The sequence below is a fragment of the Misgurnus anguillicaudatus genome, chromosome 19 (assembly GCF_027580225.2).
Source record: "Misgurnus anguillicaudatus chromosome 19, ASM2758022v2, whole genome shotgun sequence".
Classification (NCBI taxonomy): domain Eukaryota; kingdom Metazoa; phylum Chordata; class Actinopteri; order Cypriniformes; family Cobitidae; genus Misgurnus; species Misgurnus anguillicaudatus.
Window position 1 is genome coordinate 19013864 of NC_073355.2, and position 109096 is coordinate 19122959.

The following is a 109096-nucleotide window of genomic DNA, read 5'->3' on the forward strand; positions in this document are numbered from 1 at the left end:
AAGATATCTTAAAATAACCACCAGAGCAATGTTTGTGGTAACCGTGGTATAAGCAAAATAATTGGCTCTGGTTCTTTGAATTATTAAAAAATAATGCACACTCCCGGTGTAACCGCTTCACGTTGTGCCACATAACCACCTTAGGTGTGCATTATTCTGGAATAATTCAACAGCCCGTTGTCAATTAACGTTTATTATAAGTCTCATTTGAATACTTGATTCTGACTGGCCAGTTGCAGATAACAACCGCTAATTTTTCAGCTCCCCTAGAGTTAAACATTCGATTTTTACTGTTTTGGAATCCATTCAGCCAATGTCCGGGTCTGGCAGTACCACTTTTAGCATAGCTTAGCATAATTCATTGAATCTGATTAGACCATTAGCATCGCGCCTTAAAAAAAATAAAAATATATATTTCGATATTTTTTCTATTTAAAACTTGACTCTTCTGTAGTAACTCTCATTCTGGCGTCCCCTGTTATTAAAAGTAACCAAGGGGACTATTTTCGGGGGCTGCGTAATATTATTGCGCCTGCTGCAGCCATGTTACAGCAGCAAAGTCCTTGATTATTACGCCAGACGTAAGAGAGTATAGTTCCTAGCCATACCTGCCTAGAAAATTGCAACTTTTAATTTTCTGTCTGTCTTATTACACAAAGTAACTACAGAAGAGTCAAGTTTTAAATCGGAAAAATATCGAAACTCTTTGGTTATTTTTTAGCGTGATGCTAATGGTCTAATCAGATTCAATTGATCATGCTAAGCTATGCTAAAAATGGTATACCGCCAGACCCGGAGATCGGCCGAATGGACTCCAAAATGGTAAAAATCAAAACTCTGAGGGAGCTGGAAAATTAGCATATTTTAAAAAAAAAAAGTGGAGTATCCCTTTAACAACCGCATAAAAATATCTTCTAATCCTTCCCTCTCCCTGAACAATGTCTAAGAAATGTTCAAACTTTATAAGCTGAAAGTAACTTCTCATATTATTTTCAAATACATTTGCTGTTTTCCTGACTTTTGTAAGTGACTAAGTTGGATAAAAGTTTGTTTGTATAGGAGCATATAAAAAAGCCTACATGTGATTGTATACAGATGAAATAAGTTAATGTGGTGTTTTATTGTAATAAAAATTCCAGGTTGGTTTTATTTAAAATGTTAAATGGCAATTTAATAAAAAAGATAATAACTACATGAAATAATTGCAAAAGTTAATGAAAACATTATATTTCAATCAGTGTGGTCACCCGAGTTTAGGCACAGGGTCTACCAGTTGTTGTCTGATGCTCCACCACCTGTAAAAGTCATTTGTACAGACGTTCTGCCAGAAAGCAGTTTGCAAATGTCTGAGGTAATCTAAATAAATAGTACGAAAGAAAGAAAAAAGAAAGGGTCTCCCCGATTCCTTATCTTGTGGGAACCCTGCTGAGCACCATAAGGCCTCTGTTTTGCTTGCTGCCATTTCGCTCTGTGAGATGAGCCCATTAAAAGCTGAGCAAACAGACGGCACTCCCGCTGTACTAACAACTCGCTCGTTCAACACACAGTTTGTCAAATGGCCGGAGTCATGAGCATATCCTGTGCGGCTAAACGCTTCACTGAAGAGCTGGACTTTAAAATGATGATAATTATTGTAAGTGCAGCATTAGGATACATTAGTTATGTCAGAGCGTGGTGGGTCTGAGGAAAGTTAAAATTAGGGAAGGTTAAAAGCTTTGGATTGTCAAGCCAGATATTGGTGATAAGCAAATATAGGTCAGTCCCGACGAGACACTCAGTCTGAACCTGATGGTGTAGACTGGAGGTCACATGGATCTCATTGGGAGCCTGTATGGTTTACCTTTTGGGGAGTGTTTTTATATTTTACAGAAGGCATTTTCCCGCAACTAACAGAAGGTTTTCCCAAACTTTTCTATCTTGTGCGGTCACTTTTAGTTGTTTCTCTCTCTTGTTTACTTTCCTATTCCCTTCTTGGTGACTTGGTTCAGTAGACAGGATGTTAAAAGTGTGTGTAAAATATCAACAGACCATTAAAGAGTTTGTTTAGCTGAGATTTAGAGATTCAAACTTTATGAGTCAACAAGTGAAAAAGTATACAGTTACTTCTGGATCTCTGTTCCTCTAAAATAAATCATGGCATCATCAGTGACACACTTACTAAAATAGAAATATTTGGCAATGTTATGTAAGTGGAGAAAATGTGTGCTGGATTTAAAAATATCTTTAAATGACCGGCTGGAGGAGAAAAATATATAACTCGCTCAAAATGATTTGAAAATCCAGAAAACACCTAATACTGTAGTAATATTTAGCAGTTCCTGTGAAAACTACAAGGTAATTTTACTGTTCCTGAATTCATAAAATATTTATCTATAAAAGTGTTAACGTTTCTTATCAGTGTGTTGCAGAATGGTGCCATTGTTTATTTCTTCAAAGCAGAAAGCCTAACAGAGCATGCTGGCAATGAAGAGCTAGCAGCACTTAACATCATGAATCTTGGACTTTGGTCCAAATAGATAAGACAAGAATAAGACGTTAATGCCAACAACTTTATATTGTCAAACTCTCTTAAGTAGCCGAAAGATCTTGATATAAAGTATATGATAAAGTTAACTGTACCAAACTGTTTTACTTCCTGTAGACCAAAGGTGTTTATTTCCTTTCAATGGTATTGACCAGGCTATAATGGGACATTCAAGTGGGACCTTATTAATGTTCAAAGCATGCAGTTTTGTTTTAGTGAGTGCATTTTATCCCAGAACTGTCTAGCAGATTTTTATGTGTCTTCATAAATCATATCTGCCCATTTTAATCCTTAGGGGTTTGTAATATCTCAGGAGAGTTCATAGAGTTCTCAGTTGTTGTTTTTTAAACATCAATTTTGTGTTTCTTCCGACATGTTTAGAAGAAGTAAAAATAGAAGCAAATAAAATAGTTGTTGACATACAGTTAGAGTATACAGCTGCATATAATTAATGTATTAGGCTACACAAAACATTATAAACATCCAGAAAACGCAGATGTGCTGTAAGCTGTTCGACATTTATTCAAAACAAAAATCAGAATAATGGAAAGCATTTTTAGCATTTGTAACAGTTTTTCTTTTACGACGGGCCGTTTAATTATTTGAAAATAATGCACATCCAAGGTGGTAATGCACCTTGGGTATGCATTATTTTCGAATAATTCAAAGGACCGGAGTCAATTACTCCATTTATCCCATGGTTACCACAGAAATTGCTCTTGTGGTTATTTTAAGACCCTTTACAGGTTAGGTGTGCGTTTTACAGAAAATTAATCAACACCCATGGGACATTTCTCAACCAATCAGAATAAAGCATTCAGCAGGCCCGTGGAGACTCCGTAATCGCCCACGTCACTGTGACGCCACCGCTCTAGCTGGAGGCAAAAAATAAGTAGGAACTTATAGCCGGTGCAATAAAAGTTTGAGGTTTTGACTTTATAATGTCGTCTTGTTGTGTTTTTGGCTTTCAGAATAGAAGGAACAGCACTTTTGGTTCAAAACTAAAGTTTTACTGGATCCTGGCAGACATCCCTTCACAGAAATCAAGAAGACAATTGTGGTTGAATGCGGTATGGCGGCGTTCAGATTGGACGGAGACGATCATAAATAATGCTCGTGTTTGCAGTGCACACTTCATATCAGGTAAAATAATCTATGCATACTGTATGGACTGGTGTGTTGGTTTTATCTAGTACAAATCAGCAAGTTTCTGTTTTATAGGTAAAAAAGTCATGAACCGCACTATTGTTTAGCTTAAATGTTAAACAAACATACAGCGAGTGTGTGCCATCCTTTGATGGTCTCTTAAAATAATCTACATTGCTAAAATTCCCCAAACCTCCCGAAAGTAATTCATATGTTGTCTAGGAAATATCCAAAACCTGGTTCAAATCGCAAGAGTTAATTTACAAAAATAGCTGTCACATTCCCGCAGAATCAGTGACGGCACATATTCGGACAGTTCCGAAACTTCTTCTGCATCCAGGTTTAATAAATCCCTCCTAAAATGTGCTAGCTTAAGCTTGTCAACATTGCCTCCGCGGCTCTTTCTGCCTCCAGCAAAGCCCCGCCCACACAAACACGTCACAATGTTTACCAACTGTAAAATGGTCTATAAATATATATATTGATTTAGATTTATAAAGAGATATAAATCTGCTAAAACTAGGCAGCCTCTGTGAATAAGCTAGCAAATATTTGAAACATTGTAAGAGATTTAATGAACCTCTCTGAATCTGGACAGCTCTTTGGTGGTCTGAAGTTATTAAGCTTGTGAGGTCTTTCCTGGGTGCTTAGTTTCACATTAAAGGATTTGTGATTGATCAGAGCTGCGCTCACAAGATTCACGAAAGCCTGCAGCACAGTGCTAGAGGAATGCATTTCTGCAGGGAGGTCTCCCGAGGGATGACTGTGTGCTGTAAGTACAGGGTAGTGATACCACATGCGCCGCTCCGCTCTTTAACAAACAAACGCACATAAGAGCTGCTGTCGTCTGCCCTGTGATTTGTGCAGAGTCAAGAGTGTGTGACCTGTTGCGGGTCAGGGGCAGTCTCTAAACAAACAGTAGAAGAGCGGCATGCTGCCTATTTACTGGCCTATCCTGATGACCATAGACAAATCAATAATGGGATCGATTTAACGCAATTATTATATCACCAAAGTTTAAGGGCACAAAAGCCTTATTCATGAACATTTCTGTATTGTATGTTAAATAATATATGTTAAAGTGCACATTTTTCATTGCTAAAAACCTTTTTTATGTATTTGGTATAATACAATGTGTTTGCGTAGTTTATGGTTAAAAAACATTTTTCACATACTGTACATTTTTGTAGCTCTAGATTTCTCTGTCTTCCTGAAACGCAGTGATTTTGTACAAAACTCATCGATTTGAAAAGCTCTGTGTCCCTGATTGGCCAGCTAATCTGTACATTGTGATTGGCCTGAATACCTCTGATGTTAGCCCGAAATGTGACGCTTCTTATCATGTTTGAAAGATTTGGTCACAGTGCAATGCTAACAGGAGTTAATTTACAGGCTGTGAGTCCAAGCGGGAGGAATTATGATAATTTCGTTCTTCTCTACATCACCAATCCCAGGAAGTAAACTGTTGCCTACAATCCGTGTGTTTGTTGTAGTCCAAGAAAAGAGATTTACGTTGGAGACGATAACTCGCGTCATTGTTTACTTCGGGGTATGTACATTTTACATATTGTTAACATGTACTAATCACACTTACACACCAAAGGAAATTTAAAAACATGAATCGGAAGATAGGTGCTTTTTAAAATCACATATGTAAATTATCCCATTGATGTGAATGCAGCAGTTTGTGTGAAAATGAAATTTTTTAGCGATTTGCACAAAAACAAATCTTCTTATCGCCGGTGTCCGGTGAAAACCACGTATGTCCATTTTGCAGATTTTGAGATTTTTCGACGGATTGAATGTCCGGGTTAATTTCTGTATACAGTATGCTTCATATATCTAAATGGCCAATGAAATGCAGTGAAATCATGTCATCTGATTTTCACGTATATCCATTTGGTGTCAATGCTGTCAATCACGCCACGTATCTCCCGCCCTGTGGAAGCATCTCGCCGGTCTCGTGAAGTTTAATCAAAGCTCAGCCCTGGAAAGCCGAATAAACATAGCCTGGTGAGACACTGACTTTCCTTCATCGAGGTAAACGTTTCCCCCCTGACGCCAGACGTACGTCTAAGAGTGACAAAATTACAGTAGGACTGTGCAAACAAAGTATCTGTCTAGCATTACCATGTCAGTGTATTGATTCATTGTCCCTTCATAGTTTGCAAGAGACATTAATAAATGTATAATAAATATTAAATAAACTAATCGTATTTAATAAACTAAGACGTAGGTTATTTAATAAACTGAGCGTATTCATCTGTCAATATGAAACGCGACTTGGCCATTCTAATTAATGATCGGAAGAACGCGTATCGACCACCGTTACTCTACAATATACACGTATGTCCATTTAAACTCAATTTTGGTCAAATGTGGATTATATCATTACACTGGCAAGAATATGGTTACATGTAAAGATGCCGTACCAAGTATGACAACGCTACATTCAACTGCTTTTGAAATACTGTGTTTTTTTCACTTCCTGAAAAGTAACTGTTTTGGACATACGTGAGTTTCATCGGGCAGCGACGTTATGTTTGTTGAATAAGTGCCAGAATTATCAATATATGAACCCAGTTTAAAAATTCTCATTGAATTATTTTAGGCTGACTAAATTTAATTGACTAAGTTATGCTATCAACATAGTAAATACTAGTTATTAATACAGTTGTTGTAACTGTATGTCTACAAATGTTTCTGAAAAACATACAGTAGTGAGACATACAGTAGCAACGCTGACATCGCAGGCACGCACGTCGAAATTCAGTTTCCACCCTCACGGGACTTTTACAATGCGTCTCATGCAATATCCACTCTTCCTCGCCGCATGGTTGTAGTATGTTTTTACTAAATACGACAATAAATACATCAAGTCCAACCATCGGAATCATTTGATATTTTGAGCTTTCAAACCGGTGTTTTTAGTTCGCAGCAACTGTTTGAAAATGTGTGTCACTTTCAACCAGTCAGTGTGCTTCCACTAAACTCTGGACACTAATGAAAGGTAGGTGGACATGAATATATATCTTTTATCTTGGTACTGAAACATGGTACTCTAAATCTATGGAGAAGAAGGTATTTAAATAAATCGTGGATATTTGGTCTGCTCTGTCTAGTCATGTGATAAATTTTGAGCTTTGGGGTTTTTGAAAATGTTGTGATCATACATACATACGGTAGCTGATACTTAATTTTTAATCACTTTCTTTGTAAACGGAGATCAAATAAAGACTTTTTCTGACTTATGCATCTAAAAATTTTCTAAGAACAAGAGATGTTACTTACTATAAAAGTGTTACTATAATTTTTTTTCCATTTCTAAAGAAACCACCCAACAGGTGACCCCACAGTGAAGCCCAAACAAACAGAGCTAAAGAAGAGGAGATCCGACAACCAATCAGATCTCTCAATGAATGTGTTTTGCCCCTTTGCTTTGTGGGTACCGATAGAGGCTGTCGAGCTGTTGCCATGACGATGAGCAAGCTGCTGCCTGTTAGAGTAGGACAGCTGAAGGATTTCTGCATAGTCATGTTCAGACAGCAGCTGGGACTAGCGCTGCTAATATGGCCTCCATCTGGACTTAGTTAGCCTATTGTATCGATGCATCTGTCCATCTGTTGTACATGGATATGCGTGTGAGTATTTCTGGCTTTTGTCAAAAACAGATAGCATGTCTATAATCATCAAAGCTGAATTTGTGCTTTCATAAATAATTTGATGTCGCTTTAGGGAACACAATATTATTCTCATGCTTTTCAGAGCTGTTGAAGAAAATCACATGACTTACATAAAAGCAAAGACCTGAAATGTTTTAGGATTAACACCCTAGCAACAACCATCCAGAAGACTAGCAAACGCAAACGAGTTTTCAAGCACCTCAAGTTTTCTTTAAAAATGTATAAACTGTTCATATCATCCATTTGAACACAGGTGGGATAACTCCTGATTATCTGACTGTCACATAGAAACTTGACTAAACCAGCCTGCTGTTTGACCTCTGCCAGAGGCCGGGTGAGAAAAACCCACCATCTCCATCAGGCTGCCCTCTCTGTCGTGGGATGTAACCTGGCCCCATCTGCACCATATGGCATACATTCACAAGGATCCGAGAGAGCAGCATCTCACGGCATCATTATGTAAATAGAGAGACTGAGATTGGTGGGAGAAGCCTCAGCCTTTCCTCATTATTATGCGTAGAGACAAAGACGCAACATAATGACGTAGCGCAGTGCTTTTGAAAACGGAGATGTCTGACGTCCGCGTATGTGGTTTTTGTCTGAACGCAAAAGACTCTCTTGGGAATGGGAGAGCTTTAACTTGGGACTGGGATGTAAACAACAAACTAGTAGAGCTTGTTGGAATGGGAACACGCTGCTATTGTCTCACGTCCTCTGTGTAGCCCATATGTCTGGCTTTGCTAGGTCGGCCTTCTCGACGATCTGCTTTATGAGCTGTTCCATGATGTGGTAAAACTGAAGCGTGACACATGCTGGTATATAGGCTAGTCGGTTTGTTTATAAGAGGAAGAAGAATGAGATCAGTTCACGGGCCTCTTTTGGCTCGGATTTGAGCATTTTTCATTTATTTAGGGAACATAATATGACTAGAGCTTCATTTAGCGAAGACCAGGTTTATTTGGTCTCGGCACTGTGGGAATATCGGTAGCGAGATGAAATAGTCTGGTTCTTGATCGTCGACAGATTAGGAGTGACTTCATATTACACTTGTCGTGTGTGAAAAGAAGCCTTTTTATGAGGGATCAATAAAATGTATAAACAATAGCATCAGTTTCTAGGAATTAAGTCTTAGAAAAGGGGAGGATGAAGCTGAGGAAAAGTCTACTATTGAGAGTCTCTATGGCTTGAATGGTCCAACTGGTGAGGTTGGAATTGTTAGCTTATGTTTTGTAGTATCCACTCTCAAAAAAAAAAAAACAAAGGTACAAAAGTTGTCACGGGGGCAGTACCTTTTCAAAAAGTACACTTTTGTACCTAAAAGGTGCAAATTGGTACCTCAAATGTACACGCTGGTACCTGAAAAGTACATATTTGTACTAAAATGGTACATATTAGGACCTTTTAAAAAGGTACCGTCCCAGGCATCAAATAAAAATGAAAAGATACGATCTAATAAGTACAATGTTATGTAGTAAGGTATCTGTATGTGACTATGCCTAAAAAAACTGTTTGTTATATCGTATCAAGTTAAAATCACAAACATTGTGTTTTGTGTCACACTTTTAGTGGTTTTACCAAAAACGGCCACTAGGTGTCAATAGTTTGCTGCATACTCTTGTCATAAATTAATAAATTATTGTTACTGCATTATTTTAGGTTTTGAAATATGAAAACTACATTCAATGATACATAGTATGTCAACATTTTTGAAGATTTATAATAGTGTTATGAATATATAATAATTTATATGCATTCCTATGGGGGGAGGTCATGTTACTACATTAATTCTATCATCAGATGACCTTGAAATATGAAAACTACATTCTGAGAGCTTTCCAGTGATATATAGTTTATCAAGATTTTTTTTTTGTTTAGAGTAGCGTTTTAGTGTCATAAATGTGTAAAAACAACCTTTTAGAAACTGACCATGTCATAATTCTCCCAAAATTGTGATGAAATATAAAAAATACACTCTTAGAGCTTTCCAATGATATAGAGTTTGTCAAGATTGTTTAGTTTTAAAACAAAGTATTAGTGCTATACATATATAAAAACAAATTGGGTCCACCTGTGGCTGTGTGACATTATAGAAACTGGCTCTCACTAGTCATATTTTTTCAAAAATGGTGATGAAATATGAAAACTTCACTCTTAGACCTTCCCAATGATATAAAGTTTGTCAAGATTTTTAGGTTATGGATAGGGTATTAGTGTTACAAATATATAATAACAAAGTTGGCCCACCTTTGGATCCATGGCATTATAGAAAATGTCTCTCACTTTGTCATTCTTTTACTGATGATAAATGAAATCTACACTCTTAGAGCTTTCAAACAATATATAGTTTGTCATGATTGGATAAGAATTCACATGCAAAACACTGATGTAAACATAGGCGTCCCGCTGGCGTGACAGTGACATTTAGCAAGATGTAAATTTTTTGAGGCACACTCTCTTCATAAATGAATCAATTACTCTCCCCACATAATTTATTTTATAAAACACTGTTGAAATATGTATTCTACAGGCTTAGACTTTTCCAATAACACATAGTTTGTCATGAAAAATATGCAAAATATTGAAGTAAGCTCACGGGACAGGCCACTTCAATAACAAAGTATGTAAACCCATTTATATGGTAATTTACACATCTTATTTTAGGCCTCTAAATGCTTAATTTGACACAGCATGTATCCTCTTTTCACCAGGAGGTCCTTGACCTGAAAAGGTTAAAGACCTCTGATCTACAGCATGCAATCATTTTGAACATAAGTAAATCTTTGTCGCCCTCTTATGGCTAAGTGTACAACTGCTTTAATCTCATGTTCTGTTAGGATTGGCTTTAGAGATAAATTCACCTATTATATACAATGCATTAAAAGTATGCACTGTTTTTGTTATGGGAAAGTACATTTAATTGGATTGAAAGAGTTGGGACATACTATAGGGCGGTGTTCTTCGGCCCTGGTCCTCGAGGACCCCCTTCCAGAAAGTTTTAGATGTCTCCTTATTTAAAACACCTGAACCAACTCATCAACCTCCTTCCAGAATGTCTCCCTAACAAGCTAATGAGTAAGATCAGGTGTGTTAATTAAGGAGACATCTAAAACATTTTGGAAGGGGGTCCTTGAGGACCAGGGTTGAAGAGTTCTGCTATAGGGAATACTAGGCTACTTGGTTTTATTAATATGTGAATTGGGATGACGGATTCTTTAAAGATACCCAAAGCAGTATGCATAAAACAGTGATACGTAATAGTCACATATTAATGACGTTAGATATTATCTTTTACATTACATATTTATGGGGGTTAAAGTTAATTTGAGAACAGTTAAAAAACATCATAAAAAGACAATAAATAACAATTTAAAATAGACAATTACTAATGAACCTCTAGGAAGTCTGCTGCTTTTCTTTGTTGTTTACTGTACACATCGGCTTCCTAAGATCACAAACAAAAGTACTTTCTTGGAAAATGTTTGCATTGGGTAATTAAAATGAACTTGTGTTTATAATCAGTACTCATTAGATTAGGAACAGTCATGAAGTTAATAGGTTCATTAGTGCACAATCTTTCATTGATATATACTGTAGCATTGTGATCATACAATAAATGCTTCCAAGAAACACACAAAACATGTCTTATTTTTCTAAAGCCAGCGGACATACACATATATGTGCAATGATTGTGATTTACTGTTTACTATCCTCCAAGGAATTACCAATTAAAATGTACGCATGGTAATGTAATTAAACCTCATGCAGATGCAAATGCAAATTTCCTCAAGTCATTTTCTGTGATGAGAACATATGAACACCGGCAGCTGTGAGACCTGGTAGCCAAAACAATTATGGGACTCTTTTGAGGGCATAGAGAAAGTCATGTATTTTTCTTATGTTTATTTGTGTTTTAAACTACACCAGAGAGATACCATTTGCCTACAGCCATCATATAATACAACCTTCCACCCGACCGTACTACAGTACCTCATCCTCCCTCTCTGACCTAATGCATGTGTATATTCAGATATCTATCTGCCTTTCTGATAATATCTTTTCCACATGACTCCTATGCATCTTTTGGATTTAAAATGCAGACTTAACCAGAAACCATTTGTTCTCACTGTGCATCTGGGCTTGTGGTACCCGAAAGGCACTTCACAGCTTTATATGAGATGTAATCTAGCAGAATGGAGCCCCTGGCATGCACAGAGATGGCATCGTACTGTGATCAGAATGCGTCTATGTCCTTGCTCTTATTGCAGGGGTGGAGGGAGATGTTTAGGGTGGAGCCCGCCTGGCCAACTGATGACAACTAAATCACACAGCGGGGCTTTAAAATGATGATGGGTGTCAGAAAGTGGAAACGGTGATTTTGTGTCCAAAGGCTATAGTGATAGTATAGTAATAGTAAAGACTGAAACTAGTGATATAAGACAAAGATATTTTATTCATGAACGTTTTCATTTGTTTCTCTCATCATGGAGTTGTTTTGAGGTATGGGCGCTATTCATTTTGCAGCAGTAAGCTTAGATGAGCTTTAGTAAGCCATTGTGTCTAAACACAGACAGGAAATTCCTGAGGGCTGGCAGATTTGATGGACTACAAAGCCAAAGCAGACACCCAGATGGGTAGTTGTTTAATCTCCAGGATCAGCGACCAATCATACGGCAGAACAGAAAAAAACTTGGGAAAACGTCACATGGCACGTTTCACTCACTGCCGATGTCGACACTTTCTCTCCGTGAGCTCATCAAAATCACATTATCTTTCCCCCCGAATAATGTATACACTCCAATGCCTGAAAAACAAATTCCATGATTCACTGCAATGATGATGTTTTATGTTTCATTATGAGCAATGGTTCATTAACTATAGCCGCTCTCATTATTTCCATATACAATATCCATTATATATCAAATCCTGGACGTGATGTTTATGCAACAAGTGAAGAAAGTGATTTTGAACTAATGTCATTTTTTTGGCTGTCTATCACAACAATCTCATATTGCAGTGCAACTATTGTATTGTATTTTTACATTAAGTGCCGTGTTTTGTTATGCATGAACTCAAAGCTCGCACACGAAAGCCTTGATCCTATAAAACCTCATCCCTCACGTGGTGTCACCATCTCTTTAAATGATCTCTCTGCTCCAAAACAAATCCAGCTGGAAGCTGATCAATACGCAGCGCTGCAGAAAAGATGACATTACGGGTAAGAAAAACACTCTTTGCTGAACTGCAAACAGATTCAGGTCAGGTCTGGTTACTTTGTTGTGTAACGGCTAAATATTGCAACATTTATTTACCTTCTCGCACATATACTAACATATACTTAAGCAATTCAACGCATATGTTTGCACTAGTTTGAGTGTTATTTAAACATGTTAAATGGGTTTATTTGATATATATATTGGCTTTAGAATACCTTCTTTTTATGCAGACTAAAGGGACAGTTCACCCAAATAAAGATATTTATGTCATTATCTGGGACCTGTCTGTGAAATCCAAGCTTAAGAGTCTCATTATCTACACTGTCAGAAATAGTCCCAGCTATCACTGGGTTGGTAGGTAATCTTTCAAAAAGTAGACTTTTGCACTTAAAGAGACCTCAGAGAAATAGTATTAAAGAGTGCATAATAGGTCCTCAGATGTACAGTATATACTGTATTTGGTACCAAATGTATAAATCTTAATGGTACATCATATGACCTTTTTAAATGGCGTACTGCCGTGATATTAAAGGGACATTACACTTTTTTTGAAAATATGCTAATTTTCCAGCTCCTCTAGAGTTAAACATTTAATTTTTACCGTTTTGGAATCCATTCAGCTGATCTCTGGGTCTGGCGGTTCCACTTTTAGCATAGCTTAGCATAATCCATTGAATCTGATTAGACCATTAGCATCGGGCAAAAAAACAACCAAAGAGTTTCAATGTTTTTCCTACTCTTCTGTAGTTACATCGTGTACTAAGACTGACAGAAAATTAAAGTTGTGATTTTCTAGACAGATATGAACTATACTCTCATTCTGGCGTAATAATCAAGGACTTTGCTGCTGTAACATGGCTGCAGCAGGTGTAGTGATATTATGCAGCAGCCAAAAACAGTCCCCTTGGTTCCTTTCAATGGCATGGGACTACTTTCGGGCAGTGCGTAATATCACTATGCCTGTTGCAGCCATGTTACAGCAGCAAAGTCCTTGATTATTACGCCAGAATGAAAGTATAGTTCCTAGCCATATTTGCCTAGAAAATCGCAACTTTTAATTTTCCGTCGGTCTTAGTACACATTGTAACTACAGAAGAGTCCATTTTTAAATAGGAAAATATTGAATCTCTTTGGTTATTTTTTTGCCCAATGCTAATGGTCTAAACAGATTCAATGGATTGTGCTGGGCTATGCTAAAAGTGTTAGCGTCAGACCCGGAGATCAGCTGAATGGATTCCAAAACGGTGAGAATTGGATGTTTGACTGTGGGGGAGCGGAAAAATTAGCATATTTTCAAGAAAGTGGAATGTCCCTTTAAAGATATCAAGTTTATATTTTCACATAATGTTCTTTACATTAATGTTCTTTACATACATGTCATGTTTCATTTTCATTGCATGGAAAATGTATAAGGAACATGAATCGAGTTGGCTGTCAGTCCATAAGATTCAGCTATTTATGTACCCTTTACAAGAGAAAAATTACACTGTTAAAAAATGCTGTAATTTATACAGCTGTTTGCCAGTAACTTACTGTATATTTACATTTATGTTATTTACAGGCAACAGTTTGTTCAAAGTTAAATGAACATTAAACATTAACAAGTCTTTGCCTTTACAGAATAAAACTATACAATAACAGCCTCAGGCAAAGCATTCTGGGAACCAGAGATACTCATCAACCTTTTTGGGTTTTTTTCTGGTTCCCAGAATTCTTTGCATGAGGCTGTTGTTTTAATTTTATTCTGTTAAGTTAAAGACTTGTTAATGTTCATTTAAATTTAATGTTCATTAAAACTGTAAGTTTTAATCTACAGTAAATTACTGCCAAACAGCTGCCAGTAATACTGTAATTTCTACAGACATTTTTTTACAGTGTAAGCATACAGATTTATTAGTCATTTAGTAAAATAATTTTATTTTGGGGTGATGTATCCCTATAGCCCCTCATATGCAAAGATCATCAGTCAGCCTCTCTCTCTCTCTCTTTCTGTTTGCTAAACTAATGATGCTTTAATTATTTTCTATGTGGCTGCACTCAGAGTAATGGGGACATTAAATAGCCATGGTTTCAGTTTAAAGAGCAATCCATCAATACCTGTAAAACACCAGAAATCAGCTCAGTGTCCTTTCAAAGATCATTGACAGGGGTGCTTCAGCCATAATTTTATTTCCATCATATCTTTTGAATACTTTCTTTTGCATATATACTGCTAATTTATTTTGTAATTCTGAGGCATGAAATCTTAAAACGACTTTAGTGCCTACATTGGATCCAGTCACTGCAGCTCAGAGGCAATAAACACAGAAACCGTGACAGGTTTTGAAATTCCCCCCTCGGTTACTCAGACAGTCCACACACACCAAGATCTATGAATGTGGCTTATAATCCAAATAACAGCATGTGGCTAATAAATTAAAGTCTCGGATGAAGCAGGTGCTGACCAATAAAGCTGAACTGATACTGCGGACACAAGCTATGTGCCTCTGCATCTTGGTTGCATTAAAAATCTCTCATGTGTCTTCTTTATCCATCACTGATTTTAATATTTTCTGTGTGTGTGTGTGCAATTCTGCTACCAGCCAGCCCTGTTCCTTCTCTCCGCCTCAATCAACTGCATGCTTTCATGAGAAGAAATGATAATATGTGAAAGTAACACCTTCCTGGAGCTTACTTTTTTATTTATAGCATCATTTTATGGACTTGGAATTGTTTTGACCTCAGTTCAGTTCATTTTCGCCAGAACTAATTTAAAATTATGGGCCACTCATTTTATTCAGATATAATGGATGAGACCGGTTACACCAAGGTCAAAAAGTCCTAGCGGCAGGTTAGATAAATGAAATAATAGTGCTTATATTATGTAAGTAGAACATGTACTTTCAGGCTACAAAATATTGCTTTAATTTTTTCATTTCTTTCATAACCAACTGAAACCATGTAGCATAAAATAGGTCTATTCATTTCTGATCAAGTCGGAGATGTGATTTCTGAATGGAGGCCGTGGGGTAATTGGAAAATTTTTTATTCATCTGCATTCTGGTTTTCCAGGACTTTAAATAGGCACACAAATCAATTTGACTAGATATGAGCCGATTACCTTGCATTATGGACAGATTGAGAAAAGTGTTAACTTATCTTTGTGTCAAAAAAACGCCCTGTAATTTGTTTGCTAAATTTAATTTATTTCTTTAATATATGCTATATACACACATGTATGGCATTGTATCCCAGATCTCTAGTTAACAATATTGGCAATTAAAACCACATATCAATTAACCACTGTTTCGTTTTACTTGCTAAAAGTGACAATGTTTGTAATGTTTTTATTGCTTCAGTTTGAGGCTTTCTGTCCTGATGGTCTGTGTCCAGGATGGTCTTTCCTTCTGAAGGGAGAAACCCCAGCAGAAGCCAACAAGTAAGTCTTTCTAAACAACCTAACTTAACATTTGTCCATTAACTACTGTAAAACACTCTTAGGTAGGCACACCGTCAGAAAATAATGGTCATAAAATGGTCCCAAGCTGTCACTGGGGCAGTACCCTTTAAAAAGGGTCCAAATATGTTCCATTTGCATTTGGTTCCAATATGAACTCTTTAGGTGGACATGGTGTACTTTTTAAAGCGTCAGCTATAGGGACAATTTTTTTGACCATCTGACAGTACAAACAGAATAGGATAGGTGAACAGAAGATAGCTTTTGTTGTGATGGAGCTGAATTTTTTTTGATTTTGCATTTGTTTTATTTATATACTGTAGTCGTCTCTGTTATCACTCATTGGAATTGACAATGAGATCCCCCAGTGAGCCATCTAAGAGCGAGACTTTAGCCAAATAAGGCTGTCGGCAGACTTTGAATAATCTTAAAAGGCAACATGATATCAAATTGACCCTTTTAACTCTTTTACCGCCATTGACAGCTAACTCGTCGTCAATTAAGAGAAAACGCTTCCCTGCCAATGACGAGTATTTACGGCAATTCATATGTCTGTTATTATCCACCAGGTGCTGCTCTTACCCAACTGCTTAAACAGGGAAGCATCTCATTAGGCCAAACAGTAAAAACTCTGTGTATGTTTTGAAGATCGCTCTGCATCTGATCTCTACCAAGTTCTTCACAAAAATGCAATTATCTCAGCTTTTTTGCTCAAAATGTGGTATTTTTGAAGAAACCTACTCATATTTGAAAGTAGGAATGTCATGATTCTCCAAATCTTTGATTCGGTTACATTTTCGATTCCAAGGTCATGATTCGATTCTCGACTATTACTTTTTTTTGAAAGCACAAAAAAATGCTATGCCCTTTTTAGACTAGACTTTTATGAAATATAATATCTGTCCTTGAACCAGGATGTGCCCTGGCATGTTAATCGTACTGCCAGTGGAAAAATATGGTACATGCACATACCTGATAAAACCAAACTTCCTGTCAGATGAACATCCCAGTCAGTGCTTTGCACCTTAAAAACATGCTTTGATTACATCAGACGAGATTGTGAGACTATAATACCCAAATAAGTCATTTTTAAATGCTTTTTTCATAACTTTTAAGCAACTAAAATAAGTTGTTGTGAAACAGATCTGAGTTCAGAGAAACGACCAGTCCTGGCACAGACGCCACTTTGCTGTGCACGCACGCTTGCTCTGATTGAGTTCAGCTGAAGGCGCTTGCTGTTTTTTTCCCCATCTAAAGAGCAGCTCGCGTGGTGTCTTTTAACTGGCTGTAGCTAGCTAAGTTAGAGGAAGTTGACTCACAGCATTCAACACAGGGTTTTTTTCTGCTTGGCAAGCTGACCGGACGTGACATGGGGCCATGGCAGCATCAACGATTCCATTTTTTTTCAAAGTTTAAGGTTTTGACTTAATTTTGATCGATTTCGATTTAAAATTGAAATTGTGACCCCCCCATTTGATAGGTGATAAAAGAGAATATATAAAGATAGGAGGAAACTTTTTTTGAAAACAGAGGGTCTTTCATTTGATATATTTTATGTTTACATGTTTAAAGAAGAACATTTTCTGAAAGGCATTAAACTTATGTGAAAATCATAAAAAATGCTGGCGCTGGCTGACAACTTTTTTTAAAAACGCTGGCAAGGAAAGAGTTAACTCAGCATGTTCTTACTGAAAGGGGGTGTGTACACCAAAGCGTTTAAATGCGTCTGAAATGGCATGCGGCCGCTTGCCAGCGTTTTTTTAGCTAAGCGCTTTGGTTGCTATGATACTTCTGTTTAGGTTATCAGTCATTGAACGATGTGCCTGTTGGTTGTTGTGATGTTTGTCCTGCCCCTCCTCCACTGTGATTGGACAGCTGAACGTGAAACGTGACATTGAGGAGCTGAGAGTTTCACCCAAAGTTGAACATTTTGCAAAAAAGCAGAGTGTCGGCTTTCAGAGAGGACAAAACCCGCCATCTGCTACCTTTTTTAAAAGTGCATCGCTTCTATTTGAAATAATTGAACACATTCGCTTTAGGTGTAAAAGCTTTGGTGTACACTCCCCTTAAATGAATTACTGAGGGGCATAATTGCAAAAATATTGTCTTTTAAATCGAAATGTAATAACTTGTTTTTCCTCTGAAATAGCTTTCCTGTTCCACAGATTATAGGAAAATGTTAATCAATATCCAGATGAGCTGTTTAGGCATTTTAGCAAACCTTCATTCAGCTCTGCCTCAGTCATGATCTGTCAATAATCCAGTACCGTCCAACATTTGTTTCGAACTGATACGCTTTGTTTCACTAAGGAATACATCACAAAAAAATAATTTATTAGGTTGTCATAAAGTAAAGCATTAATGTAGACACTTTCTCAGACTAATAGAGTAAGTTACCAGCACAGAGGTTAAAGTTTGTGAACAAACTTTGATGGTGGCTTGACAAAGGCCACGGGTAAACATGCACGGGCATATGCCGGACCGTAATCTGACTCATCAGTGTTGCTTCCTCATCAGACCCAGCAAAGTCTGTGAGAATTTTGACAGTTTACAAATTCCGTAAGTGTGATCCCTTGGAAAAGATATAGCAACCAAACTCAGATCAGTCTGAACACTTTTGTGTGAAGACTGAAAGTTTGGTGGATGTAGTTTGAAAGCTCTAAAATTAGTTACAGTTAACAGTTCAGTGAGAAGAAAAATAAGAATAAGCTTAAAAGCTATAACAATATGTTATTGTCAAGCCAACATAATAATGTAACAACAATGGCGTTATATTCTGAACAGTTGCCCCCCATTCCTCACCCCCCAATGATGTGATGGGAGAGAGTCTTGTGATATTCTTATCACAGCCCTTCAACCAGCTGTCTAAGACTCAGATTTGGCCAAAATAATTCTGTTCATTATAGTATGTGTCTTTCTGTCCCCTAGGTTTGAGATTAATTTCCTGTGTGACAGGGATGACAGAATAGCCTTCCACTTCAAACCTTGCTTCACTGAGTCAGATATCATCTGCAACTACTTCATGGCAAACAACTGGGGAAAAGAAGAGAGATGCAGCAATTTTCCCTTTGGGCTAAAAGAGCCTTTCCAGGTGATAAAGTGTCATAGACATCTTTATTGACAAAGTATGACATGCAATGAAATGTGTTTTGATCAAAATGGATGGTGGTTTTACCAGCATTGATGCTTTGTCTCTCAACAGATTGAAATCTACTCTGACAACGAATACTTTTATGTTTACGTTGACGACACCAAGATTATGCAATATAAGCACCGCGTGGAAGACCTTAAGAACATCACTAAAGTACAAGTGGTTAATGACGTCAATATCTCATCTTTAGAGATCACCAAAAAACATTATTACTGAGGCTGTGTATTAAGTGTGTGACATGTTGAGCGCTATGACAGCTACACAAGCAGTGTACCACTTTATTCCTGGTAAATGTGTGGTTATCTGTATTGATGTGCCTTCATATTCATAAAAACCTAAGAATAAATTCAATGTTTGAATAGACTCATCCTATGAGCTACCAGGTAAATGTAACTATTTAAAAAAAACTATTTTTTCTAGGTTTGTGAAGTTTTAAGAAATACTTTTTCTTGGTTTCCTCAGGCACCTCCTAAATACAAGACAGACTCTTAAAATCGAGTTTTGGAGACAAAAGTCTCCATTAAATGTACTGCCTCTAGCATTTAGCTCCTAAATAAATGCTGTGTTATCGAGTTTTTTACCCCTTTCAAAATTAAAACAGAATTGGTAATCAGATCTTAACCACTTTCACAGATGAGAACTGGGCATAAAAGCCCTTCATACCTCATTTATCTGTGCCCTCCATGCACTAATGCAGTTTAAGTTAGTGCACATGCAGAATTTATTGGACAAAGACTAAATTGTCCAAATTCAACCCAGATCTTGATATTATATGTGACAGAACTTTCTGGCTTTGCCCAGCACTGAACTCTTTATTTGACGTTAATCTTAAATCTATTTCTGCTATGTTTCTTTTGGACATTGAACCATGCTTCCCACTGTATTGCAGCAGCATGAAGTTAAAACAACTTGGTTATGCAAGTCAATTCAACCTTTTAAGTTTTTACTTAATTTGTTAAGGTAAAGTAACATAAAAATATATGTTGATTTGATATCATTTTTACACTGTAGCTTTATTTGGATTCAACACTAAAAATACACTCAAATGCCCTAACAATCTTAAATCGTCATTGGATGCATGACCATTTGCACTTTACACTAAGAATGCTTAGTAACATTGAAAATTTTATTTGGGTATTTGGCAACCCATTCTACAGTACTTTAAAGGACAAGTTCGGTATTTACACTTAAACCCCTGTTTTCAGATTGTTTATGATGAAATAGAACAGTTTTGACTGAAATTTCGACATATGATGCTGGCCCGAGAATTTTCGGGTGTTTCTTGTATCACCTCCCACCTCTATAATGGCTATATAGGTGCAGAGGAACAATCCTTCCTAAAATGCATTAAACTTTCATTTACAAAGACGTGAAACTCACCGAGTGGTCAGGGGTGTTCACTGATATGCTCACACAAAAGATGCTTTCCAACAGGTTTTATCGTAGTTTTGTCCAACTCCATTGACTTGTATTAGATGTGCTGTGAGGTACAGTATTACTCCGCGCCGGGAACTTTGTTTGTATTCTTGCAATTGGCAAAGGTGGATTATCGCCACCATCTGGGCTGGAGTGTCTATTATTCAAGCTCTCAGAGGAAGAATATACGGGTGTGAGGCATTTGGAAAAATAGATCCACAAGTTTACAACAAATGGTAAAACAGCTGTTGGAAAGCATCTTTTGCAGCGATTTTTGTGTGAGCATATCAGTGAACACCCCTGACCACTCGGTGAGTTTCACGTCTTTGTAAAACGAAAGTTTAATGCATTTTAGGAAGGATTGTTCCTGTGCACCTATCCATTGTAGAGGTGGGAGGTGAAACAACAAGCACCCGAAAATTCTGAAAACAGGGCTTTAAGTGTAAAATACTGAACTTGTCCTTTAAAGAAAAGCACTAATTTTTCTCTGGAATGCACTTTTTTGAGTATTTGGCCTTTGTTGCTTCCTTCCCTCAACTCTGAGAATGTGAAATATTTTTGTCTGAGCTTGTGCTGCTATTTCTCGCATTATGTCAAAACAAATACTGACTTCTATTTGGTCAATTCCTTTTGTTAAAAAAGTTTCAATAAAAAGAGTTCAACTAAATAAGCACTAAATATAAGAGTACACATAGCTAGCCTACCTGTTACTTAAAGGGGTCATAGCGTGAAAATGACTTTTTCCATGTTTAAGTGCTATAATGGGTCCCCAGTGCTTCTATCATCCTAAAAAAAGGTAGTGGCGGCTTGTGACTGCTCTTCCGAGGGGTGCAAATTCCACAAACCACCATCATTGCGATCAGTGCATTTCATCAGCTCATTTGCATTTAAAAGGACACACCCAAAAACGGCACATTTTGAGATAAAACTTCACATACGCACTCTGTGAACATCAAAGACTTATTTTACATCTTACTGGAAGGAGAGTCAAGCCATCTGCAGGTGCATAATTTTCTGATCCAATTTTAGCTTTGGGTGCATTAAATGAAATAAACTTGTTCGACTTTGGTGGTGGTTGAGAAGAATCCCCTTTCATATGTAAAGCGCTTTGAGTGCTGAAGAAAAACGCTATAACTATTTTTTTATTAAAATTAATTATTATAATTATTAGAAAAAAATCTCATAATATGACCCCTTTAACAAATAAATTAATTTGTGGTGAAGATGTGATGATCACGAGACGTTGCAACACATGAACAACAGAGAAGGCCCGTATGGATATTACTCAAACATACCCAGCTAACAGAAAAAAGTTCTAAGAACGTTCCCTGAAAGTTCTTTACGTTCCCAAAAACGTTCTGCCAACGTTAAAAGTGTCCAGTTTTCTTGGCGTTCTGGGAACGTTTTTGTGTTGTCTCAGCGTTGGAGGAGTGTTGCATTTTGCCATTTTTGGACGTTGTGACGGTGTCATGTTTTAATGTTCACACAATGTTTGGAACAACAGCTGTTTGTTGTGTTGACTTGTTTGATTGTTGTGTGGATGATGGAGAGACATTGCATTTTGTTATATTTGTTTTTTATATTTATATTATTTTATTGTATTTATTATGTATTATATATTTATTATATATTATATATCTATTATATATAAGTTTAGATGTTGATGTTTCGTTTCATTTTGGGTCACCATTGTTGTGATTGGTGTTCGTTTTGGTTGGGCTCTTGAGCCTTGTCTTTTGCTTGCTGGTTTTTTCCCTGGTTGTGTTAACTTTTTGTTAATACACCACATTTGTTATGAACATGTTAAGTTAGTAGTGTAATTCTGTGGTGTGGTGGTTTGTACATAAAGGAAAAAAATCATCCCTAATTAATTAAAGTTTATTTTCTGTCAATAATGTAAATGAGATCCAGCACTTTCACAGCAGTTTGTCATTAAGGAGTTTAAGAAACTTTGGACAAAAATATCTGCTGTATAATTGGGACGCACAAACATCAAGAATCAGACTATGAATCTCAACCATGGTGACAAAGAAAATTGAAAAAAAAAATCATTATTTTTCCATGCTGCAGTGCATGCTGGGAGTCCTGAATGAGATTTGTAATTTGTTAATACCCAGCATGCATTGCAGCATGAAGTTTTTCATTTAATTGTCACCATGGTTGAGATTCACAGTCCGATTCTTTATGTTTGTGCATCCCAGTTATACAGCAGATATTTTTTGTCCAAAGTTTCTAAAACTCCTCAACGACAAACCGCTGTGAAAGCACTGGATCTCATTCACATCCTTGACAGAAAATAAACTTTTGATTAGTAAATTAATTAGGGATGATTTTTTACCATTATGTACCAACCACCACACCACAGAATTACACTACTAACTTAACATGTTCATAACAAATGTGGTGTATTAACAAAAAGTTAATACAACCAGAACAAATATGGTGTATTAACAAAAAGTTAATACAACCAGGGAAAAAACTAGCAAGCAAAAGACAAGGCTCAAGAGCCCAACTAAAACGAACACTAATCACAATAATGGTGACTTAAAATGAAACAAAACATCAACATCTAAACTTATATATAATAGATATATAATATATAATAAATATAATAAAATAATATAAATATAAAAAATAAATATAATAAAATGCAATGTTTCTCTATCATTTACATAACAATTAAACAAGTCAATATAATAAACAGTTGTTGTTTTAAACATTGTGTGAACATTAAAACATGACATTGTCATAACGTTTAAAAATGGTAAAATGTAACATTCCTCTAACGTTGAGACAACACAAAAACGTTCTTAGAACGTCAAGAAAACTGGACACTTTTAACGTTGGCAGAACGTTTTTGGGAACGTAAAGAACTTTCAGGGAACGTTCTTAGAACTTTTTTCTGTTAGCTGGGTAATCAATACTTGCATTAAATGCTTTGGCCTGTTGCAGCAACTGTGCCACCATAATTAGAAAAGTCACGACTCTCCTGAAAACACATACGTGTCAGTTGTGTTTTTTATTTCAATTAACTATTTATTGTTTTAGTAATTCAAAGCGAACGAGCTGTGTTCTCAATACAGTACATTCAATAATATTAGTGACGTCACAATTACTAATCAAGTAGATAATAAGACAAATCATATAAGACAAATCATCAGAGGTGTAACGTAAGTATTTTTACTTTAATCAAGTGTGTTGAACTTGTGTGTTGTGAGAGTGTTCTCTAATCTACTAATTTAGGAGCAAATTTCCTCATACTTAGTTCATACAAGTTGTTAATGTCTGTTAGATGTAGGGTGAGCTATATATTTCTAAGACTCTGTGTAAGTTGTAATATCACGCACGCACACATTGTTCATGATTATTGTGGCCAATTACTATCACAGTATTGCCAATTTTATGTCATTTTATGGCTTTGCACATTTTATTTATTTATTCACCTAAACACACCTTGTAGGCTAGCTTATAGTGTAGTTATTATTAACTAGAATCGACAAACTTTATCAACCAGCACATGCACACACTTTCAATCGAATTATTTCCTTTATTTTTCGGCTCATTTCACGCCCTTCTCGACACTATCCGCTTGTATAATAATACAGTGATCAACGGCACAGTGTGCGGAGCCACGAGGTGAATGAGAAAACCCATCATATCAGTGAACGCGCATCACTTCTGCCAGCGCGGATACGCGCAACCGAGCCGCATCGCAGGCGCGCATTTTCTCACATTATCCTGAGATGAACACATTGCCTTTCTCTGAGAGCACTTGATACCTCTCAAAAATCTGACAACCTCTCGGTATGTATTTCTATTTTTTCAAAATGACTTTTTGAATGTCTGCGAAGTGGCATTGGGAATGAAATTTATATAGACTATGCAAAGAAATGTCGGAAAATTAAATGTAGTCAAGTGAGGACGTAAATGAATAATCACCAAGTGAGAAAGTTACAGATAAAAAGCGAAAGATAAAAATTATTTCTTGATAGCAATTTAAAACAACAGGAATCACGATCTAAGTCGTAATGTAACAGTAACACGGTGCGTATATTATTTATTTATTCTGTTTTGCTGCAGGCTACTTTCTTATTTCTCTCCTTTCTCATTTTAAAAAATTTAACTCTCAGGATTTGCAACCGCATAGATAGATAGATAGATAGATAGATAGATAGATAGATAGATAGATAGATAGATAGATAGATAGATAGATAGATAGATAGATAGATAGATAGATAGATAGATAAGAAAAGATAAGAAAAAAGTATTGCTGATCTGCTTTTTCCATGATTTTAATGCTTATCATTTTAAATGAAGCATGAAATGAGTCTGTTCAAATATAATTACTTTAGTCATTGTTTTGATTGTACTGCTTATCACTTTTAATTTCCCTCCTAATCTGTGCTATGTTTTCACAGCGTCTACTTGCTTAAATCCTGGTTTCCGGTACTTTATCCTTTCTGGTTAAAGCAGAAGATTGCTAAGTCCAAGTACTCAGCTCTGGGATGTTTGAACTAACCTCTGGATTCCGACTTCTGCCTATGAAAACATCCCCGAAAATTCCCAAGCCTTTACGAGCAACGCAAGGAATATGAATTTCACCACAGGCTATCAGCTCACAAACACCTTGCTGCCTTTGAACGGCTCTCACGAGGACTTCATGAGCGATGTTTTCCTCCACCGAAGTGCAGAGCTGGAGAGGCTTTTGCTGCTGACCATCAAGGAGCCCACCACCATCTCCCTCACAGTCATGTATTCGCTATCATTTGTGGTGGGCTTCATTGGAAATCTCATGGCCATTCGAATGCTCACCTGCCAGAAAACGAATAGGATGCAGAGCATCAGTGCCACGCGGACTTTACTCATCAACTTGTCAGTGTGTGACATGATGGTGGTTTGCATCTGCATGCCCATCACCCTCGGACACACCATCTACACCGCGTGGGTTTACGGAGACCTCCTGTGCAGAGCCGTCCCGTTCATCCAGGCCGTGTCTGTTTCGGCCAGCGTTCTCAGTTTGACCGTCATCAGCGTTAATAGATACTACAGCGTTCACAGTCCACTCAGTTCCCTTTCCTATTTTACACAGAAAAAGATCTACATCACTATTGTGTGCGTGTGGGTCGTATCTTCTGCTATTTGTGCGCCGCTACTCTTCATGATTAAGTTAGATGAGATCCACCTGATCGACATCAGCGTGCCCATTTGCAGGGAGCTTTGGCCCCATGCGAGACTCAAACAGGCCTACAACGTGCTTCTTTTTGTGGCTCTCTACTGCATACCTGTGACCTTCAACCTGATCATCAGCTTTTTGACCGGCAGGAAGCTTTGGAAGGCTTCTCAACATTTCGCCGACTTTGACCCGCACAGCCAGGCCATGCATGCTTCACGCTTAAAAATGCGCAAGAAGATCGCCAAGGTGGTGGTCACTTTGGTCATCCTGTTCGCTGTCTCCTGGCTACCGCTGTACGTGGCAGATATTGTTATTGACCGAGAGGTTCATCCGCCTCACTGGGTTTTGCAAGCTCGGCCTTTTGCCCAGTGGTTGGGTCTCACTAACTCCAGCCTCAATCCCATCTGCTATTGCTTCTTAGGAGATCTGTACCGTTCGGCCAGAGCAGTCCGGTCGAAGTATCATCAGAGGATGCTCTCTGCCTTTAGGTCCTCCAGCTCTGTTAAACTGTCCAATTTGCTCTCGCTCAAAAGCCAGCGATCTGTCCGGCGACACGGTGCCGAGAGCCAGGAGTCAGTGGAGACCCTGTCTGACTGGTGTCCCAATAGCAGCCAAATGGTTTCCCTCCAAAGTCTCTCAGAGCGAACTGTATTTAAAAGCAATACTGAATTGTCTCAATTGTAGTCTGGGTGCTTATTAAGGACGCAGGATGCACTTAAGTGTTGTTTATTCAGTGTTGTGAAATAGCGTGCACTTCAGGGCTGGCCATATGCCACACCACACTAGAATAATAGCAAAGTGCTTTGATACAACATTAGCATATAGATTGTATCTGTATTCACTATCTGCAGTTACAGGGCATCACAATAAGCATTTTACATGTAATTGGCTTGAGACTGTATATAAGAAAGACTCATTTGTGTAGATATAACAATATTTGTACATAAATGCTTAGTTTATGTAAAAGCAGAATAAAAGCATTTTCATTAATGATGAGAAAAAAACTGTACTGTATAGTGAGAAATAAAAGCATGTAAAACCACATTCAAGAAGATTGCTTTTCAATTAAATAGACAAATTACAGAATGAATGAATTCGGTCTTGAAAGCCTTGTAAAGACTACACTGTAGCAATTCTATGTCATTAAATACACTGTGCTTGATTGTAAATATTCATTTTCACTTGGCTTTTTCAATAAAATGAATACACCTTGAGACGGTTCGCTCATCACAGCAGCCAGGGACTAAAGTCTTTGGATGAGAATCCACCCATCCATACAAGAATGTGCACACGATTTCACATCACGCAGCCCACTTCGTTTTATTCATCATGAGACTTTTATTTACTATGGGAAGATGGGATTTTAAAATCAAGAACCAACATTTGTGAAGGCTTAAGAGATTCCAGCATGTTTTGTTTGTCCTGATGACATCCAGATAACATAGTGGAAAGACTGCAAATTTACGTTTATGAATTCTTCTTTCAGGAAGAGCTCCGTCTTTCCTTTGCACAGATGTGTTATCACTATCACTAACATAACTCTTCATATTCATGCTGATTCTGATAAGCGACTGTCAGTGTGTAGAATGGAGCTTGATTAGGTTATAATACACAATGATGCTACTTCACTTTAGTAAGAAAGAGAGCAGATTTTTGAAACTTGATGAATGGTAATTTGGAGTTGCAGGCCGCAGCAGCCTGAGTTCAATGTCTGTCACAGGAACAGGGCGTTACAGAAGGTACGAAGAGCATTTCTTGAATAAAAAACTCAGAGCAGATGGTATCATCCTGGCATCGAATGTATATATCTCAATCCAACACGTTGTTTATGTTTATATTTTACATTTGAATTCAACTGAGGGCTTAGTGGATGTTTACACTGCAAATGCTGTATCACCAGCCCTGCGTCACATTGGCTTATCTCTTTTCAATTATCCAGTCGAATAATTCAATTTAACCAGTTTAGTGTAGCCCTAATGAAACTCGATAAGGCACTTTGAATTCATTCTCTTATGACGAGGGTCATATCTGCTTTAATTACAAATATATCTGCTTCAAAGAAATAAATTATATTCAACTGTTTACAAGGACTGAATTCATTTGGTATATTATTAAAGCCTTTTAGCAAGAAAGAATCCTAACACATATTAACCATCAAGTTTAACATATTAATTTCATATTTTACATTCAGGTTAAACATTATTTAACTTAGTTACATATGTACACTCACCTAAAGGATTATTAGGAACACCATACTAATACTGTGTTTGACCCCCTTTCACCTTCAGAACTGCCTTAATTCTACGTGGCATTGATTTAACAAGGTGCTGAAAGCATTCTTTAGAAATGTTGGCCCATATTGATAGGATAGCATTGTGTAGTTGATGGAGATTTGTGGGATGCACATGCAGGGCATGAAGCTCCCATTCCACCAACATCCCAAAGATGCTCTATTGGGTTGAGATCTGGTGACTGTGGGGGCCATTTTAGTACAGTGAACTCATTGTCATGTACAAGAAACCAATTTGAAATGATTCGAGCTTTGTGACATGGTGCATTATCCTGCTGGAAGTAGCCATCAGAGGATGGGTACATGGTGGTCATAAAGGAATGGACATGGTCAGAAACAATGCTTAGGTAGGCCGTGGCATTTAAACGATGCCCAGTTGGCACTAAGGGGCCTAAAGTGTGCCAAGAAAACATCCCCCACATCATTATACCACCACCAGCAGCCTGCACAGTGGTAACAAGGCATGATGATCCATGTTCTCATTCTGTTTACGCAAAATTCTGACTCTACCATCTGAATGTCTCAACAGAAATCGAGACTCATCAGACCAGGCAACATTTTTCCAGTCTTCAACTGTCCAATTTTGGTGAGCTCGTGCAAATTGTAGCCTCTTTTTCCTATTTGTAGTGGAGATGAGTGGTACCTGGTGGGGTCTTCTGCTGTTGTAGCCCATCGGCCTCAAGGTTGTGCGTATTGTGGCTTCACAAATGCTTTGCTGCATACCTCGGTTGTAACAAGTGGTTATTTCAGTCAAAGTTGCTCTACTATCAGCTTGAATCAGTCGGCCCATTCTCCTCTGACCTCTAGCATCAACAAGGCATTTTCGCCCACAGGACTGCGGCATACTGGATGTTCCGTCAAACAAAGTATACATTAACATTTATATCAAGCAACTGTTGAAGTGATGATCAAATATGCTTGGAAGCATGCTTAACTCTTCCCCGTCAGCGTTTTTTTTTAAGTTGCCGCCCAGTTTTAGTTTAATGCCTTACAGAAAAATTTTCTTCTTAAAATAAACATAAAATATCAAATGAAAAAACAGACCCGATCCACTTTAAAAAAAACTGTTTCATCCTACCTTTATTTTTATTCTCTTATCACCTCTCAAATTTTCAGCTAAAAGCAGAGATGATTCCATTTTTGTGAAGAACTTTTGTAAGAGATCAGATTCAGAGCCTGATCAAAACTAACACAATGTTTTTAGTGTTGAGTGAATGCGTCAGTGTTTAAGTTGGGTAAGATCGCCACCCAGTGGAAAATAGCGGAAATATGAATTTGAGGTAGAAACTCCTCAGGGAACGTTTTCTGTTTAATGACGAGATTACTCAACAATATTTATTGACATTTATCTGGATGTCACCATTAATTTTGCATAGACAAATTTAAAATATAATTAAAGACTGTGGTGTTTATTTTCATAAATCAATACGCAGCAACAGTGGCGCAGTGATACTTATGTAATGCGGACATTTTTACATCTGAAACGGCATGTTTTGTTTATTTACGTTTTGTTTAATGACTTGTTTAATTGGTGTCATTAATGCACTTTGCACAACAACTGCATTATCCTATAAAATTTATGTAATTTTAAATCCATAAAATATATAAACAACAAAAATGATATATAGACCTTTTGCGAGTCAACGTCACAGTTACGTCACTGTAAGCATGTGCGCGCAATGTGATGGCAGAAAAACAGTGGAAATGAATTGTACACGAGTGAAACGAACTATATAACTCACTAGAAAATGTCTTGTTGTGTTGTAGAGTGGCAGAAATGCCAAAAAAGATGGCCTTCATTTTTATAGCATACCGTCGTCAAAGACACCTTTTGAAGATTAACGTAGGTGTTTATGGTTGAAATAAGCCCTCAACCGGACAGACTGGAGTGATGAAATCATTTGGAAATCTTTCAATAATTAGATTATATTACTATTATGCATTTGGCCAAAATTTAGTTTATGGAAAGTTAAGTGGGATAGTAAAAATAAGCACATATTCTTTTAGATTTTCATCTATTTTCTGTCGCATTGAAGACACCATGGTTACTTTAAGGTGTTGATGTAGAATGAGTCTTAAAGTTCCTTAGTCAAAACTGACAATTCTTCTTTTTTATTGTAATATTGCAATGTTTATTATAACCAATGTATCTGTGTAAGTCATTATTTTTTGGGGGGTGTACTAAAATAGGTTTTCACACTTGATTGCTCAAAACCATTATTTTTCACATATAATTGAAGCACCTCTCATCCCAGTCTGTCTGTGTCAGACTTTGTTAGTGTGCCGATTTTCATGCTAGATATTTGGTTCAAATCCTGTTTGGAAAGGCTTCGGTTAGGACCACAATCACAAACTTAACAGGACATTGTACAGAAGTATGTTTTCATTTTGAAATCCTCTCATTCATTTCAGTTGCAATGTTCCTCACTCAAAGAAAGGTTGACACACGTACACAATATCGGTGTATAAAACAAAATAGCTTGCACTGTAAAGTCCTTGAATTAGGGCATGAGGTGGTCACTACAGAATGAAACGCACTGTTATCGCACCACAGAGCGAGTGTAGCTGAATTTATATCACATCAGGAGACTTATAAAAGCAAAAAGTGACCTGCAGCTAAAAACTATATCAACAGTTGTCCGTCTTAGGAAGGCCAAACAGTCGGGGTGGAATAAACAGCATCTCTTCGACATGGCAACAACATGTTTTTACCAAAGCAGCTCAACCAGGCTTCTTTTTCGTGTATGCCATGGGCAGGATTTTTTTTTTATTATTAAGTTATGTTTTTTTCAGTGGCTTTTGTGCCTTTATAAACAGGATAGTACAGACAGGAAAGTGTTGGGTGGAGATAGGGGAGCAGGATTAAGGATCTCAGAGATAGGAATTGAACTCGGTCGCCAAAAGCACACTGGTGCTACATGTCAGCGCACTAACCACGGGGCTATTGGCGCCGGTATGGGCGGGAATTATTTACATGAGCAACTGTGATGTCACAATATGGAAGAAGCATGTTGTAATTTAAATTTGTTAGTTATTAAAAAGTATTTGAAGAGCATTTCTGCCTTTGGAGTAAACTGTGAGCTAACATTGCAGATCTATGCTAACACAGAAAACGAACTAAAGCTAAAACATTAAAAAGCTTGAATCATAAATACTATATATCAATCTTTAAGTTGATACTATATGCTAATAGAAAACTTGCTTCCTAATATTATTGTAATCTTCACATCTTTATAGCCATAATTAAATGAAAATAGATTGTACAATGGATGTGACTATTACATCTGTTTCTGCCCCTTTCCAGATTCGTCACCATTCTTCAAAGATTCACTTTTAACCCTGGTACCATATCCATTAACCCCTGCAAAGAGAGTTCATCATTAAGTACAAAGTGACTCAAAATCACTGTCACACATCATAGGACTATGCTTTTATATCTAATCAATTTCATCTTGCTACATTTCCTTAATACCCTTCACTTCCCAGAATAAATCCCTGATATTCAGAGCAAGATATAAGAGCACCTCCTACGACCTCATCAGCAATGCATGAATGCAGGCAATTGCCCTTTGGATGGTCTAACTACTTGTTTATACCCCCAAAACATCTCAAGGGCATTAAAGAAAGACAAAAAATATCTTGCCACACCGAATACTGCCGTCTTACTTAATAAAATAGATGCTGTGTTTCAAGAACGACATTACAAGATAATGTACAATATCCAGTTATATCCAACTGCCATTCGTATCTGTCAGTGACATCACAGGATATAAATTACATGCGGCTAATGCTTAGAGAGGTGACCGCTAGACTACCTTTGATCTATTAGCCAACTCGCCACCACAAAGTCTCTTAAGAGGCCAAGAGAAAGCATAAATACATCAAGGATGGATGCTTCCGGATAGCTTTTAAGTTCAGGAGGCTGTTTGACCAAATGACTTCATCATTACTGGGGAAGCAGAGATCATCTGGATCTCCAATCTGAGTCATTAAGAGTAATTAATCACAAATTATGAGTCAATCATTAAAACATTTTAAGTGCTTTCACTTCAAAAGCTTTATATTCAGATAAATGACAATAATAAACTTTAGTTCCAAAAAGGACGCTGTGTGCCAAAGATAGATTTGATATAAAATCCATTTCTAGATTGGAACGCTGGGTTTCTTTGCTGTAAACAGGATCTTAACAGTTTTGAAAAATGTGTCACCAGCCTGACATCTTTTCAAAAACATGTTTACCTTCTTTGTCCTGATGTGGAGACAGTGGCGTAACAAGAACAGCCTGCCTATCATGCTGCCATCCTGTCAAAACAAAGCGAAAAGAAATGATTTTAGTGATGCTATTTATTTTGAATAAAAAACTATTGCCTCAGATGATAGCATTGCATTAAAGGAGCATTTCACACGTAGAAACATTAATCTTTATTAAAAGTGCATCATATTTGTAGTCAAAATGTAACATACATTTCGAATTTGGTGGCTATTTGACCGAGAAAAGGGGTGTTTGTATTCTCACCCCCTCAACAAAGATATTGGACTTCCTGCTTTCAATGATGCAAAATGATGATTTTTACATCATTGAAAGAAGGAAGTGCAACACTGAATTCTGTATTTCTCCTGTCTTAGCAGAAACTCAGGAAATGATGCACGACCATTCAAAAACATGACTGGAGTTCTAACTATGCAAAGCTTAATGCAAATGGGTGAAGTGTCCCTTTAAGAACTGAGAGTGAGGGTCGCTGCTGCATGCATCTGCAAACATTACCTCAGGTTTTTTCGCTGCAAGATTCCAGCTGGCCTTTCCAAAAAATAAACCCTTAAGCGTGTAAACCAAGGTCAGCTTATTGCATTAACTAGGGCAGCTTGATGTTAGGAACATTTACAAATATTGCTTTAAAATATTGCTTTATCATGTATAAAATGATATATGCACTGGATATACATATCTGTATTTGCATACACAGTTAGACACATTACATTTTTGGTAAAAGATATGCAATTGCTAAAATAAATTAAAAGTGAGATCTACACCAATCAAAACATCAAACCCAAAACACTTTCTGATAAAAAAATATAATTTTATCCATATTAAACAGTCCCTCCAGAAAAACGTGATTATGCGATCGCATGATTTAACGCATAATCAGCCAAAGTCTGCATATTTATCTGGGGTACGCATTTTTTCAAAAACACCGCACTTTCACCGCATAAATTCCAGATTTTCGTGACCTGACATGCACACACACACGTTTGTACAAATATTTGTGAAAACACTTACAAACATAATGCAATCCTTATCCCCTTACCTTTAAAGGGGTACCAGAAAGTGAGGACCGACCAAAATATCCTCACATTACTCTGTTTGTCCTCACTTCGATGGTTTTACAAATACAGTGCCTTGCGAAAGTATTCGGCCCCCTTGAACTTTTCAACATTTTGCCACATTTCAAACTTCAAACATAAAGATATAAACTGTAATTTTTTGTGAAGAATCAACAACAAGTGGGACACATTCATAAAGTTGAACGAAATGTATTGGATATTTCAAACTTTTTTAACAAATAAAAAACTGAAAAATTGGGCGTGCAAAATTATTCAGCCCCCTTAAGTTAATACTTTGTAGCGCCATCTTTTGCTGCAATTACAGCTGTAAATCTCTTGGGGTATGTCTATATCAGTTTGGCACATCGAGAGACCTATTCCTCCTTGCAAAACAGCTCGAGCTCAGCGAGTTTGGATGGAGAGCGTTTGTGAACAGCAGTTTTCCGTTCTTTCCACAGATTCTCCATTGGATTCAGGTCTGGACTTTGACTTGGTCATTCTAACACCTGGATATGTTTATTTGTGAACCATTCCATTGTAGATTTTGCTTTATGTTTTGGATCATTGTCTTGTTGGAAGACAAATCTCCATCCCAGTCTCAGGTCTTTTGCAGACTCCATCAGGTTTTCTTCCAAAATTGTCCTGTATTTGTCTCCATCCATTTTCTCATCAATTTTAACCATCTCCCCTATCCCTGCTGATGAAAAGCAGGCCCAAACCATGATGCTGCCACCACCATTTTTGACAGTGGGGATGGTGTGTTCAGGGTGATGAGCTGTGTTGCTTTTACCCCAAACATAACGTTTTGCATTGTTGCCAAAAAGTTCGATTTTGGTTTCATCTGACCAGAGCACCTTCTTTCACATGTTTGGTGTGTCTCCCAGGTGACACTTTTATGGATATCTTTAAGAAATGGCTTTCTTCTTGCCACTCTTCCATAAAGGCCAGATTTGTGCAGTATACGACTGATTGTTGTTCTATGGACAGACTCTCCCACCTCAGCTGTAGATCTCTGCAGTTCATCCAGAGTGATCATGGGCCTCTTGGCTGCATCTCTGATCAGTCTTCTCCTTGTTTGAGCTGAAAGTTTAGACAGACCGCCGGGTCTTTTTAGATTTGCAGTGATCTGATACTCCTTCCATTTCAATATTATCGCTTGCACAGTGCTCCTTGGGATGTTTAAAGCTTTGGAAATCTTTTTTGTATCCAAATCCGGCTTTAAACTTCTCCACAACAGTATCTCGGACCTGCCTGGTGTGTTCCTTGTTCTTCATGATGCTCACTGTGCTTTAAACTGGCCTCTGAGACTATCACAGAGAAGGTGCATTTATATCGAGACTTGATTACACACAAGTGAATTTTATTTGTCATCATTAGTCATTTAGGTCAACATTGGATCATTCAGAGATCCTCACAGAACATCTGGAGAGAGTTTGCTGCACTGAAAGTAAAGGGGCTGAATAATTTTGCACGCCCAATTTTTCAGTTTTTTATTTGTTAAAAAAGTTTGAAATATCCAATAAACTTTGTTCCACTTCATGATTGTGTCCCACTTGTTGTTGATTCTTCACAAAAAATTACAGTTTTATATCTTTATGTTTGAAGCCTGAAATGTGGCAAAAGGTCAAAAAGTTCAAGGGGGCCAAATACTTTCGCAAGGCACTGTAAATGTTTCCCACTAAGGTAGAAACGCATACAGAATATCTGTCCTAGCTTTTAATCTTTAGTGGGTATGCATGTGGCTTTGTTGGTAGAGCATTGCGTTAGGTTGTGGGTTCAAATCTCAGAAAACACACATGCACATAACAAATTTAGAGCTTGAATGTAAATGTTACTTTGGACAAATGTGTGAATATAAATATGAAGGGTTGCACGGACCTATTCTAGTATGTCCACATTTAAGATTCATTTAATTCCCAACAGATGTGTCCCTGCATTTCTACCTGATGTATTATACTGTTTGTCAGGTCACCAAAGTAAAATGGGTTTCATATTTCGTGTCACATTATATAACTCCCCCGTTCTACCAAACTGACCACTACAAACTTTACGGATGCAAAAATAATGAGAAGTTGTCTCTCGGACTAACACTGACTAAAACGAAACCTCTTGTGACATTGACATTTGCCAAGCCCATTAGAGCCGAGTCTAATTCAATAAAAGGACATCACATTGGTTGAAACCGCTGGTTTCATTATAAAGGAAAAAAACCTCGACTGACCTGAATTTATGCCCTCAGTCCATGCGACCTATCGGCAGACCATTTTCATTAGCATTTCTCATTAGAGATCTGTTCAAAATGATCACTGTGACATGCATCACTGGATGGGAAAGAAACACACAACTCCAGGAGTGTGTCTACATTCATTAAAAAATTCTTACCAAAATCCTTGTAGTGCAAATGAAAAAATGTGAGAGATTGGTCTGTTCCGCTTCATTTAACAAAACAAAAAATACCTGCATATTTTGTTTGATATGTATAAAATGAATGATACACAGCCCTTGGAAAAGGAAACGAAGGAAAATCGGTGAACTGGCAACAGAGTCATAGGCAGCCAATGCTAATTGATGCATTATGTATATATATGTATATATATATATATATACAGTCATATGCAAAAGTTTGGGTGTGTGGATCAGCAATTTCATTTTGTTGTATCAAATAACTGAAGGACACAGTAATATTTAAGTAGGGAAATGAGGTTTATTGGCTTAACAGAAAATGTTGCATAAAAACAAAATTAGACAGGGGCATAAACTTGGGCACCCCAACAGAACAATTACATCAATATTTACTAAAGCCTCCTTTAGCAGAAATAACAGCCTCTAGATGCTTCATATAGCCTGTAATGAGTGTCTGGATGAATGGATTTTCAACCATTCCTCCTTACAAAACATCTCCAGTACACTTAGGTTTGATGGTTACTGAGCATGGACAGCCTGCTTCAAATCACCCCACAGATGTTCAATGATATTCAGGTCTGGAGACTGGGATGGCCTTTCCATAACATATCATACTTGTCCCCATGCATAAATGCCAGAGTTAGATTTTAAGCAGTGTTTTAGGTTGTGTCTTGTTGAAATATCCAGCATCGGTGTAACCTCAACTTTGTGACCGCATGATGGAAACTCCACCAAATTTAATTGTGGGTAGCAAGTGTTTTTCTTGGACCGCTGTGTTCTTTTGCTGCATCAAAGTGCAAAGTGCGCTGAATTGTTGAACGATGCACAGTGACACCATCTGTAGCAAGTTGATGTTGTAGGTCTTTGGAGGTGGTCTGTGGGTTGTTTTTGACCGTTCTCACCATCCTTTGCCTCTCCAATATTTTATGTGGTCTGCCACTTCTTGCCTTAATAAGAACTGTGCCTGTGGTCTTTCATTTCCTCACTATGTTCCTCACAGTGGACATTGACAGCTTATATCTCTGTGATAACTTTTTTGTAGCTTTCCCCTAAACCATACAATCTTTGTTTTCAGGTCATTTGAGAGTTGCTTTGTGGCCTTCATGTTGCCACTCTTCAGAGGAGAGTCAAGGAGAACAACAATTTGCAATTGGCCACCTTAAAGGGGTCATAGCGTGAAAATTAGACTTTTTTCATGTTTAAGTGCTATAATTGGGTCCCCAGTGCTTCTATCAACCTAGAAAATGTGATGAAGATCAACCCAGTAACTTAATTTGAGTAATCATTTTCTGCAAGCATGTGAAAAATTAGGTTGTTCAGATTTTGCATGTTTTTTGAGGTAGGTAGCAAGGCGAATTACAATAATACCGCCCCCTTTATCTGCACTATCCAACCACAGCACTGCCATTTAGTGCAGAGAGAAAGATGGAGAAACGAAGGACTTGACAGCACAATTGAGTTTCAATTACAACAAACCACCATCATTGTGATCAGTGTTTGCATTTCATCGGCTCATTTGCATTTTAAATGACACACCCAAAAATGGCACACTTTTGCTCAGGCCTACAAATGTGCGATTTTAACATGCTATAATAAATCATATGTGGAGTATCTGTGAGCTTAAACTTCACACTCACACACACACACACACACACACGCGCGTTTTGTGGGGACATTCCATAGACGTAATGCATTTTATACCGTACAAACTGTATATATTCTATTCCCCTAACCTACCCCATTCCCTAACCCCAACCATCACAGAAACCCTTCTACTACTTCACATTTTCAAGAAACATCATTCCGTTTGATTTATAAGCTTGTTTCCTCATGGGGACATCAAAATGTCCCCACAAGGTCACAAAAACACTGGTATTCCTATCTTTGTGGGGACAATTGGTCCCCACAACGTGATAATTACCAGGTACACACACACACACACACACACACACACACACACACACACACACACACACACACACTGTGTGTTCCAATTAATCAGTGCTAAGTAGTTACAGGTATTCAAATCAACGAAATGACAAGGGGGCCCAAATTTATGCACCGGTCTAATTTCATTTTGATGCATTTTGCAAATTTTCTGTTATTCCAATAAACCTCATTTCACTACTGAAATATTACTGTGTCCTTCAGTTATTTGATAGATCAAAATTGAAATTGCTGATCCAAACATCTGAATATTTATAAATGAAAATCATGGACATTGTCAGGTGTGCCCATACTTTTGCATACATACAAAACATTATAATATATATAAATACTGCTTATACAAGCTCTTTGTTTAATTGTTTGGTTTTTAATACTGTATACAAATTTTCAGTATTTTCTGACTGAGAAATAATTGTATACCAGACAGAAATGTTTCCAAGCTGGTGCAGTACCCTAAAATGGCCCTATACAGCAGTGGTTCTCAAACTTTTTCGGCGTGTGGACCCCCTTGTGTATGGTGCATCCCTTCATGCCCCCCCCAAAAAAAATGTATCACATTTCAAAACAAACAATTTGAAATAATCAAAACATATTTAATTATACAATGTAGTGCTGTTGGTTAGTAGCCTTATTTTTCTGAGGTTTAATTACACAGAATTTATGATAAATAAATGTATTTTATAATATAATGTCATGAACCTGGCACCATCTCAGGGCCCCCTGTTGAGAATCAATGCTATACAATATGTACTATTTAGGTACCAATATGGTACCAACATGTACCTCTGAGGTACTAATATGAACCCTTTAGGTGCAAATGTGTACTTTTATTAAAGGGTCCCACCCCAGTGATAGCTAGGACCATTTTTTTCTGACAGTGTATGGTTATTATACCATTGCTGAAATAATAAAACAAACTAATTGTGGCATGGCAGTCTAAGACTTTTGCGCAGTACTATATTGGATATATCACTCTATAAACAAACAGTGCTATATAGCACCAAAAGTGGTTCTTTGCTCGTAATCATAGAAGAACCATTTTAAGTGCCATATAGCATTGGTGAAACACCAGTGCAGCTATGGCAAGCCGTTTTAACTTTTATTCGTTGTGTTCTTGATATCAACAATTCAATTTTCACTAGTTAAAATTGTAATTCTTGATATCAGATATTACATTTCTACTAGTTTCAATAGCAATTCTTGATATCAACGATTACATTTCCACTAGTAACAATGGTAATTCTTCATATCAACAATTTAATTCTTCATATCAACAATTCAATTCTTCATATCAACAATTAAATTCTTGATATATTTAATTGTATTTTCACTAGTGAAATATCACCATAGGCTACCATTCAAATTCAATTCTTGATATTAAGAATTACATTTCCACTAGTAACAATGTTAATTCTTGATATCAACAATTCAATTCTTGATATCAAGAATTAAAGTATTGATATCAACAATCGAGTTCTTGATATCAAGAATTCAATTGTTACTAGTTAAAATGTCAATTCTTGATATCAATAATTCGATTGTCACTAGTAACAATGTTAATTTTTGTTATCTGAAATTGTATTTCTGATATCAATATCATTTCAGATATCTAAAATGGCTTTCTTACTAGTAACAATCCCATTCATGATATCAGAAATTAAAATTGTCACTAGTGACAATCGAATTATTGATATCAAGACTTAACATTTTAACTAGTAACAATTGAATTGTTGATATCAAGAATTGAATTGTTGATATCAAGAATTGAATTGTTGATATCAAGAATTAACATTGTTACTAGTGGAAATGTAATTCTTGATATCAAGAACTGAATTGTTGATATCAAGAATTGAATTGTTGATATCAAGAATTGAATTGTTGATATCAAGAATTGAATTGTTGATATCAAGAATTTAATTGTTGATATCAAGAATTAACATTGTTACTAGTGAAAATGTAATTCTTGATATCAACAATTGAATTTGAATGGCAACCTATGGTGACATTTCACTAGTGAAAATACAATTACAGATATCAATTACTTAATTGTTGATATCAAGAATTGAATTGTTGATATCAAGAACTGAATTGTTGATATCAAGAATTGAATTGTTGATATCAAGAATTGAATTGTTGATATCAAGAATTGGATTGTTGATATCAAGAATTAAATTGCTGATATCAAGAATTAACATTGTTACTAGTGGGAATGTAATTGTTGATATCAAGAATTAAATTGCTGATATCAAGAATTAACATTGTTACTAGTGGGAATGTAATTCTTGATATCAAGAATTGCCATTGTTACTAGTAGAAATGTAATATCTGATATCAAGAATTACAATTTTAACTAGTGAAAATTGAATTGTTGATATCACAAATTCATATCCTACGAATGAATAAAAGTTAAAACGGCTTGCCATAGTGCAGCACCTGTGTAGAACCATATAGTGCTATGTAGAACAATTTGTGATGCTATATGGCCCCTATATGGTTCTACACAGGTGCTTCACTGGTGCTTCATCGGTGCTATATTGCGCTAAAAATGGTTCTTCTATGATTACGAGTAAAGAACCACTTTTGATGCTATATAGCACCGTTTGTTTTTAGATACTGTATCTAATTACTTTGAATTAAATAACCTTGGACAACGTAACGTAACATTACAAACAAAAAAGGATCAATTAATTAATTTGCATGAGACATATCTTCCAGCTGTTATTTAAACAGGTTATCAGCCTTAATAACACTTTACAAATGTCATAAGCAGAGAGAAGTTAGGGTAAAAAAGATTTGTTTAGGTAAAAACCCTGAACTTGAAAGCAACAACATATTTGCCCTACTAAAGGCTTAATTTTAGCTAATACGATTATCCGAAAATTAAATAAAAAAGAAATTAACAGTGCCTAATGGGCCGATATTCACACTTTTATTTGATATTGGCATGCAATAAAACCGCTATAACTGGATTAGTCTCAGGATTGCGTGTGTACTGTGTGTTTTTGCGCTTTAAAATTCCCTACTCATTGAATTATCTCCCTCTTAATTTAAATGACTTTTCAATTGGTAAGATTCCCAAAGATCACAGCAGTGTTTCACAAATTCTGAAAGAGTAAAGACTCTGGGGTCAAAATGAATAGAGTGAATATTGATTTTTACACAATTAAAAAATCGTTTTTAAGTAGGCATAACAGCAGCAGTAATGATCAGTATAGGCCTTGTATAAAAACCATTAAATAGCCATTTCTTTTTATTTTAAATGCCTTTAGGGTATTTAAAGGGATAGTTCACCTTAAAATGAAAATTCTGTCATCGTTTACTAATCCTTATGTTGTTCTAAACCTGTATGGGTTTCTTTTTTCTGATGAACACAAAAGAAGATATTTTAAGAAATGATGGTAAACACACAGCAGATATGATTATGTACTTCCATAGTAGGAAAAAAATATTTTGGAAGTAATGTGATAAATGATAAAGAAAATATTTTGATAAATGATGGTAAGCACACAGTTGACGGTACCCATTAAATTCCATCATTTTTTTTATTCCTACTATGGAAGTCAATTGTCACTATCTGCTGTGTGTTAACCACTATTTCTCAAAATATGTTCTTTTGTGTTCATCAGAAAAAAGAAATTCATACAGGTTTAAAACAACATGAGGGTGAGTAAATGATGACAGAATTTTCATTTTAAAGTGAACTATCCCTTTAATCCAAGGTACAATGTTGAAACAAATGCAACAAGTAAATGCATATTTTTAATTGAAACTTCCACTTAATTGTGATTATTAACAGCTTTAAAACATTTTATTTATCAATAAATGCCGATTACTATGGCTCTATTTAATAAAAAAAAAATGATCATTGTATAAACATTTTACATTGTTTTTGTTAAATGAAACCATCTCTCTATTTGTTTTACCAGTCTCTCTGCTATCTGCATCGACTTATTGAAATCATCCAGTATTACAAACTATATTGCGTTATGCACAGTTGTGATATTACGCTGATTTCAAAATATCTATTTATCTTGCAGGCCTATTTATTGCACTATATTTTGCAAGACATTGCATATGTGGTTGGCTTACATCCCATCACAATGCTGAAGAGGTATTTTTCATTTCCAAAGAAAGTAAAGCTAGAATATCAAATATCGGCATCAGCACATCGCTTTAAAAGAAATGCTGATTCTGTATGAACAATAAATACATTTGCATAGGGTCACAGACAAAATCTGTGTGGTCTATGCAGCTGCGGAGTGTGAAGTAAAGGAAATTAAAGAGTTTATTGCATCTGCGGTGAATGTCTGGAAGAAATTGCTGTCGCTGTGATCGCTATATACAGCACTTATGATCACAGTGTTTCCAGACACTGAGAAACTCCTGTCTGCTTCAGTACATTAGTAATATCTACAACACACCAAAACAGACAGAGGTCACTAGAAACACCACATGGCTGTTAGACACTGCACAATGTGAACACCTTTATATTCATGTTATTTAATGCATCTACCACACACCATACAACACTCCAAAAGTGAGTCAACACATTTATGCAAGCTGTTTTTAGAGTTATGCAACTGCATAAATGTTCAGTACCTGACCAAGTCATATAAGTAGAACATCATGTATGCTCAGAATCAGAAAACCATGTAACAAATATTTTACAACTGAAAAATCTTTTTAAAGCGTATGTAGCTTCTAAATATCTGCGGTCACTATTGTGTTAATATGAGGATTTAGTGAATATGGAGTAAACCTGTGTTCTTTTGTGCCATCTAGTGGTTATGAAGATGTCAACACATCTGCCATTGGTTGCAAACTGAAGAGGGCCAACAGCTCCACCAAGGGCCTGTTGAGCAGATGCATAAGATTATAACATAGACTAAGTATATATACAGTTACTGGCACACTTACACAGGTAGCACACGTGAACATAAACATTTGCCCTGTGATGGTCTAAGCAACTGGATAATTTTCTCCTTTCAACCTGGGTAGCCTACTTACATTTGTGTTTACACTTGTAATGTACGAGATTAGTGTGGTGTTATTCAATTTATAGTAATTGCTTACCATAATTTATGTCTTGTGGAACTGCACCACTAGGGGCTCTAGTGAGAAAGTGTGTTTAGGAATACAGAGAGCAAGAATTAAAGTTGAAGTACGTTCTGGCCATAGATATACATAATAAAGGCTAGATGTCTCGTCTGTGATGCTCGCCAATGGAGCTGTTTGGTTTGTTATAAACGTCAGACTGTCAGAGATGTACTTATGACACGGCATACTTGAATAATGTTCATGAAACATGTTCAAGCATCCAAAATCATTGCCACGTTAATAACGTACCTATGTAAGAAACCAAACCACTCACCTTACGTCAGGTACCACATAACCCACCGGATAGCTTGCCTGTGACAAGATGGCCGCCGGTGATGACGTTAGAGACTCCGCCAGAAGACATCCAGCATTCAATACGAAGGTTGCCATTCTATGCTACCTTCGTCAAGAAAGACTGTCTTATTTTAGAATATTAACAATTATATTATCCTTAGTTAATCGTAAATTGATGTAATATGCGTATGACTTGCGAATGTAATGCTTAGTTAAATTAAATAAACCTTGATCGCATATGCAGCCTGCATAATTATGCGACCGGGGATAGGGGATACAGCTACGGTCAAATCTCGCGAGATGTGGGGTTAGGGTAGGATAAAAAACCGCGCCCATTCGGCAAAAATTCACGAGATTTTGACCGTAGCTGTATCAGTTCTATTTTTTTTATGGATTGATTACCATTTGTGTTACCATATTTACTATAGAAATAGCGTTGTTGAACTACAGTTAAAATAGTAAGACCTTCCTAAAAACAAAAACAAAAACTGATAACTCTATTTTGCATAATTAATTTTTATGAGGGAATTGTTAGAAAACACTTTTTTTAGACAAATGTATATATATATACTATACATCACTGTACATCCCTATAGTATACTTTTTTTTAATTGCACATTAACACAATCATCATCTATCAACAAACTTTCTTCAAGTTTCCTCTTACTTTGACAGAAGCAGAGACACGGTATATAATTATTTTCATGCGTTATATTTTGCACACGCTCGCGGGTTAATCGTGATTAAGATTAAAGTCTGAATTGGCAGAGAAAGTTGAAAAGCTGCTTCATAGTACTAAAGCTTGATCGCATTGATTTGGTTTTGTCATCTCAAAACTAATCCTGTAACCTTAAGTTTGTTTAATCATCTTCATGGTTTTGTTTAAAAGCAAAATGGCAGTAAAATTAAGCAATCTGAACTTCATCTACACTAAACAAAGGTTTTGCCAAAAGGAAGGGAAAGCAAAAACACTGCACAACATTTTGCAATCCTCTGAGACATCTCTGTTTTGTTGCTCAAGCAATTCTGTGTTTTGTCAGTGAGAGAGGCTAAAAAAGCAATGAAGTAGGTTTTGATCTTCTGCAGAGGCATTTCTTGTCACACTATGACATCATACTGAGACAAAAATCTGACATAAAGCGTTTTAACAGAAAAGGTTTTTAGACGAATGAGGAAAGTTTGAGTTATGAAAAAGAGACTCTATATACATTTCAGGCATTCAAAGGAAATGGACGATAGCAGTGTTACAGTGTTTACACCATGCATTGCAACTTTATTGAGTTTTTATTTTGAAACTGAAGCATTAAATAATACCATAATAAATACAAACGCTATCTACATTGGCAAATAAAGTAAACTAATGTCAAGAACACAAGCTAAGACCTGATGTACATAACAAATGTTTCCCTTTTGTTTCCAGCAAATACTCTTAAAAAACATTTCATGCAAATAAGAAATTCCTATGATTTAAAAGTACACAAAGTGAAAAAATAACATTGGCATCATGACAATATAACACCTTTCTTTGTACATTGTGGCACCAACAATACACAAAAATGATCATTCTGAAACAAACCGCATAGGCAAAATACTGCACAAATGTTGAACAAATTTAAAGGGATAGTTCACGCAAAAATGAAAATTCTGTCATCATTTTCTCACTCTCATGTTGTTACAAACCTGTATAAATTTCGTTGTTCTAATGAACACAAAGGATATTTTGAGAAATGTTTGTTACCAAACTGAACATGAGCCCCATTCACTTCCACAGTGGGAAAAAAAGAATACTATGGAATTGAATGCAGATTTATAAACATTCCTCAAAATATCTTCCTTCAAGTTCATCGGAAATGTATACAGGTTTGTAACGACATGATAGGGAGTAAATGATAAGATCATTTTCCTTTTTGGGTGAACTATCCCTTTATACCGCCATTAACCTGGCTACAATGCAAAACAATGAATGTACTAATACAAGTTTTCCTTTTTATTGTGATTGACCCACATAGAAAAATAACTTTTTTGTAAACTTTTTTCCAAAGGCACTGCTACCAAATGGGCTCATCAGTGCAGTGACTGGAGAACGGTGGCATCCCTTGAGGGCTGGCTAAACTGGGGCATGATGTTCCCTCTGGTCCATCACTACAATCACGCTACACTTGTGCTCCACAGTATTTCCTATTACAATCTACAATCAAATCCACAGACACTTCATCCTCACATCTCTCTTTGACCTAAAGATCTCTTTTATACATCTGATCGAACGTGTAAAGTGCACCAAAGAGCATGTTGTAAAGGGAAAAAAATATCTTCTCTGCAAATAAAATCCTTTATCTCAAATGTAAATAAATGCTGATAACAGAACTAAAAACTACATTGACATTTGTGCTCCATCTTACTAAAGCAATATTTAGATAAACTCTCTAGCTAAATTAGAAAAAAACTCAATGTGCACACAATTATATTTCAAACAATATGCAAACAAGGCCATTATTTTACACTCAAAGCCAACCAGCATTTTTTTCTTTTTTTTGCTACTTGTAAGTGATGCATATTTATGAAAAGGACTGCAAGGCACACATGCTGTAGCATGCTGCAGAACAGAGGGCTCAACCCGCTACACCCTAATATAAGAATAAAACTGATGAAAGGATCGAAACGAGAACAGGCCACATTCTGAATACTGACTCTTCTGTCTGTAATATATTCTCTGTTATAGAGAAATATTTGTTATTTTACAACTCATTAGCATTATAATTTTATTTTGTGCCAGTTTTGTGCTTCACTGTTGAGCACTGGCAGTAAACAACTCTGAACTAAAGTTAATAACATCCACTCAAAACAAAACAAAAATACAACATAAAGCACATGCCTTAAAAATGAAAGAAACTCCTGTATAAGAGCAGAAGTTTCCTTTAGGATTGAAAAATAAAGTGTGTAAAATTTGACACTTTTAAGGACAAAATTCCTTTACTTTTCACATTTAATTGTAAACCGTTACAAAAATACTCTAAAATACTCTGTGTGTGCACTTCCTAAATGTACTATACATTTTTTAGATTTCTCTGATATTTTAGTCTGGTGATGCATTATTAGCTTACAAATATACCAAAAACTAAGGGGAAAAAACTCACTTGCTGGAATTATAATTCATTTTCACCTTTATACTCAATGAAAAGAGGTTATAGATTAAATCACAGATGAATCTGTTTTTCAAACACTGCTCAGTATCTTAAACAAAACTGAAAATTGTGCAGGTTTTGAGTGAATAAGTAAATATCAAAATGTCTTATTTCGAAATGTAGGCCAACAGAAACGCCAGTAACACATATTTGGGAAAGGGGATGAGTAAGTGTAAAGTCCGAAGTATGGTCCATTTTTACGCGTACGCGCACCTCCAGACTTTTGCCGCGGTGTGCATGCATCAAACATCTGTGTACATGTACGAGTCAAATAAACTATAATTTGCAAGGCTGTGAGTTTGACCGTGCATAAAAAAACAGACTGTGCGATTAAAGCATAAAATGTGTGTAAAGTGATGTATATTCACTACTGTCACTTTAAATGCCCAAAGGCTGCACAATCATCCCAAAGCCTTTTCACATGAGCCATGTCAGCATTCTCAATGTACTCCTATTAATCTACAGTGTTTCCTATAGCACAGGTTGAACATTAGCATAACCTAATATCACGTTTGGCCCCGTTTGATGCTGGTCTTTTTGAAGTGCCATTCAATTCCGTTACATCTGATCTGCGATATTATCTACAATGCTATCACGTTGAAGGGGCACGTGACTCTTCCATTAAAAGGCAGACATGTATCTTTTCAGGTTTCGTGTCTTACAAGGCCAGGTCCAAGTCAAGTCTTATGTTGAGTTGAAGTCTGTAAAGGTTTTTAATATGCTACAGGTTGCTTTTGTAAACCCTGTTGCATAACAAATAATACTAGAGTCCAAGTCAAGTATTGAGTCAATTTTTAAGTGTGAGGTCTTTATGGTGATCATCTATAGATCTCCAAGTTAAAATTCAGGCAGGAGGAACACTTATTGGTGTTCTTGTACTGTGTAAATGTTTTCAGCATTCCAGAAGTAGATCATGACAAAAACATTATTCATTTAACAGCTTGTCTGGTTTGGAATATCCAAATAGTTTAAAGTCAGCCTCATAGAGTCTGTACAGCTCATTTCTAGATTCCAATGGTATTTTGGCAAACCAATCCTGTTCCCAACTACTAACCGTTCGATTGCGATGACTTGGAGGGAACTCAACAACGTTATCTACACGAAGAATCCGTAACAAATGCTCAGCATCCTCATCCAAAGTCTCCAACTTTCCTACAAAATCATAATTAATCTGGCATGGATGGCACAGACGGTAAATTTGTTTCCAGTGCTCGTTGAAAGGTGTGTCTTTCTCGGTTTGTGGATCTAATAAATATTGAATGAAGTTTTTGAAAGACGGTCGAATCCCATCTGCAAAAGCGTTCACCACTGACACTGGTGGATTGGTGTATTGGCTGTACCTTTTCAGCATGACAACTGCGAATCTCCTGTAGAAGTCCTCATTAGGTTGTTCAAATTTGTTGCGATACGCAGAGATCAGTCTCACAAACGGATCCCTCACAAACAAAAACTTGGTGTATTTCTTAAGCTTGATTTTCATGAGGTGACGCGAGAACTTTCCGTAGCGCTTCCAGAACTTGTTGAACGTGAAGTGCAAGCTACTGTTATGGACGAGGTCTTGAGGAACATCTAGTGGGTTTTGGTAGGGAACGCCATCTAATAACAGACTCTCGCTCAGCACGATCATTATGCGCTTCCAGTTCGAGCAGGCCACCTTCGGAACGTAACAGTAAATGATCCCGTGTCTGTCATCTACTATCAGGTGATCTAATTCTTTATTGGGTATGTCATCAAAATTCCTGTACTTTCCCGGGAAGTCGAAGAGACTTCTGTTACTGCAAAAATCCTGAACCAGCTGCTTCCGATTCTCCTGCCTCTGTTTCATCTCTGGGTCTATCGGGGTCAGATGGATCTTCCACTCTCGTCTAGGAACAAACTTTTCCTCTGATTTTTCCGAGGACTGATTGTGAGCCTCGCCAGGGGGTGGTTCTCCTCGCACCTGCTCTGTCGGGTCAACGGTTCCCTCCAAAAATTGGTTGACAAAAGCATCTATGTCTGTCAAAAATGAGTTCTCTTTGTCCTCATCCGCTTTCTTTTCGGGATCAGAACGCCTATGTGGAGTAAGGCGCGACGGGTGAGGCCCAGAGATTGTTGCGTGGAGGTAAAAATTGGTGGCCCCCACCTCATCCCAGTATATGATTATAAGAAGGATCATGAAGACTGCACCAACAAACACAAAAATGCGTAACAGTCTCGACATTCCCATTTTGGTTGATTTTGTCTGGGAAAGTGCCATTTCACCTTAAGTCACAGCAGACAACCCAGAAAGGATGCATCATAACCTAAAGTACAAGGGGAAACAAATCAGAAAAGAGGAATTAACATTATTACCAAAACGTTTGGTTTTATATTATGCAATAATGTGGGTAGCGTTGTGCAACAAACAGTTAATACGCTGTGATGGCTTTAATTACATAGCGCTCACACTGCTTGAACCGGCTTTCACAACTTTGTAAAAAGCATTTCAAGTCAATAACATCTAAAGTCACAGGCTGCTGATAGAGCAAACCAGATATGGTAAACCAAAACTGTATATCCATTGAGCACTGTTATGATATAGAGGTGACTAAAAGGGAATCGTAGATAGGTATTGGTGGAAGTGAGAGTGTTAGTTTTGAATGCATTTATCTTGTGTTTTGAAGCACGCTAATTTATAGATATATCCTAAAGAAAAAAATATTATGGTGTCACAGAACAACACACTGATATTCGCTAGAAAGACATTTGCAAACGGATGCGTAGTACATTTATGTTTATTTATAACTGGCAGACGCTTTAATAAAAAAATACTAAAAACTGACAGATGTTTACGTACTGACTATACGTTCGCTTTTTGTTTTATTTAAATTCAGCTCGATTGTGAACCGGCAAAATTCAGCACTACACTAAAAAGCAATCCTCATATCATACCAATTCATCACATGCACAGGCGAGTCCTCACATTCATCTGGACACACAATGTAGCTCTTTGACACCATCTCTGACTGTGGAAGGAAGCTGCCAACAGTCGAGCTTATTCGCGAAACCTCACCATGATCCATGAACCATGAACCATTCATGAACACATAACTGTGCTGCTGGTTTCATTCAGGCTGGATACTATTGTAACGAACACGGTTACACTGACAAAATATAGATGAAGATTCAAATCTAGAGCAAGTACCAAGACGTGAACAAACCACTTTTCCACAGGAAGACGTAATGTAGCAACTCTACTAGCTCAGTTTAATCTGAATTTACGCAAATACCAAAAACTGCGATTTAGGAAAGTGCTAATGATCGTTTAAACACGTCTGTAATGCTGTTTTTACCTTATCGGAGGAGTATGAATTTCTCCATGAAAGCAGGCGGCGTCAGCTGAGGAGTGATGTGCGCGGCGCGCGACCGGGGTGTTGACACAGCAACGTTTCTGTGGTCCACACAGTTCTCGCGAGATTCTGCGCACACACACGGATTTACTAAACTTGACTTCATGATCAAAATATGACATCAAAATATCGCGAGATCGATGGTAAAGCTTATCTGGTGAATTGCTCTCGCTGTGCTTTGATGTCATATCGGTGTGCGCAGAACCGCGTGACGTCGAACACATCCTTTCTCTCAGGATTCAGCTGTGAATTTAATCTCAAAACATCCCTTATACGTTTGTTTTATAAAGGGAAACGTTTCAGCAAAGATGTTATGAGTAAACCTGACATTATAATATAATTATGTTAAGTATTTGTTATAAAACTTTCTATTACAACCAGTGCTGGAAATCGTAAAAAAAAAATCACTGGGGGACTCTAGTTTGGAGGGTGGGTTTGATTAGATGACCTCCTAGATGAGTTTAAAATAACTAATAACATTAAAGCATGTTTCCTCCTAAGTTCCTACCTTTTCTTGAGTATTAAAGTCACACAAACTTTTAACTTGTCCTCAGGTTAAAGAAAAAATTTGTAGTGTGAAAATTTGGATATTTATTTAATATATCTTAAATAAAAGGGAAAACCCTGAAATTAACCCGATACATCAGTCATATTACTGTGAAGTGTCATAGTAAAGGACACCACAAAGTGAGGTTCCAAAACCTATTATAATACAAAACACATTTATATATGTATAATTACCTAAATTAAATCCACTTTTTGGGGTTAGAAATAATACATTGTTGATATTAGATTAGTAAACCTCTCTGAAATATATGAAAATTATTTGTTGCACATGAAATCATCTCAATTTAATATGCATTTTGAAACAAAAATGTAACTTAACAGGGCTATTTTCCTCTTCAGAATAAAAACATGCAATTATTTTTAAAATGCACTTTTAAAAAGTTTTAAAAGTTTGAACCGTTGCATAATTTTAATACCTACTCAAAAGTGATCAACTGTTAACTTTGCAAATAATTCAATAAACACACCTAAACCTTAAGGGTCCAGTTCAGTAAAGAGAATAATAAAAAAAAAGCTACAAACATGCTTTAGACAAAGGTGTTACTGATGTGTCTCTCACTATGAATAAATAGCACTGGCATATTTTAAGATATGTCACTATGCAGGTTATTTTCAGTTAAGACAGCTGAAACATGTTTTTGTCTATGACAAGCCTTACGCCTGGTCTGTGAAACCAGGAGGAAGTGTATTACACAACATACAAGGCTACCAACTAAAGAAAGAGGCACCAAACTCCAAAAATGTGTAATCTAAACACACAGTTCAAAAACATGCTCGGAATCCTACAGGAAATTTTCAAAAAGTCATTAATCCATATTTAAGAGACTTTTTATTCACTAATATTGCTCCTGCACAAAAGCCTAATATATTCCTTTCTTTTAATCTGTTAGGGGTTTGGCTAAAGTTCATTAAGGCTAAACAATGACTTTAAACTGTTAATGAGCATCACAAGAGAGAAAAAAACAACATGTTTCAATTTCAATTAAACTTTATTCCCTTGTTGTGCATTTAATATCAGGTAATCTGAATGGAGGAGGATACAGCCCACTGTAGTGCCATTTTCGCACACTAAAGTACAAGTTCACCTTTCTGAAAATCTTGAAAAAAGTGTTTTCATTCAGTGTGATGTAAAAGCAGTTTTTGGCATACTGTGCCATGGTAACACCCTTTTGATGAGGTAGATCTACCAAAGGCAAAAACAAGAACATGCTTCATCAGATCTGCCAAAATCAGACCTTATGATGTTGACAGGACCGGTTCTCCCAGAGCTGGATTGTTTGTTTGTTTTATTAACGCAGCAGTCAACAGTGGCACAAAATTCTCCTTCCACAGCAACCAGTATTAAAAGGCACTTGATCGATGATAAACAAGGAATACTCTTAGGGGAACTCCCTCAAATTTGTCTTCAATGCAAGTCCACACTCCTCCACTAAAAAAACGAATGCTGAAAAGAAGAAAACAAAACATCATTATGACTATGCCAAGATCTTTAAAAGGGCACATTAGAGTCACTGGGCACGTACTACCTGCTGTTGGAACTACAGATCTCCGATGGGAATAATTTCTTCATTGATGAAAAACTCAATGGTCTCTTCCTCCCAGTCATCGACATTGCTGTCCAGGTCATCAGTGTCCACACCTAAAAAGATTGGAAAATCCAGTGACCACAGTCAGATCACATCCATAACCACAACTCAACCTCTACAGTGGACCTCTCACTCTCATTAAAATTTGTTGACAACTAATTATATTAAATCTCTTGAATAATGACAAAGTTTATTTTATGTCATTACTGAATGTAAACTCGAACTTCTTGACACTTTTTGTAAACTAATATTGTACAGGGTAAAGTATTAACTTGTAAATGTTTCTAAACTAAACTCATTAGCTGTCATTTTTGGCTGTTTTCTGCAACATTTGGTGGAGTCATGTCTCAGACACTCTGTTGATGGAAAGAAGGTGCAATTGTGGTCAACTTGTCTGCCAAGTCTGGTAAGGTTAAGGATTATGAAATATCACACACATTTGCATATTTAAAGTTCTTTACCACAATCTTCCTTGCAAATCCAACCAACCATCACATTACAAATTAACTGGCCCTCCATTTTCCTTTCGATTCAGAAGTGAAAACATTCTCATGCAGGTGCAGCAATAACCATGTTTATCAAACTGCAAACCGCTACTGGCCTATATAAAACATGTTTTAACTGACTGCAGCAGTAGTTTAAACTAGTTTACCACACAGTTTAAACAGGTCCCATTATACAATGATTAAAATCTTGCAGCAAATGACTGCACCAGATATTCAACTGGTAGCAAACATTTCATGGATTACTAGAATGTAAATTGCAACACATTTATGTTAAACCACAGAGATTAGATAACAAACTTAAATCAAGTGTCTTATAACAGTGGTTCCCAACCTTTTTAGCCCCAAGTACCCCCACAGCCCTATCAGTAAGGCTCAAGTACCCCTTCGTCGAAAACTAAACCAAAGTTGTGTTTTAAAGACAAATTATTAGTAATATTAATTAATTAATTAATTAATTTTAAACATTAAAGTATAAATCACTGACTGATGAAGCATGTTTATTACAACAAACCACCATAATTGCGATCAGTGTTTGAATTTTATCAGCTGATTTGCATTTTAAAAGACACACCCAAAAATGGCACATTTTTGCTCAGGCCTACAAAATGGCAATTTTGACACGTTATAATTAATTATCGGTAGGGTGTTTTAAGATAAAACTTCACATACGGACTCTGGGAACGCCAAAGACTTATTTTACAAATAAAAAAAAATTCATCATATGACCCCTTTAAGGGCCAGATTTACTAAGAGCTTGCGCAAACTACCATTTTGCCGTTAAATAACAATTGAACATACTAAAAACACGCAGTAGATATTTAGCTCTGAATAGGTGTTATTTTTGCGACCTCATCGCATATGCATTTGTAGAAGTTTTCCTTTTAAAAGCAAGATTAATAGGAGGAGAGTATTACATTTTGCCAGAGGAACATAGTTTTTTTTTAATATATAGTTTGCCAAGCCATGCGATGTTTAATTTGCTGGAGAAAAGTCACGAGGAGAAGTCAAATCAGGTGTTTCAAAACTTCTTTTACCCTTCATCTTTCGTCCTCCGGTTCTTCATAATGTACTTTTACTTTGTTAGCTGCAATTTTACACTACGCAGTCCGCATTTTCATTGTGATGTCCTGCCGAGGTATCTTATTTGCGACCGTGTACTAATTTGCGCTGCTCTTAGTAGATTGCATTAGTCATTTTGGAAATGTGCTTATGTCATTATTGTGCCTGTGTTTTTTATTTGCGCCTTTGTAGTAAATCACACGCAAATTTTCCACTCGGGCACTTGTTTGGAATTGAGCACTCACATCCTTTTTAGTATATCTGGCCCTAAATTTACTAAAATCTCAATTTAAAGTTACTGATAATTAAAGTGTGCAAATAGCTTAAATTATTCTGTTCAAATATAAAGAGAAACAAAATGTTTTAAGACATTCACTACAAATACAAAAGACATCACACGGGACAAAATATGTTAGCCAAAAACAATTCAAATGTTTTTTTTGCGTCATTTGAAAATGCAACGGCAGTGAGAATGAATATCATTATTTGAACATTATTTATAGTCAATAAACTTTGTGTCCTTAGAAACTTTTCAGGTTCATTGAAAATAGTCAGATCGTTTTTGAGTTGGACATCGCTATATAACAGGACTGGACTGCGTTTTGAAGCATTTAATAACAACAGCTAATAATATTAATGATAAGATTAAAATTACATTTAAAGTAGTACTTTTTACAATGCTTTCCTCACAAAAATCAATCTTAGGTCAATGACTGGACGAACGAATGACATTTTTATTAAAAGTAAATGAGATCAAAGCAAAATCTAAATCTTTTCGCGTACCCCCTGGAAACTCTTTAGTACCCCCGGTTGGGAATCACTGTCTTATAAGAGTAACATATAGGGCTGCAAGGTATTGAAAAAATTCAACTTGCTAAAAATTTTATACAATATATATGCTATCGCTTTATGTTTCACATTCTTTCTTGGGGAAAAGCATCACTCTCTGTCTTGCCAGTGTCTCTCCTATCTGCATCAATCTAAAACTTTGTCTATATGTACCTTTTGAAATGATCAAATCATTCAGCTATTACATTATGTACATTTGAGATATTACTGTTTATTATATTTCGGCCCTACAAACGTGCACATTTAAGGAAAAGTACAAAAAAAAACAGGATTTGGGCACCCAAAGTGGCCCAAGCAATGTCAAATAATAAATGATATTTAATAGATAAGAGACATTATCTTTGCATTTGTTACCTCCTCTGAGTTCAAGACGAAGGGGTCTCTGATCTTGGTACATCTGCATGGCTTTCTCGCGGTACTTGCGATACTCCTCCATCATGGCACGCCTCTTGTCCACCAATTCCTTTGAAGCAAACGCCACTAATCTAAATCTGAGCAATAAACTTAATCACAATTTACAGAAAGTAATTTAAAATCACTTTATGCATTATACTTTTAAAAATACTTACCTTTGAAGCCTTGGACTGACTGAGACGATCTTTCTGCTCAAAGATCTTGGAGTACTTCTTGAGGTCCTTCTTGATGAGCTGTGGGTTCAAACCGAAGCGGTGGAATTAGAGTTTGGTATGAAAGCAGCTGAAAGGGTAATAACTGCGACCCTGCATCTGATGTTAGCTCACTTTGATTTGCTCTTGGGTCAGGAGAGAGGGTGGGCGGGGCCTCCACAGCAGCTGGCAGAAACGATCTTTGTTGTTCTTCTGCAGCAAACGACCCTGGAATGTCCACAGCCAGAAGGCGTTGTCCACCTGGATGGATAGAAATTGCAAGTTTGGTTAGCGCGTGTATCCATCTTTAATATAAAACCTTTTAAATGTTTAAAAATACAATTGTGGCACATAATAAATCACCTTGTGACTCCACCAGGAGACAGATGTCACCACATATCGTCCAGTGGGATCCCATTCAACGTCTGATGCCATGTAATGTTCGGCAAAGTTCATCATGGTGCAGTCTGAAGTGTCCACAAAAGCAAGAGCTCCATTCATACTAGAGGAATAGAAAAATACCAAATAAATATGATTGAATTATATGTATGAATCACACACACAAAACATTTTAAATGAGTACAGACCTCCTCAGCCCAGCCAAAACCAAAAACTGTCCCTGTGGACTCCAGAAAATGCTATTTGCTTGCTGCTTGTCAAACATTTTGAAAAAGAAAAAAAAAAATTTGTTGATCTTTAAAAGAAACATCTACACCAAAAAGCCAAAGTATATTTATTAAAAGCAGGGAACACATTTTGATTAGGTCGATTTTGCCATTGTTCTTCACGTGGTAGAACGATACATTGATTCTGGGAGATTCACCATGTAGGACAGCAAACTTGCTGCCATTTGGTTCCCAAGCAAAGGCAATGATGCTTTCTGTAAGACAGGCATAAATATGAGAACCGAGATCAGGTATATAAAAAAAAGTGTAAAACAGAACAAATATGCTTCTTTCCTTACCTTTCATCTCCACCACATCCACAGGTACCTGCTTCTCTCTCATTCGGAAGATCTCAAAGTTGGTGACAACACCCTGAGGTACAAAGAAACAATGATGAGTAATTTCTCCTTGGTCCATGAGAAGAAAACTTTCGGCTATAGAGCCCAATAAAGAGGCAGCTTTTATACCTGTGTTCCTTTAGGTGTTCTGTCCACTTTTACACAGAGATAGTCTCCATTTTTCTGCCAGTGAAGCTTACAGTCCACAACATTAAACAGGTTACGGACTCTGATCTCATTTCTTGATGGGAGTTGCATGAGGGTGACTCTTGCTGGGATATCTTTATCCTCAGGAACCCAGAATGCAATGATATTATCACCCGGTGACCAGGAGAAATCCCTGTGGAAAAAATATTGATTTAAACACCTTGACAAAGTGATAATGAAATATGAGTGATAACTGCACTTACTAAGGGTAAGCAATAAATTGAAAATTCACCACACACACGTTTCAACATAACAACATAAGTTGAAATTGTTTAACATCATTTTTTAACTCATTCCCCACCAGCCTTGTGTTTAAGTTGCACACCAGCATTTTTTTTTGTGATTTTCACACAAGAGTTTCATAAAATGCCCTGCAGGAAAATTTTCTTCTAAAAATATATAGACATACAAATATAAATTTTTATTATTTAGAAACTGACCAATATTGCTTTCTATTCTCTAAACTGTTGCTATGTCCTGCTGGGGTATCACAACACTACGGAAACTGAGGCGTAATAAGTCACATAGGGGCGGTTTCCCGGACCAGAATTAGCTTAATCCAGGACAAAGCCTAAGTTTAATTAGGAAATATAACTAGTTTTAACAAACACGCCTTACTAAAAACATTACCTGTGTGCATTTTGAGGTAAAACAAAGGGCACTGATGTATTTTAAGATATGTAAGTGCAAGTTGTTTTCAGTTTGAAGAGCTCTTAAAAGTGTTTAAGTTTAGGACTAGTCTAATCCCTGTCCGGGAAACCGCGTTTAAAAGTGTTTAAGTTTAGGACTAGTCTAATCCCTGTCCGGGAAACCGCGTTTAAAAGTGTTTAAGTTTAGGACTAGTCTAATCCCTGTCCGGGAAACCGCCCCATAGAGGATAAATACCACGATATGGAGTTTGAAAAAAAAGCCACATCGCACTGCTCTTTTTTAAAATAACGTTGGGTGTTTAGCCCCTAAAATGCTGAAATTCCATAACCTATATCCGGCATGCCGTGTAATGTCATGTACACCTTGAGTTTATAAAAATATAGCTTAAATGTGTGAAATAAATGAACAATGCCAATAAACAGCTGTTAAAATTGTAGTCAGAGGAGGCTTGTATTCCTTACGTCACAAGTTAACAAGCAGATTCCATTTTAAAAATGGGTACTAAAATTTAAAGCAACAAACAAAAATTCCTGATTTTCCATGACTAATAAAATTCCCTGACTTTTAATGTCTGAAAAAGACCTTTTAAAATTCCAGAAATTGCATGACCCGTGGGAACCCTGATTCATGCCACTTCCAAGTACAAGAACTGTAAGATCATGAACAGTAAAAAACTGATGCACTTAAGTATTTGCATTTATGGTCATGAATGTGTCCCATTACTAAGAAATTGGGGCTATTTACATTGGTATTAAGATGTGTTTTCGTCGATCGGATCTCAAGTAGACGAGAGAGACGTGAGTATTTACACGTGAGCAGGAGTAACGATGAGTTTAAATGGACACGGGGGGGGATGGGGGGTTGGTTCGCACACTGGACCGCAGCTCAGCGCCACACCGCATCTAGGACAACTCGAAGGTATCGTACACCGGAAGCACATTAAATAGCGCAAGCCTAATCAGATAGAATCAACTTTAAAATGCAAAATATACATTAGCAGCCAATGTTAATCGTTAATGATTTGGGAGAAATATGATGTTTTTTAATATTAAACTATGTGAGTGGCGCTCTGTGGCACGACAGGGATTAGAGCAACTTCCTGAGTCGTACCTGGGCACCGCGGACAGGTGCTGCCGGTGTGCGCATACTCATAGAAAGCAATGTCAAGTTTTTAGAACGACGCAACGCTGAGATGCGCGTCCGGTGTGCGACCCCCTTAATACTTACTGCTTGTGTTGTAAGTAAACATGCTGCACAGTGTTTTGTATATGTAAGAGCTTTCTCTGACATCTCAGCGCAATTGATGAAATAAGATTGCGCAACTTTCACAGACCCGCAAAATGAAACGAATGAAATACGCTGAAATCAGCCGCTTTAGTTTTATCAATGAAAGCCTACAGATAGCCCTGTACACTGTGTGTTTGTGCAATAAGTCAAAAAAGACGTAAAACATTGTGCTCGGTACCTCAGATTAGATAAACAGGCGAAAGGTAAGGCAGTCTCATATGGTTGTTCGAACACATTCAACCACATGTGCATTTACACTACAAAAGCAGTGTGTGCTTTTCAACTACCTCTAAATGTGGTTGAAAGTGGTCGAAAGTGGATGAGCGCAAAACATTTTGAACACCGTTTACACCTGTCTTTAGCATCATTCACTTGTGATCCGATTGACGAAAACACATCTTAATACCAAGTGTAAACAGCCTCATAGATTTAAAACTACAATTCAGCTATTTGTTTGCATCATCAAAATTGGTCTTATCGATGTATCGATAATGAAAATAGTGATCAGCAAATGTCATCATTATTGTTTACTTTTGGTTTGTGCTGTTATTAAGATTAAGCATTTGTCGTTATACTCACTTAATTCCATTTATCTTCAAACTCTTCTTGTCTAAAAGACCCATTGACTATAAAGAGGAAAAAGTTTTGTTAAAATTACATATCTGAACTTCTCTTATTCTTAAATTAGCATTGAAACATGCTTTGATTCTTTAGGACACTAACTGGTGTTTCGTAGATGCTCAGGGTGTCCTGTGTCATTCGAGCAAAGAACTTTCCATCTGGACTCCACTTAAAACAACACACATTTTTATATTAAATGACATTTAACAAACGATTAACAAGTCAAGTCCTATTCAAATCAACGCAGACCACACTTACTTGAAAATCGGCCAGTGTGCAGAGCTTTCACAATGAAAGCCTCTTTTCTTCTGTCCTGTAAGAACGTCCCAGATAATGATAGCCTGTGGATCATCTTTAGTGTCCATGAGAGGGCTGAATGTGACAACATATCTGCAAAAAACAACCGCATTACAAATGTCTATTAAATACATAATATAAAATAACCAATAAACTGCATTCAAACAAAATGTAATAACAACATGGCATATCTCTCACAGGGAGAGAAATCGATAAGTTGCACTCCTTGATGACTGAACCTCTGGATCTGCTTGAACTTCTCACCTCCCCACAAAGCAATGCCTCTCTGATGGAATGTGGCCAGATAAGTGCCTTTCGGAGACCAGCGCACGTACGTCTCGGTCCAGCGCTGCAGCAAAAGTATGATAAAAGACACTGAATACACTTTGCATTGACCTATTAGCCACATGGTTTAAACATTTTATTTGGACGTACCGCTCTTTCCTCCACCTCGATGGGTTCCTTCACATCATTGGAAAATATGCCCGTTCTTTCACCAGAGTCGTAGATGACACTGTACTGATCACGACAGTCAGGATCCTCCATCCAGTGACGCAGGTTTCCCTGAAACATAAATACGACGGACAAAGTCAATACAGTGTTGAATACCGTACGTGAACGAATCTTCTTATTTAAAGATACTCACAAAATCTTTAAAGGGCTGTTTCTCAGGAGTTTCCCACTCATCGCAGATTGACATGTATCTAAAATGAATCGTAGTAATTTTGGATATAATTATTCACGTTTTATATGCACTTATGCATAATAACACAATAAATGGTAACATACTTGTCAAAGTCTGTAAAGAGATTGACACGGAAAGTATGCTGCTTGTCCAGCTTGTAGCCATCAGCGTTCTTCACAGCTTCAAGAGCATGGCTTGGTGCAGAATACTCTAGAAATATATACCTGTAAATTGCATGTATTATTGTTAGTACAAGATCAACAAGGTACAGTACCACCCCATTTTTATCATACGTACAAGAAGTCAAAGATTATTTGGGGGGGATTTTTTTTCAGTTCATACATAAAGCTAAAGTTAAAACCCCGGTATAGTTGCAGCATTTTGATGCCTGCACACTGTGCACAATCTAGCTGTGTGTTTTAAAACAACAACATATACAACCACCTATCATGTAATATCAGTCATAACAATTACAGATTATCAGCATCAGCCAAAATGTCAATATCCTTGCATCCACACATTGCATAGCAAAAGTTAACGTTACCCTTTGGTCTTTCCATCAGCATCTGGATAAAACTCATTGGTGATTTTGCCAAACTTTGAGAAGATCTTGTGAATGACATTCCGGAGTTTCTCCAGACGATCGGGTCCGACTTGAGGTACATTATCAACCACAACAACCGAGTCAATGCCATCAGCCTCCTGCGGTTTGTCCCTCAGGACGTCCCCAAGCAGCTCTGTATGAGAAGAAATCGTACTGTTAATATTATACCAACAGAAATCATATATTAAAAAGGCCACAGTTAAGCATTGGGAAGATATAGTTTTGAATCAATGAGCGCCAAATAGCTGATGCTGTGCTGCATCTGTTACAATGCTTTTGTCTAGATAACGCACATTGCTGAACTTCACCGAACTTAAGCAGACGTGTCTATAATAAATAGCGTTTAGCCTGGATTAGCACAGTCAACTAGCCTGTAATTTCTTAATGGACGTAAAAGCTGTAATTGCTAGTTTAGTGGTGACATATGTTCAGGTTTACGGTCTTATCTGCCGTTAGCTGTGGAGCTAAAGCTAGCGCAGGCCTCTCTTACCCTGATCACTGATGTCATCCTCGAAATCCTCCGGATCACTGAACGAAGGCTCTTCTTCGTCCTCATACTCCAAATCGTCATCCATGTTATCCGTGTTGCGCATTTAGTGATGGATTTGTGTCTGTTTGGGCAGGTTGGTAAATGTCACTCCTGAAATTCAGAGATTTTACTCACTCGGCCATGTGCACGGCAACCGGCGCCAACCACAGCGAGTGAGAGAAGGACCGTACCATGTGCGCGGAGGGCGGGTGACTGCTCTTTCATAACATTTCATATTCGTGTATAATCATTGTTTTAAACCAATGTTACATTTTTATTTATACCAATACGGTATGTCATTATAATATTGTCACATAAGTCCCCCTGTTCTGAAATGCGTAATCTTCCAACCAAATGTAAATTGTGACCCCTTTCAAGCAAACTTGGTTATTCCCTACTGCTTATCGCTCTCAACTTCCTGCTCATGTGACACGCTGAGTTCCTTTATCGTTCATGTATAGTTCAGCGCAGTTATGCATATGCAACACAAAAAGTTAGGGTGAATTTAGTTAGATTGCCTACACGTTTTTGGATATCAACTGTCCCTAAAGTTACCCTCATAGAAACCATTTAGATTTAAGGCAAAATGGCCAAATTTACCACCTCAAAAGTCCTTACAAGTCAATTTTTCACACTACATTAGTGCACTTGACTTCTGTTCTCATACAACTGTGTACTAACAATCATCACCCAAAATGTTCACAGTATACTGAACAGATAATACTACACTAAGTATTATTGCTTTACAAAGAAATTTAATAGAAAAAGTGGTGTAAAGTACTCAAGTATTTTTACTTTACTCAAGGAAATGTTTTTTCAAGTATGTGTACTTTATCAGTGTGTTTTTCTTGACTTTTACTTCACTTCATTCTGATGCATAACTTTATACTTTTTACTTAACTATCAAGTTAAATACATTAAAATATAGTACTAACTTATGTATAATTTTATATTTACTTGAGTAAAACCCTCAAGTACTAGATTTTTTTATGTAACTTAAAAGATATTTATTGTGAAATGTAGTGGAATAAAAAGTTTGATATTATGCTTTAAAATGTATTAAAGTAAAAAAACACCCTGATAAAGTGGAGACACTTTAATAAAGTAAAATACTTGAGTACTTTGCACCTCTGAAAAATGTATAGTGAAAAACATAGAATTACAAAACAACGACAACAATAATACATAAAAACTGCATTTTTACAACTACAGTTTAGATCTCATCAATTTGAGATGTAACAGAGATTGTGTAACAAAGAAAAATGCTACAGTAAAAGATGCCTATCAAGCTTGTGCTTTAATTCAGTGGTTCTCAAACTGGGGGCCATTAGATGGTACCAGGGGGGCTTAGTTTTATGACATCTTATAAAAATAAAATACATTAATTTATCATGAATTCTGTGTAATTAAACCCCAAAAATAAGGCTTTTAACCAACAGCACTACTTATAATTAAGTATATAATTGTATAAGTGTATAATTTAATAACTTTTTTGTCCACGAAGGAATGCACCATACACAAGGGGGCCACACGCTTAAAAAAAGTTTGATTAATATACAACAAACTTCTGAGTTTAATAACAAAGTCTATTTAATATGAAAGGATTAATTGTTGAAAAGCCATTGAATTAATGGAAAATAATGCACACCCAAGGTGGTACTAAACAGTTACATTTCTCGAACCAATCAGAATAAAGCATTCAACAGTTCTTAATATTTCATAAGTAAATGAGTACAATGTAGAGATGTATGGTATAAATTCTTTATAGCTACAAAATTCAGAAGTATTTTGTTGTCATCTAGGAAATTTACTGGAAGGGTATACGTTGGTAATGATGTTAAAATTAAACCCTTAATCCTCTGGGTGACTGGAAATATTGCAACACTGAGTACTTTTTTAAATATATCCTCAGGGCATGACTGCCATACACAATTTATATCTAGTAAAGGATTTGGTTCATTATAAGGCCCTGAAGAAACTATTTTGTTTGATAGTTTTCCAGCTGACTGACATTACGTTTTGGCAATCCAACAAAAACACAAGGAACTACACAACAGGAGACTTTACTCTATAAATGCAAATAAATTAACTGGGAACCTGAACTATTTAATGTAGGCCTAAATGTAAAACCTGGTTTTCCATGATGGTATTTTTATGGAATAAAGCTATTTGCATGTATACGGTTTCCAATACAATTATATTTCTGAAAGACCTTTAACCTCCAAAATGTCACCGTTTCGCATATTTTTTTCTAAACAGTGTTTTATGATTCATAATATCAATAGCATTTTTTTTATTTTAGTAAGGATTTGAACCAACTAAACACTTTTTTTCTTTAATGCCCTTTATATGTGCAATTTTAAGTACTAGAGAGTTTCTTAGGAAAAGTTGTCAGTTTTTCTCATTTATACAAAAATTGTGGTTTTTCACTTTTTGTACATTGCTTAAACATCACTTTTTTTGTTGTTTGCACCATAATACTCAATTCTGTGTAACTGGAACCTATTGTACACAAACGTGGACAATTACACTGATTCATGTTCAAAGAAAAATATTGGTTAATATATTTATTGCTTCCTCCTAACCCCAAATAGCTGGTAGAAATCTGAAAAAAGGCAAACCAAAGCTTGGGTTTTAGGAGGTTAATGGCGGTAAAACAAAATTCTAATTTTATATTATTTATTTTTATTTTTTAAAGAGTACTTTTGAGTTTTGGTGTATGAAGGTGTGGTCGCTTAAGTAAACAAATATTGTTTTATATATTTATAACCAATAGGGGCTGCTCTTGCTTTAGGATTTAAGTTTTTTTGTTTTTAGTTGACTGGTTTCCAAGTCATATTACAGTCACATGATAGACAAACTCTGACCATCTCCATAATAGTTGTTATCCTGCTAACCGTGTTTTCCTGTCCAGATTAGATAATACAGTTCCCATAGACTCATAATTTCTGACTAATGTAAGCTTTGTAATAATGGATAATCACAATTTGATGTGTATTATTTTTGTGTATCTGAAATGACTGCAAAGGCCAGCAGGCAGCCTAAATGGCAAATTTAATAGTAGTATTATAATTAAATAATCTTGCAGATTACTGCGCTTTATTATTAAAGAATATCAGACTTTGTGGTAAATCCAATAAAATGCATCCTAAAGGAAATGTATTTATCACAAGTCATGAGCTTGAGCTCACACAAATAAGCATGGTCAGCCCAGAGAAAGATGCTTTGTGTACTTAGACATCATCTCCCTCCGTGTGCACGGGATTTGTCAAAGGTTTTGTAAGTAATATTTGTTTAGATGTCTTACCATAATAGAGCTTCTTTGTTCATCGTCAAACAATAAACCCCTCACAGGAAAGGGAAAAGTCCTCAACAGAGCAACCATTGTGTGACAATGAACCCTAAAATAGCTGACTACAAAGAGGGGTGGAGTTTGAAGATGTATTTAAAGTCAAGTTATAACTGTCTGTACTTGAATATAGGGCTGAACACTGCCTCTGCGACTTAAGTGTTGCATAAGCTCTATTTATTTTTATGTTTGAACTCACTCCCAAAAGTGAACTCACTTCCAAACATGGAAAATGCAAAGTATGGGGAAAACATAAGTTCCTCATTTGGAAAAAAAGACATTTTAACAATCTATGATTTTTAAATTAGTAACAAATACATAGAAGCTAAAAATAATTAGAGTATAGCCTACTCTTAAAAATGTTGGCATTGGGTCAAAAAGAGATAAACCCACTGGTTGGGTTAAATTAACCCGAAAAAAATATTTCTATTTAACAGTTGGTTAAATGTGGATAAGAATGCATTGATGCAATTTGTTACATTGTTCTCTGATACCAACATAGAAAGTGTGTAACTTAATTAAGTGCAAAAATGATCCAGAAACGGTTTTATGTCCATTTAACCCTCTGTTGTAAAGCACATTGGTCAACCTGTGTTGTAGAAATGGTGCTATATAAATAAAATTTGACATTGACATTTACAACCCTAGGATTTGCCTTAAAAATTAAATGGTCTATAATTGCATTATTTAAAAGAGTCATAAATAATAATGTTAAGCTCTGCTCTGATTGGCTGTTTCTGAGAGCGGCTCATTTCAGTAGCTCTGTGTGTGTGCAAACAGACTTTTATGTTTGAGACCGTATCAGATGAAGATTTTAAGGTATAATTAATTATTCGGAGATTGGAAATGGACGTTTCTGAGTGGTAAGTTTGTGTTTTTTCAGTACGGACCTGCAAAACATAACTGTAGCGTCAATAGTAGCACTTCAGCCTAAAAACGTTAGCATATAGAATTAACTAGCATATAATGCTAACTCAGCAGTCACAACTTTGTTTAAGCATTGTAACAACAATGTAATTAATTTAATGTGTAATTTAAAGGTGCAATGTGACAGAAATGCAAAATAATATACAAAACTATATAATCAGGGGTGTATAAAGACCGTTTTATAATGAACAGTTATGTTTTTATTTTCTTAGAATGAGACGTTTTTATCTACATATGCGGAGGGTCCCCTTACATGGAAGTCGCCATTTTGGGCCGCAATGTTTCTACAGAAGCCCTTAACGGACAAACTTTTTTTACTAAGTTGTCTCCGTCAGTTACACGTTTTTCCGGTGGCGGCTACCATAGCTTTTCAATGCTTTTCAAAAGCGAGGGGTGAGCAGTGGACTGAGCCGTTGGTTGTATTTTACAACCTCACTACTGGATGCCGCAAAAATTTACACACTGCATCTTTTATATTGGGGGCGCGTACATCACGACTGTAACGTCACAGTCGGTATTATGTTGAGATTGGCCTGTTTTCCAGCTGTCTTTTATATGCACCAAGTTTACATAAAAAGGAGGAAACAATAGTGTTTCTTAGGCTTACGATAAGTCATTACCATGTTCAGAACTCGTATTATTCATCTATGCCTAGGAAAATACAGTTTTACATTCTATGGCACCTTTAAAACAACCCACCATAGGTAAAATTAAAACCCAATGGGTTAAGTTCATCCCTTTTTGATCCAATGCTGGGTTGCATTTAACCCATCATTTATTATAATGTAAGATTTAGAAACATAACAATAAATAAAATCTCAAACAATAAGCCTTAAGGCATTTTGAAAAGGGTAATTAGCTCAAACAATATTTCCCAACTGCATGTAGAAGAGGGCAAATATGAAGAACAGCACAGCCCACCAATTATAGCTCAACATTAACGTTTTTATTGTATTTATACAGTTCTTATATACAAAACACACATAATGCAGTTAATCTGGAAATTCACACTTTTTACAATCAATGGATATGTAAAACATTAGGGAAGAAAACCACGAAAAACCTACAGTATAAAATACTGCAAACAGACATCCTATATAACAGTGACAGTCATGAGATGCTAATAATGTGTCCTAAGCAGGTTTCTGTGTGAGCAAAGAAGGTTGGGAAACAAAATTTAAAACAAAATTTTACATGACATGATATAATTTAAGCTGTGTGTTTTTGTACCAATTAGATAACACAGTAGGCGGGGCTACACAGTGCGACACAGCAAAAAAAAAACAGAAACCAAGTTATCAACAAAACATCCTGTTGCTTGTCGCGATTGCTGCTTGTTAGAGGACAAACATAGATTAAGATGGAAGAAAGTGACTCTCATCACTTGTTGCTTATCGTCTCGCCTCCGTCTAGAACAGAAACAAATTCCAGAACAGCAATTGTGACATTTATACTTTAAGTAAATAATGAGACTACTAATTGTTTTTCACATTATTATTCTGTATTTTTTGCTTACCATATTCATCATAATTACACTCACAACGTGTATATCTTTATTGCTTAATAGCCTTAATATTTGAGCACTGGGCTTGTATTATTATCCTTTATTTAACTTCCAAATGATCCAAAAGGAGAAGAAAACAATCAAGCTTGAAATAAAGAAATCATCTGGTGCTTTATCTGCACGAGCGCCAGAGATCTTCCAGTAAATGCGAGCAAAGGGGGAAGATCTTTTAGGGACAATGGTTTAGGGTGTGTCAGATGTCTTTCCTGCCAACATGGAGCATGATTATGAGGAAAACCAGAAATATCTTTAGGGCATAGAAAAACATTGCAATAAAATTAAAGAGCTAACAGTGTTCATTACAGTAAACATAAAGAAGCATGTACTCGTGAAAACGTAGCGCAATCACCTCCTGACCCAAATATGAGGACGTATCTCAAACCTTCCTACAAGTTTTACACACGCACTTAAATTTATACCATCTGTGATGGTTTTTGTGCCATCACCCACAAGGAACATTCATCAGCATTGGCAGACGTTACTGGGAAGTCATTTCATGCCTCATTCATGGAGTAGTGGCGCAACAAAGTGGGGGCTCGTCCAGGATTTCAACCTGTGACCTTGTGCAGAAACATCAGCTAAGACCAAAATCCCACAGCTGTCATTCATAAAGATCCGGTGACCAGCTGAAATTAAGTAGAAACTAAGATCTTCGTATCCACTGATAATATAACAGATCAGTTCCATAATCTCTGTTTAAAGGTTAGACGGCACACAGTTTATATACATTACAAAAGCCTTGTTATAGATTGTCAGAATCTTTACATCATCTGAACACTCAAAAACAAAGAACAGATATGCAATAATGACATTTAATGAACACCATTACTGCTTTATACATCTAAAGTTAGTGGTGTTAGGCATAACCAGTGATTTGACCCTACTTTATATATTTCAAAGCTTGTAGCTTAACTTGAAGAGACACATGTACAGTTCAAAACAGTGGACAATTACGTAAAGAAGGCACTTATCACTATGTACAAAAAACCCTGCTTATTGGTAATGAGAATTCTGCAAAACTGTGTATGCCGCAACATGTGATTGAAACGCTAGACTGTTTAAAAATAACCTGTCCACACAAGGAAGTGATGTGAATTTAAACTACAGACAGGATGCTCAAGTGTAAGCTTGCTGTTTATTTTTAGGATGTTATTTGGGTGATATGCCAGTGTAAAGTTACTGTGCATTGGTTGAGTTTATCCATGAGACAAAGAGTTGAGAATACTGATCAAAAACGGATCAAACTCTCAACTGTAATACACTCACATCCCGCCCTGAGGTCTCTTTTAAACCTTCGGTATGACTTAAAAATGTCTAAATGCCATGTCGTTCATAAAACTACTTCTCCTTTTCACACAACGGAGTATATTCGTCAAGCAAAGATGATTTAAAATGAAGTCCAGTAGGTGTTTCCTCTCCCACTACAGGAAATAGGTTGCAAATAGGTTGAAAAATGGTATAAACAACAGTAAAAATGTGAAACAGACCCTCACTGCAGCATAATGTCTTTAAGGTTCTCCTGAAGAATTGTGTCCTTCACAGCGTGAAACACAAAGCGAATGTTTTCAGTGTCGATGGCAGTGGTAAAGTGGTGAAACAGAGGCTTGCTGCGGTTGCGCCGTTTGCGGTTGAAGCACTGCACCAGATAAGCCTGAACATCCTCCACCCGGTGAGGGTCTCCCCGGAAGTCGGAAAAGTGCTTGCAAATGCTGACCTTGCGTACCTTCTCTATCAGAAGGTCCATCTTGTTGAGGAAGAGGATGATGGAGACGTTGGAAAAGAGCTTGTTGTTGACTATGGTCTCAAAGATGTTCATGGACTCCACCAGGCGGTTGGTGCGGCGGTCTTCCATCAGGACCTGGTCGAACTCGCTGGAGGACACCATAAAGAGGATGGAGGTGATGCCGTCAAAGCACTGAAACCATTTCTGTCTCTGAGAGCGCTGTCCACCCACGTCTACCATCTTAAAGGGGATCTTTTTAATGACAAAATCATGCTCCACAATTCCCTTCGTGGCCTTCCTGGCCAGTAGGATGTCCTGTCGGCTTGGTACATAGCTCTGCAAAGATGAAAATTGTGTAAGTGGTTGTGCAAATATATACACTGGGAGAAAACGGCATTATGAGGACAAGCAAGCTGATACAATTCAATAGGTGTTAACTATTTACACACTGTACTTAGAAATGCATCTGAACTGTTTACATTATTTCCTAGTTTCACAGACAAGGCTTAAAGGGACACTCTACTTTTTTAAAAATATGCTAATTTTTCAGCTCCTCTAGAGTTAAAATTTTTATTTTTACCGTTTTGGAATCCATTCAGCCGATCTCCGGGTCTGGCGGTACCACTTTTAGCATAGCTTAGCATAATCCATTGAATCTGATTAGACCATTAGCATAGCGCTCAAAAATAACCAACAATACTTTTCATATTTAAAACTTGACTCTTCTGTACACTGAAAAAAATGATTCATTGAATCCAATAAATTTTTCTAAGGTAAGTGGTTGCAATCAATTTATTTAAGCTACATTTAAACAAAAAAAGATTAGTAACGTAAAATAAAATATAAAACTTTTGTTTAAATGTAGCTTAAATAAATTGATTGCAACCACTAACCTTAAAAAAAATTATTAAATTCAATGAATCATTTTTTTCAGTGTAGCTACATCGTGTTTTAAGATCGACGGAAAATTAAAAGTTGCGATTTTCTAGGCCTATATGGCTAGGAACTATACTCTCATTCTGGCGTAATAATCAAGGACTTTGCTGCTGTTTAAATAGGAAAAATATCGAAACGCTTTGGTCATTTTTGAGCGTGATGCTAATGGTCTAATCAGATTTAATGTATTATGCTAAGCTATGCTAAAAGTGGTACCGCCAGACCTGGAGATCGGCTGAATGGGTTCCAAAATGGTAAAAATCAAATGTTTAACTCTAGGGGAGCTGGAAAATGAGCAGTCCCAGACTATAATAAATGTTTGAGCTGTCTTAACTGAAAATAACTTGCCTTGACATATCTCAGGGTCATTGTTTTGTCTCAAGATGCACACCAGTAATGTTTTTTTTTCTAAGAAATGTATATAAAAGTGACTTAAATATCCTAATTTAACTAAGGCGTAGTCGTGGCTTAAAGGATTGCTCCACTTTCATTAAAAAATCCTAAACATTTACTCACCCCCATGTCATCCTAGTTTTTTATGCCTTTCTTTGTTCAGTCGAGAAGAAATTAAGTTTTCAAGGAAAACATTTCAGGATTTTTCTCAATATAATGGACTTTATTGGACCTCAACAGTTCACAGTTTCAGTGCAACTTCAAAGGGCTCTAAACCATCCCAACCGAGGCATAATGGTCTTATCTAGCAAACCGATAGCTATTTTCGCGCTTTTAAACCACAACTTCTTGTCATGCACTAAACAGTGTGACACGGCAGCGCAACCCAGCGTTACATATGTAAAACGCACACTTGCAGACCATTTAAAACAATAAACTGACACAAAGACATTAGTTTGTATCATTCCACATACATCGAAACGGTCATCTTTCTCCACACTAGTAAACACTGGAGCTGTAGTTATGCATACGTCATGTATGACCTTTTGATGTGATTAAGGTCACGCTGGTGTGTCACACGACTAGTGCAAGACAAGAAGTTGTGGTTTAAAATTACTTTTTTGTAAAAATGATGATCATTTCAATAGATAAGACCATTATGCCTTGTTTGGGATCGTTTAGAGCCCTTTGAAGCTGCATTGAAACGGCAATTTTAAACTGCATTGAAATTCAGGTCCAATAAAGTCCATTATATGAAGAAAAAACCTGAAATGTTTTCCTCCAAAAACTTAATTTCTTAAGTCATCTTGGATGACTTGGTGGTAAGTAAATTATCAGATTTTTTTATAAAAGTGGAATATTTCTTTAAGCTTAGCCTTGTCTGTGAAACCGGGCCTATAGGTTTTTTTTTTTTTTTGCATGATCAACAAATTTCACTTATGGACTTTTTGTACATCCACCTACAGAACTAAAAACATGAACAAACTTGTTCATTCTAGTATCTGTTGAATCCAAGTGTTCATAAGTAAAATCTGAGTGGTTTATTGGATCACAAACAAAAATCCCTTATTGCCTTATTAACAGAAAGGGTGGGAAATGACCTTGGATACAGCTTCCAAAAAAACACGATCCACCCAAACTGTAACACATTCGTTTCTTTTGTCATTGGCCTTGGTTTCCATGCTCACACAAAACACATTTTGGTCTTTTTATCACTCACACAAAGACCATTTTTCTTTACTCTCAGCGCCTCTACTCCCCAAACCCACCACCTCTGCTCAGAAACATCATATAAAAACAATATTTATCTGACTACTTATCTATCCAAGTGAATATATGGCCAAAAATGTTTACCCACATTGCTCATAAACCATGAAGACATATAAGTAGTTAAGTTGTAATGACTCACCAGTTGTCCGATCCGATCCAAGTTATCCAGGAAATACTTAACTGATTCACTCTGTAATAAACACACAAAGGACATAATGTTACCCAATGTATAAAAAGAACTGCATTACAGATTATAACAATCATTTACATATTTTTTATTATATTAAAGGTCACATTTTTCATGATCCCATTTTTTAAACCCTAGTTAGTGTGTAATGTTGCTGTTAGAGCATAAATAATACCTGTAAAATGATCAAAGTTCACTGCCAGGCGATATATTTTCTTTAACAGAATTCGCCTTTCAAAGCCTACAGCGAACGGCCGATTTGGACCACAGCCCTCTACTTCCTGCTTTAATGACGTCACTAGAACAGTTTTTTGTCTAAACTCCGCCCACAGTTATACGTCAGTCGCCAGCTAAGCTAACGGCAAGCTAAGCTGCTATCGAATCACAACACACTAAATAAGCTACACAATCAGAACTAGATACGTATTTCTGAAGGTGGGACTTCATAGAACAAGGACAACATCAGACCGTTTTGAGGACAGTGAAAATACAGATAAGTAAATTGTGTGAAAAATACTGCGTTTTTAAGCACCATTGACTTCCATAGTAGTATTTTTGCTACTATGGAAGTCAATGGTGCTTCTGTTTCCTGCTTCATTACAAATATCTTTCTCTGTGTTCAGCAGAACAAAGACATTTATACAACATGAGCGTGAGTAAACAATGCCATAATTTTCATTTTTGGGTGAACTATCTCTTTAATAAAAAAATAAATAATAAAACAATTATTTTTTAAAATAGGGAAATCTGTCTCTCAAAAGCTGTTCTAAATTAGGAATGGAAAGTCTTAAAGTAACAGGATGTTCCTATCTTTGTCTGAGAACTATGCGGGTCACTCATACCAGATCAGCAAAAAACTTTAATGAAAAACAGCCAACTCGAAAATGTAGGTTTACACGTAACTCACAATCTTCTGTTACTTCAGTAGGGAGTGAGATGAAGAATCACTTTCAAGTATTGCTCCAGCATTTGGTTAAGTGCATAACACATTATACAGGCACATAGCATTGTAAGTTCTGTTTACATTACAGAAGATCGGCTTTAATAAATGGACTCTATAATCTACAAATGTTACAAATGAACAGGCCCCTGAATAACTCCAGAGGGAGGGTTGTATCATCTTCTGACTATAGCTTGGCGTTTCACATCTAACTACCTAAGAATCAGGTCAGAGGTCAGTGTGAAGTCCAATCAATCCATAAATAAAACCGACTGGTGAGGTTGGTCAGAAACAGTACAGCATGTTCATACTAGTCTATTCCAAGAATCAATGATATTTACTGCCCTCATATAGCCACAATATACAGATAACTGCATTGGTTGCCCAATATCATATGCATTTCCAAAGAAAATCTGCTTTTCTGCCTAACAGAATGGACTCTTTAAAATGAAGCAATAGAGAGATTAACTAAATTGCTGTGTTGAGCATTATTTCCTGACAAAGTTGTTTTCACGCAGGCTTTTGGATGGCAGACACTGCGGCCTTGGCGTTTCAGTGAACATTGTCTGGAAAAGCAAATTGTGTCATTTAGTTTGTGTGTGAGTTTCACAAAGGCCCCATGTTCCCAACAGGAAACAGCTGTGTGTGAAAACAGGGGATTAACAGCACAGCGCAACCCCTCTACAACAGACTGAAGCCCAACACCCCAAACCTTCCCGCATACACATACACAACACATCATCAGGGCTTAATCTAACACAGGCAGGAAGTATCACACAGATATCTGATAGCAGAGCCCGTGGCATTTATCAATCCCTCCTTCAAACATTTACACACAATAAAAACATTCCTTCCTCTTTAACAGTAAAAAATACAGCAGTGTTAGGGGTGAGCGATTTAAATTATTAAATTTTTTTCAAGCATTGTTCCTATGACAGCTATGTAAAACACGCATGCTTATTTAAAGCTGCAGTCTGTAACTTTTCCTCTCTATCAACATCTCTGTTTGAAACATAAAGTTGCAGGTTTCTTAACGTACTTACCTTTGTTTTTTCAAAAACATTTCCCATGAAATCCAACCTGACAACTCAACTTATTAAGAATTTTTAGGTGTGCAGACTCATTTGAATACTCATTCTTTATATACTTGAAGTGTATATTGCGAATTGCAACCAATCTTAATTTTAAAATGCAATGAGAAGCTACGGTAGCTGCTAGAAGAAAAACATGTTGTCACCTGAGACAACGTAGTGATGAAACTAGCACTGTAGAGTAGTTTGTCTGTTTAGGGCTACTGTAGAAACATGGCGGTGACTTCCATGTAAGGGGACCCTCGGTGTATGTAGATAAAAACGTCTCATTCTAAGGTAATAAAACAATACAGTTCATCAGTACACCACTGATAATATCGTTATGTATATCATATTGCATTTCTGTCATGAGATCCTTCTAGAAGCTACACAATGCACCTTTAATATGGGCGCTCTGGCAACAGAAGTCTCTAGCCATCCAGTTAAAACCATAGACATTATATACGTAGACTCATAGACTGACGCTGCCTATTGGAGCTGATGTATCAGCGCGGCCGCCATCTTGGATGGGTCCCCAATGTGCCCCCCTGCATTTATTTCTTGTGAGAAAGGTGTATCCCCAACTACAATAATCATAACTCCTCGAATTTTGATCCAATCGTGCTTCTCAGAGGTCCTCTGTGTTTTTAATCCCGTCCGAATCGGCCATGTCTGTGTTTTTCTCTGACGACCTCCGTAAGAATTCCAGAGCAATTTACCTACTGTTTTTTGCCAAACGCAGCGGTCCTCTAAGAAATTTAATCCCATCCGAATGCAAATGTCTGTGTTTGCCCGCAATATCTTTTGAAAACGCGGTTCATTTCGTGTTTTGGCCAACGTGATCTGCCATAAGGTCTTACTAATGCGCGTATATTGTATTTCCTGAGTCCCATTCATTCAGATATGAATGTTTTTTCGCATTCGGCAAAATAAAATAATTAAATCAAGACGAGCTGAACATCAAACACTGTTAAGACTAAACACTGTAATATCATTAACGTTAGAAACTCCGTTCAAAGTTGTTCAACTCCGGAATGGTAACGTTAATTAATAAAGATATTAAATTTTATTAATCATTATTTCTTCATTTCTTTGTGATTATTATAGGCAGACAGTTATGTAAAACACGTAGGCTAACGTTACTTTAGTAGGATTTGTATATTTTATTTTGATTTGTTAAAATTAAATGAATAAATTACATGTTCTGTCATAATTTTACATTTAAAGCAAAATATTAAACATTACAAACACGCGTATCCAGAGCATGTGCTACTGCAACGCCCAAATGCATGAAACAGACACTCCCATCTCTGGAACAGCCTGCATCATTTTAATCCTGTCCGAATCGGTACATAAAATCACAGACGTCCTGGGGGTTATTGCAACCGTAAGCTGCAACCGTAAGCTGCAAAAAATACGGGCATAGTTGCTTGCTCTCCATTGACTCTGATTCACTCTGGTGCTAGCGTAGAGTGAAGAGACCCAACCAATATGGCGGCGACGCTGGATTACGTTCCAGCACGTCATGAGGCATCTGTATATAATGTCTATGGTTAAAATGAATCATCAATTGATCAATTGATAAAGACTGATAAATCTGAAGGCGGATGGGCTCTATACAGTGTCATGTGAGATGCTTGCCGACCTGTTCACATGAGCAGTAGCTGAACTGCCCTTAAAATAAGGTATCTTTAGCGCACTTTAAGCTTAAAGGGACACTCCACTTTTTTTGAAAATATGCTAATTTTCCAGCTCCCCTAGAGTTAAACATTTGATTTTTACCGTTTTGGAATCCATCAGCCGATCTCCGGGTCTGGCGGTACCACTTTTAGCATAGCTTAGCACAATCCATTGAATCTGAATAGACCATTAGCATCATGCTCAAAAACTTGACTCTTCTGTAGTTACATCATGTACTGAGGCAGACGGAAATTAAAAGTTGCAATTTTCTAGGCCGATATTTCTAGGAACTATAATCTCATTCAGGCGTAATAATCAAGGACTTTGCTGCCGTAACATGGCTACAGCAGGTGCAATGATATTACACAGTGCCCGAAAATAGTCCCCTGCTAATATTGAAAGTTACCAAGGGGACTGTTTTCACGCCAATATTTTTTAAAAAGCATTATGCAAACATTGTAAACAATAGTTCAATAGCCCGTATAAATGCGCAAATTACTTGCCAGCATATTCTGTGTCTGTACACTGGCAACTACGTCCGCAGTTGACGTCAGCAGCATATGCAGTAGTCTAGTCGCGAACGCGCTCTGAACAACCAAGGAGGAGAAGCAATTGTTAAATAAAATTGTCTGTTTTGTTTTCTTTGCACACAAAAGTGTTCTCGTCGCTTCGTAATATTATTATTAAACGACTGATGGAACATGGACCTTTTTGGCAATGTCTTTCATTCTTTTCTGGAAACGGACTGTGAATGTAACTGAAGTCAACGATACAGACAAACGCCTCTTGGTTTTCATCAAAATTATTTATAAATGTGTTATGAAGACAATTGGAGAACTTGGTGGTTAAGAACGACACAGGGTTAAGTGATTAATAATAAAATTATCATTTTGGGGTGAACTATCCCTTTAAATATGAGTTTTCTTGGCATTTGAATATGTAAGTTGGAGGTTCAGTCTGGGCCCTTTGATAGGTAGATCTTTCCTTTAATCAAGGCCAGTGGTTACCAATCATTTTCAGCGTGCGGCCCCCCTTGTGTACGGTGCATTGCTTCGCGGCCCCCCAAAGTAAATTTGTGACAAAAAACTGTTCTAAAACTCAACATTTTAATAAAAAAACCATTAAATTATACAAAAAAGTAGTGCTTTTGGTTAGCCTTATTTTTTTAGGTTTTATTACATAGAATTCATGATAAATTAATGTATTTCATAAAATGTCATAAAACTGGGGCCCCCCTGGCACCATCTCGTGGGCCCCCAGTTTAAAAACCACTGATCAAGGCCAAGGTTGGGCGTAAAAAGGTTGGTGATCACTGTTCTACACCATTTATTAATTTAATGTTCATTTTAACATATACTTGTACATTTATAAAATCAAAAGTTGTATCTGTTTTTAATGAATTACCAAAACAATAAAGAATTGTTTTGGAACTAAAATTAAGAAAAGAAAAATGAAACATATACTGCGTATAATACTTTGATTTTTTATGTTAATAAATGGAACATTATTGTAAAGTGTTACCAAAAAAATTATTACCAACAATAGTTCTGTAGCAATTTCTAAAATGCTGCATATTGTGTGATACATATGTAATTAAAGGAACAGTATGTAGGATTGTGGCCAAAACTGGTATTGCAATCACAAAACTTGTGGCTAAAACTGGTACTACAATCACACAACTGGTGGCCAATACACAACATGACAACATAAACATCAGTTGAGGGCTGCAACTCCATCCTGGCCAGACCACTGCTGTCAGTGATATAAGTATTTGAAATCAAAATGATTTCTTAATGTCTAGTGACCTATCAGGGTCATTTTATGATTAATTGATATACATTTCTTACATACTGTTCCTTTAATGTTTGAAAAAATCTATAATCTATATTTTCTTACGTATAATTAGCCTGATCAACAGTTGTGGAAGCAGCACAGATTTGTAACCACATAGCAGAGCCACGTATATTGTATTACAGTCCAGTATAGACATAATCAGGACTGTCAACCGACCCGTATCTAAGCACTCTGATTGGTCTCTGTTCTACTTAAATGTCTATATTGCAGGTCATTGGCCGGGAAAGCAAAAGTCTTCCTCCTCCCTCCCTTTCTCGGGTTTCTCTGAACATGTGCGCATGACCGCCTGCTGAGAGTGTGGGAAAGATCTAAGCTCCCCAGCAACTTTAGCACAAAGTAGAAAAGTGTGCCCTTGGGTATTTGTGCAGTAAGAACACCGCCATGTTAAGAAGCCTTAAAAATTGTGCTCCAGTCTCCTCCAAATAAACACATAGATCTGCAGAATTGACATCTAATTAGAGGCACAAATATAGACCATGAAACACCCGGGGAACTAAGGGAAAACACCCGGAAGCAAAACATCTTTAGCATTAAAAAGATCCATAGAGGCACATGACATTGAAACAGGCATGATGAATCTCCTTATTCTCTGTTCGATCAAAGGGGATTTGTGTCAGCTTGGGAAACACTCCTTATGAACAAAGCTGAATGAAAGGGCTAAATGCTTTCCAAGAGCTTCATCGGGCAAGGCCATCAGGGATTCTTTTCACCTCACACTTTGTTATATCTGACAGTAAAACCTTCCTCGGCAGTAAAGGGATCACATTTAAGTGAAGTTTAACTGCCAGATCCAGCAGCTGTGCTTTGTTGGTGGATAACAGCTCCACAGTGACTGAGCACAGACACATCACCAAATGTTTTCATTTTTCTCTCTGTAGGAAACACATCGTGCCGTTACAAATGTGAAATGCACCTGTACACGTTTTGTTTTTAAAGAATATGGTTTAAAACACTATTCATCATTTATTTCACATTCCCAAACACATTTAACATTGCTTTGTTCACTGATCGTTGAGAATGAGCTATCCAGAGACTATCAAATTTCAAAAATAAAATCAGAGATCGAGAGCTATACAGGGGTGGGGGGAGATTTTGGCGCTTTGTCATTGACAACATTTCAGCCCCTTTAAACAAGAGTAAGTGTTCGTGCTGCCTTAAAATTTTGAGTTCATTCAACTTAAAAATATCAGTTAACCCTGTTTTAAGGGGGCATATCATGAAAATTGGAATTTTCCATGTTTCGGTGCTATAATTGTGTCTCCAGTGCTTCTATCAACCTAGAAATGTGAAAAAGATTATATCTTTTTTTATTCTTTTTTTGTGATATTATCACGAATTTCCGCGTTTTTTCGTGATCATATAACGAATTTCTGTTTTCGTGTGATTATCACATATTGGTTACTAAACTGCTTTTTTCTATTTTTAAACCATTGTCGCTTCGGTTTAGGGTTAGATTTGGTGCTTGCATTCGAATGTCACTTTGTACATTGGTTTGTACTATTTTTTTCTGATTTATTTTTTTATGTCGCCTGGCGTTAGGGTTAGAGTTGGGTTTGAGTAAGGTTGTCATTTTTTGTAAATCTAACCCTAAACCGAAGCGAAAATGGTAAGAAAATAGGACAAAACAGTTGAGTAACCAATACGTAATAATCACATGAAAACAGAAATTCGTTATATGATCACGAAAAAAACGTGGAAATTCGTGATAATATCATGAAAAAAGAATCAAAAAATGACGTGACTATATAACGAAATTTTGTGAGACTGGGCTAAGTTTTGGTAGACAATGCATGTGAAAAAATAGGTTATTGAAATTTGCCTCCCCCTGTGATGTCAGAAGGGGATAATACCACCCCTTAATTTTTGCTCACACCTAGAAAGTGGCAAATTTAACATGCTATAATAAATTATCTGTATGGTATTTTGAGCTAAAACCTCACATACGTACTCTGTCTGGGAACAGTCGGATTTATTTGACATCTTAAAAAAGTCTTGTAATTAAAACTTTAATTAACAATTTGCAGTGACTTTGCTGAACAGAAAAGAAGTTCAGACATTCTGCAAAACATCCTCTTTGAAATCTTATACTTTCTCCTCCATAAAATAAAAAATAATCTAGTGTTGAAATAACGCAAGTTAAAATGAATAGTAGACGAGTTTTCATTTTGGGGTCAACTTTTAGTTTAAATTTCGAAATCTTGATGATCTTCTCAGAAATGTCAAGTCCATCACAGAAATCTCAGAGAGTAAAGCAGCTCACTTTTGCAGTGACACTGTCCGTTCTCTCCTCCGTAAATAACAGCCTATGTAAATAATCCTCACACAAACCAAACAAAGCTTGATTTCCCGGTCCTTGGAGTGAGATTAATTGTTTGGTTTGGACGTGAGAAGAGAACTCATATTAATCCCCCACATGGAGCTCCTTCACTTCCAGAACTTCACAGAACCTCGGCTGCTCCCACACTGTTGATCTAGCTGTAACTATAAACCTTGCCTTTCATCTTTGCGGACAGCCTCATATTATGATTTTTAAATTGACGGAAACCAGTAGAAGGAAAAATGGCAGAGACTGTGGAAGCTCTGCAAATAAAAATATATTAGGTGTTTCTAGAAACAAAAGAGTAAAGCTAATTGAAATCAAATAATATAATATGCTAATATGCTATAGTATTCATATGCATCTGAAGGAGCAGCATATAAATCTATAGCACTATGCAAAAAGTAAATGTTACAAGCATGGGTGATACTGTTTCTGGTATGGGTGGTTAAAATATATACGTTGACTGGAGACATATGTGCCGCTGACTCGGAAGATAACCGACATTCATGCAATGACCTCAGAATCAGACACGGTCTGTCGAGTCCTCTGTAATGTGAGAATGTGTAAGACGTGTGAGAGTAAGTGCTGTGTTCCTCCTTCGGCATTATGGGTATTTCTTTTTTTCCTCTCCTGTGTCTCAATTGGACGCTCTTCTATCTTATCCTCTCGCCTAATGGTGGCCCCTCGACTGACCCTAGATGGGACTGGAAACAGCCCACTGACGAGTGGAATAAAAACAGAGTGGGAGATTAAAAAAAGTCAAGAAAAACAGTGTGGGTGTATGATATTTGCAACAACAGCTAAACATTCAAGGACACGGCTCCCTGTAAGTCAGTTTTTCCTCTTCATGGGCCGTGCTCCCCCTGGGTCTGCTTTCAATAAGAAACCAACGCCATCTGTTTCACGAGACCTCAAAAACGTAATATCTATTGCTAATCCTAACACTTGATCTCAGCAGTTTTGTCGGTGACATGAAAGCTGTATTAAGTTGTGCCCAGCGCTCTGGTGAACGTGCAGTCGGGGAGTCTGAAGCTTGTTTAAAGGGACACTTCACTTTTTTTGAAAATATATGCTCATTTTCCAGCTCCCCTAGAGTTAAACATTTGATTTTTACCGTTTTGGGATCCATCCAGCTGATCTCTGGGTCTGGCGGTACCACTTTTAGCATATCTTAGCATAATCCATTGAATCTGATTAGACCATTAGCATGCCCGAAAAGCATTAGCATCTTCTTTGTTACTTTCAATAGCAGGGGACTTTTTTAATTTTTTCGCCGGTGTTTGTATGCGATGTAACTACAGAAGAGTCAAGTTTTAAATACGAAAAATATTGAAACTCTTTAGGTTTTTTTAGTGCAATGCTAATGGTCTAATCAGATTCAATGGATTATGCTAAGATATGCTAAAAGTGATATCGCCAGACCCGGAGATCAGCTGAATGGATTCCAAAAATGGTAAAAATCAAATGTTTAACTCTAGAGGAGCTGGAAAATGAGTATATTTTTTACGTGCCTTCCATAATAAAAAGCCTAACAGCCTTGATAGACTATACTAGCATGTAATCTCCAGCCTTGGAATGTCAAGGTGCTGGAAGTGTTTGTCATGGGCATATCAAACATCAGCCTGCGGAGTACTTAGACTAAGTTGTACTATAATGGCCTAGATAGGCGAGACAGACAGATAGGACACTAGAGGAGCAGGCCAAAATGAGCGTGCATTTATCTCTCCTGACAGTCCGTCTGAAGATAGCAGATGACAGATGACAGGCCAGTCAGAGAAATATAGCTGAACGCACAAGCGACACCTCTCAGAGTCAAAAGCCATTCTGCACTGTCACTTCCATTATACTTCCTGAGAAATAAGGGGTCAGAGTGATGGACAGACAAAGTGGAAAACAGGCTGTGATGGCTGATGATCAAGCTAGAAATCTGGTTTATTACCGTTTGAAGTGTTGCGTGACAGGTCAAGATTCATTTTGAAGACAAAAATGAATTGCTTTTGTTGTGGTGTTCTTTAATTGAAAGTCACTTTAGATAAAACTGTCTGCTGTATAAATAAACGAAAATGCAAAATGGTAAGCTGCATAGAAAAGTGATTTTTGAAGCCCTCATACAAAGAGCCAAATCATAGTGCGCCATCTTTATTATAAGAATTAAACCTTGAGGTGTGTGTTTGTTACATAATAGCATTGACCGGCAGTATATTCTCATACAGAGATGACATCTAAGACTATCGTAGATTATATAAGAGAGTAAAATGCTATATTATTCCAGTGTCAGTGAAATATCACAGAGGACATTCTGTACAGGTCACTGTCAAATTCACGTTTTTACATTTCCTTTGGTGTGTAGGTGTGTATAGTACATGTTAATGATATGCAAAAGGTACAAAACTCAAAGTAAATGATGACGCAAGTTATCGTCTCCAACGTAAATCTCTTTTTTTGGACTACAACAAACACTCAGGTTGTAGGCAACAGTTTACTTCCTGATATTGGTGATGTAGAGAAGGCCGACATTATCATAATTCCTCTCGCTTGGACTCACAGCCTGTAAGTTAACTCCTGTTAGCATTGCATTGTGAGCAAATCTTTCAAACATGGTTAGGAGTGTCACATGTACAGCTGACGTCAGAGGTATTCAGGCCAATCACAACGTACAGATTAGCTGGCCAATCAGGGACACAGCGCTTTTCAAATCGATGAGTTTTGTACAAAATCCATGGAGCTACAAAAATATATGGTATGTGGAAAATAATGTGTTTTTTGAACCATAAACCACGCAAACACATTGTATTATACCAAATACACAAAATAATGTTGTTTTTAGCAATGAAATTTGTGCCCTTTAAGTCTTGACATAAAGACTACCATTTCTGTGTCCGAGCCTCCACTCGTTTGAGATTACAATCTCAAAAGCGCTATTAATTTATTTTACACATTTAAGCTGTATTTTTAACCTGCGTTGTACACTACATTTTCCAAGCTCAGAACATCTCAGACACAATACTTTAACAATGTATTACTTTCTGGCCATCTGGGATTGCAGTATGGCCAGTAAATGGCGGTGTTAACAGAAGCTAGTTATTTTATAAAGTTTTAAATATGTATATTTCTCTTAAAAAATCGTATCCATTACCCTTAATGCTGCATTCACACCAGTCGCGGTAGAGGCGTCAAGCACAAGTGATTTTAATGTTAAGTCAATGTGAAGATGTGTGAAAGCGCTCTGGAGGTCTCGCAGCATGAATGAGGCGTTTAGTGTGGCGCGGTAGACGCGATTCCGCCTCATTAACGCGTCTAGTTCGCATGAATGGCGCGAATTGAGGGTTGACGAGGAAAACGCGCGAGTTGAAAAATTTGTACTTTGGCAGAAAAACGCACCGCATTAACCAATCAGGAGCTTGCTCTAGTAGTTATGTGATTACAGAAAGCGAGCGGAGTCGCAGAAGCTCCTCCCATGACGGAATTTCCGTGTGAATGTCTCGATGACTAGAATTTCACTTGAAGCGAGTAAACTCAAACTGTTCAAGCGGTAAACTAGGCACGGTAGACGTGATTTTGACGCCTCAAACATGGCTGGTGTGAACCCACGATTAAAGGACTTTATTTATCCCCCAGAGCCATGTGGGCTTGTGAAGGATGGATGCACATTGTTTGGACTTTAAGGAGCGGACCACATATTCATTTTCATTTCTAAATATATGTGTTCGTATGAATAAGGATGGACATACATAACTCAGGTGGCTTCAGAGTGAGTAATTCATGGGGTAATTTTCATTTTTGGCCTTTAAAGGACACTATTGTTATTGATTCTTTGTAGAAGTTTACCAGAAGTGGCTCACCTGCCTGCTTCTATCATGTGCAATGAGAACTTACACCTAAGGAGTCAGTTACGACATTCAAAACACACGGCTGAAGGGTTACCTGTCATCCTGGGCTTCAAATGCTTGGCGGAAGGAAGTATTTTCGCACAAAAGAGGCTTTTACTCTGTTGTTTTTAATTTATCTACACACTTGTGCTGTCAAACTGTTTAAATTTAATTCTGAAAGGCGTATCCTGACAGGATGATTTTCATTTTTACATATTATTTCATTACAGTCATGAGAACTAGAGCTGTTTTGCATTACAGTAATGAGAGTTTGGCTATGGGAATGTACTTAACCGTCATGAAAATAATGTCAGAATATAAAAATGTTAATGGTCCTGAAACAGGGTTCAGCTGAAAACAGTTTGCCTCAAAAGAATAGGACTGCAGAGAGTGAACATCACAGCAAAGATTGCCATCAAAAACACAGTATGTGTTTATTTGGATAGCGTTACATAACAGCTACCCAAATATAGTCAAATGTACATGTGTATTTTCATCTCACATCCAGATGCCCTAAACAGAGGAAATATCCGAATTGCTTTCAAAAATATTTTTATAGTTTACATGAATACCGCCGATGAATGAAAACAATTGAGGTGAAGCAGCAAAAATATCACGAAACTATCATCGAGTAGCGAAACTATTTATCTAAAGTCTACATCTGCCTCATTACACGCTTTTCATTGCCCTCTGTATATAAGGAAAAAATGGAATTACTAAAATGTTTTTTGGGAAGCGATCTCCGCAAACATTTCGGCCAAGATCCACAAAACATCTGGTCGGTACGCCTTCATCAATCTTGCCACTACCGATTAACTGCCGCAATTAACCGGAACTCTCTCTGAACCCTGAATGACATTGTGTCTGGATTTCCTCCATTTATTTGCTTCTCATACATTTCAGCCCAGGCTCTGCTATCAATGCAGACTACATCCCAGCTGCACGAATAGGTCTAGCTTTATTCCGGGGAGGAGCGTGTTCCCCGTTGACCGAGAGGCAACTGAGCAACAATAGGGCATTATTTGCCACAACCAAAAGAGCAGTGGGGATTCAGTTTTCCCAAAGCTCAGCGCTCCTCTATGCCCACATTTTACACACGCTCTTAGACTTAGATTGACTTTAATTACAGAGTGTATATAAACCAGCCTGCTATTGACTTTGCATACTTTACTCAATCGGCCAGAAACATTCGGCAGTAATAGCGGCCACATCCTCTAAAAGGAAAGCCAGACTTGTTAAATAAGTATTGGACTGACAAGTGTTAAGCTACTGATGTTGCATATTAATGACATCTATATGTAATATAAACTGTAAACATTTTTAAAGGAAAACACCACCGTTTTTCAATTTTTTACTATGTTCTTACCTCAACTTAGATGAATTAATACATACCTATCTTTTTCGATGCATGCACTTTTAATCTTTGTACAACCGCTTCTTGAATGTGTTAGCATTTAGCCTATTGCTATGGCTCCAAACAAAAGTTTTATTTTGTGCCACCATACTTACTCGTGTAACTACTCATGTAACAGTCTTTAAATAGGGAAAACATGGAAGTGTTTGGTGGCTTCTAACTTCATTCCTGTTTGGAGCCATAGGAATAAATGGGGTTAGGCTAAATGCTAACACATTCACAACGCGCTGTACAAAGATTAAAAGTGCACGCATTGAAAAAATATAGGTATGTATTCATTTGTCTAAGTTGAGGTATGAACAGTAATATATTGAAAAATGGTGGTGTTTTTCTTTTAACTGTATTGATTAAACATTTGCGACAGAGGTGGATATGCATTAGCTTCTGGTTGTGTTTTGGTGTGTCTAAGCTATCTGTGGTATTGGGGAGGTGGACCGGTCCCTTGAGATCTACACTGCAACTTCTCTGGAATGTGATTTGTACTGCTTATCTCAAGCTCTTCTGAGGACGACTTATGTTTTGCTATAAGCCATCGCTCCAGACCAATTCAGCAAACAAATACACCCTTCCTCTGCATGCATTTTCATATATTTTGTATGCTTTATATATTTTGGATTGCATGGAACCATTAAAAATTCAGATGGGTTTCACATTTCCAGAGTCAAGACTGAAAAACAGGGCCCGGTGCGAACTCTGGGTGTCATCGTAAACCATGAAAGATCACTCTTAAAATGGTTGTTTCTGAGTAACAACCCGCAGTGTGGTTGCTCAGTCAGCTGTGAGATTGCTCTGAAATGTGTTAAACATCTTGGACAGTAACGGTAGAAGTGTGGAAGCAGGGAGCAGTGGGGAAAAGACACATCCAGGACATCAATCTCCCTATGGAATGTTGAATGCCGCCTAGCTTTTGGGCAGTTTCTTTAAAAACCCATAAAATCTTTAATTGTGACTCTCATGTCCATGAGATAAGATCCTTACTCAAGGTATGTTTAAGCATAATAGAAATGTTCTGTTCGGATGAGGGATGTTAACAATTAATCGATCTACGATTAATTGTCGATAAGAATTTAATCGATAAAACTTAACGATTGTTGAATAAGCAAGATCATGCACATGTGTGCGGCGCCTGTGCAAAATACATACAGCCAGAGAAAATAAATGAAGCGGCGCGCAGAAGTTAAACTAGCCATGATGACAATGATGCTCGATGTTAAATACACACCTGGGCTTTTTAACCTCATGCGAGAGGAGGCTGGATGCCAACTCAACGAAATGACATCCGCAGTGGATCTGAGAGGGTCCGATGCAGAAAATGCAAATACGGTTAGGATACTGAAAGCAAAGACCCTCTTCAGGGAAGCCGGCAAGATTAGCATAGCAACGCTGCTATACACAGGGAGAGAGACCAGAAGCCATTTTTAATAAACAGATTAAAATGTAATTCTGGCAAGAAACTGTAAAATGTAAACTGTAACTGACTGTCATTACACTCTGAACGGCCGCAACATATATCACTGATCTTTATTGACTGGCTGAGGTGCTGCACGCTAGTGAAGTTGACTGTGGCAGGTTTTCTAATGGAAGGTTGCCATCTCCATAATATAAGCATCTTTCCTGAAAGTACACCTCAGGTCTAAGCTGATGTGACGACGGGAAAAGTGCCCTTCGTGTGCTTTTTGGATATAATTACAACAAACGGTGTATCAGTGACTCGGAAAGCGAGGTGAACACTAGAAAAATAACAATTGATGACAATTAAACTTTTATTGTGACATGTCATGGACGCACAGACTTTCATGCGACTGATGCAGAGTGCCCAAGTGAGGCGGAGTTATACACCGTGTCTATTAGTCATTATATTTCATAACGAGATAAGTTTAAATTGACGATTTTATTAAAACAACAACTACATTGACTCATTTTACAATCCCACTAGACAAAATAAAATATTTTATTTCGCATGCGGAAGCTGGCGTTTTTACGCAGATTTTTATGTCATTGCCTATAGACGGTTTTAGCAGTAACAACATAGACAAGCGGCTTTAGTGGTCAACACGTAACTTCCGGTAAACTTCGCTAGGAATAAATAACAACAAAGTACTTTAAACTTAGTTTATTTATATAACAAGGACAACATAGTCAAGTCAAGCTCAAAATTATTCATACCCTTTGTAACTATGACCAAAGAAGGCTGTGAAAATAAATCTGCATCGTTAATAATTTTGATCCTATGAAATACCAACAGATAAAAAAATCTAAACCTGACTGTCCCTGTTTGAAATCATATACTGGGCCATGGTTTGATCTTCCTTCAGGGCAATGATCCAAAACAAACATCAAAACTAACACAAAAATGAGTCACTGAACACAAAATGAAGCTTTAGCCATGACAATCCCAGTCCCCTGACCTGAACCCCAAAGAAAATGAGTGGGATGAACCGAAGAGAAGAAGCACCAACATGGAGCTGCAATCTGAAGGATCTGGAGAGACCCTGAACGAAGGAATGGTCTCTAAACTCCCGTCAGGCGTTCTCCAAACTCACCAGGCACTACAGGTGAAGACTCAGAGCTGCTCCCCTGGGAAAAGGAGGCCGCAAAAACAATTGAATAAAATGGTATGATTAATTGTGAGCAGTGTGTATTAGAGAAAAATATTTCTCTAATTATGAGATTTTCCACCATTTAAAATTCTTCTTCTCCAATGAAAGGTTGGATTTTTGTAGATTTTTTAAAGTAAAGATCAAAATTATTTACGATGCAGATTTATTTTCACAGCCTTCTTTGGTCATATTTACAAAGGGTATGAATAATTTTGAGCTTGACTGTATATAAACACATAGATTAGGAAACACTTTTTTTTATTTTCGACAAGATGTTTGTTCAAGAGTTCAGTTTAGCAACTAGTCAGACCACTAAAAAAACTGAAACCGAAAGTAAAGTTCAGACCAGACGTGTATTGCGTCACTGCATGTGCGTCTGATGAAACCGTCTATATGCCACTGCATATTCAATGATTAATTAAACAATCATTGAATATGGGAAATTGCATAAATTGACATCCCTAGTTTGGATCAGTACATATGTGCCGAAGCCCACAGAGCCGCTATTTAAATCAAATGTGTAACTGAAACCCTTCTTTGTTTTGGGCACCATTCACTTCCATGTTATTTTTTCCTTCTATGGAAGTCAATGGTTCCCAAATTTGCCTTGTTACAAACATTCTTCAAAATATCTTCCTTTCTGTTCACCAGAACAAAGGAATTTAAACAGGTTTGGCATCCCTTTAAGCCAAATCATTTTCTTACAATCATGATCAAATTCCCGCATATTAATCATAATCATCATTAATCATATCAGTTTCGTGAGATACAAGTGACCTACCAGTAAACCTTCAAAAAAGCCCCCAAAAATGTGTATTTAAATATTATGGTGTGTTTGTCAGAAAGGAATGTATGATGGCTTTGATTCAACTGTGGTGAAGCTGCATTTCACAGACGAATCTACTCGCTGGTCCGGGCCATGGCTGGGATCCAGTGTGGTTTCTTAGGGGGCAGCAGTGTCAACTTTTAACAAAGGAGCGTTACAGACTTCCTGTCCGCGAACTCTCTACAGCCTTCAAGCAAAGCAACGTTTGCGTCCAATCACAATATGACCAGAGTCCCATTCCCGCTAACAGCGAGTCTTATGATTTTGGCAGCCAAACTGACAATGGATCGAGTCCATTTTTTGTACTTTAATATGCAAACGTCTAACTCCCATTAAAGCCTGTTTCCTTTAAATGTGCCTCATAAATACCAGTGGAAGGAGATTTCATTTCCTTGTGTACAAATCTTGTCGTTCGACAATCAATCATGATTCATTCAGATGAGGTTCTTCTCAGAAACTCAAAACGATCCCTAACATCTATCACATTTAAAGCTTATGCAGATTTGTGACACTAATTTAGGATTCCGTATACTAACAAACAGCGCTTGTTTCTCATGGTCAATGCCAGTGCTTTTCCCCGATGAGATCTTATGATAGACTGCAACCAATCACTATAAGAGACCTCCTTCGCCCCCGCGCTCTCCTCCCAAGAGCTAAAGGAACGGAGAAGAAATTGAACGTTGAAGCCAAGTTCCTCACAAAGAGCTGCCTGGAGTAAAGCTATCTATCTGCCTAAAAATATCTCCATACTGGTATTACTATTACAGAGATGGTTTCTGATCTCATTAATGACTCAAATGAAGCACAATGCATATGTTTTGTAGTAAGACTATCAGGATAGAGGACCAGCATATACACAGACACACTTTTGTTTGAGGATGTGAAGGACAGGGCTAATGCATCGGACTCTGGTCAATGTAGCGAACATGAGTATCTTTTCGTGACAGGCCGAACACTGTTATGTCCTCCCACTCCCAATATTCTGAATGGACTCACATACAAGCAAGCCTTCACAGCAAAGACTGAACAAAAGAGATTGAGCGAGGAAGGGCCACAAACCTTTTGGCCCAGACGTCCAGTTTAACGTAATGAGCCTCAGAGGTTCAATGGACTCATGTCACGGATCGAAAAGAAAAACAGCTAGGTCAAACTCCAAAGACGTCACACATGTATCATTAATGCATAACAATCTCAATAACATTAAAGTGCGGGAATGCACTAAACCCTAGATAAAAACAGTAGGATAAGCTTTTACCCTAAGAAACTAAACTGAGTTATGTTTATAATAAAAGCAAAAGAACTGAATAAAAAATAAAAAAGAACTGATTTTTTTAATAACTTTTTTTAAAAGACAATGTGGTTCCACACATCGCTTTGAAAGCTGCAGGCGTTTTAAAATGTTCTGCCATTTTCTTACTCATGCTAACTTCTGAGACATTGGCCGAATGGCCGTATATGACAGACAACTGGACAGCGACAACTACAGCAGCGGTGGAGGAGGTCGTTTGACGCACACAGAGGGATTTGATGGGCTTTCTAAATAACGATACTAGAGTTTCCCAAACACACTATGATTTCGTCAGAAATGGACAGTTCCACAGTTTGCGCTGGGGTTGCGTTTACGTGAAGGGACGCGGCAGGATGACGTAACAGAAAATCTACACAAATGCGATCAGAGTGGTCAGACTGAAATGAATTTCTGAAAATGCGATTTGAAAGAGATTAGCCTGAAACGGATTCGAAAAAACTTTCACACATTCTTATGTGATTGGATTCCAATCGGATATGCACCAAAATCGAATTTGGACTGACAGTGTGAACAAGGTATTAGTTCCTTGGATATATTTAAAATGACTATATTTAAAATGACTGGTAACATTTAAAAATAAGGTTGTATTTGTTAACATTAGTAAAAGCATTAACTATCATGAACTAAGAATAAACAATATAGTTTTTCAGCATTTATTAATATTTGTTAATTATTTTTTATGTTACAGTAGTCCATGCCAACACAATAGTTTTTTTTTAGTTCATTAGGCACTAACAAATGTTAACAGTTGCAGCTTTTGATTTTATGAATGTATTTGTAAAAAGTGTTGTTCAGTGTTAGTTCCTACTAGTTAAAGCATTAACTAATGTTATACCACAGGGGTGTTGAATGCTTTAGGGGCGATTCATATTTTGCGTCTTTTGGGCACTCAAGTTCGTTATTTTAAATGTGGCGCACGGTATGCGCGCTCATAATAGAAGCGATGCGGTTGCGACTTAGTTGCGACACGCATGCAGTGCGACGCGTTCGTTTTTCCATGCACGTCCGCAACGCATCCAGTTAAAAACATTTCAACTTTCTAGAATGACGCAAGCGCACCGCACGTCATGTGACAAAAACCAACCGACGGTCGCGTTTTCCGCATGGATTTAGACGCGAAATGTGAAACGCCCCTTATTGTGATTGGTTGAGAAATGTTCCATGGGTGTTGACTATTTTTCAATAACCGCACATCTAACCTTTTTGCAATATTTTTGGTAACCGTGGTTTAAGCAAAATAATTGACTCCGGTCCTTTGAATTATTCGAAAATAACGCACACCCGCATTTTTATTTTTGAATAATTAAATGGCCCATCATCGACTATTCCTTAAAGGAACAGTATGTAAGAAATGTATATCAATTAATCATAAAATGGCCCTGATATGTCACTAAACATTAAGAAAAAAATTTCATTTCAAATACTTATATCACTGACAACAGTGGTCTGGCCAGAATATTGTCATTTAAAAAGTGGAGTTGCAGCCCTCAACTGATGTTTATGTTGTCATTTTGTGTATTGACCACCAGTTGTGTGATTGCAGTACCAGTTTTAGCCACAAGTTTTGTAATTGCAATACCAGTTTTGGCCACAATCCTACATACTGTTCCTTTAATTAAAAATACAATATTTTTATAAAGTGCTACTGCTTCATTTAAATGCATGATGGTGTGGTGTTTTCACTTCTGCTTTGAAACAATAACTAATTGTGAAAAGCGCTATATAAATAAAATTGAATTGAATTGAATTTCATGTTAGTTCGAAATTAAGTTTAATCCAAAGCAGGTTGCTTGTGAATTGTCTTATCTGAAGATGTCCTAAAACAATAAAGTCTGTGTCGATCTCAATATCAAAGAGCCAACTGATAATGTAAACACAAAAGCAGGAGGTTTAGAGGGCAGAGCTCTGTCCACAGATAAATTACTCACATCAGACACAAATCTGATTATTTAGCAGATTACAGCTGTCTGCTCTGAGCCTTTGAAATGAGTATGACAGCAACAAAAGGTCAGGAATGGGGCGGAGCTTGTCTTTTTGTATGCGTGAACAAGTCTAGCTTGGGTGCAAGCTCCAGAAACTGAATAAAGCTTATATCAAATAATCTACATATAATGAAGTAGAAATTGAATTGTAAAAAATATTTATTTAGCTACAGTTTATTTCTTTCTATAGCTGTATGCTGCTTAAAAGGCAGTATGTAGATTTTATGAATTGGCTACTGCATAAAATAATTTTTCTCTTTAAAGAGAAAGCTAAAAGTGATCATTGACTGACAAAAGTATTTAAGAAAAAAATCTTTAAACCTTCCCACGCACGAAGGCAAATTTGTGCCATTTCCTCGCAGGTTTCGTTTGTCCATCCCGTCCTCCATTCTGCTCTACTGACCTAGTTCCTCAAAACTCGAAACAAAGCTAAAAAATTGCAAAGGTGTTGTGACAGAGACCTGCATGCGAATTGCATCATGCTGTGCGCAGCTTTTGAACCCTATTAAAGTCTTGTGACAACACATGCAGAGCTGAGACACATAAATGAGTCACACTTCCTCTTATTATCTGGTTTCATCAAGTCATCCCTGCATAGGCTTAGACAGTTGGCTCAACAATTTCCATTTTCCTGACATAAAAATATTATAGTATTATTTCCCATATCCTCTTGCACTTGGATAAAAGAGAAGTACAACGCCCATATGCATGAAAAACTATTATTGATTGCATTGTATGAAACACTTTATATAGATGGCATGTGCAATAAATCCTCAGTTGGTCATTTAAAATAATCTGTGTTGCACTTAAAGTTCCAGTGGCTTTTCATTGTGCCGTTGAGCAATGCACATGCCCAAGATAAACAAGAGATTATTTATGTGTCATGTTTTATGAGGACACTCATGGCCATTTATCCACAGAGCTGTGTGGCATATCCTGTGAAGAGTGTTATACGGAAAGCTCAGGTAGGTACTCAGGAAATGTTCTGTGATGACTCACCAGCTGAAACTCACTCCGTCGCCCATAGGCTTCCTGGATCCCACTATCGCTCCACAGTGCCTGCAGGGCCGGTACATACAGCTGAAAGGTGCAGGGTTCGACGGGCATGCCTGCTTTGTTCTCAAAGGACATGACAAACATGCCATGCTTCTCGTTCTCTGAGTTGTGCCAGCGGACACCAAGCTTGTCTCGGGCATCCACGAGTACCCGCATCCCCTTGAGAAAAATTAAGAAAAAAAGATATAGATGAATGACACGTGTGCAGTATGGAACTGAAGTATTATAATCTTAAACAATTCAACAGTTGGAAATCTATCACACTTTGTTTCAAATTGGTTAAAGTTTTGTTTAAGTTAAGTTATAAAGAGCTCATCACAAAATTACATAAGGTCCGTGTCATTGTTATGTCCCTCTGCCTCATTGGTGTTACAGGGACATTTTATTTTGGCTACCCTTGGTGACTATGGCCATTTTATTTTGGCTACCCTTGGTGACCATGGCCATAGCCAGCTATGAGGTCCAGACCTCAGTAAATTTTTCATATAAAAAATAAAATTTGAAGTTCTTTGAATGACTAATTAAGTTTGAACAGTTTACTGTATAGTTTAGTGTAAAATGATGGAGATTTCCGCGTGTGCAGAATTTGCAGTGTTGCCAGATCCCATTATTTGAAGTATTTTATATTTAAACGTAGTGTTTTAGCAATTCATGTGTCACTTTGGGACATTTATAAAGCGATGAGTAGATAAGTTATAGCGATTTCTCTGATTTATTTCTGAAAACACAAGGTTCGAACTTATGACCAATTATTTCGTTTGTTTTTCATACTAATATCTGGCAACAGTGGGTGACCAGCACCTGAACTGACAGTTATTAAATAAGGCACATCATTCAGTGCGGGGAGGTTGCTGACCGGATACTACATTCTGTAGGACAAAAGCAGTAATCATCATGATTGTGTCTGTACTATCAAAAAAGAGAAAATAATTATAATTATTTGTGATTTACATTATATTATTTTGTTTTGGATGTTTAGAATTTACCATGCAGCTGCTTCACAGAAAGATATAAAACATTTCAAAACTTCAATGTGCAATCTATCAATCAACAATAATAACCGCAATTATACTATCAAGGTGAATAACCAACAAATATATGTGTCATAATCGTGCAGCCCTAGTCCCAGCCTCAATCACACCAGCCCGGACCATAAATATAAATGTACATAGATGTTACATGCTGCAGTTCCAGACACGTAGCTGGTAGTTGCACAATGCCTATGTGAGCTGTGCGTTTGCAGCACATACTTTTCACTGTTAATATTAACAGGTTAGAGCAGGGGTAGGCAACGTCGGTCCTGGAGTGCCGATATCCTGCCGAGTTTAGCTCCAGCTCTAATCAAGCACACCTGAACAACCTAATCAAGGTCTAAAAAGTCACCTGAAACTACAGGTAGGCAAGGTTTTATCAGGGTTGGAGCTAAAATCTGCACTCCAGGACCGACGTTGGTTACCCATGGGTTAGAGTATTTGCACCGTATTTGTGAACAGCGCATACTCACGTCCCAGAAGTTCAACTGAAACAGCAATGCTGCAATTGTTTTAGCACTGTATCTATGCGTCCATACATACATATCTATGACTCAGACTGCCTAATCCACTCGTTCAACTGTGTCGACAAGATTGGTTGCAGTTGTAATGCAGGAAACCAAGGCAATTTCAGACCATATTTTTGAGTTTGTCTTTGGTAAACTGCAATTTTATGGAGAAACACTGCAATTTGTTAAATGATGAATTTGCACATGGTTTGTCTTAAAGCGTATTAAAAACACCACTTAGACACATAAACAACAATAAAACCTTTTCACCACAGGGGGACTTTAACATTTTTGACATCATATTTGATTGTGAATATTTAAACATAAACTTGGCCTGTCTTCCATAGTTTAGACAATCATAACTAAGGTCATTTACATATCAAACTTACATTTGAGATGAAAATACATACAGTAATGCCAACTAAAAAATGATTCACCTCTAAACTAACTTTCCTTTTGCAATGATATTACATTTCAGCAGATGTTTCAAACTATGGGTGTAAGCAATGTTTCAAAAAGGGAGTAGTCCTGAACAATTGACTAGCGTGAACAGAGTTTGTTGTAACTAATTGAAAGTAATGTGTCTTTGAAGGGACATACTGTACCGTATTCATGACTTTTGTAGCATCCTATTATGCTTTGTCAATTTTACGGTTAAGTTGTTTATGTAATGTTAGTCAAGGTTTCTTGAACCGAAAACAGTTTACATGAAATTTAGTTTTACATAACATGCTGTACCTTTAAAGTAAACATTTTACTTGTGTGAATCTATGCTTCTGAATCTTCTGTCGCTTAAAGAGCCAGAACTGAAATAATCTGCCAAGACCTAAAAGTCAAGCTCTAGAAAGCTTTGTTGAGGACAGCAAACCCACTGAAACTAAACTTCCGCAATGAGCATCCTCACTTCCAAGCATAACAGCAAGTTTACAAAACCCTGAGCAGAGCCTCTGGCAGGAACCAGAATGGATGGGCTCTGTTAAAGAGCAGAAATATCATAAGACCATCTGTAAATGTAACATAAAGCCATTGACTTCATAATAATGAGTGCAGTTCTATCAACCAAAGTACCCAAGTCCCTTTTTCAATTTAGTCAATTTACTCTCTTTTATTAGTTTAACTGCAAAACATCCTGATGTTCAGAGTCTCAAAAGGGATCCTGGTCTCTTCCTCTATTTTATAGAGTTACATATGAATCATCTACACTGGCGCTTAAATGTGCTCTAGGCAAATGTATGCTACAGTAATTTGGGTACTATGCCAGCTTTAGTCTCATAACAAGATTAAGGGTTCCTCTGGGCACAGGTGCTTCATTGAATCTACCCCAGGAGATATTTTACATTTACGTTTTATGAATTTGGCAGAAACTTTTATTTAAAGTGACTTACAAGGTAGATAAGTATATGTTGTTCTTGGGGACCGAACCCATGACCTTTGCACTAATGCAACGCCATACCAACTGAGTTCCTGGAATAGCCTACATCTTTGCTGAGAAGAATCTGTTTAATGCTTTTTCATCATAACTATATGAGCAGACTAGGCATTATGAATCTAAAGACACAAGAGGTCTGTATATTAAAACAAAACGGATGCGTGGTAAAACCAATAAAACAGCAAGGCAGGGACAGGAAATGAATGTGGTACAGCTTGTTAGTCTGGCTGTCTCCTCCGAATTCTAATACCACCCAACCCCTACCCAGCAAACAGTTGACTAATGTAAACAGGTATTTATGATTGGTCTCTAAACTGTGTTTTTTGGCCCAGTACCTTCAACCACCCTCAGGATACTTTTCTAAGGGCCAACCTCATTCACACTTCTTTGTTTTACTTTATTATCCCATCTTATTCATTTTTCCTACAGCCTTTATTTGTTTCCAAGAGGCAGCCCTCAATCCCAAAGCCACCCACACACTCATGACCTTTCACCCACTTCGGCCCGCCACTATCTGGGAAGAGTAGACGTATCCTCCTGTCCTCCCTGGCTGGATCAATTGACACAGTCATGGCGAGAGGAGAAAGAAAGCGGTGAGGTTGCTTTATCACAGTGAAGAGGTCAGTTACAGGGCTTCCAATCTCTTCCTGAGTCGTGGCAAAATCCCAAAAATAGCTCCAAAAACCACTAGAACCCCACCTCGCCGCAAGCGAGGCTCCTAGTGTTTCTGAAAATCCTCTTGAAAAACAAGACTTGGGTGTTTGTTTTCAATGGCATCTTCCAAACTTGACTTTTGGGCTGTTGTTTTTGAAGACTTCGGTTGAAGCCGCAGAAGACTTTCCATTGGATGGAGATCTTTTGCTCAACAGACAATAAGTGATATTCTTTTTGTTATTCTTTAAAAGGAGGGGGGGGGTCTCAAATGTCTGGTCAACAAAGGGCAAATACGACACAAAATGTAGAGATACAAGCTTGGCACTTTTCTAATCGGCATTATACAGGCACTGTAAATCGGTCCAGTGGTGGTAAAGACAGAACTTAATTTTGCAGCGTAAGCACATGTGGGGAGCGATCCAGGCACCCGCTCGCGGCTTCCCCACCGCTCTGAGCAACCACAGCTAAATCAGCAACAACTCCTTAGCCATAAACAAGCCGCCTGTGAAGGAACCTCCCAAGACTCCGGTCACAGAGGAACTCTCAGATTTATCACACAGGAAAATGGGCTTGATATATGTTTGCTCCCAGTGTCACCCTTCAACCACTTCCTGTATCCTCCCCCGCAAGCATCTTTTGTGGAAAGGACGCATGAACTTAATCTCTTCTGTATGCTGCATGGCTTGGTGTGGTACAACTTGTTGATAACCTGCTTACTGTTTTCCCACAAACACTTTTTGGGATGGACAAACACTTCTGAGCAGTTACTAAATACCAGAACTATTTTCTCAAGGATGTAGTAAACAGAGGAAATGATCCATTGCCAACAATGTCACAAGAGAGGTTGGTGATCAAGATATCTTCAATAGATGAGACTCTTTGAGGGTCTGAGTAATGAGTGAGGGGTCCGAGGGGCCAAACAGAGGTGAGATCTTATCTGTGACCTATAAGATTCAAGTCGCTCTTTAGATCATGCTTCCATCAGAAATAGTGATAGAATAGATAGAATGGTGTTCAATAGATTGTAACCTTTGTATTGTAGTCATGGCCTAATGGTTAGAGAGTTGGACTTGTAACCTAAAGGTTGGCTTTCAATTCTCACGCCCAGCAGGAAGTAACTGAAGTGCCCTTGAGGTGGGCACTTTTTCCACAGTTGCTCCCTGGGTGAGGCAGTAAATGGCTGCCCACTGCTTTGGGTTTGGGTGTTCATTGCTTGGAGTGTGTTCACAACTCAATGGATGAGTTAAAGTCCCCATAAAATTAAAACTGAATACTTTTTAAGCTTTTAGTGCAAGAATGTTAGTCTTAAGGATATCTTAAAACTAGAACATGTAAAAAATAAGCATTCACAATATACAATCTCTTACTTCCGTAAATGTGAATCATTTCATGACATTATACTGCACTTCAACTTCTCATTAGACTCTAAGCTGTGAGCTAAACTAAACACTATTGTCTATTTTGAAAGAGGGATGAGCTACTCAATATGTTTCATGTACTGTTTAGAGGAAATTACATCAACGCATCAAACAAAGCTGCTCATTTCAAGTCACTTCAGTGGGCCTTTATTAGCCCCCCTTCAAGTTCATCTCCAAAAATGTTGTAATACCCAGCAATCAATACTGGAAGGATCTGCAAGATGTTAAGGAGACTATCACCTAGACCTTTGCTACTTTAAAGTGGCTGAAATGTGAAGATAACCCTATCTTAAAAATAACCAATAGTTTGATCAGCACGTAGGCTAGGATCTGCTCACGCCACTGTTGACCTCTGGGATTGTTTGTCTTCTAGTTTTTTCATCAGTTGGGGAAAATTCTGGACTGTGGTTGGTATCAATGAAACAAACACCACTGCTCCTGTCATCGTCCTAAAGCCTTCAGAGGCATGGGCTGAGCTGCTTGGCGATGACAAATAGTCAGAGGGGAGATGATGGGACAACTAAATGCTCATTGTTTGGGGTATTCACTGTCTGTGCACTGAAGAGAGGCATTTCCTCTGTTTTTTTTGGACTGTGTAATACCAAGAGCCCATAGAGACTACTATTGTGGAGCTATTCCAATCTGACCTTGACATTACTGCTGACAAACAAGGTCACCGACCCAGTTTTCAATTTAGACTGTGGAATAAAAGTATGTCACATGTTTTCCTTTAACTAACCATTATAACACAAACTATTTGCCTTAACAATGAACAGAAATGTTCACACCACATCTGATGTGACTAAGTGACAAGTGGAAATCTGTAAAACTACTGAAAGCTATTTTCACACTTAAGCTATTTTTTAATTTAAAAAACAACTTCCTAAATTTAATGATGGTATGTTATTGCTGTACAGCATTTCTAAATGTAAAAAGTTTATAGATATTCAATAAAATGTTTATACTTTCACACATTTATACTTTCAACCAAATTCATTTTTTAACTTACATGCTAGTACAAAGGAAAAATCAGAATTAGATCAGATTTTCTGCCATGTAATTTTGGACCACTTTCAAATGTGTTCACATATCTTACGGTACATTCACACGGGCGTAAGTGTTGACGCTTCCCATTCACTTTGGGTGACGTCATGTGTTGCCAAACTGAATTGTGGATCCGTTGCTCGCATCTCTCAACTTTTCAAGCGGCAACGCATGCGTCAGCCAATCAGATCGCCTTATAACCTAGGCAGAGCCAGCCAATTACATTTATGGAAAACCGGAGCATGTGTTGCGGCCACTGTGATTGGCTGTTGGCCACACTTCAGACAAGCCTTCCATCAAGCGTTAACGCTTTCGCCAGGTTATCTGACCATCATCTAAACACTCATCCAATTCTCATTGTAATTTGTACTTTTGTTATTGTTACACAACAAAAAAGCTTAGGTAAGGTTACTTAATGCATTGGGAATTATAAACCCTAAAGGGAGAATACACATATACAGTACTGTGCAAAAGTCTTAGACCGCCATGCTACCTTTAGATTTCTTTTTTTTTGCAATTGAATAGTGATCATATATAATTATTTCTCAGTCTCTTTACTAGAATACAACCAGAAAATACAGGAAATACGTATGTAGTATTAAAAACAATATAAAAGTATAAGCTAAAGTGTCAAGTATAGAGTAAACTCCCCTTCCACTTGAGCAATAGCAGGAAACTGCATGATCTCTCAAACCTAACTATAATTAAATCCTAATTTCTTTTTCTAATCAAATGACTTCAGGACTTCAGTCTCCTCAAAAAAGCTCAAGATGTGTTTCGTGCCAAGAGAGGTCACACTAAATACTGCCTGATGCCCGAAGAAGACATTTAGTTCTTAAAATTAAAAACAATTTTGTGTACATAATATTTCCTGTATTTTCTGCTTGTATCTAAGGGTGTTTTTACATATAGTTCATTTAAAAAGAACCAAACCCAGTTCACTTAAAGTGAACCAGAAAAGGGACGTGCCAAATGTGACCTCAGTCCTTTTGGTGTTCACAATATAGTGGACTCAAAAGAGGACCCAGTTCTTTTTTGGTCCTCTTCAGAACTGAAGTTATCTCAGACCCTTTCTTGTTCACATCACAACTTCATAAGAACTCAGACCCCAGCTTTCTGTGCAGCAGTTTATTTTGATACCATATCAAAACCACACGCGAAATGGACCGGGACCTCATTGATTTCACATATCAAAACGAAATCGAACCCAAAAGCGAACCGTACTCCAACTACCTCCAGAAGTGGTCTGAGTTCGGTTCGCTTTTGGGTCCTTTTAGGGGGATCTGAGATCACTTGGTTTGTTCACATATACACCCTGAACTGCTCTGAGAGCGTTTGGAGGGCTCAAACGAACTAGGTGTAAAAACACCCTTAAAAAACAAAGTTGGTGATGGTGGCCTAAAACGTTTGCACAGTACTTCATGTATTAAAATGTTAAAGTACACGTCGATCACCAATATCCAAACAAACCCTCTGTCTGGTGAGATATGTCTACAATAAAAGTAAACAGAATTGGACATGTTTCTAAATATCAGATCTGTGCGTTATGTCTTGCAGTGTTCAGTGTCATTCTCTTTCACTAAACAGCTGTAGTTTAGTGCTGAGTTGTTAAAAGAAGCCATGGTAAACCATTCAGAAACACAAGACTTTGAGCACATTCTTTGCACTCAATTGCTCTTTTCACTGGACTGGAAAGGCAGCGATTGGACCGTGTAATTGGTGCCAACACTTGATTTGTGTCGCTAATAACTTTTTGTATATATTTACATACATACTTTTATCCATTCCAAACAACAATGCAGTCAATGTCTTTTACATTTGATCTATTCCATTAGGTGCGTTTGCTGGGTTCGAACCCACAACATTGCTGTTGCTAGCACAACGTTTAAAGGGGTCATATGATGAAAATGTTAGCATTGCCACTTTGTAGGTGTGAGCAAAAATAGGTCATTGAAATTTGGCTTTCATTATGATGTCATAAGGATATCTTATTAGAATAATACCGCCTCCTTAATCTGAACTCCCCAACCACTGCACTGCCGTTTAGTGCAGAGAGAAAGAGAGAGAAAAGAAGGACTTGACAGCACAATTGAGTTTGAATTACAACAAACCACCATCATTGTGATCAGTGTTTGAACTTTATCCGCTCATTTGCATTTTAAAAAACACACCCAAAACGACACATTTTTGGACTTGACAGCACAATTGAGTTTCAATTACAACAAACCACCATCATTGTGATCAGTGTTTGCACTTCATCCGCTCATTTGCATTTTAAAAAACACACCCAAAACGACACATTTTTGCTCAAACCTACAAAGTGGCAATGCTAACATTTTCATCATATGACCCCTTTAATCAGATAAGCTATGGGAAGACTGTGTGTTTGCACACAGACACTCCAAAACACTGACCTGAGCATTGCCTTTGACATTAATGAAAAAGACTGTGTTATAATTTTGTCCTCAGCTCACCCGTCACTCTGTGGTCTTTTTGGAAATAAACTGAGATTATCTCTCACAAAGTAAGCTTAGTACTGCTGGTTTCACCCCAGGTTCTTCAAGGGGTACAGGAATATCTGATGACAATCACCCCTTAGCTAAACAAAATGTGTCAATCATGATCATGTGATGAACATTTCTCCGGCTATGGGAATAATGCGCTGATATTTGACGTTTGGCTAATAAGCACTGTGATAGTGTTGGACAGAATCTTGTAGATTAAAAATTTGATAGCCTGTATGGACACATCCTGTTAAAATAACCCTTTTCTCTATGATTCTTTCCATACAACGCAAAATCTTTCCCCAGGGCCAAACCTCTGATCTGCCAGCACTGCTTTTTTTGACCAAAATGTGGGTAAGATAACAAGACCAAGCACAGGAACATTTATCATTTCAGTTTCCAAGTAAATGAACAAGCATCAAAGTCGGCCAAAAGAGAGACATGCACATGTTTAAATGGTTATACAGTGCATATTTTGGAAACCTACTATTTTATGGGAACTAGGCTACTAACTAAGCTACTATTTTAATAGATCTATGGAATCCTTGTGTAATGATTTTAAGGGTACCAGATCCTAATCGGATGCATTTGTTGTGCATGTTTATAAAACGTGTCCAACTAGACAGAGCATAACAGAAGGGAAGCGAATAGAGGAACCGTAGTGATGCATTTTTAACAGTACCATTTCAAAATCTAGATAAACTAGTCAACGTGATAATGTTGCAGGATGACTTATATACTAGTCGACCATAATGACCCTTGATCTGCAAGTGACAAAAATAAAAAGTATGCACAATGTATTTTAGTTGTTCAGAAAAGAAACTTGCACATTTGTAAAAATAAATGCAACAAATAAAGTCTCAACTCTAGTGCTTGTTAAATATGAACCCCATTCACGCAGCACTTTGGTCCCAAAATTGAGGCTTCTGTGTAAATACAAACACGTCCCATAAATGTTCTAGGATCGCTATCGTAAAGAGGACCTAACATTGCCGTAAAATTTACGTAAGGGGCGTGCGCGTGCCGTAGTGATAATGTTCCTGTCATCGCAACCGGAAGTTATGTTTCAGTTTTTTGACACAGGGATTTAAACGCAGATCAACATTCACAATGAGAAATGTTTGCAAACTGTACTGAAGCAGAGATCAGGGAGCTCGTAACAATCTGAGATCATTCACCAGCATGACACAACAGCGCATCACGCACTTATTGTCATAAACTAAAATGCGCGAGCTTGGTTTATCAAGAGAAAAATCACGGATAATTGCAAACTTCAGACGCTGTGGAAAAATATGTCATGCGTCTTTACGGGATCTTTACGATTGTGTGTGAATGCACGCACAGATTTCAGAAAATCATTGGCATTGTCAAACGATCCCGGACAAATCCCCGATGCATTTCCTGTGTATTTTCACCAAAATGCGTACAAATGACACGTAGTGTGATTATCGTGCAATAGACACGCCAAATTCTGCTTTTGCGTGCATATGATATGCCAGTCCTTCCTGTTCACTTATATGGCGAATCGTTTCGTGTTGTTTTATTTATCGGTTTCTCATTTGTTTTGTTTTTTAAACCATTTTCGCTTGGGTTTAGGGTTAGATTTGGGTTTTGCTTTAGGATGTAATATAATATATAGGTTTCACCTTGTTTTGCCTATTTTTAAATAATTGGTCGCTTGGAGTTGGGGTTAGAATCGGGGTTTGGGTTAGGATGTAATTTTATGTTAACCAATAAATAAAATGACACGAAAAGATTCAACATATAAGTGAAAGACAAAGACTGACGTATCATATGCACGCAAAAGCGTAATTTGGCGTATCTATTGCACGATAATCACACTGCGTCTCATTTGTACGCATTTTGGTGAGAATGGGTTGGTATTTTTCGTAATCTCTGCGTGAATAGGGCTATGTAGACATTTTAAAAGAGCTTTAGATCTATAGTATCTCTGCCATTGTAACATGGGGGGTAGCAGAAGAGCCTTTCCTACGGCATCAGCATATTATCTCAAAGGCTTTGCTCTGATCACATCAGATGCCATCAGTAAACTTCCCAAAGGCAAATGTAAAAACGATTTAGAGATAAGGAGGAACAAGCAAAAGTACACAACAAGAAGAAAAATAACAGAAGTAAATAGATAGATTGAGACATCCAAAGACACGTGAGCTCAGAAAGCACATGAGCTGATTCCAGTGATAAGTCAGAGACAGCTGTAGAGACTCTTTGATACAATGAGATTGTTCATAACAGAGAAAGAGATGAAGTTAGACACAACAAAACATACAGTAGTGACTCAATATACTGCTAATGGCAAAGATAGTTAAGCTCATTCTTTTGTTAATTATAAAATTACAATTATGAGACTGCATGTCGAACAAAAGTTTAGTGATTACTTGTTTGTACAAAAAGTTTGTTTTACGAGAAATCCCAATTGTTCCTCTCGAAGTCCAACATGCCTCAGGCATTCATCCTGCACACACATTCTGGGACACATTTTCACTCCTTTTCCCGTTAACTACAAGCTGTGAGTCAAGCCACTGTTATTAAACACAGGCATCTTAAATAGATATGCTAACAGGGAAATGGCCCAAGAATAATCCCTTAGGATTGTATTTTGTGCAGATGCCTGAAACAAAACCATTATCATGACTAACACAGCACTTTAAGGCAAAAACAATTGGACTTACCTACCAATAGATTTGGCCATTGTCCAGGACCCTTATTTAACTAAACATAGGCTGATATAGACGTGTAGGTATAGGCTGATGAAATGTTTGTTTGTTTTTCATTTATATCTGACTGTTTGTATGTCTGTCTTTTAATTTCAAAAGAAAAATGTATTTGATTCATATAAAAAATTACTTATAAATTACCAAACTTATTCATAAGAATAAGATATCTTCACAAATAATACTCTGATGACCCTAAAATAATAATATAATTAATATTTTGGTATTTATTTACAATAGTAAATGATAGTGCATTGTAGTATACACTTTGATAATGTGTACTATAGTGTGTATTATAGCGCATTACTCGTGTATTGTGTAGTATTTACTATAAAAACTGTAGTAAATAGTAGTGTGCTGTATTATAGTAATTGCTATGCTTTGTTAATACTTTGTATTCAGTGGTATTACTAGTTAATTGATAAATTGTTGTAAATACTGTGGTATTATTTAGTAATTACTATATTAAACTGTAGTAAAGTGTAGTATATTTTAGCAATTTTACTAAACTTTTTTAATGTTTAGTATAGTATTCTGTAGTAATAATAACTACAGTGACTTAATAAACTGTAGTAAATACTGTGGTATTCTCGTACTTACTAGCTATTAAACTGTAGTATGCCTACAGAGTAGTATGTTTTAGTAATTACTACGCTTTTTCATGTTTATTGTTTATAGTATTCTGTAGTATTAACTATGCTAAACTGATCAACTGGATGCTGTACTGTAGTGCTGTAGTATACTTTCATTACTACAATTTACTATAGTAAATATTGCAGTATACTAAAAAGGTTTTTCATTTGGTGAATCACGAGTGTAATTTATAAATTAATTTATAGATAAGATTTACTTTAAATTATACTTTATTTATATTTACAGAAAACACGAAAAGAGACAAATCCACCACCAAACATACCGACCGACCATTCATGACGTCACAGACAACAATGCCATCTGACTGAAACAAGTAAACGGTGAGCGCGCTGTGCTCGTTACCTTGATGATATTCTCAAAGATCGTATCCCTGAAGTCGAGCAGCGCTTTCTGGTCAAACTCTTTGCCGTGGATGATTCTCATCTGTTTGAGAAAAGTGGATTTGCCGCTCTCTCCGGCGCCCAGCAGTAGAATCTTCACAAGACGCCGCACCGCGCGCCTCTCTCGCGCGAGCATCGCATCGATCTCTCGACTGCGCCGCTTCGCCTCGCGCTCCTGGTTGAGGTCGCGCTCGCGGGCTCGTTCTTTCCCGTTACTCCTGTCATCATGCGCGGCTTCAGCGGGCAGCAGACACCGGCTGAGGGTGCGCACCACGCCGGCCATCCTTTACAAATTCAGCACACTTACTGACCAAATGATGTATTCATGAAAGTCCAAGAGAACTTCAGTTTATGCGTATTCACCAAAAAACTACATAAAATCAACCATTCACCGGCCAAAACACTAACTCATGGTCGACGAATGAATAAATAACAGAATTAACTGACTTTGCTTCATTATAAAGCTAAAATAAACCAGTTAACCAGAGGTCCTTCCCCGACAAAGTGACCACTTTTGTCCATCAAAAGTGTCCGGCTGCCTACCAAACCAATCCGCTGTTCGTGGTAATATAGAAAACAATGATTTGCTGATAAATGTTATGTTAGCTTAAAGAAGTGTATTCCTTTATAAGCGACGTAAGTCCCAAAAGTTGATGCTGAAGCAGCGCGCTTTACTTTTTTGTGATGTTCCTCCTCAGTCTTGGGAAGTTTCTTTCATTGGACTCCCTGAAGCCCCTCCTGCTGTGAAGCTCAGTGCCGAGAGGGGGCGCCAGAGGATCAATGGGCGTTTATAATGGGAGGGGGATTCCAGTGTCAGCAGTGTCAAATGTACTACTGTGGCCCCTTATGTGTGTCTCATGACTTTCCAAACTTCTCATATAACACAGAAAAAAGAGATTGACAAAAATATATTTTATTGTCGGTACAGTTTGCTTTGTAAAGGAGGTACATTATATAGTGACTATAAGGAGGGTGTGATATAGAGGCCTATACATTTAAACATGATGCCTGAGTTACACCCATATTTTGTGTCAGAAGCACCCTGGGGATTTTAATGACTACAAAGAAACAAGATCGTAGTTTAATATCTCATTAATGACTGTTTTATTGCTTCACCAATATACTATGGACACAGATAGAGTACAGAATGAGCGCCTCCTGCTGGATTTACTAACATCTTTCACCAGAAACATAATTTAAAGGGGACGTATCATGAAAATCTGACTTTTTCAATGTTTAAGTGCTAAAATTGGGTCCCCTATCAACCTAGAAAATGTGAAAAAGATCAACCCAGTAACTTAGTTTTGGTAAACCATTCTCTGCAAGCACGTGAAAAAATTGGTCATTAAAATTTGGCTCTGCTTGTGATGTCAGAAGGGGATTATACGGCCCCTTAATCTGCACTATCCAAACACAGCACTGCCATTTAGTGCAGAGATCAACTCATTTGCATTTTAAAGGACACACCCAAAACGGCACATTTATGCTCACACCTACAAAGTGTCAATTTTAACATGTTATAATAAATTATCTATATGATATTTTGAGCTAAAACACCAAAGATTTATTTGACGTCTTAAAAAAGTCTTGTAAAATCAATGTCCCCTTTAATTTTTCATGGTTTGGTTTTCTTTCAGTCTGGTTTGCACATGGCACTTTGGTTTGATTTACAGGTTTTGTGTGATAGAACTTTCCAGATGGATAAATGTAAATATTTCTGTTTTATTTCAGATGTCTTGGTTAATGCATGGAACAAATCTAACCAGAAAGCAATATGTTTATTTGTAAAAAAAAAAAGGTCTTAGTGGAAATTAATACATTTTTAACATTTTGTACACATTTGTTATTGTAAAAAAAATAACTAAATAAAGTGACATATTTTTGTAGAGCATCTGTTGTTTAGTTATTAATATTAATGGTTGTCCTCTTTTTTAGGATCATTAGTCATTTATGAAGGTCGCAAGCACGGCAGTGCATCTTTAATTGAACTGAAGAACTACAACCATCTTACACACACACATAATGATTTCCATTCATTTTAAAAGGGAGGCGTCTAAATTAGTCGTTTGAGACGAGGTAAATGTTCTTAAACTGAATCGGCTTCCCAGAACGAGCTTTTAATTCCACAAATCTCACAGAAATGTTTTAAAAATCTTTAAACAGTTTACTGTAGGTTAGCCAAGCACTTTTCCTAGAATGATAAGGGCACTTGTTCACATCTGGGGAAGTACAACATCCTGTTGGATGAGCTGGACTGTGGAGATTCCACATCACTTTTATTGAACCTCCAGCAGATTGTTTAGTTAAGATAAAGGCTGGAAATGGAAAGTGAGAAGGTTTAATTAAAACTGGGTTTATTTCAGGAACTACCCTACTTAGGCTATAAGAATAGATAGATACTTTCCTCTTTATATGAACTGTTTAAACAGCTTAAACATAAAGGTGTTAAAAGGGTTCTTCACAGCAATATTATAGAAAAAAAAACATTATTATAGAAGTCTTATAAGAATAATTTTTACCCTTTACAGTGCTCCTGTATAGCTCGCAATAGCAGTGCAAAAGATTATGAGTTTGAACCCAGGGAACACACACATACTGATTAAAAAATGTTTACTTTGTAATGCACTTTGGAACAGTTTGGATAAAAGTGTCTGCTAAATCAATAAATGTTTTATAAGATGTCAGAAGAACTTGTTTGTCAACTACAAAAAAAAACTAACATACACCAAAAAACCCTTTCAGGAACCTTTTTTAAGAGTGGATATCAGTCATTTTGAGAGACCAGATTATTTTCTGTAGGGTATTTATGAAGATATGAGAGAATGAATTCAAATAAGTTTTATGATAGAAAGACACGTTACCATCCAGTGTCAAGAACATGGGTTGTTTTTAATAAATAGATGATTTTGAAGAATGGATAGCTCTCAACTGGTTTAATAGTAAAAGAAAACCATTTTACCTAAAAGGTGCATATTGGTACCTTAGAGATACATACAGGTACCTCAAAGGCACAGATCTGTACCTAAATGGTACATATGAGGACTTTCTAAAAATGTACCATCCCAGTGACAACTTTTGTACCTTTTTCTGAGAGTGCATGGCAAATTACAATTATTATACACTGTAGCTGCTTTTGAAGTGACTGATAATGCTTTGGAAAAATTAAAATTAGAAATGCAAAAATGATATACACCATATCCTCTGAGGGGCTCTTTATGTAGCCCTTAGCTTTAAAAATAATACAATAGCTGTTCATTCAGCAGAGGGCAGTGTTAGCCTATGCATTTCTATTGAAACATGTTTTCTACATGCATATACATCACTTGTTTATATGAAAATGAACACTGTCTGATAGATTTATGAACAAGTGCAATAAAAGCAATGTGTATAGCCCCACGCACAGGTAACCATAATGAGCACATTTATTAAAACTCTGTGTCAAAGAAGAAATGTGTGATCATTAGTGTTGCTTTCTGCTGTTGTGTCTTGTGACCTTTTTATCACATGCCAAAAGATAATATATATATGGTATGAAAAGAATGCAGACAATTGCTGACAGTGTATATATTTATATATATGCTGTCAACAATTGTCTGCAGTCTTTTCATATTTAAATGCACATCACAATTGTACAGCACCACAAAGAGACATTTTCCTATTAAAACCACAGAAAGTAAAAATAGAACGGCCTAATTTTGTTGCCACTGACCACTAACACATGAAATAAAACAGAAATTAGCATATAAATAGCAGCATTTTTCTTTCTTTCCCCCCTCAAGTAGATTATTCAATGCCGTTCACAATATAGAAAAAAAAACTCTGATTATTGTTGCCCAACGTGGGCTTTTTAAACCTGTTTGTGGAGTTAATGTGCACATGGAAAATATTTAATGGAAAAGCTTTCAAGTTGATTTTCAAGCAGGAGGTTAATTGGACTGGGGTTTTGGAGAAAAGATGAAATCAACATCCGGACGAAACGCAGCTGAAGAGGCTTTCAGAGAGCAACACAACCGTGATTACAAGTTTTCATCACCAAATCAGAAAGCGACACACACAAATATACAAATATTCATTCTTATCATTGGTTAAATTGCACTTCATTGTTGTTGCTGATGCAGGTTAAATATTAAATGACTACCAATGCCATCCATACTTTTACTACATTCAAGAGCGGAGGGAGAAATTGAGGACCAAAAATAAAAAGAAAAAGCTTATACACTGTAAAAAATACTTTGCTGCCTCAACTAAGATTTACAAGTCATATCAACAGAGATGAGTTGTCACAACCTATAAAATATAGTTGAGAAAAGTCAACTTAATTTTATAAGTTATAACAACTCACCTGTAGTTATAACAACTCATAAATAATAGTAAGTTGAAATGACTTGTAAATCCGAGTTGATTCAACAAAAAATTTTGAGGCAGCAAAGTATTTTTTACAGTGTAGCTTTTGATCATGGTTGGTCAATCATTTACTATTTGTTTAAAGTAATTAAATGTATTACAGTAAATGCATTGTTTTTTCATACACTATCAAAAAATAAAGCGTTGGGTCAAAAAGGTACGAACCCAGCCGTTGGCTTAAATTGACGCGACCCATGCAACAACGGGTGAAAACAACCCAGCAGCATGATCGATTACAACCCAACGTGTTGGGTTTATCCCTTTTTGACCCAATGCTAGGTTGAAAATAACTTTTTTAAGTGTATGTTGATGTCCATTAAAAAAAGCAATATATGATAATCACGCAACCACTTGTTGTAAGCAGTTTT

General features: G+C 37.1%; 5 protein-coding genes and 1 long non-coding RNA gene across 11 annotated transcripts; 2 read left to right on the plus strand and 4 right to left on the minus strand.

Moving 5' to 3' along the window:
* The first annotated feature begins 3510 nt into the window (after window positions 1–3510).
* grifin (galectin-related inter-fiber protein) lies at window positions 3511–19516 on the plus strand. Of its 4 annotated transcripts, XM_055190838.2 has the most exons (5): window positions 7155–7311; window positions 12522–12568; window positions 15905–15984; window positions 18931–19093; window positions 19205–19516. In XM_055190838.2, the coding sequence occupies exons 2-5, from the start codon at window positions 12557–12559 to the stop codon at window positions 19367–19369; spliced, it is 420 nt and encodes a 139-aa protein (XP_055046813.2). In that variant the 5' UTR covers window positions 7155–7311; window positions 12522–12556; the 3' UTR covers window positions 19370–19516. The 4 variants fall into 4 exon arrangements, with proteins under 4 accessions (XP_073713153.1, XP_055046822.2, XP_055046813.2 ...); XM_073857052.1 differs by lacking the exons at window positions 7155–7311; window positions 12522–12568 and adding an exon at window positions 3511–3667; XM_055190847.2 differs by lacking the exon at window positions 12522–12568 and having other exon boundaries at window positions 7151–7311.
* A 3973-nt stretch (window positions 19517–23489) lies between these two features.
* Window positions 23490–26977, plus strand: LOC129432476 (QRFP-like peptide receptor). Its single transcript, XM_055190893.2, has 2 exons — window positions 23490–24373; window positions 24988–26977. Exon 2 carries the CDS (start codon window positions 25161–25163, stop codon window positions 26424–26426), a length of 1266 nt encoding a protein of 421 aa, XP_055046868.2. The 5' UTR covers window positions 23490–24373; window positions 24988–25160; the 3' UTR covers window positions 26427–26977.
* Window positions 26978–29371: 2394 nt separating this feature from the next.
* Window positions 29372–43351, minus strand: LOC141351033 (uncharacterized). 2 transcript variants are annotated; one of them, XR_012359177.1, is made up of 5 exons: window positions 43076–43351; window positions 42778–42815; window positions 42464–42556; window positions 32272–32334; window positions 29372–31393 (listed from the first exon to the last, which is right to left on the minus strand). It is a non-coding gene; the product is annotated as an uncharacterized lncRNA (long non-coding RNA). The 2 variants fall into 2 exon arrangements; XR_012359176.1 differs by having other exon boundaries at window positions 29372–32334.
* Window positions 43352–44339: 988 nt separating this feature from the next.
* chst12a (carbohydrate (chondroitin 4) sulfotransferase 12a) lies at window positions 44340–49726 on the minus strand. The gene is made up of 2 exons (XM_055190951.2): window positions 49589–49726; window positions 44340–48559 (listed from the first exon to the last, which is right to left on the minus strand). Exon 2 carries the CDS (start codon window positions 48511–48513, stop codon window positions 47203–47205), a length of 1311 nt encoding a protein of 436 aa, XP_055046926.1. The 5' UTR covers window positions 48514–48559; window positions 49589–49726; the 3' UTR covers window positions 44340–47202.
* Window positions 49727–51182: 1456 nt separating this feature from the next.
* Window positions 51183–60896, minus strand: eif3ba (eukaryotic translation initiation factor 3, subunit Ba). Of its 2 annotated transcripts, none has more exons than XM_073857054.1 (19): window positions 60663–60896; window positions 60113–60305; window positions 59673–59792; window positions 59530–59587; window positions 59319–59447; window positions 59070–59232; window positions 58848–58971; window positions 58689–58758; window positions 58545–58591; window positions 55950–56160; window positions 55782–55854; window positions 55569–55697; window positions 55405–55477; window positions 55181–55319; window positions 54953–55078; window positions 54782–54859; window positions 54567–54675; window positions 51739–51851; window positions 51183–51656 (listed from the first exon to the last, which is right to left on the minus strand). In XM_073857054.1, the coding sequence occupies exons 1-18, from the start codon at window positions 60763–60765 to the stop codon at window positions 51751–51753; spliced, it is 2046 nt and encodes a 681-aa protein (XP_073713155.1). In that variant the 5' UTR covers window positions 60766–60896; the 3' UTR covers window positions 51183–51656; window positions 51739–51750. The 2 variants fall into 2 exon arrangements, with proteins under 2 accessions (XP_073713155.1, XP_073713154.1); XM_073857053.1 differs by having other exon boundaries at window positions 58689–58753; window positions 58843–58971.
* Window positions 60897–65901: 5005 nt separating this feature from the next.
* Window positions 65902–105049, minus strand: gna12a (guanine nucleotide binding protein (G protein) alpha 12a). Its single transcript, XM_055190974.2, has 4 exons — window positions 104287–105049; window positions 91913–92128; window positions 71002–71052; window positions 65902–68600 (listed from the first exon to the last, which is right to left on the minus strand). The coding sequence occupies exons 1-4, from the start codon at window positions 104605–104607 to the stop codon at window positions 68031–68033; spliced, it is 1158 nt and encodes a 385-aa protein (XP_055046949.1). The 5' UTR covers window positions 104608–105049; the 3' UTR covers window positions 65902–68030.
* Between the last annotated feature and the right edge of the window lie 4047 nt (window positions 105050–109096).

Coding starts and splice junctions, on each gene's coding strand:
- eif3ba (XM_073857054.1), bottom strand. CDS start 60,765: ATGCGCAACACGGATAACATGGATGACGATTTGGAGTATGAGGACGAA. Junction 59,233..59,318: donor TCGAGGTGGAGGAAAGAGCG/GTACGTCCAAAT, acceptor CTTTTGCTGCAG/CGCTGGACCGAGACGTACGT. Junction 55,320..55,404: donor GTTTTGGCTGGGCTGAGGAG/GTCTGTACTCAT, acceptor CTATTCCTCTAG/TATGAATGGAGCTCTTGCTT.
- chst12a (XM_055190951.2), bottom strand. CDS start 48,513: ATGGCACTTTCCCAGACAAAATCAACCAAAATGGGAATGTCGAGACTG.
- gna12a (XM_055190974.2), bottom strand. CDS start 104,607: ATGGCCGGCGTGGTGCGCACCCTCAGCCGGTGTCTGCTGCCCGCTGAA. Junction 92,129..104,286: donor TCTTTGAGAATATCATCAAG/GTAACGAGCACA, acceptor ATTTTTCTCAAG/GGGATGCGGGTACTCGTGGA. Junction 68,601..71,001: donor TGGATCGGATCGGACAACTG/GTGAGTCATTAC, acceptor TCATCTTTGCAG/AGCTATGTACCAAGCCGACA.
- LOC129432476 (XM_055190893.2), top strand. CDS start 25,161: ATGAATTTCACCACAGGCTATCAGCTCACAAACACCTTGCTGCCTTTG.
- grifin (XM_073857052.1), top strand. CDS start 3,635: ATGCTCGTGTTTGCAGTGCACACTTCATATCAG. Junction 3,668..15,904: donor CAGTGCACACTTCATATCAG/GTAAAATAATCT, acceptor TTATTGCTTCAG/TTTGAGGCTTTCTGTCCTGA. Junction 15,985..18,930: donor ACCCCAGCAGAAGCCAACAA/GTAAGTCTTTCT, acceptor TCTGTCCCCTAG/GTTTGAGATTAATTTCCTGT.